We start from the raw sequence: 144179 nt of genomic DNA on the forward strand, positions 1-144179 counted from the left end.
ACAAAAGATGAAGTTTTGAAGAAAGTTTAATACAGATCCTCTTACAATGACACCGCTACGTGTTTAGTTGAATAAGCTATTCTATTATAATTTTTTGATAACATAGGAAGCTTACGATGTACTTTCAGGGGACGTAATAATTGAGATTAACATACAATAACGCAATAGCATCTTCCCGGCCCTTTCCGTCAAACTTCGGACACAATAGTAAGAATCGGTATTTCGGTCTAACCGGCCTATGCTTAGAAAACATGTGTACACAAATAGTAATTTAATGACAAAATCTATATCAATATACCGAGTACAATTCCACCTAAATTAAGTAAATTCACAGATAAAATAGTAAACTACGGTGCCACAGAGGTACGGTGGCATAGAGGTGACATGTGTGTGTGTGTGCGTGCGGGGCGCGCGCGCGTGCGTGTGTGTGTGTATGTTTATTTATTTCGTTCGCAGAGATACTTTATCTTGGGCACGAATTGATAACAATATTTATTATCTCGTGCGTTGACATAGTGACTCGTGCATACGGCAAAGTATCTCGTGTATCACATAATAATCTCGTGCGCACGAAATCGTATCTCGTTTGCACAACTTAATTATCTCGATTATGTTTTTGCTCCGCACCCCCGCCATTTTAGCTTAGCGGGGTCGCGGGGCGAAAATACGCTTATTAACGGAGGCGCGGGATGAAGTTTTATTACTCTTCGAACCGTGCCCCAGGAAATTCGCGACCCCCCCCCCTCGCCATTTTAACTTTTCGCTTGGCGGTGTCGCGAGGAGAAAACACGAATAACACAAATCAACCACCATACTAGCTGATGTCCTCTCTGTGCTACCGTAGTAAACAGTTTATTACTTTTAAACTTATTAATTGTTTATTATGGTAAGTACAAAATGTCTGCATGTTGACATTAATTTGGATTTGGTTAAAATTGAACATCAGTGAGCATTTTTGAATTGATTATGATTGTCAAACATATATTCAATCATAACCAAAGTAGACTTTATTTTCCTTTGGATGTCAAATATAAACATTCGCAATAGATTATCAAAGATAACAGCCTTCTGTTTTATGTATAATAGCCAACAAAAACGTAGGCGTGCAAAGGTCATTAAGCACGCGCAGTCGATCCGGGACTTTCCATTAAATTTGAGTTTCTGTTTTGCGTCGTTGGATAAAATGGCAGAAAAAATGCAGGTAACTTCATATTTTAGCATTTTTATGATTTAAAACTCAGGTTAGTTAATTGTTTAACATCGGTGTATAGTGCATAGTATTTTCATTATTACTTTTAATCAATAAATTAAGACTGATAATGTTCAGCAGTACCAGAATTTAATTGTAACATTATGACCTTTTACAATTTTAATTCATAATTGCTTATTTAATTTGCTGAACTATTTAAATAAGAAATGTAAATATTACGATGGTATTAACATATGATATATATTTGCGATTGTCAAGGAATGCATTGAAACACAAAATCATATATTTATTCTTCACAGGTCCGTGAGAAAACAGGTGTTTTAAAAGGAAAAGTGAATAAAAGAAAACTGAGGTATGCTTGTATTAAATAATTTGATGTACCATATTTATTAAATGTTTTAGGAAAATGTTAAATATAAGTATGAGAATAAGTCAGAAGGCAGGACTTATGTTATTTTATCTTAACCCCTACATGTGATTCTCTACAATGCAATCAGGTAAATATATTGTCTGGAGTTCCTTCATTTTACACTACGTTATCGTTTAAATGTAGCTAACAAACGTACCAAGTTGCATTATCATCGTTGTACGTAATTAAGTAGTGACAATCGGGGGTCTTAGTGTGCTGTTCGATGCTTCTCTTCGCTTAATAACATAATTTATTAAAGATAATAATCTGTAGTAGATAAGATAGATAGATACTTTATTGTATCACAATTTGGGAGTAGTTAAAAAGAGGTATACACACACTTGATGTAAACACAAAGATTAAAAATGGATTCTTAGAAAGTTTCCGAGTATTTTGGCTGGTCAGTTGTTAAATAAAGAAAGAATAAATTACCACAGGGCCTTCAACAGTAGAAAGAAAAGAAGATTTAATATTAAGGTAATTATATTTAACATATTGAATATATTATATTAAATCTTAAGCATTTATCAGCTGTAGAATGTAGACCATGTAGACTGAATAACTAGTATGAAAATGATCTTGGAGAAATAATCAACACTTTTCTGGTTAAAACTTGGTTATTCTATCTTAAAATATAATGCCTTTACATACATTATATTTAAATAGAACTGTTAGTGAATTATACAATGCGTTTGATATAATCTTTTTTGGCATCTTACAAATTTATGATGCTTAAATTAATATAATCATATAGAGTGTATTGCTTCAAATTTGTTCCTTACTAAATAAAAAGTTCTTCTGGTCCTATTCTTTTACAGATTGGAGTATGACAGAAATTTAGACTTTAAAGGAGAACCCCTTCTGCTACCCAAGCCATTGTACACTGCCTTGCCAGAGTCGACCTTCACCAATTGCAGTTAAAACATAAAATTCTTCTGCCAAAACTGTCAATGCCACATATTTCCAAATACCTAGAGGCGGCAGACAAGAACATCACTTCAGATATCAAGGCTTACAAAAGGGACAGTTGCAGCACAACAGTAATAGAATTAGAACCTGTAGCATAAGTAAGACTTGTTTTACACTGGTATAGTTTCAGCAACAATGTCACGTAATGTTACCTCAAACTTCGCACAGAAAATGGGGAAGTGTTTAATAGTCACTGTGAATGTCATTGTGAATGTCCTGTTGAAAATGGACCACATGGTACATGCATACAACTTGCTGCAGTGCTGATTATTCTCCTGGCAATAATCTCAACGTTCAAAGAACATGTACTAAAATTCTTCAGATATTCCACAAGATAAAGAAACAGTAATCTGGGACACTTTTAAATGCAGGAGATATGACAGGTAACGAAGAAACAAATTAATTTCAGGATCCAAGACCCCCTGCTCTCAGGAATTGCGCAAACTACAAAGATAATATGAGCAACACAGCTTTCAATTATTGTTCAAATACGTCAATAGACTTAGCCATCCGCTACATATGAAGCAACGCGGATATGCAGGAAGGGATCATGACTACCTCCTTTAGACCACTGCTAGAACAGTGATAAGACAATGCCTAACAGCCCGAAACAGATAGTCACAATAGAATGGAGGACCAGATCGCAGACTGACGACTATACGTGGCGGGACCAACGTCTCTGGAGAGTAACTGCATCCAGAATTGGGGAAATTTGCTAGTTGACAGCTAGGAACAAATTATGCAAATCTTTCATGACTTCTCCGAATCTTCATAGCAAACCTATAAAACATGGGAATCAGTATGACGAAACGGCGCGTTAGAAATTTGAAGCTGAAACGGGACTCACAGTGAAGCGTTGTGGACTGAACATCTGATCAGCTAAACTACGGTCATAGAATTAAATGTCCATACAGTGAGAGACACAGACTCAAAGTGCAGCGTTGTGAACTGAACATCTGCCATCTAAATCTGTATTTACCCTGCACACCTGATGGCGTCATCAGCGAAACTATTGTCATAGTAATTAAATGTCCATACAGTGGGGGACACATGTTCAGTAAACTGGAAAATTATTTCCTTCCTTGGAATATCACTCAAAGCGTAACATTATAGTTAACACTCTTCTATGAGAAGTATTAAAGGATCACTACTGATACAAGGACAGGAAAGCTCAGTTTAACTCACTTTATTACATGTATAAAGGCAAGATGTATCATGTATCAAGTATGTGCATTAAAATGTGACATAACCATGTTAATGTGTGTCTCTGATATTAAAAAAAATCATTACTTTATATCTGTATTTATTTTTATAGCATCCGCTAAGTATTTACGATTCAGGATATTCCATTTTAGTATGTCAGATCACTTAAACATTTTCTTTAATCAAGGTAGTTTGCCAACAATGCGTTTTCGAAAAAGTAAAATCCTGTTACTATACGTGACCCATACGTGACCCATGTATAATTCTAGCTGTTGGAAGTTCTGACTTCAGGATTTTAAATTGCTTTGCAAATCCTATAACCACATGTATCGGGTTTGATGCTATGTGCCTGTTTTGACAACAGCTTCAGATTCAATCTATGATTTGCCACAAAGCATTGTAGGGGTATTTCCTGCTACATTCTAACCATGATATCCCTATCTGCCATTATACTGTTCTCTGGTTGAAACAGTTTCTTCTTGCACAGAACTGAACGTTCAATAATTTGACGATCGCTTGTTGTACCACCATAAAATATGATAAACATTATCAACAAGGATAGGCGGCGTTCAATGAATAAGAATTACTAACAACTGTCACATTTCCTCCTGGGGATATCCATATCATAGTGTTAAGGAATTACAAGTTAGATCCCTGTGATCTGTTTTTCTTGACAAGGATTAAAATGCTTCAAAACAAACAATGAATTTGGACTTCTTTTTGATGAGAGTAAATCAGTGATTTCAGGAATGTCTGCTACATGCACTGTGGCTGAGCTTAAAGGATTCACACAATGATCGTCTTTGCACGTCTTTTTTCTGCCTTTCCAGGATTTTTTTCTTTTAAGTGTGAACGGTTATCAGAACTACGATTACACGATGCCCTCTCCAAAATATAGAAGACACAATTCCCTTCTTCAATCTTTTGCGTTCACCTGCAAAGTCAATGTAATAATTTCACTTTTAATAAGTTTACTTTGCAATATAAACCTGAGCTTATTTCAGCTGATTACATACTTTGCATTCTCCCATTGTAATTCAATGTAAACCTGCAGTATACAGAGATAGCTAGCATACAGTTGATTCCTCTAATTTGTCAGGACAGGAGTGCTGCCGAATTATCTAGAAACTCTCCCATTCAATAACGTTCTGATTGACATCGATTGCACAATAAATGCGATCATTACTTTGGTATTGATTTGACCAATTAGAGACACATTTTGGGCGAATTACTGTGGGCGGGAAATCACTGTAGGACAGACAGTAAACGGGAAACAAAATGGTGGCGACGGCTAACGAAAATGACTTACATCCGTTTTCAGTCGCCGCCATTACAACCAAACTACAACAGTGTGTATCTTTAACAGCTTGTCAACCAGAATAAACAAAGCGCGTTAATTTGCATTTACCGTCATTGAATTCATATCCCCATCTGAATGCATATTTGTTTTCTACATTTAATTAGGGTTCAAGAGATTTTACATTTGGCTAAAAAATAACGATATCGTCCGCTAGCGTTATATTACCACTTATCATTGTTTCAACAACCGTTCAATGACTTAACTGAAATGACTTATGAAGTTCATCTATAAAAAAGTAAATACAGCTTTGTTGACAATATTGACGAGTACTTTTTTGTACTAAAAAGCTTTTATATTGAATTCCATTTACTAAGACGTGTCTGGTTAAGCCAGTGTTACTATTAACAAGCATTCTTAAAATCTTCCACGAATTCTAAAAGTTTTCAATTTTATGAAAAGCCCATTATGTCTAATGTAATCAAAGGCACCAGCTATGTCAAGAAACATAGAAAAGGTATTCGAGTTTGATTTACACTAACTAACAATTGTTTCTAATGACTGAATAAAATCGTTAAGGGACCTATATAGTAAGTAGTTTTATGCTCCCGCCATATAATGGCAAGGGCATATAGTGTTACCCTGTTCCGTCATTCCGTCATTCCGTAATTCCCCGTCCTTCCGTCATCATCAGTTTCCGTTCATTATCTTAATAACCGTTGCACATATTGAACTCAAATTTGACATATGGAATTGTCATGAGAAAATACAGGTCAAGTTCGAAATTGGTCATAGTTCGATGATTTTTGGCAGAGTTATGCCCCTTTTACTTTGAAAATAATATGAAATTTTCAGTTTCCGTTCATTATCTCCCCAACAGTACAACACATTCAACTCAAACTTGACATATGCATATAACGTTCATTACATTGTTGAAATGTGATGAATACTCTATATTCACTATCTGTACGAAATAAAATTGCCAAGTACTAGTACGTATTTGAATTAATTGTCGCCTCTAATACGCAGTTTTATATGCATGTTTGAAAAAAAACAGGTAGTATTTTCGGCGGGCGGGCGTCGTATTATTGTCCGGAGCCTATTTCCTACACACATGGAGGGATGTAATGAAATTTCATAAAAATGTTTACCACTATCAGAAACCGTATTGCGTACATGACGCAGGACTGGTGTCTAGGTCAAACTTCAAGCTAACACTTCGAGATCATTACAAAATGCTTGTCTGGAGCAAAACTTCTACATGCATAGAGGGATTTCGATATAATTTTGCACAAATGATCACCATTGCAAAGCGGAATGTCGCGCGCAAAATTCGATCCCTGCGACCACGGTCAAGGCCATACATACAGGAAAACTATGAAAATGTGAAAGGGAACCATTTAGTCATTTTTATGGGTTGTATCGCAAATGGTCATTATCAACTTACTTGCGACACTGCTTATCGCCCACTTATCTACATTAAGCTTTTGAGACTGGTGTATATTGTGACAAAGTCAACCTTGTTATAGCGTTCATACGCACTGTTGCATTTTTGTTGTAATAGTGGCGACTGAAAACAACGAATTTACAAAAGTGTAACCCGTTTTCGTCCGTCGTCACCACCATTTTGATTCAGGTAACTGCTCGCCCATGAACAGTGATTAATTCATAATGTGTCTCTACTTGGTCTAATCAATAATATAATAATGATCGCATTCATTGTGCAATCGATCTTAATCAGATAGACATTGAATTGTCTAACTATCTTATCAGACAATGTTGATGAAATTTAATCGCTATCTATCAGTACAATAAAAAAATACATATCGGTTTATATAATTATTATAGGTTATTATCTATACTTTAGATTATTATCTACAGATATTATTAAAAAGATTATTTAACCCCCTTCTGTCAATACTTATGTAGCGGTAATAATGCATTCATCACCGTGCCGGCTTGAACAGGTTTTAATCATATTCCGTTTTGTTCTAAAGCTACAGTCTCACTTACATCCTGGCAGAGACCCGGTAGACGTCCGGGGTGATCCAGGAACGACCGGGGTACGACCGGGAACAACCCGAGTACATCCGTAACTCTGCCGGCAGCGTCCGGGATGATCCGGGAACATCCGGCATTCGACCCCGGATGGAATAAATATTTAATATCACCGGGGTGGTCCGGGATGATCCGGGAAGGTATAGCTTTGCCGGCTTCATACTTAGCTCTGCCGGGAACGACCGGGGTTATACCGGGGAAGCACCGTAGCTCTGCCGGCACAAACCGGGGATGATCCGGGGTATGATATAGCCGGTAGAGCTACGGTAGAGCCTCGGTATATGCCGGCAGAGCCCTGGTAATTACAGGCAGAGCCCCGGAGGATAAAGGTAGAGCTACGGTTGATCCCGGTTGAGCCCCGGCAAAGCCCGGATCATTTCAAAAGAATAATGACAATTTGCGATGATTGCACTTGTTTGTATAAAAACCCTTCCCATTTCCCTTCTTTCCAGTATGGCATAAGGGTTTTTCAGAAAATCATCATGAAATACTATTCTGGAACTAATGATATTAAATAAAAATTATGTATCAATGTTATCATTTTCGGGCGTTTTCAATCCACCGGGTATCTACCGGGGCTCTGACTGGATCGTCCTGGGCTCTGTCGGGGCTCTGCCTGGATCGACCGGGGCTCTGCCTGGGTCAACTGGGGCTCTTCCGGCGTCTTCCGGGAACGACCGGGGAAGCACAGACATGAACCGTAGCTTCACCTGGGCTCTGCCTGGATGATCTGGAGCGCACTCTGGGTGGTTAGTTGGGAACTACCGTAGTGCTGCCGGGGTAAGTGTGACTGTAACAATATAATTTTACCCCGGATCGTCCCGGATCATCATGGTTACTTACCGGGATGGTCCTGGGCTCTGTCGGGAGTAAGTGAGACCCCAGCTTAAAGAAATTGGTTTTGGATTCGAAATGGCATATGTTGTTGCTTAATATAAATCGTATAAAGTTATCTTAAAATCGTGCTTACGCTAATTATACGACATTAAAAGCAAGATATGTATTACAAAATTAACAAACAAGCACCTTTTGAATAGACCATATGCAATGCTTTATATCAGAACGTGTAGTACTACTTTAGTTAATAGATGTTAAGATAAAAAGAAAAATTAAAGAGAAGCCATGATTTAGATATGCTATTTTATTTATGTGCACGGCATTTCGTCGAAAGAAGAAATCAATGGCGTTCAAGTTTGTGTTCACCGCAAGTGATTGAAATACAGAAAATAGGAGAAGGATGATTCTGGTCAATATGGGTTCTTCAAACAACTAAAAATATCGCACCTTTTCCAAAATTTCCAGCAAGACAATGTCGCTTAAAATGCTATTAGTCACATTATTGAATGTTGTTAGAAGATTGAAGTAGCAATAATGAAGACAGGACATCATTGATGTCACACAGACATTCATAATATTTCTAGCGTAACCACTACCAAATGAATTTTGCATGTAAAAATCAAACGATCGATTTTAAATTAAACTTCAGTCAATCTTAATGTCGTAACATACTCGTACTTGAGTTTTTTACATACTTTTATACATTTGCGAGTTATTTAAATTTGTCACATTTTGATATTGTAACTGTAATTTGTACTGTAACAATATGTTCATAGTCAAGTCATATGATTTAGACAGTTTAGTGATTTATATGAAAAGTAAACTCAGAATTGAATACATCATGTTTGATAATATGAAAGAGCAGATAAGCCAATCACAGCGTACTTTTTTCATCTTTTTTAAACATTTATGTAAAATAAGGAGATGTTTGCAGAAAATCAAAGTGTGCCTGACTTTCCTCTTTATTACGACCTTTTTGTTCCGGATTTTTTTTTGCAGTCTTCGGCGAGATAGTCTTCAGGTCGTAGATTATGGTAAAAAATTTTATCACTCAACAATGCTTAACAAATTAACAAACCCTAATTAAACCATTTATTGACATTTGACTTCAAACGAAGGTAACACCGGTCAAAAATCACCTGAGCTCCATATGTGCTGAATAAATATATAGACGTAAACTGTTTAATATCGGTATATTAAAGTTCGGACTTTCCGTCAGAAGGAATATATTTATTTTACGAACAGTATTCACTGTGCGTCAGAATTGTTTTTATAAAATTCAGTATATTAAGTATTTCTATTAGATAGTAATTGTATTGATATAATAGTGATATCTAATAACCAAACACGTGGACTGATGGACTTGCAGCAAAAGCTGCGACACGTTAATTGTTCCTTAAGATTTGGTATTCAATGTGTATATGAAATAATCCGTACTTTCGTATATCACATCTTTAGCACACACGAAGCTTGGCTGGAATTTCGACCCTCAATTCTTTTATTTTGAGAAAATCGCAATAAATGTTTCAATAAGGGTTTCAGGGTGTTATATAGTATCGCCCGGTGCATTTTGATTCCGTTTCTTTACAAGCATTGCACATTTTGGTCACATAAGAACGCACGATCACAACAAACGACTCACAATCAGTTAATTTACAGCATGTAAAGAAACATAAATGATAAACTAAAATGTATGGGAAGTAGGCAGTAGCAGTAGCAGCAGTAGAAAACGTGAAGTTAGCAGTAGCAGTAGCACAGCAGTAGCAAATTTATAAAACGTGAAGTTGGCAGTAGCAGTAGCTCAGCAGTAGCAGTAGCAAAATTATAAAACGTGAAGTTGGCAGTAGCAGTAGCTCAGCAGTAGCAGTAGCAAATTTATAAAACGTGAAGTTGGCAGTAGCAGTAGCTCAGCAGTAGCAGTAGCAAAATTATAAAACGTGAAGTTGGCAGTAGCAGTAGCTCAGCAGTAGCAGTAGCAAAATTATAAAACGTGAAGTTGGCAGTAGCAGTAGCACAGCAGTAGCAGTAGCAAAATTGTAAAACGTGAAATTCGCAGTAGCAGTAGCTCAGCAGTAGCAGTAGCAAAATTGTAAAACGTGAAGTTGGCAGTAGCAGTAGCTCAGCAGTAGCAGTAGCAAAATTATAAAAACGTGAAGTTGGCAGTAGCAGTAGCTCAGCAGTAGCAGTAGCAAATTTATAAAACGTGAAGTTGGCAGTAGTAGTAGCTCAGTAGTAGTAGTAGCTAATTTATAAAACGTGAAGTTGACAGTAGCAATAGCAGTAGCAAAATTATAAAACGTGAAGTTGGCAGTAGCAGTAGCACAGCAGTAGCAGTAGCAAACTTATAAAACGTGAAATTGGCAGTAGCAGTAGCTCAGCAGTAGCAGTAGCAAAATTGTAAAACGTGAAGTTGGCAGTAGCATTAGCTCAGCAGTAGCAGTAGCAAAATTATAAAACGTGAAGTTGGCAGTAGCAGTAGCACAGCAGTAGCAGTAGCAAAATTGTAAAACGTGAAGTTGGCAGTAGCAGTAGCTCAGCAGTAGCAGTAGCAAAATTGTAAAACGTGAAGTTGGCAGTAGCAGTAGCTCAGCAGTAGCAGTAGCAAAATTATAAAACGTGAAGTTGGCAGTAGCAGTAGCTCAGCAGTAGCAGTAGCAAACTTATAAAACGTGAAGTTGGCAGTAGCAGTAGCTCAGCAGTAGCAGTAGCAAACTTATAAAACGTGAAGTTGGCAGTAGCAGTAGCTCAGCAGTAGCAGTAGCAAATTTATAAAACGTGAAGTTGGCAGTAGCAGTAGCTCAGCAGTAGCAGTAGCAAATTTATAAAACGTGAAATTGGCAGTAGCAGTAGCTCAGCAGTAGCAGTAGCAAAATTATAAAACGTGAAGTTGGCAGTAGCAGTAGCTTAGCAGTAGCAGTAGCAAACTTATAAAACGTGAAGTTGGCAGTAGCAGTAGAACAGCAGTAGCAAAATTATAAAACATGATTGGCAGTAGCAGTAGCTCAGCAGTAGCAGTAGCAAAATGATAAAACGTGAAGTTGGCAGTAGCAGTAGCTCAGCAGTAGCAGTAGCAAAATTATAAAACGTGAAGTTGGCAGTAGCAGTAGCTCAGCAGTAGCAGTAGCAAATTTATAAAACGTGAAGTTGGCAGTAGCAGTAGCTCAGCAGTAGCAGTAGCAAAATTATCAAACGTGAAGTTGGCAGTAGCAGTAGCTCAGCAGTAGCAGTAGCAAAATTATAAAACGTGAAGTTGGCAGTAGCAGTAGCTCAGCAGTAGCAGTAGCAAACTTATAAAACGTGAAGTTGGCAGTAGCAGAAGCTCAGCAGTAGCAGTAGCAAATTTATAAAACGTGAAGTTGGCAGTAGCAGTAGCTCAGCAGTAGCAGTAGCAAATTTATAAAACGTGAAGTTGGCAGTAGCAGTAGGACGGCAGTAGCAGTAGCAAAATTATAAAACGTGAAATTAACAGTAGCAGTAGCTCAGCAGTAGCAGTAGCAAAATTATAAAACGTGAAGTTGGCAGTAGCAGTAGCAAATTTATAAAAAACGTGAAGTTGGCAGAAGCAGTAGCTCAGCAGTCGCAGTAGCAAATTTATAAAACGTGAAGTTGGCAGTAGCAGTAGGACGGCAGTAGCAGTAGCAAATTTATAAAACGTGAAATTGGCAGTAGCAGTAGCTCAGCAGTAGCAGTAGCAAAATTATAAAACGTGAAGTTGGCAGTAGCAGTAGCTTAGCAGTAGCAGTAGCAAAATTATAACACGTTAAGTTGGCAGTAGCAGTAGCTCAGCAGTAGCAGTAGAAAATTTATAAAACGTGAAGTTGGCAGTAGCAGTAGCACAGCAGTAGCAATAGCAAATTTATAAAACGTGAAGTTGGCAGTAGCAGTAGGACGGCAGTAGCAGTAGCAATTTATAAAACGTGAAATTGGCAGTAGCAGTAGCTCAGCAGTAGCAGTAGCAAAATTATAAAACGTGAAGTTGGCAGTAGCAGTAGCTCAGCAGTAGCAGTAGCAAAATTTATAAAACGTGAAGTTGGCAGTAGCAGTAGCTCAGCAGTAGCAGTAGAAAATTTATAAAACGTGAAGTTGGCAGTAGCAGTAGCTCAGCAGTAGCAGTAGCAAAATTATAAAACGTGAAGTTGGCAGTAGCAGTAGCAAAATTATAAAACGTGAAGTTGGCAAGTAGCAGTAGCACAGCAGGAGCAGTAGCAAAATTATAAAACGTGAAGTTGGCAGTAGCTCAGCAGTAGCAGTAGCAAAATTATAAAACGTGAAGTTGGCAGTAGTAGTAGCTCAGCAGTAGCAAATTTATTAAACGTGAATTTGGCAGTAGCAGTAGCTCAGCAGTAGCAGTAGCAAATTTATAAAACGCGAAGTTGGCAGTAGCAGTAGCTCGGCAGTAGCAGTAGCAAATTTATAAAACGTGAAGTTGGCAGTAGCAGTAGCTCAGCAGTAGCAGTAGCAAATTTATAAAACGTGAAGTTGGCAGTAGCAGTAGCTCAGCAGTAGCAGTAGCAAAATTATAAAACGAGCATTGTCATGGATAATACATTTTCAACAATTCATGTATTACAACTTCCACAATATGACTATTTTCAGTGTTAATTTTTAGTTAATACAAATATATTTTATTTTTTTATTCAACATCAATTGGTAAAAAATAACATTATTAACTGGGTTGAGTAAAGCAGTCAATCTAAATTATGGGGGCATGTTACAGAAAGAAGGAAAACATGTTATATATAGTGTTTTATCATATATGTAATTGTATTTTAGAGAAATTTTAAATTTACAACCGAAGATCGGTTGCCTTCGTAATGCCTGCCGAACACTTTCGAATACTCCAGGTAATCGATTTCATGACCGAACATAACATAATTTATCAATAAATGATTTATATATGATGTACGTCTTTTTTCAAATTTACAAACTGGACAAGATTTTTTTTTATTAAACGAGCAAACTTTAACTTTCAATCTGGACATAGGTGCGTAATTCGATATATAATTTTCTACATTTTCATTTTTCATAATATTTTCTCTAGTTTGTAGTATTAACCGGATTTCATTTTTTCCAGCAAATCAGAAAGTACTGACCTTTGGTTAATGCACATGCAAACGAAAACATGATGAAAATTAATTTCTTCTAAAAAAACCCAATTTTATGTTGATTTTTTTAACTGATTCGAAGACATGTGTCAAGATATCAGATGTGGTGTATTTCCAAATAACTGGTTTCTTACATTAGAGTAGATTGAATAGGACGAAGCTATGAATCAAAGTGCTGCAGCACTGAATGCGACGGACATGCAACCGGAGAGACATTAAGGTTTTTTTTAGAAAAAAAAAACACAAAAGATATAACAGAGAAAATTAGTTCCATACAAGTTCGAGATTTGTAGAGCAATATATTTTATGTGTCCCAATCTGATGTAACTCAGATTTTCTACTTATACTGAATGAAATTTATGCCTGAAAACTCTGGTCAAACTTGTAAATCAGTGTCCTTATCGATTTATTCCAAGGAATGATATGTAAATAGAAAAAAACTGTCAACGAAATATTTCTAAAATAAAACCATGCAAATTAACTTCAAGCATAATACATTATACATGTGAGAATGTTATTTAGAATTGCTTCGTGTTATATCATAGTGGGCATATAGACAATAAAATAGAAGTCATTTGTATTTTTATTTCTCTTGGATATGTCTCATTAAAAATATTTTTGGTTAAAATCATCAGCAATTAAAAGTGTATTTTTTAGATCTTTTTTATTTACAAGGTAAAGATGTAGAGGCCAGAGCACATCGTTTTTATTTTAATTTAAATGTCACTTAAGCTGTTCTTTTCAATTTCACACTAAATTCCATTTTCTTACAATTGTAAGTATTGCATGTAAGCAAAGTAAGTATCCGCTGGTTTATTACAAGTATAATGTGTACACCCTTATCGCCTGCAGGTGAAGCATAATCTATTTTTAGAATAGCAAATGTTATATCGTGACCTAGAAAAAATATGTAAACAAACCAAAGAATCGGAAGTAGAACTGATATTATAACTTCCTTCAAAAAAGATTACCATGAAAGACTACATGGTAGTAAAGTGTTGAAAAAACTCTCTTGTTACATGCATTTTCAAAAATAGATATTTATACTAACCATTATACTATATCTAATTTATTAATAACTGCTGAATATTCAGCTAAACCCGCGGTATGAGTCACGAAAATAGTTCTTCTTTTATTAATGCGCGAGTTATTCTAGAGTCACGAAAAACTTTGATTTGTTAATAATTATGTTTTGTATAATGTAGAAATATTTATGTCCTACTAATAATTTTTTGGAACTCAGAGGTTACACCTTTATTATAGTATAATTTGCTGTCCTACTTTTTCGACAGCTGTAAATCGTTTCGGCAGTAATTTGCATATTGCGCAATAATACTACGGGACTACAACGTTTTTATCAATCAAATACGTTCATATTTTAACTTGGATAACTTAATTTGAAATTGAAAAGGCTAAATATGGAAGATTTTAAGATATCCCGACAAAGAATGTGAGTTTTAAAGGATCAAATTCATGTACTATTTCATGGGCTGTTACTCGGTTGAGGACACTGCGCGATTGTAGCAGACGAAATCCCATGTGTAGATGACTTAGCTCTGAACGCGCCTGAGGGCGCGTCCGTCGCAAAAATGACACTCTGATGCTAAGATATTAATAATATCACTTAGGAATTGGTGTTGATAAGCAAGACATACAAAATACAGCGTTTTGCTTACTGTCTATTGCTTGTTGTGCATATTTTAAAGCAATAATATCAAAACATTCCGAATATTGTGATAACGTTACAACAAACAGTGTACTGTCTACTGCCTATTTCTAACTATTTTCTTCTTGTTTCAAAATAAAAAATCTATTGCATTCACATTGGTCAAAGAACTATATATACAGTTGCCGAAATAGTTTGTGTTTTTTGTATTTACTCATAGATAGCAGTCACATATAAGGCACGCATCAAGGCTCCCTCAAAACTGTTTTCACTGCGACTATACATATTAATAAAGGATCGATCTTTATAGCTGACCTTTTATTCTTGTTGTTTACTACTTCTGGACTGAATAAAATGTAATAATATGTAAAACATGCTCGAATTCGAAGTATTCAGTGTATAACTTTTCTTTACTGTATAAGTACAACATTGACTATCGGTGTGTATGACGGTCATGAAACAACATTAGAATTACAAGACTGTTATTCCGGGAGAATGGATCACTCTCACAGAGATTACCAACTCGTTCTATCCGACTCCTAACACAACGAATTCAAACAGTCCGAATAAAGTTCAATACTCTGTATTACCGTTTCTTGTATTCTAGTATTCAAGTTCAGTATCCCCCAGACATAAACTAACCAACCTCTGTGTACGTTGGGCAACCGGTACTAGTACCAACGCTTAAAATCCAATTTGCATATTAGTACTTTGTGATAAAGGCGAACGTATTGAAAGTGCGAGGTCGAATACTTGAATCTCGACTACGAGTTTGAAGGCCACCTAGTTCAACAAGCAATAATCACAGTATTGCAAGCAATGTAGGAGCACATTTGTCTCGGGTCACATTTGTCTCACGAGGTGTGACCGATGTGCTCGTAAACATTTATATTTGCGAAAAATGGGAAATGAGACAGATGTGTTCAACACACAATAGAAATGACACTCGAATCACATTTGTCTCACATTATTCAATAAAATTCTAAAATGGTAATAATTATGCCCGTCCGTATCATAGCAACCAGTCATTGTTCTGTGTTGTCTGTATTTATAATACCGTTTTTATGTCACTTCCGACCGATCAAAAACTTCCTACCTCTGCATAGGAGTCCTATATTAACTAAAAGAATATCCCTGTTCTGCGTGTCACAATGAAAATTTCTACCAGTGCAGTATCCAGAACTCAAACACATATGTAGAGAGTCCATTCTTATCGTTATTAATTGTGACACGTTTCTTTTCGATGCTTAAAGATTATAAATAATTTAAGAAATATTCTTTGCAACACCAAAGTAGTATCTACGGTAGCATATAGGGGACAGAGTATCTTCTTATCTATTACGTGCGCACGCGATAGCTATTGCGTGGCCACGCGATACTAGTACTATTACATGTGCGCGCGATAGCTTTTTTAAAGGGACACGCGATTTTAGACATTTTGGTAAAACAAAAATGCGAGCAAATGTGTTATTTAATAAAGTGAATTTCAATTTTAATATTGGTGGTTTTTCCACGTCATAGCAAATTTTACAATAACAAATGATACGCTAGACATTTTCTTTGGAGATACATTTTTCCGTTTTATCATAACTCTTTATTTGTTCTCTAAAATGGATCTAGCTATGTTTTGTAGGTCTTTGAAAAATGTCAATTTTATATAGAATATAGAGGGAATATTTAGTGGTTCATGGCTTCGAAGGATTTTCTTGTCTGGCTTCGACGTACGATATGCGAAGAGAGACGCGAGATTCAGGCGAGATGCGAAACGAGTCACAATACGGTGTTTCGTTTGGACATAAGTAACCATTTTTGTTCCCCTGATACACTATGCACGATGGTACAATTTTGAAAACGTGATGCAACGATGGTAAGATGATGAAAACACGACGGTACGATGATGAAACAACGATGGCAGGATGGTGAAATCACGCTGATGCAATAACACCGCGTAAAAAATAATATCGCGTTTTCATTATCATGCCGTCGTAGTTTCATAATCGTAGCATCGTATTTTCACCATCGTACCATCACATCTTTACCATCGTGATTTAGTAGTTTCACCATTCCCGTTGTACCATCGTTGTTTCGCCATCATACAACCGTTTCTTTACGTTCGTATCATTATGTTTTCATCATCGTACCATTGCGTTTTCATCATTTTATCACGGTGGACGGGATTTCGTATGTTTAAGTGTATGCTTCGGGTTCAGCAATTCAAATTTCTTGAATTAGAAGTATAATAATATATAGTTCCGCTGTAGGTTTTAGGTTTAATATTTTATATAAATATATGTACAAACCTATTTATGATGACAATTGACATGAGGTAAAACGGCGAACATCGATTCTAAAAAGCACATATGCAGCGAGATTACGAATTAATATTTCCTAAAAACGAATAAATATTTCGTAAAATCGAATTAAGTCTGGGAAAAAAAGTGTGGAAAATGTCACCTTAGAGGCTCCGTATTGTTGCAATATTGGTAAATAGTTTACACATACATTTATTAAACTATTAATATTTTATAATATCAACTGCCTGCCGAAATAGCCTTTTCGGGACGGGAAGATCTTTTCAGCATTTAACAAAAAATGATGAAAAACTTTGGAATCACCTAAAAACTAGTATTTCCATGTTAACATGTGGTCTTTTACATAATTTTGGTGAAAAATTGTTGTTTTGTAACATTTACAATTTTTTAGTTAACCCTTTCTCCCATGAACATATTGTGAAAAATGGCCGTTTTCACTGAAAAGCCTCCTGTTACAAGTTCAAACTGCTATGAAACTATGAAAAAAGCTTCAATACTAATCAAACTTGGCTCAAATGTTGACTGGACCATTGCCTTTGTAAAGACATGCTCAGTCTTAAATTTCCTGTTACCATGGCAACGAGGGGACATCTCAAAATTGCCAAAAATCACTATGTTGCCTCGATTTTTTCCATCAAAATTTATTTCAAAGTGCTGCAACTGCTCAAGGGATTGAGATAGAGTCAAAGGCTTTTCAGCGTTGGTAAACGTTACATTATGATTGACCTCGGGTCATTTTTAGCCTCTCACAAGTCCAAAATTTCCTTGGCGATGAGGGGGACTCCACCCCCCTTCAAACCCCCCTAACAGAAGGGGGCACATCCCCCTTCTGGCAACCCCCTGATGTAACTTTTGGATGGGGGCGGCGCCGAAAAAGTGCTCAATTTTTTTAGCAACATTTCTCAAACGAAAACTTATGTTGGGGGTCCAAATAGGACATTTTTTCACTATTTGATGCCTAAAAAGGGGGGGGGGTCGAAAGTGCGTTGTTTCGCGTATATATGTGGTAAAGGGTTAATATACATTGTAATAATGTTCAGTAAATGACAATGAGTTTTACATTCTTACATGTATATTAGAAACATACTACGTCTAATGGGAAAAATCACAATTGTTTATTAAATTGAAGTGCGCAACAGACGCCATTTCACATTTTTGAACTGTTGAAACAAAAACTATTTAAGCACCATATATTTTTGTTTATATTGTTACGATGGTTGTTATGATGGTTTGTTACGATGATTCTCATTAAAGTTCTATTACAAAAGAAATATAAAGCACTATTTGCCTAGTTGAGAAATAATTTAATAACCAATTACTCGGGTATATTATTTTGCTTGCTGTCCTCATTACTGAATGAAGGTATTGTGACTGTTCATGCTTACTCAAAAATGGAATAGGATTTCATAAAAACGAATTATTATTTCGTAAAAACGAGTTAAAATTTTGAAAAAACGAAATATTTCGTAAAAGACGGATTACTATTTGGTAATTACGAATAAATATTTCGTAAAAACGAATTATTATTTCGATAACGAATTAATATTTCATAAACACGAATTATTATTTCGTTAAAACGAATAAATATTTTGTGAAAACGAATTAATATTTCGTAATTACGAATTGATATTTCGTAAACATGAATTGATATTTCGATATTACGAATTAATATTTCGTTTAAATGAATTAAGTCCCGGGAAAAAGTGTGGAAAGTGTCACTTTAGGGGCTCCGTACAATTATGATTAAGTTTGTTAGAAAAAGATTTTTGCTATTAAAGTCAGAGATGAGCGTGCATAATACCCAATTATGAGAAACACACGAGCTGCATATCTGGAACAATTCTGATACTTTCAAGACATTTATGAGAGATGGCATCTAATTCCATCAATACCTACACGATATAGAGAGTTCCAACAAACCTAGTATTAACAAGATCAGGAAAGGTTAAATAGATAAAAGTATCTCAAAATATTTACAGTTCCCTTTATATGATGTATGAATGATGATTTAAAGAAATCAGTTTTAAAATTATGTTACTGTAAAACATTTGGAAACAAAGTGATCCCTCGGATGCATTAATCACAACAAAATTACAAGAGAAATGCAAATGTAATGAGTAAATACAATAACAACTTTGGTGAAATTATCTAACCTGAGTATTTCTATTAAAGTTCAATAAATATATATAAAATATTCAAATAGATCTGCTTATACGAAACAAATACCAATAACATCATGTCTGATGTATGTGAAGCATATTTTAAAGAGAATAACGTTGTGTTATGTCGTGAATCATATCAAATGTATGTTAACAATACATAATCACATATAAAAAGTTAACAAGGGCATGCAATTTTCTGAATCAATTTTATAAATTCTTGAACAAATTAATGTATTATCTCAACAGAATTTCGCACATAAAACTCGAAAAATGATTTTTTAAATTTATTTGTGTCACTAATATAACTTTACTGTTTTTGCTTCGCTTTTTCAATTTCGAAATAAAACGTTCATAACATAATCATATACTTTCTACATATAGTCTCTATAATATAATGATATTTTGTCAGTTTTAAATTTTCATTGAAATCAACATCTTTACTAAAACGTTTCATGCATCATTAATACGGAATGCAGATATTGTTTTTCCTACGCTTTTTTTTTGAAATACCATAATGCATTTATACATTGAGAAATAGATCTACTATTCGATAAAACCATTAAAGCATCAAACTTTTATATATAGAAAATTTATATAAGGTAAATTCATTTGTAACAGTGACATTACAGTTTTGCCAATACTTTGTCTAAGGTTCTTACTGACCGGGTCGCCTGAACAAGTGGGCGGAGCGATCCCTTCTCTGGCGTAATGTCAATTAAGTTCCTGCTGAGAATTATGCAATGAAACAGGAGGCAGCTCGCAGTAAACAGAACCAAGTACGCATTAAGCAGGACACTGTCACGTATGAAATTCCATAGTAAAAAGGATGATCCCCTTCATTTACAAATAATTCCATTCCATGCAGAATTCGTGTTGTTGCATACGACCGTAAAAAAACTTTTAACTCTATTTAACGCCTCTTTTTGATTTTCGGGTATATATAGAACAAAATGAAATAATTCGGTTTTCGTAGGTAAAGCCGAAGTGAAGTGACTGTTCATCTGAATGAAGTGTTAAATTACGGTCAGCTTGGTTTTTCATTGTCGTCTGAATGGCGATTGTAACACGATAAAACAACGCGAAATCGAAATGCAAAACGAAAAATCCCGCTTGCTTGCGGTTCATCCTGTGATATATATCGGATGTAAATAGGGCAAAATATTGACCTAATTTTTGCGGCCTTTTCCCCTCTTAAACGTAGTAGTAAAATCGCGAAAATGCGTTGCTGTTCTACTGCTACATTATTACTGCTACTGCTGTGCTACTGCTACTGCTAAATTCAGGTTTTATAATTTTGCTACTGCTACTGCCAATTTCACGCTTTATAAATTTGTTACTGCTACTGCTGAGCTACTGTTACTGCCAATTTCACGTTTTATATTTTTGCTACTGCTACTGCTGAGCTACTGCTACTGCCAATTTCACGTTTTATAATTTTGCTACTGCTACTGCTGTCCTACAAATTTGCTACTGCTACTGCTGAGCTACTGCTACTGTCAACTTCACGTTTTATAATTTTGCTACTGCTACTGCTGTGCTACTGCTACTGCCAACTTCACGTTTTATAATTTTGCTACTGCTACTGCCAATTTCACGTTTTATAATTTTGCTACTGCTGTCTTACAGCTACTGCCAACTTCACATTTTATAAATTTGCTACTGCTACTGCTGAGCTACTTCTACTACTGCCAACTTCACGTTTTATATATTTGCTACTGCTACTGCTGAGCTACTGCTACTGCCAACTTCACGTTTTATCATTTTGCTACTGCTGAGCTACTGCTACTGCCAATTTCACGTTTTATAATTTTGCTACTGCTACTGCTGTCCTACTGCTACTGCCAACTTCACGTTTTATAAAATTTGCTACTGCTACTGCTGAGCTACTGCTTCTGCCAACTTCACGTTTTTATAAATTTGCTATTGCTACTGCTGAGCTACTGCTACTGCCAACTTCACGTTTTATAAATTTGCTACTGCTACTGCTGAGCTACTGCTACTGCCAATTTCACGTTTTATAAATTTTCTACTGCTACTGCTGAGCTACTGCTACTGCCAAATTCACGTTTTATAAATTTGCTACTGCTACTGCTGAGCTACTGCTACTGCCAACTTCACGTTTTATTAATTTTCTACTGCTACTGCTGAGCTTACTGCTACTGCCAACTTCACGTTTTATAAATTTGCTACTGCTACTGCTGAGCTACTGCTACTGCCAACTTCACGTTTTATAAATTTGCTACTGCTACTGCTGAGCTACTGCTACTGCCAACTTCACGTTTTATAAATTTGCTACTGCTACTGCTGAGCTACTGCTTCTGCCAAGTTCACATTTTATAAATTTTCTACTGCTACTGCTGAGCTACTGCTACTGCCAACTTCACGTTTTATAAATTTGCTACTGCTACTGCTGAGCTAACTGCTACTGCCAAATTCACGTTTTATAAATTTGCTACTGCTACTGCTGAGCTACTGCTACTGCCAACTTCACGTTTTATAAATTTGCTACTGCTACTGCTGAGCTACTGCTACTGCCAACTTCACGTTTTATAAATTTGCTACTGCTACTGCTGAGCTACTGCTACTGCAAACTTCACGTTTTATAATTTTGCTACTGCTACTGCTGAGCTACTGCTACTGCCAATTTCACGTTTTATAATTTTGCTACTGCTACTGCTGTCCTACTGCTACTGCCAACTTCACGTTTTATAAATTTGCTACTGCTACTGCTACTGCTCACTGCTACTGCTAACTTCCTACCGGTTAAACTAAATATGACTAAAATATCTATTATTAGTAACTTGCCTACAGTCGAATTAAATTACAATTTTTGTTGTTAGTTCTTAAAATGAAATGAAAATAATTCATATCTGGTATGTATTAACCATGATGAAATTATAAAAAAAATCTTATAAAAGTATGTAATGTAAGAACCGTATCAATAACCCATATATTTTGTACTTTCATTTCCCTAAATTATACTCTCTGTAATATATTTGTCTATGATCAAATAATTTAGTGAGTCAATATACATTTTGTTTATGTTTTTTCAGCCCTGAAAGTGACGATGAGATGCCCACAAGCAGGAAGATGAAATGTGAAAGCTTTATGGAAAGTAAGCTAGAAAACCTCATTATTGTTTTTACTTTATAATTATTTCTGTTCTTTAAACAATTCTGATATTTGTGATTCTTTTCTTATTAAGAGTAAAAATATACTAGTATAATTATACTAGTATAAATGAATATTGTTAACCAGTAAAAGTCTTACAATTTTGGCTATTGTTATTTAAAATATATATAACATGTATTCATTTTATTGATCTTTGTATCTAAAGACAGTATAAAACTTCTTAAATATCCTTGAACTTTACCTGTAGAAACGCTAGATGGTTTTCTATCTAAAAGAGTTTGATGTCCTTTTCAGAGATCGCTACAGTCAAAATAAAAAAAATAACTATCTCAAAGAAGAAAAAACGTAAAATAGAGCGGATCCTGAATTTAAATTGATCCGCATTTTGTTTATACTGTTATTTTTATTTTAAAAAAATATCCCTAAAGGAACTGTTTCTTTTGTTCCTTTACAAACAAAAGTTGTTACAACTTTGAATATGTCCAAAGTAAAGAAGCCTGCAACAGTCTTGATAAGTTTCATTTAGCACTGTAAACCAAACAAAGGCTCATTTGACACTTATTCGTTAGTGTTTCTGTTAGAAACGATCATGATTCAAGAGAGTTGTGCCAACTTAAAAATGCACAAATGAAGCAATGCGTTTGATTAAATAATGGTCATTTCATAGACCATATCTCATAATTCGTGAACGGGAGAAACCTGGCTTACATCACAGGGTATATCAGTTACTCATTGTAATTTATATTAATGTGAATAACAATAAATGGATACGTCGACCAACATGTACATTAATCTTGTAAATAAAAGTAATTTGCGAATGGTGTTAAAAAGATCGTAACATATCATGGATAATATTAATTTACCGCCACTAAAGAGATTATATCAAATGATTTAAGGATTTTCGTATAAAAGGTATCAAAATTTAAAAAAGATAGCATGTAAAAGTATTCGTGAATAAAATTTACACTTCGACTTCAATGATGTAAAAAGACCGGAAAGTAAACGTTTTTTGGAGAAGTTTTGCGTCCAGTGTAAAGCTAAAATGTATTGAGATATGACAGGTGTAGTTACACATATAAAATGAGAACAAAATTTTAATATCAACAAGGCAAAACAATGTTCACAGAACGCAGCTTCTGAGACTACATAGTCACATTAGTAAGGCACCAAGAAGGCACCGAATCAAAACAGGAGAAGCCAAAAGGACAGGGAATGAAGGAGTGGGACATGCTATGCTTACAACTATTACAACTTGGTTACAAAAATGGTTTTTAAGTTGTCATTATCACATTTCACATGAACTGTCAAATGTTTTGGGTTGTTGTACATAAGGACAAACCTAGCAATTCTTTTCTATGTGTTCGAATTGTCCTGAAATTGTACCCAAATAGTTCTTGTTCTGTAGCTTACCTGATGCTTTATTAGATATATTTCCTTTGTTAGATATATCTCCTGACTGTGATAGTCCTGACTCTGCTGACTCCAGGAAAATATGTGACTCTTTTAACAACAGAAGAAAATGTAACTATTTGATATTGTCTTTACTTACTTTAATGGTGCGTTCATTTTCTATATTTGAATCAGACTTTATTGCAATGCTTCTATATGTATATATGCAAGTAGCATCACTTTTGCAAGATTACTGTTTCTTCAAAAATTACCTTCCCATGTGAGAACCAAATTATGTTAATAAATGATAAAACACTTTTAAAGGCAACACCGCAAATTAAATACAACTTAAAAAACAACTCTAAGGGCGATGAAAATACGTGTCGCGTTGTTTTAACACAGCTTACTTTGAACAAATAAATGCCTTACTTATAGATTTCCTTCTTTTTATACGTTTATTTCAACATTCACTTTTGTTTGTCACATTGCTTTTCTTTATTCAATGTTGTTAGAATTATATTTACTGGAATTAAAATCTTTTTGAGTACAGTTGTATAAGCTCTAATGATCGAAATAACCCCTTTTCATACTTCTGTCGCAAAGATATGCTCATGTTCCTAACATCATCAAAATTTATCAGATTTATTCAACTTATAGCAAAATTCAATTGTAAACATTTGCTACATCTGTCGTTATATTTCGGCCGATTTAATTTGTTCAGTCAACATGATACTAAACCTTTTAAAATTGAAGTTTTTACGGCGATATTTATATGGTTCAATTACTGTTCTGTAAGTTTTCTTTTTCTTTTTGTCAACATTACCAAATAGATGTTTGCGAAACGGTTATACCTTGAAGTTACTTTTGAGCAAAAGTATGTGAACTTTTCTCTATTTAAATAATTGTTTCTAGGAAATGTATTTAAAAATGTAACAGTTAACCGTTTCACGCAATTATATTAATAATGCTTAGTTTTTATAAAAACTAATAAAAACATTAGAAACTACACAATATCAGACGTTTCATATTTCTATAATTGATGTAGAGGGCGATTATTTTGAAAAATAAGACCATTAGTTGGGATCTCTGACTACCGAAAGTACATCGGGCCAAGAACTTTTTATCAATCCTCGTATGTTGGCATTGTTTGGAAGTTTGATAAGTTGTTGCATGCTGATAACGGATATATACCTGTATGCTTTTTTCCCAACTCGAACATAATATTTATCACACTTTGTTATATATCTTTGAAGGAAATTTAATTTATAAATCCAAATTTTCATTTTACTATACTTTTCAGATCTACACTTTGGTCCAAGAAAGAAAGACAAATTGAAGAAAAATGTGAATATAATGGTTGTTCCGCCAAAAACTACAAATGGGAGACACTCGCTTGAGGTAGAAAAAATGTTGAGTTGTTTGTACGAGGGTTGTTCAAAACATAATAGGACTGCAGCTCTACTGTTCACATTTTTTAATTTACGAACATATTTTTACAAGAAACAAATATCGGAACATGTTCATGACAATAAATTTATAAACTTATTCCAAAATTGTAGGAAAAATCTTACGACCCCTATACATATGATAATATTCTAAACTGGGTGAAATATAAAAATGCAAGACTCTCAGTCCTATTACTTTTTGAACAACCCTTGTATAATAATCCAAACATATTTCTCGATTTTTTCGGTTATTGACACACTCTTTCTAACAATCGTAAGCTCCCAACTTGTCTTTGCATGCAGCAAAATTGTCAATTCGATTTTTTTTATATTTTAGATTCATATTTTTTTCTAATATTTTTTTCCTGAAAAGTAACTAAAACAAAGTATTTTATCATCAATTTGAGTTTTAATTTTCAAAGTATCATTGATATAAAATCTAATGTGATTGAACAAGCATAAAATTAAACTATTTTTTGGAGTTTCTTGTGTTTCATGTAATTTTATTCCATCTTACACAAAAGTTAACAAATATCCTCTATCTATATATGTATATTTTCTATATTGTTGCGCCTCTGATGACAAAGATACCATTCTTGCTTTATTTCCCGTATCTTGTCATTTAACTATTGATTTATACACATGTATTATCTCATATAAAAATACATGTATAGTACTGACTGAAGCGATCAAATAGTCAAGGAGAAATTTTGTATAGCTTTAGACATTTATACTGTAAAATTACATTTAAAGGTGATTCCACACCAATATTTTCTCTTGGATTGAAATCCTCTTACATCGTTGCCAATTAACTGTTATTTGCATGCCATTAAAGTGTTTGTGAAGACTCTCGTTTGAGTTTTTGACGTACGGCGTATTATTGGATTTTTTATTATTTTGAACATTCAGAAATTAAAAACAACTTTACAAAAGAATTGGAAGATGTTGAAGGAAAAGCTGGAACCTACTGCTTTAGCTGAGAAACTTCAAGCAAAGAAAATTCTTAGCGATGAAGCAATAGAAAACATTAACAAATGTCTAAGCCGCCAAGGAAAGAATGACACACTCATACAAGAATTATGTTCGATTGAACCAAACAGTGCGAATTCTTGTATAGACTACGAAGCTACATTTGTTTCTCTGTTGAATGACACCAGTCAAAAGGACGTTGATTTACAGCTTTACCATCCAGTAACCAATGTAGTGAGGCAAAAATGTCAAGGTAATATCAATTTAGAATTGCGGTAGAGGAATAACACTTGTATGTTCAAAACTTTAAATTTAAATACTTTTTTAGATGATTACAAAATAGACAAACAATACCTACGAACAAACGTGGCACGGATTCACTCGTCGGTAAATTTTTTATATGCCGCAGCTAATAAGCTGGTCCGTGAGAACAATATTTAGTTTGTATTTGATGGGTTTGGGTCCTTTGGAAGGGATCGAAAAACTGTAAAACAAAAGATGTATCAAAGATATACAAGCGACGTTTTACGCACGCGTAAAATAAAATGGCACCTAGACGAATGTCTTTGCAGTTGTTGAAATTAAAGAGGAAGCGTTACAAAACGAAACGTCCGTACTTGTAGTACTAGTTTTAAAGAGGACGCGTTCGCTTAAGTCAAAGTTGTATTGTGCCAGGAATCCGATACAATGTGTCTAACCAAAATAAAAAAAACACACACACACACACACACGCACGCACACACACACACACAAGACCTCGCTTTACTATATAAAATGCAACTATTAAAGTATTGGAAGCCAAACATATATGTCCGCACAGCACTATTCCAATAATCTAAAAAGAACAATACAAAACTTTAAAGGGTATAAACCAATATCTAATGAAATATTTTTATGAATCTATCAACAGTAAAATTATATTGGTTCCATTATTATATACTTGATTCCCGAAAAAGTTGTGACATAAAATGTCTCTGTTATTTAACACAGTGACATGAATAGTGTACATAAACAGAATAAAACAGAATAAAGTGTTTCGGAACAAAATATTATTTGCTATCTTAAGTAGTGTTTTATCCATTTAGCAATAATTTAATGCATGCTTTATTCACTTTTGAGGCAATAATATACCATGTTTATTTCATACAAGCATTTTGGAATTATTCTTTTTTAAAATGCAAATAATAATTTTTGCAGCAGATATATAGCTTTATACACTTTAAAAGATAGTTATATAAATATATAATTTCTTAAAAACGAACTTATTTCTTAGATAGATGAAATATTAAACTGCAATTTAGCAGCCTTAACACCGATGCGTTTTGTCCAAATGCAAAACAGTTTCCTTTTAGGTGGAAACGTGTTAACGCATAATTTAATTTTAGGCTAGTTCCCGGTAAACTACCCTCATTTCATGATATCAAACAGGTGCACAGTCCATTATTTGTATACGGAGATAAGAAAACATTGTCTTTCCATTTGAAGAAAATGTAAATCAAAATATTTTGCAACATAGCTTGAAATCTAAGATAGGTCTCGAAGTGTAAAACTGATGTATGTGAATGTTTTTATGTACCGACTTGCACAATAAATCGTGCCATTCCGATCCGCAGTAAAGCATGCGTCTTATTCAAAATCAATATCAATTTATATTTATTGTTTTGCTAAATGCATCTGTGTACTACACACAGCTAATGGGCATGCAATGAAGACTTGCAATCGTGTTCAATGTCAACGGGTCACAGGTTAGAAAGAATGCGATTTATTGTAATGTATCGAATACGTATATATTGGAAGGGATCATCTTGTGGGTGAATAAGTAGGTATACAGGAAAGGAAAATTGAATTGACAGTTGAAGTAATAAGGAGTATTAATAATAATAATAATAATAATAATAATAATAATAATAATAATAATAATAAAAAAACAAAAACAAACAAAAACATGCATGATTTATTTAATTATTTTTCTATTAATTATATTCATTAATTTAAACATATTTTTCAATACAATTTATGATTCACCGTACGACATATGCAGTTTTATATGAAGAAATTTGTTTTCAAACTTTTTATCAATGTTTGTTAAATGGACATTCGATAGCACCATATTTACTTTGTTTATGATGCATTGCCTACAATTGTTTTCTTTTCATGCTGATAATTCTTGTAGAAAATATCAATATTCTTGATAAATTTGAAAATATAATTAAAGAAGTTAATTTAAAATTGAATTTTGAATATGCCTTATAGGGTCCAGAGGTGAGTATAAAAATATCCGATGCAGTTTTTTTATATTTCCTTCTTTGATCCATGTTATAAATCATTTCCCTAAACACATTACATTATATTTTACATATGTCATACCACTTTTAAATATATTCCTGATTAAACCATTATAATTATGATTTGTCGAATGTATATAAAACTACTCACATGGCGATCAAATAATTCCATGAGAAACCATGATTGCCTGGCAAAAGGGTCTAGGATAATGATTAAGCAAAATGAACCATTTTTTATCTTTTGAATTCTTCCGTATGGTTTTTGGTTTTTTGTTTTCTTCCCTTCACATGATTTTACTCTTGTTACTTCTGTAGGTGTAAGCTGTGAAACTGTTTTTGTTACCATATTGCAAATTTTGCGTTTAATAATGTGAACGGGTGAGGGTTGCGCAGTTCGATACTGCCCACGAGTTTATAAAAATCGGCGCTCAACTCCCCTTCCGTCCGTGATGCCAACTCTTCACCTGTATCCATTTATAGATCAATTAAATAAAAGTACGGTATTCATGTGAAATGTGTAGGCAAAGGCAAAAAAAATGTTTGTGGAAGACCAGAAAACTATAAGCAATATAATTATGAAAGATCGGTCAAATCAAGAAACATTATCTTGGAATATTCGCGGTTTAAAATATTATTTATGTAACAATTATTTTTACAATTGTTAAATAAATGTGATGTTGTTTTTTTTTTATATGAAACGTTGTTGTCAGAATCTGATTATTTGTTTTATGATATCTTTTGTTGAAAACAAAATAAAAATTTTAAAATTTGGACAAAAATGGATCGTTATTCATTTGATTTTGAAAATTTTTTTATTTTAATGCTTTATTTTAATAGAAGGAGAAATAGAGGACCAGTTTTGTTTATTAAAAACTTTAAAGTTTTAAATTTTAAATTAAAGGAGCCTGAAAATATATGTTATGGGGAAAAAAAGGAATTCAATTACAAACATTTTTAACAGATGAAGCTTTGATTTAAATGCATTGTAACAAAAATTTCAAAGTTTTAACCCAGATTATTTTTATCAACTCTCAAAAACCTGTGCTATCACGGGTAGGATAATCGCAAATTGTCGTCGGCTTTCGGATTAAGAAAACCTTGGAACGACTGACTCTTTTGCAAGCATTTTCATACCCACCCTCTACCCCAACCTCAAAGTGTACTCTGTCATTCCAATTGGACACTAAATAACGGTATTTCAACCTTAAACCTTATGAAAACGTGATTTAGTGGTGTGTGTGTGATATAAATGCGCGCGTCATAGCACGTAGTTAATTGAACAGCGAGAACGCCACTTTCTTAAAGGAAACATTTGGTTTCCGCTCAATAACTTTAGTTTGATTTGGCCTATTGACACCAAACTTGGTGTGTAGGTAGCTTATATCAAGATGAAGCTTGGGATTGCTATCCAGATGTCTGTGATTATGGTTAATGTATTTTGTTTTCATGTTTTAACTTGAGTTTGCTTTGACCTTTTGACAACAAGCTTGCTGCGTGGCAGCTTTGGATTGCCACTTAGATATCATGGTCACTGTTACTAAAAATAGAAATTCAGTTTCCGCTCAATAACTTGAATTTGCTTTGGCCTATTGACACCAAACTTGGTGTATGGATAGCTTTTATCAAGAATCAGCTTGGGATTGCTACCCAGGTGTCTGTAATTAAGATCAAGGTCACTGTTACTAAAAATAGAAATTCAGTTTCCGCTCAATAACTTGAGTTTGCTTTGACCTTTTGACACAAAACTTGGTGTATGGATAGCTTATATCAAGAGGCAGCTTTGGATTGCTACCCAGGTGTCTGTGATCAAGGTCAAGGTCACTGTTACCAAAAGAGAAATTCAGTTTCCACTCAATAACTTAAGTTTGCTCTGGCCTATTGTTGCCTTATTTGGTGTGTAGGTAGCTAATATCAAGTGGCAGCGTTGAATTGCTACCGAGGTGTCTGTGATCAAGGTCAAGGTCACTGTTACTAAAAATAGAAATTCAGTTTAAGCTCAATAAGTTGAGTTGCTTTGACCTATTGACAAAAAACTTGGTGTATGAATAGCTTATATCAAGAGGCAGCGTGGGGTTTCTACCTAGGCGTCTGTCATCAAGGTGAAGGTCACTGTTACTAAAAACGAAATTCAGTTTTCACTCAATAACTTGAGTTTGCTTTGGCCTATTGACACCAAACTTGGTGTATGGGTTGGTTATATCAAGAGGCAGCTTGGGATTGCTACCCAGGTGTCAGTGGTCAAGGTCACTGAAACTAAAAATAGAAATTCAGTTTCTGCTCAATAACTTGAGTTAGCTTTGGCCTATTTACACCAAACTTGATGATTGGGTAGCTTATATCAAGAGGCAGCTTTGGATTGCTACCTATCTGTCTGTGATTATGGTTAATGTATTAACTTGAGTTTTCTTTATCCTTTTGACAACAAACTTGCTGCATGGCAGCTTTGAATTACCACTTAGATATCTGGGAGCAATGTCAAGGTCATTTGCTTACAACAGAATTTTCAGCTTCTACTCAATACCTTCAGTGCACTTTGACCTATTGATTGCTGTCACATCAAAACTTGGTCGTTGAAAACCTGGTTTTTGTGATTTTAAAAAAATGAAAGATCAATTCTTTAGCAAAAACGTAAAATGTAAGTCTCAAATTAGTGATAATTAGTGTTTTTTTTATATTAATCGTCAACGACGTAACGCAATTTACCTTTACATTCCGACCTAGACGAATTTCCTTGTCAATTTCTTTACAGTCAACGTTGAACAAAACTTTATTGTTTCATCACAAAATGTACGCACAGACACTGGGCGTTATGATGATACACACAGACAAAATAGACTATGTTTTTTTTGCAACACGAATCAAACCGTTTCCTGCTAGTCTGCCACTTTTATAGAGATATAAGATCAATGTTTTTGACTTAAACCTTTGGCCGACAATCTGAAAGTAAAATGTGTCCAGCGTTTATAAACATTATCTATTGCGCATTTAGATAACGAGGTATCTAATATGCTTATAAAATCGTGTAACTATTTATCTCTCTCTTTGATATCTCATTTTTTTAATTATACGAGTATTTTAACAAACACCCTACTGTTTACACAAAAGTGATATCTGTTTTTCTTTGCATTGGTTCTATTGACTATGTTTCCTGTCAATTTATGATACTAGAAAAAAATGTGTAGTGTTAAAAGCGAATTTTACGTTTACTCTGCTATGCCATAAGGCTTGTAAACTTTTGTACAGTCGGCCGATGACAAGAAGTATACTATTCTGTTAAATTGTGTTTTAAACTTCTGATTTTTGGGCATAATGATAGAAAATGATATCAATTTTCTAAAATTTTCATATTGCAAGTTTTGCATGATCTGTTTATTCTATCTAATTTTTATATCTACCCATTTTTACATTGAGACTATGTAAGGACATTCTAAAACGTTTTAATGCAAATCGAACTCGTTTGTCAAATACAAAATACAGTATGTTGCAATTGTGAATATCAGATGTATATGTGATACAAGTATTATAACATAACAAAATCTTTTTAGGCCTAAAATAGCAGAAGCAATATACACTTATTTAATACATATGAAAACAGATAAACGTGTAATAAAAGACTGTACATTGTTTACAATTTACAGAAGAGTGGTAAAATACATTTCAATTCATTAACCTCATAAGTAACATAGTTTAAGTTCATTGGATTTTAAGTAATTTGTAGCTCTCTTTTTTGAAAATGCAAAATATATATATTTGATAAGTTATTTAGCTTTTCTGTTTGTCATCAGAAATTCGCAGGTCACCTACAGAATATGGGTTAAGATATTGTTTCCTTAGTTTATAATAATTTGGACATATAAGGTGGGGATGAAACTAATTTTCTATTACATTGGTGGATTTTTTATGGCATTTTCGTTCTTCCTTATGCGTTTCTTGATGTTTATATATATCAATGGCGATTTGTTTTTGACAACCTGTAAAGTTCTCAATAGTAACAAGGGCTTACGTTATAATATTTTCGAAAAAAATTAATCTCTGACTTGCAGAAACAACATTTAATATTTAATATTGATTTTCGCTGTTTTAATTTTTTATAGAAGGTACCATAATGATTGTAAACAGGATTGCAGTACTTTTGAAGATTTCACATTCATTTCTATCGTATAATGTGTATGTTTATATTGCAGATATGCCACAAGACGGACACCGTGATTTGATAAATTTTAATCATCAGCAAAGGGAAACTTTACTAGAGGAAGTTGAGCCTAAGATAATTTTAGAAGAGCTCATTGCAAACAGTTGTATCTCTTCTAAAGAAAAAAGAGAAATAGCTACCACGCCAAAAAGGCGGGAAAGAGTAAAATTACTGTTAAAAAAAATTGAATCATCTACAGACATTGTGGCAGATCAAATTGTTAGGTGCATTACAAATGCTTGCCCAAACCTCACAGGACTGTTTCACCCATGTAAGTGAATTTTATTCGTTTATAATATCGAACCATTTTGAAATAATTATCAACGATGCATCTGTTTGTTTTTTTGTTTTTGCTTTTTTTTTGTCTGTTTTTTTTGTCTGGTTTTATTTTGTTATTTTTGTTGTTGTTTTTCCTGTGGAGAAGGGGGTGTTTTTTTTCATTGTTTGTTTTTCATATTGTTGTTGTTTAAAAAGAATGTAAATTAAAAAAGTATTGTTTGCATTTAATATTTTGGACTTAAAGTCCACCTCTGAGACTAATATAAAATCGGAAAAAAAAATATAGTTATAAACATATCTTAAAAGTTTATTTGTCTGAAGTAATTACAGGACTCTTTAAGTCCTTAGATGTTCCATGACATTTACGTGACATTTATGTTTGGAAAAGTTCAAATGAATTACATTTCATTTTTGGTTGGACGATTTGTTTGATAGTTATGCTACTTTACTGTTTATCACTTCAGGTAGTAGTAATACAGGGCAGCAGAACCATTTAACAAATGAAAAGGGTAAATACAACAGATACATCTATAAAATTGTAATGCGAATATTTAACTTGCATTCTTATCAAAAATGGTTTAATATCAAAAGAGTAAAACCCATTCCTGTTTTAATATTGTTTACTAAATACCTTGAATGTTTGTCTAAACGATAGATATTAAATCAGAAAATGGTCTGAATATCAATACATTTGCAGAATATTTTTTAATTTACAGGTTCTCGTTTAAACATTAAAATATCCATAGAGACAAAGGCAGTACAGGACCCGAATGAGCATGATGATCCGGTAAAAACCTTACAAATGAGAAAAAGTGTAGCTGAAGAAATAGAGAGAAAAATTGTTCACAATTTGGAAGAAAATCCAAATCGGTTAGAGGATATGTTCGAAAATTGCTTGATAGGCATTGACAAAATTAAATTTGCGTGTGTAAAAATATATCTAAGGGCATTGTCGTCAAAATCCCTAAGCAAATTAGTGGCATATGCCAACACTGGAGCTTTCAAAAAGCAGATAGCGTCGTTGATTGACCAAAGTGGACATGAATTAGAGAGAGACTCAGAAATATGCATAGAAATATCAGAAGGATGGTCAAAATCGGAACAAAATGAAACGGGTATGTGATAATTCAATCTTCATTGATATTAAAGATAATTTAATTACCAATCTGCTTCATGGTAAAAGGATAAACTAAAGTTTAAATATGAAATATAGACAATTCCTATCTAATTGTTCAGAATCAGTCAAGGGACAAAAATATATATCTCGGAATAAAATAATTCTACATGATATTACAGAGAAATTTTTTTATTATTCAGAAAAATTATGATTTTTCATTTCCATCTCCCGAGCAGAAGGCTTTACGACTCCTGGAATTGCTACTTATTTCTGATTCTAATTAAAACAATTCCAACATTAAATGAAACAAACGTCTTCTATGAATCATAGTTTGTATTTTTTAAATATCATATAGTAATTCTTATTTTATTTAACACTGTCGCCATCAAAGTTTAGTGGCATTCTGTTCTATTTCAAACCACAAGGTATTTCATATAAAAATAATTAAAAAAACTCATTTTCTATCGACTTATTTAAAGTTTACAATTTTGAGTGTATTGTTGAAGAATAATGCATGTTTTGAAGTCAAATGTTGGGAATATAGTCACGAAGGCCAACAGGCCTGAGTTATTACTTACAAAGCAATTTGCAATACTGCTTTTATTAAGTCCTTGGTCCGTCCATAACTGATGTTACATAAATAAAACGTTGTATGGTATAAATGTGATGACAAGTACTTGGTAACATAGCTAGAAACAAGAACTGTATTATGAACTTTTAGAAAAGACAACATCTAACGAGTATGCTAGTAATTATTTGACGCATTTATAGCGACTCAACTGAAGTTTGTCAAAAAGACTGGAAAAATGTTTATCGAAATTTGTGTAACTTTAAAGGTTGATGTAGGTTTGGTCATGGGCCAATTACCATTGTACAAAAAAAAAACAGAATAATCGCTCAGTACGTTTTTCTAGAATAATATATCTAAGTTTTGAAAATGACCTATATAAAGATGAAAAGCGTTTAGATTATTTTAATTCACGAGCGGCTTAGAAGCGCACAAACAACAATTTTCAATTCAATTTGTAGTATAATTCTGAATTTAACCGTTTAAGCACCCCAGGTTGTCTATGTAAAAATTTCGTTTTTACCTTTTTTAGCTTTTAGATCTCAGCGGAGTTCCTTCGGTGTTTTTATTTTTAGCATATTTCAGTTGACTATTGTCTGAATTCAACTTTTAAATTAGGAAATGTTCAAGTCGGAGTTTAGCTGTTTCAAAGAACACTGAAATATTAACTTTGCCTGCAGCCACTTTAGACGTTTATTTAAATGTTTAAATACGTACCTGATTAGTGTGTCTCTTTAGTTTTAGAGTGTCTTTGCAACTTAGATAGAAGAGCAATAAGGAAGAACTTCAAACTACTTAGTGACAAAATGAAATGTTCCAAAATAATCAATCGCATTTTGGAAAGTCATCTAATTACAAAGATGGATAAAGCATTTTTGATGAAGATAAAAACTTACGATTTGAAAGCTATGAAGAAACAGCTAATGCACTATTTACTGAAAGAAGAATTACCAAAGATAATGTTCTGTATTTTGGAAGACGAAATTATAAGAACAAATGGGTCGTCAATTATTCGGACCATACTTACAGGTATATATATATTTTACACAAATATTCAAATAAAAATTTATGTAAATAATGATATTGTTTTTTTTAAATATTTCAAGTTTGTTTTATACCAAATATTTATAATAACTTTTATATTAATAGTCAGAAGACCAGTAACTTTAATATTGAAATTTACCTACTATATTTCAGAGCATTATTGTTTATTTCCTAAATAAAATATTTCATCAAGAAAATACCTTTACCTTACAACAAGGATTAATACTGAAGCGATGTTAATGAATACCACTGAGCAATGCGATGAGGGTATTATGTTTCACTAGACGTATCCAAAAAAGCAATTTAGATATCTAGTTTTTAAGTCAACATATAAGCGTTTTTGGAATGTAATGAGATCAATTGTTTTGTTGGTGGGTTTTGTTTTTGTCTTTTAACTGCTTATCAAGTTCATTGATAGATGCAAATATTGTCTGTTTTACACGTTAAGTGTTAAACATGACTGATATCTGAAATATTTCTGTTTGTAATTTCGATGTTAAGTCACACTAACATTGAAATCGCCATACGGTGGCTTGAAGTGATTAGGTACCGCGCGTCTAAAATCGGCCGATGTAATGTTTTTAACATCAAATGTGTTTTTATATAAGTGACTCATGCCCAAATGATTCCACCAGAAAATGCATGAAACATTTGAAATTCAGAAGGTTGGTACTCCTGGTTGATATTATAAATACCAAGGGTTTAAACGTTGATATGAGAACAATTATCCATTTGGTTTGGCAATTTGTTTCAATCTTAAATCTCGGAGGACGTACACATATGTATTTCAAATTTTACTGATAAAGTTTCTGTTTATTTAAGGCAATGACAAGCTCCTAAAAAACCAATGTAAACCAACTAACTTATTTGTATTTATCTTCACTATTGTTTCCCATAATTTTACCTGTTTACAAAATGGGTTTTTTTTTCAAGGGGAAAAAGAAAAAAAGCTTTTAAAAGTGTTCAAAACTTTTTTAATTTACAGGGAAAATAAAAGAACATTCAATGAAATTAAGAAAGGGGGAAACGTCAATTTTTCTAAAAAAGGTTTCCCCTTTTTGGAAGAACTAGAACCCCCAATGGTTTTTTCCGTTTAAAAAGAGGAGATAATGCTTCCCCGAACGTTTTGGGGCTAAAATGAAAAAACATGTCCGACAAATAAAGGGGAAAATTTTGTAGGCTTCTTTTGAGAGACATTTTGATTTTTTGGTTTTTTTGGTTTTAAAAAGATCCCAATTCCCCTTTTTGATCTTGCAAATAAAAAAAGAAGCTCAAAGGACAAAAACGACTGTGAAGATAAAGGTCTGTCATGTATTTAGATTTTTTTTATATATTTTACTGACATCAATCATACTGATCATATATTTTGACAGATTACGTTTCGCATGGAGTGAATTGATATGAAATTTCAGTTATATTAATATTTATTAAATATAAATAAGAACTATTTCTTCTTCAATATTCATATATCTAACTTTGATTCGCTTCAAATTCCATTACCTCCTCATATTTCATTTTGATTAGTTCGATGACAGTTGAGCAATGCAGTATTTAATGTAATGTACTTGCATATTTTAACATAAAATCTTTATAGAAATTATGTTCTGAAACATAATTTTATAGGAATTGATAAGGAATTATACATACCAAGCAATGTATAATAATAATCCTTTTAAAACAAGTGTAACTTCAGTATTTGCTTCTGTTCTATTTACAGACCTTAAAAGAATGAAGTCTGCGTTGCAGTTCTACTTGGATGAAATAGTAGAAGAAATTGATCCACTGATTCTTAAAAGTTGGCTTGGAGCTAAATCATGGGATGAATTAAAGATCAATAAGCTAAGTAAAATTGTTGGAAGGAGGGAAAGGGCTGAGAAATTTTGTATGTCCTTAAAAGAAACAGGGTCTGATATAGTTCAAGATGTTTTACACGCAATGAAATTTTGTGGATACGAGGATATAGCTGGTGATATCATAAATATTGCCAGAGAAGGTAAATTACACATACAATGTCTTCTTCTGTACATAGATTAAAATATTCTATACAGTTACCATAAATAATTATGCAAAACGATGAAATTTACTTAAAACAGATGTAAAATGTTTAACAATGTAACATCCACCAGAAAACAAAAAGCAATCACAAACAGTAGTTTAGATTACTTTTCATCAATTATACCATGTCTTGTTAATTTTTTTGTATCACTTTTTATTTGACTTATAATTTTCAGGTCCCCTTTCCAATCTATATAGGTGCCCAAATGTTACGAATCTGACACAAAACAATGAACGTTGCGTCTATAATGAGACATACAAATTTAAAGAATATTTGGATGAAGGCAAGATATGTGAAACATTTTTTTCTTTGTTGTTGTTTTCCGCTGATTTTCTAGCAATTGATCTACCTATCTGGCTTTCTCAGATATTTTCTCGTTGTTACCAATTTTTCTATAAATGTGCGACAATTTATCCGACATGATTTCTAAGACAAATTATAATTAGACTCAATATCCAAATTGAATGTCAAGGAGAACTTTTGCCTCGCCCGAGAATCGAACCAGTATCACTGATGTTTCCTATTGTGCTAAGTGGGTGGTCCATGTAAAGTCTTAATCCCGATGTATGTTTCAAACTAGTGTCGTACATTTGAAAATTTGAGTATTTTATAGAAATCAGGGTGTATGTGCAACATTTACACAATAATGAAATAAAATTTACATGAATAGGAACTCGGACATGTATGAGATAAAATCATGAGCGGGATATAATACACAGAAAAATCTTACGGAAATCCCCATGCCAAAGCCGGGAGTTGAACCATGGGTCTCTAGATTGCCGGTCCATTATGAGTATGCTTACCGTAACACCACACCTTCTATATTAAGTTATTTTGCAATTTATTGTAACTTAGATATATAAGATCAATAAGCACCAGATAAAAGCAACGACCTCTGTGGTGTAGTGGTAAGCATACTGGACTGTATTCGAGAGACCCTAGGTTCTAGTGGGATTTTCTATGTATAATTTCCCGCCCAGGGGTGTTGGGGTAGGTTCGAGGATATCAATCAACCAATCAGTGGGAATATTTTTGTGGGGTTAAAAGTTCGTTTTGGCCCGTACAAATTTGGTAACGAGTTTTTAAAAAAAGCTCGAGTAAAAAGGGGCCTTTTTGCAGATTGTATTTTCGTAAAAAAAAAAAAAGCTCAATTTACACTTGTTTACTGGGTTTAAAATTTTAAAACTCCGATTTGGAAATTTTTTCCCAAAAACCCCTGAATCGTTTATAAAGGTTTTATAGAGTTTAAATTTTAAAAATTCTTTAAAATTTTAAATCTCCAAAAAAACTATGGTAATTTAAAGAACTATGTTATTTACATTTTGCATTGATTCAATGTACAAATAGAGAGCCCTTGGCGTAACCACACTGTTTATAATATATTCATTTTTAGTTTTTCTTATAACATTCTTCAAAATAGTTTTGATTTGACTTATTTATTAGAATGATGTTGTTGATGAAATGTTAAAGGAAATATTTATTTGCACAGAAGAAGCTCCTAATCTTGAAATAGACGTTGAAAAAAGTATGATCACTTCAATGATTCCAAGAGACAAAAGGTATGATCAAAAGTTTTTAAACAGAGATTTGTATCTATTTAGATCTTTTGGTTGCAACAAAAATATATCAAAATTTCCAAAATATATGTGTACAATGTTACCTTAAATATCATTCTCGGAGAGTATTTAACTCAACCTAATTTTGTTTGAAACAAATACAATATAGAACTGATGTGATTCGCCATATACTCATGATTCAATAATGTTAGGTTAAAGGATATGTTATCAATTAATGATTCAGGTTAGGACCCATTCAGAGTCTTAAAGGCGTTACTGAAAGTGTCCTTTTATCCGGATCTGGACTGATCAAAAGTACGAAGGATTTTTTGGGGTCATTACTGAAAACAGGTATACCGTTTCAATCAGTTTATTTGAAATCAAAATGCATTTCGAAGAAGAAAATGATAAAAATGATTTTAAAAAATTAAATGTTTGCTGCGCCTTATTTTGTATGTGTATTCAATATTACTTTAATGAATCATAGTGCTTTTCTTAGACATTTGGCAAGATGCAAAAATACCCTGACATTCCCTTTTAAATAGTGGCTTGTTTTATGTTCGAGCCTCACTATAATTACACATGTATTTTGAAAGTTGAGTTTACGAAAAACTTTATTAGCAGTCTATCAAAATGCACTATCAGATCGATTTTCTTATTTTCAGAGTCAGATAAATGTTCATCATCAAGTACCGAAGAAACAACATCGAATGAAGCAAAAGGAGCTGAAGGAGAAAATAAGTTTGTGTCATGGACGAAGGAGTTCTCATGGCCCTTACCAACAATCCAATTAAAGAAAAGTAACATTAAAGAACAGACATTGAAAACAGTTGATAAATAGTAAATCTCAAAATTGCTTTTCCAATTAAACTTTTTATGTAAATTATGTAAATTTATGTAACACGGTCCGGGAGAATTGTAAAGCCTAGTACTTGTTATCCTAATGATACTTATCAGAAATAAACTGACTAATGATTAAATATCTGATAAACGATAATTGTGTAAATAATTCGTAATGATTGCGTTCGATTATACTTATATATGAACTAGCTAAAATAATTTCTAAAACAGATTCAATAATATTATCAATGTTTAACTTTAAAAACGTATTATTAATGCTTAATGTTTTGTTTTTTTTAAGAAATACAATCAATTTCTTTAAGTAAAAGAAGGGAGATGTAATATGAGACTGTTTATATAAATGTATGTTTGCGCATGCTGAGAAAGAAGTACAGCAGTTCTTTTTTAGAGTTTATCTCTAGTACTAAACTTGTAGTCATAGAACACATTTGTGTCTCATAAGTTATACGTTGTCTACTTGTGATATTCTCACATACAAAACCACATAATATTACAGCTAGGATCTGCCAATTGTATATGAATGACACCATGATATTTCAGTGGCTTTGAAAGTGGTCACTTTCTCCGCTTACGAATCAAACACGGAGTTTTCCACTGAAAGCGTAAATACATAATATAATAATAATTGAATAATTGTATATGTTAAGTATCTATAATTTTATGAGAGACTTTAATCAATACTATTTGTATACAAGATAGGATATTGTTATTCCTGACAACTTATAACACCTAGACTATGTCAAAATGCATTTACGTTTTCTTTATTGAATCGTTGGAAATTTGCTAAAAAAATGTTTTGCTTTGTATTTCTTTACTGATATGTATATCCTGTTGTTTATTTCAAAATTATTTGTAATTATTGATTATTTTCTGTCGAAAATATTATACTGCTTATGTTTTAATATTTTATATAGATACTTCCAGGATACGTGCTTTGTTGTTGTTATTTGTATAACATGTTTAAGTATATTTTAATTCCCAAAATCGTTGAGTTTCAACTGGATTGTATGGCTAGGATCTGCCGATTGTATATGAATGACGCCACTTTGAAAGCCGTCACTTTATCCGCATACGAATCAAACACGGAGTGCATTATTCAATCATTTACCTGTATTCTAAAAAAATATATATATATAAATAATATTGAGCGATTTATCTTTAAATGTCAGATCCAATTGGATATAATCAAATGCGAAAACTTATAAACACGTATTCTTTACTTTAAAATGCATCTTATTTTAATTATCATATCTTATTATGTAAAAATAATCTAGTTGCTAAGGTAGCATATGTTCAGCGTGATATAAGATAGGTAATTTTAACATTGTCTCTTGAATTCCGGTTTTCAACATACGGAATTTACGAAGTGACGATTTCAGCTTCATGAATTTTAACATTTCCTTTACAGTTCATTTTAAGGTTTTTTATATATTGTTTATTTTTTAAACTATTACTTAAATGCAGGATATAGGCAATCTGTTTAAACAATAAATTTAAAATAGCTATCATAATAAAGTATTCAGTAAAATGTTTGATCCTATACATGGCCTTGGCTTTTAGTGGTGCGTCAAAGATATGATGTGGACTGTATAAAGCTATATCTAATGGAATATTTTTATGAAATTTATAAACAGCAATTTTACGGTCGAGTCTCGACACAGTTATAACATATTAAATCTCTGTAATTAAACATACATGACTTCTTTTCGTAAACTGAATAAGGGTTTTCCGCAGCAAAATTTTAAAGCACTTTTTCTTAAAAAGGTGGGAAAATTAAATTTCTTTCCGCCCTTTAGTATTTATTTAATCATATATCTTTCATACGGTATTTTTTCAAAATAGGGGGTTTTTGCGGGCTGTTTGGAAAGCATTACCCCACTTTAAAGGGAAAATACAAAAATTGGGAAGTATTAAAAAGACTTTTATGAAAGACAAAGGGCAGTCAATTTTGGGTGTTAGATTTGTTTTTTGTTCCTTTTGGTTTATGAATTTGATTTTAATGACAGGGTTCCCATTTTTTTTGTTTTAATGAACATTTAGCTAAAAATTTGCAAATATTTTTTTATGTGTGTTTTTTAAATTGGTCGGTTTGTTTTAAAGTCAAAGTGTAAGGGGCCTAAAAGCTTTTGAGTTATGCAGTATGTACCTTCATAAATGAATTCATTCTAATTTTAATGTATCTTTACTAAATTGAACTTTTTTATGCTGTAAGTATGTTATATCATTATAAAACTGAATATATTTAACTCATATCAAATGCATGTAGAGACACTTAAAACAATTCATAAATAAACTCTATAATGTATGTTGCGATCTTGTGTTATATTTGTTATTATTGAAAGAAATATATTTGTTATAACATTTGATATTGTTTCGCTTTGTCCTTTTGATCATTACTAGAAGAATTAAATAGTTTCGGTTTTCAAACATTTCAAAATGAACCAGATCAAAATAATTATACATTGTGTATTTCTTAAAAACATTTTAATAAATCTTATATGCATTAGATTCATTAGGTAAATAACCTAGCTTGTTGGTTACGTTCTTATTTGAAAGATCAAATTGCTGAGTCGTTACTCTCTTTTTCTCCTTTCAGATAATAGAATTTTTCCTTTTTGTATCTTCCTTTGCAAAAAGTATTTATTATGATTGAGACATAAAACAAACACTGAAACATGAATGTTAAAGTCTTAGTTTTAAAACTGTTTCGAAAAATTATAATCCTCATTGATTTCTAAGTTCATTTGCCGCAATAATCTCCGTAGATTGAATTGAATCGAAATTAGGAACAGCTGTATGGTTATTTGACATAATGTTACTGATGCCATAAGAAAAGGATTTTTGAAAACAATTGAAACTCCGGATTTCTTTAATGTCAAATGAAATTCTTTACACATTCAATAATTACTAATCCATCTTAAAAGAACCACGTTGAAGTACTTATCATTTGGCAGTTGGTGTTTTCACCTATGGTGAAGGTCGGTTACTTCAAACTACTTGCGGACGTCATGATATACCTCTTGCATTTTTGTAGCCTGCGTTTCAGTATACCCCTGGTACCAAAGTTCATGGGAGCTGAATTTTGCCTTTTGGCGTCTATTCTGCAGGTGTTATGTAATTCACTTTTGGTTTGTTGAGAAAGTTTATAGTTTTAGAGGTATGACAAGAGGCCGAGTCTTGATGGAACACCATATCATTCTCTCTTCCAGGAAAACGTCGCGAAACGTCTTAGTGAGAAATGGTTTTAGTACGTTGGGTATGTAATATTTTGCATTGATTTTTACCCCTTTAATGATAAAATATATAGATGTCTTGCCGTAGTGACTAACCTCGGACCAAACCATATATCCAGGTGCAAAATTTTTAATGCATCTCGTTTCACAAACTTCAATTTGTTCAGGTCTGCTTCATTAGTTCGACCGTAACTACCGCCATATAAAATATAGTATCATCTGTGGTGACAATGTTTATTTCATTTTCCAGTTAAGAAGGAGATAAAGACGCAATGATCGAGCACATACATTTATCGTTTTCATGAACTTTTGTTAGCTATAAGATTTTATAACGTGCTTTGATTGTGTTCCATAATTTATTGAGCACCCCTTATACTAAGGTACCTAATCGTGCATGATATATGCACGGAATGACACCTGAGGTCTTCCTTCACCAGTAAAGCTGGAAAGTCGCCAATTGATCTATTCTATGTAACGCAACAAAAAAAAAAACAAAAAACGCTGAGACAAGTCTCAGCGTGGATGAATTATACCTTGGTGTTCTGAGTTTTTCACAAACATAACACCTGTAAAGGCACTATTGAAGTCCGAAGTCCGCTGCTGGAAACCCTAACTGTCTGACAGACTCGCTTTTAATATACTTTATTCAGTTATTTTCGATATCATTATCAAAGGTCGTATCTTTATGTTTCGGTCAAAAATTGCGTGTAAGAGTTTTGAGTCCTGAATGACATACTTTCGTATTCGTATTCTGTAATCTCTAACAAACCCAATGCTAACAGGCTTAGCTATGTGCAATTCCGCTGACGGACACGTCTCTTCGAAGCGAATGAATGCATTTCAAACAGTGTATCATTCAAATTTCGCTAAAATGTCTTAAAATCGCTTCAGTTTTCCAGAAGAAGCATTTCGAACGTATTGAACTGCGTTCGTTTTAGTATGGAAACAGTTTCCACGTGATCTAATGTGAATTAAATAGAAAGTGCAACGGCAGATATGCCAGATTAGGAGCGTAGCGCCCGAGCATTTCAGATTCAGTTAGAAGAGTTTTAAGAATCGCTCAAGACGCTATTAAAGAAATAAACTGAGATGAATTTGCGAGACAATCAGCAGAACAAATAACTGAAAACACACAAAGTTGTTCACATATAAAACAAACGTGTTTATTTATATGAATAATTCTAAATTAAAGTTGAAGCTTCATTATTGATGTGCTATATTGTATTACACGGGTATTGCTCATCATTGTATTCAAATTTCTTAGTTAATTGGTGCAGATGTAGTATGATTGCATTGTGTCCAAAGCAGTTGTTGGCACGAGTCTCAGTCTGATTTTGGTTTTTTAGTATTTTATTTCTTTTGCAGCAACAATATTAAATAGGAGGTTATGAAATATGTAAATTGGTAGCTTCTTATTTTGCATACCTTTCGGTGAAACAGTTTAATAGTATTTCAAATATAAGCGGTGGGCTGTAACTGTCTGCTTGTTATTACGAATCGGATATATAGCACGAATTATGCAAAACGTAATGCTGATTTTCAAAGCGTAATGAGAAATGTATGCCTCACCCAAGACTCAAGATAAAGATCTCGTTAACTATTGACCTTAACTCTTTTGGCGCCATTCCAATGGTACGTGATCCATTTTATTATCTTATTATCTTCTTATGTGTTGAATGTTAAAAAAGACATGGAAAGCAAGATCATCAAGAAAGGGCGGCGTTCAATGAACGCAACCCCCACACGACCCAGCCACACAGGACACCAGCAGGACATCTAACAAAAGTAGGACAGTGTACAAGGCAAAGCACGGACGAGGTAAAGTCAAAATATGTATACAGTTAATACAATATCACCGAAGTTTAGGTTACATATAACATTTATCAATTGTAAATAAAATAAAACATTAACACATTAACTCCGCTAGCATGTCCAGCGCGCAGACGTATGAACTGATTCGGTTGTAATTCGGTTTCTCCAATTTAATTTTAAGTGGTTTACATATGGAGATTTACAGTACCTTGTCACCGGCCAATATGCAAATAAGTGAAAAAGCAAAATAATATTGATTGAAAAAGCAATTTACTTGTTATGTGGTACAATTAGGATGGCCTGAGATTTGCCCTTTAAGGCAATTGTATTTAACCTGATGATGTCTTAGTGAAGTTGAAATAAATCAGAAAAAGTAAGTTGGTAAGATTGTAGGATATAAGAAAACATTTTTATAATAGTTGGGTCGGTTTATTGCGGACATTTTGGACAATAGGACACTAATCTATAGAACGTTGAATACAGCTTGAAAGCTTGACTCATTTATTTTGTAGTGTTGAACGGCAAAGATAAGAACAGCAACTCTCTGTAGGTTTTTCTTTTTCATGCATTTTATTCTGGGACAAATATGTTTTAAAATATTCTTTTAGCTTCAATAATTTTAAGAATTTATTGATTTGATCTCATGTTTAAGATGGATGATTTGGAAGAATGCTATGTATTAAGATAGACATGTACATATATGCACACAAATGATCACAATTTGGAGTAAAGTGTCATTTTAAAACTTTATCACCTTAGTCAGCAGAAAATTGCCTTTCTTCTTTTGCTGAAACATAATCTTAAATTTGGCTTTAATCATTGGTTGAAAGGTCAATCATATTATCTCAGTAAAAATCTTATGTAATGAATGTCCCCATTTTTATATGGCTGAAAAAAACATGGCGGTATTTTGGATTAATACTAGTATCTACCATAGACCGGAAGGACCGTTTAAACTTCTTGAATTCTCGATTTCATCCTCATGAATTCATTATTTTAACTTCTTGAATTCCCGTTTTCAACATATGGAATTCACGAATTGACGATTTCAGCTTCATGAATTCACTATTTCAGCTTCACGAATTCACGCTTTCAACTTCATGAATTCACGCTTTCAACTTCGTGAATTCACGACTTCAACTTCACGAATTCACAATTTCAACTTCATGAATTGACGATTTCAACTTCATGAGTTCATGAATTCAACTTCGTAAATTCACGATTTCAACTTCACGAATTCACGATTTAAACTTCACGAATTCACGATACCAACTTCATGATGTTAAAATAAGTGTATAAATATTTACCTTTCTATATTAAATACTTCATTATTTCCCGCCTCAAATACACGGAAATCATGAAGTGCAAATACACGGGTAGAAAAATCCGCATTATGTTAGTAACCATAGTCTTGAAGTGCAGGACTATTTTTTCGTTGGTTCCCATCTTGCGTATGCAAAACGAGGTATTAGGAAACAAGAACCGATACTACTAAGTACTGAAGTAATTCTCAGTACGATAGACCGGTAGGGACTTTTCGACTTTGAATTTTCGATTTCAACTTCGTGAATTCAAAATTTTAAATTCGTTAATTTACTTTTTCAACATACGGAATCCACAATTTTAACTTCATTAATTCACGATTTCAACTTCACCAATTCACGTTGAAATGTTCCATCCGGTCTATCGTACTGAGAATAACTTCGAAAACACTTTTTTTTTTGCGGTATGAGTTTACCAAACCCTTCGGGTTAAGTCCCCACTACGACCAGCTTGAAATTACACCACTGTTTTAGCATATCCACCGCAATGACAGGCCATTTTGTTCGAGGACGAACGAGAGATGAAAATTGTTTTAATTCACCCGCTCTCCACAAGAAGTGGGAGCCGGGGTTACAACCGAATGATGCATTATCATGTGAACGACTGATAATCTTTTCACTTACAAAAAGCCCCTCTTGTTTTTTATTAATGCTATTTAAACCTCTGTAAATAATTTAACAATCAGGTTATGCTCTACATACATGTATTTGATTGAACTTAGCAATCGATACCCTATTTATATACATTTTCTAAATAGATTTCTGATATCATTTCGAAAATATTTATTTTTATGACTGTTTGTGTATGTCCACCATAGCTACATACAAACAGAAAGCACATGAAACGTGTCTTTAATGAATTTTCAGGATAAGTTTGCATTTTTCTAGGTAAATAATGAAAGTACGGACATTTAATTAGAAGAGGCGAATAAAGAAAGTTTAATTCAACCGGGAATGTAAACAAACCCTTTTCTCGACTTCGGTAAATATTTACGTTATTAAAGAATATGATAAATATGTAAAGCTCTCAATTTTTTAGACACTGTTTAATTATAATAGAACATAAATATTACAATTAAGATCGACTGTTTGATAATTTACTTGAAATTATGTTGAAATGTGTTTTTTGCTTATCCTTATCCATGGAAACACCATTTGTTTGTTTGCTTTTTACCGTAACAGACAAAATTCGTGAAATCGACATTTGTCGTCAAAAGAACAATAAGAATATTTGACAAGGAAATATTTTACTGCTAAGCATGCGTAATAATCGATGATAATTGTCGAAAAAATTAAATTATTGATAGCATTTTCTACTCTGATCCGAGTCAATTTGCTTTTCGTAATACCTTGAAGATGATGTTACATGGCTAAACATGTACTGTAGAATTGGAAAGGTACGAAATATGGTTCTGAATAAAAGTCTCAATATCAATGAAATAGTCGACCTTTCACAAACCTCTGCTGAATTTCTCGTTTGAGATATAAGTTTAACCATTATGATACTTAAATAGTATGGTTTAATAGTTTGTCAGCGATTAAATTATCACTAATATTCGACAACAAAGAAACATTTTAATAACCGTGCTAGCGAACATGATATAACAAGAATACATTGCTTGGTTTAGAATTAAATATGTTCAGTAAATTTCACATCGGTTTAATCACTCATTAAAAAAGCTAAAAAGCTTTTGTCATTAAACATAATCAATTACATCTGGTTTTCATATTTCCAAACATATTTAACTATACGCATATTGTTTGATGTATAGGTTAGCTAATGTAGATGAGATTAAAACTGGGCATAAGAAATATGATTTGTAAATGGCAATTTTCCAAAATATGAAAATCTTAAAATAAACATTATATAAAGTCTATTTAAACTTTACGTTGATTGCTGGTCTTTTATCTAAAGATTTAACATCGAAATATGCCTTCGATAACCCTTTAGCTTATCATCTTTATCAATCATTTTGTTCATTGTTTTGTGCAGTCTACAAAAAGAAAAGAAGAAATCATGCAGAACACTGATTACTTACCAAAGAAGTACGACACTGGACAAAATAGCGGTACGGATATATAAACATTGATCAATAATTTAAGACATACTAAATTACGTTGGCAATGTATGCACTCATTTGATCTACTACGCGCAATAAACATGATGCACAGTAGTCATATATTTTGAGGCATGAAAATTCAAATAAATGAAATTAAAGGCACACAAGCACAGTATTTATTTAAGTTAATACATATATTTTGTACTAAATCAACTAGATAAACTTGATTGGTGTGTCATTTTCTGAAGGATTATAAGTATAAATAAATTTTATTGGACAAAAATACAACACAGTTCATCTTTTTTTTGTAATTAATGTTATAATTCGTAAAATCTTTAATTCGTTTATACCTGTATCATATAAGTATAATGTTATTGTAAAATGTTCTAAATATGCAACAGTAAAGAGTCAATTAATGTTTACGTCGTTACAAGCTTGCTTCTTTTCCAATCTGTTCCTGCAAATAAGCTTACATTAATTTTGAAGATTTTGGCTAATTTACCAGTACTTAAAAGTAAGCCAATATGCTCATAATGGTTCCATAAGACTTAGTATGAATTGGAATGTGGATCAAAATTTTATGTGTATTTATTTTCTTCATCCAATTTATAAGAGAGAACTTATTTTTGTTTGAAGGAGATGACAGTGCATTTTACTCTTTGTGTGCTACACATACGACATCAAATGGTTCAGGTAAGCTAGATAACAATGTTTCTTTTAGATCTTGAGCAGGAAGCAATTTGCTTCATTATATCTACATTCTGTCTTCCCAGAAGAGTATCAGTACTAAATTTCAATATGTTTAACTTTAATACATTAATTACACAAAATATCTTTGGCAAAGGATTAGAAAGTGTGTTTTTTTCCGGAAAAAAAAATAAAATGGCTGCTATTTACTTTAAACATGTTATTGGTATACTTCTCAACTTTTGCTTAGCACCATAAGATAATATTTACATTATCGCAAGTATAAAACAGACTTCTTTCTAATTTTTAAAATTTCTGATTCAGAAATATTTTTAGATAGTCCTCTGAGATGAATTCGTGTTGATTAATCCGGTACAACTCGTCTAGGTATCGTGGAAAGCATACACCCCAATATATTCATGTTTTGATGTGGCGTACAATCAAATGTCTTTTATTATACAGCGACATTACCGGCTTATTGTTATTCAGTGGCTTACATTTCTTACAATTGTCACTTCGATATTGCGGATGTTAACATTAGGCGGAATTTGAGAGAAGCAGAGTTATTGAGGGCTGTAGGGATGGTGCAGCAGGGGGAACGGAGCTCTTCCGCCAGGTTGGTGTGGCGCTTGGTGTATACCCCATCGTCATTAACCAGAGCCGGAGAGATACCGGCTTCATGGTACATCCGGCAGGAGGCATGCTGGAGGTCGGCAAAGGGTCACAGCTCAAGATCGGTTTTTGGTCGTTGAGGCACGTCATGCAAGGTTTTCGATAGCACCTTCCCTTCGAAATGACCTTGCTAATATTGCGGGGTTCGTGTTTCCACGCAGACTGTACGTAGTACTGCATGAAGGGACTTGCGGTCAAGAAGACTTTTCATACGTATCCCCGTGACGCGTTGATATCGCCATGTCTGCTTGGACTGGACCACGGAGCATACACGATTCACCATGCAACACTGGAGACACGTTCTGTTCACTGATGAGTCCAGGTTCTGCCTAGACGTCACAGATAGGCGGGTTAGAGTGTGGTGAAGACGAGTTTCAGGCTGAAAATTTTGCTCAGCATGACCACTATGGAGGTCGGTCAGTTATGGTGCTGGGATGGACGAACCGACCTGGTTGTGATAAATAGATGCATATTGACAGGCCAGCGATTCATAGACGAGATATTAGACAACCAGGTTAGGTTGTATGCAGGCGAAGTCGGCGATCAGTTCATTCTAATGGACGATAATTCTCGCCCCCATAGGGCCAGTGTGGTCCAGAACTACCTAGAGAGGGAGTTTATTGAGCGCATGGACTGACCAACTCGCTCACCTGACTTCAATCCAATAGAACAGTGGAATGAGCTGCATGTTAGAATTTCAGTTCGTAAGCTGCAACCCAGAACCATCCAGGAACATGGAGCCATATTGGTCCAAGACTGGGCAGCCATACCCGTTAGAACGATCAGAAACAGAATAGGGAGTCTGATAAGGTGCTGCCAAGCTGTCATTGATAGTCACGGGTCACACACACTGTATTAAGTCTATAACTGTAAACAAAAAAAACAATTTATTTTACAAATTTGAAAAACACGCGGCATACTCTGAAATCTTTAAGGAGGGGGTCATCCCCTTTTTTAGCACAAAATCAGTGTAAAACTCATTTATAGGGTTTAATTCGTCCTTCAGCTTAATTGATAAAACAGTAAATCAACATTTTAAACCTTTCGCACGACGACAAAAACATATGGTGCATAGCAAAAGTTAAGTAGTATATACATAAAAAAACCATATTTAAGCTTTTTATGTTGTTAAACTTTACGACTGATAAAATATGCAGGTGATGATTGTAACTTTATTAATTGCTAAGTTAACTTTGTATCAAAACCTAATTCATTTCATTATTAAAGAAAGATGTCAAAATTTTAACGGTTGGTGTTAAAAGAAACTATCGAAAGTTGTGTAAAGATAAAAAATAATGAACGGTTAGAATTTGCATTTCCAAGATTTATCATTGTAACCGTCCACTAGAACTAATGCTTACTGTTTAAATATCTATTTGTGAACGTCAGGATATACTGTGCACGTTTTATATACTGTTTGTGGTATCCAAACGAGAAAGAGTCATTAAATTATAAAACGGGACAATTGTCACTGATAACATCCACCTCTAGCATTGTAACGTAAAATAATAATGACCTACGATGAACGTGAAATTTGTTTTGCACCAGCTGAACCAGGACACTACATAATGCCTACAGAAGTACTGAGAGATCAAATTCCATTCTTACACTCGACAGAATAGTATAGTAATATTATAGTATTGATTGCGTGTGAAGCGTGGCATGGCAGTCGCACTTGAAATAACCGCATGCTATTCTATTCTGAAGATTCTCGGTTATCTTACGAACAATCTTTCCTAATAAGTTTTATTATGTAATTCGTCGATACTCCAATTGCATTCTATTCCATTTATGTACTACGACTTATGTTTTAGCTGATGACTATAACAAAGTGCACTTTAAAATTTATTGGTCGTAAAAGTATATGAAATATTAAAGATTCTTCGAGTAAGGTAAAAACAGAAGTTCCTAAATGGTTTTCAAACTAGATGTGAAATGTAGTCTTTGTAAATATAATATGTGTTCAAATTTCAGATGAATCTGATTATTCAACGAATGAGTTAGACAGTGATGACAACGAGACACAGGCAAGACTTGTACATAAATCTCTTATAAATCAAAACTATGAAAATGGTTTGCAAGATTACTTTTAAAAGCTAAGTCATATTTTGTTTTACATTGTTAAATGTTGTGTTTTATAAATATAACTGTTTATAATTGATATGAAACTAAATTGAAGCTGCTGTTCATTTTGCAAATGCATAACCCACATCAAACTATATGTTGATGATAAAGATGGTATTTTTTAAAACATCAAAGACTTTTTGGATAAAAACATAGATGCATATCCGTATAATTCAAATAAAAAGGACACTCATGCGGGCCTTGAAGCATGTTGAATGTCTAATTTATGAACTATTTCAGGAAATCAGTATAGAATCGCTTCAGTTAAATTACACGTATCTCCTAGACCAGATGGAGACTGATGGTGTGCTTGACAAATTACACGAATCAAGGTTATTTGATGATGCGTTTTTTGAAATGTGTAAAGAAACACCAAACAGGAGACGCCGTGTCGATTTGATCATCAAAGAGATTGATAGCATTGCAAAAGCGAAATCAAATAGCGTTTTAGACCATTTTGCCGTAGCTTTGGCTATTGATCAACCTTTCATTCTTGACAAATTAAAAGAAGAATCAAGTAAAGGTAGTCTGAGTATATTATTACGATTTATGTCATTTTAAATATCTTCGAATATAATTTGTTTGTGTATAAATGGTCAACTTAATTGATTGAAAAAAAAAACAAGAACATTATACATTTGTACTTAATTAACTTAAAATGTTTAGATGTTTTAATTGTTTAACTTTCTCTCTTAATCACATCTTTTTATTATATGTTTCAATATATAATAACTATATCATGTTTTAACTAAAGAGATAGCTATGGGATATGCACATAAACACAAAAAATTCATCACGTTGATGCGTAGTCGTATTATTCGAGATGTTGAACCAAGAAAATTCATGCACATGCTCGTAACAAACAAGACTCTGTCGCTGAAAGATCATGAAGATATTATGCGTCTGATGCACAGAAAAGACCAAGTAAAAGAACTTTTGGCCATAGCAAATGAAGGAAATAGTAGGTCGGCAAAAGTAATACATGCGATTATTGAAGCAAGCCCGAAACTTTACAAAGAATACAAGTTGAAAGCGCAGAGAGGATCGTGTCAATGTGAGTAATAGAGAGTTGACATGCTGTAGAGAATAATATGTTAAAGCAATGACTTTTGTCTCCTTATGTCTCTTTTTAACGTAATAGAATTTTATTAGCTGATAGTGAAAGGAATACTATGAAACAAACTGAGATTTTAAATTTCAGTTAAAATTGTCATACTCTGTTGCATGAGTGGCGGCGTGACCAGTTGTTGACACGCCTGTTTACTGGCTGCATTGGTTAAAACCTCATCGGGGGAAATTTGTTGTTTCCGAGAGCAAGAAACTTTACACTCATTGCTTAGTACTGGTTGGTTAAAAAACGAATTCGTGAGTGTTGTATTAAGCTTATAGCTTCCAACACAATCACACTTGAAAATATTAGTATAAACTATCATGTTGTATTTTGGTTGTACAAAATCCAAGAGAGTTTTCGATAATTATTTTGATATATTTACAGCATTAAGCTCATCTGTAGGTGCAGCAATAGAAATAAAAATGAATGTCAGGAGCAAGAATATGTCAGACACAAATCAGCAGTTTACCATGATTGAAAAACAAGTAGTTGACACATACAATAGTGTAGAGCAAGAAAACCATGATGATATGTTGAACGACATGGTAGAAGAATGCAGATGCAAGTTTGAAGGACTGAAAATATCTAGCATCGTGATTCAATTATTAACTTTAGACGATGATTCAAAAGAAAAGATCTTGTCCAAAGTAAGGAATGGCAAGCTGGTTGAGTGGTTTATTTCAATGCTAGACGAAAACAATCTAAATGCTTTGAGGCAATTTGGCAATGTTCAATTGGAAATCATAATTTCAGAGGATATAGGGGGTAACTTTAACAGCCTAATTTCTTTAAAGGGTAAGAAAAATATTCTTTGTAATACAAGCTCTCAATAAGCATTTTGCAAGTGCGTTAACGTAAAAAGTCATCGTTTTGGAGGCAATAAGCTTAAAATTACGGTTCATCACATTAAGAATAAAAGTAAATAACTACAAACGGCATTGAATCATAGGTAACGTAAGAAGTAGTGAAATAAGAATTTCCCTGTCAGAAAAAATAATTTAAGACACACTGTGATATTATTAGAATTTTGTACAGGTTATCGGTACAGTCTCGAAAGTTCAGCTCGAGGTGAATCGTTTAAAGCGGGATCAAAACAGTGCCTAGTTACCGTTTCCTATGTTGGCCGATTTCTGCTATTTCGTGTCTTCTTCCCTCAAACATCGAAGGCAAAGACACAAAAACACAATAATAAGCTAACTTATTGAGTCTTTGCCTTCGACGTCGACTTTTGCGGGCGCCGATACGACGACACGATTCATTTTAGGCGCAATGATAATATTTTGATAGGCAAAGGTTGTCTTCTGTGAAATTGTCGTGTCGGTGGGTAGAAATCTTCGCATCGGCACTCTATAAGTTTCGTGCCGTAAGTATATTATCGTGTCTTCGCGTCTTTGTCTTCAGCTTTTGAGGGGCGAGGACACAAAATGGTAGAAATCAGCCACCATGGTTTCTCGGGACAGACATGCAGTACGTAATTCGTTTCTTCTCTGCAGATATATATAATTCAATATATTCTTATTAATGCAACACATTTTTCTTCTACTTAGACTGCCTTTGTAAGGTAGACAGAAAGTTTGTTGTTGAGAACAAAAAGAGACTAAAGGAAATAATAGCTGATGAAACATTTTTAAACCAGCTGTTGGAACAAATTGGTTTGACGACTTCAAACAGTACACTACAAAATGAAAAAGGAATAACTGACAAAAAATTGTCTATACGAGTATTAGATCTTTTGGAAGATGGAACTGCTCCACGAATTGCATACTGCTTGATAGAAGAACATATTAAATTGAAGGTCCCATCTGCTGTGGGGCTTTTAACCAAGTCGGGTAAGTCCTTTATCAAACATTGTGTTTTTACCATTTTTTCAAGAAAAAGCTTTAAGACAATTTAAACGTGTGTAAAGGAAAATACTTTTACCTTTGCATAGTTACAGAGTTAAAATTTATTTTTCACGTCACAGAAAGATGATTGTTACAGTGACAACAAAAATAACCTAGATAAAATATCAAATTCTAGGAAATGGAAATACACAAACAGTGCCATCTAAGTCGGATATTGACTTGCATATCGAATACTTGACTGAAGAACTTGAGATTCAAAGTTTCACGCCAATATTAAGTACATTGAAGACAAAATCGTCTATGATGCTTCTAGATGAATTAGAGAAATGTCCCTGTAGACGAACCCGCATAGTCAAATTTCTCGAATTTCTTAAGCTTCAAGAAGATATAACCTGGTTTTGGACAGAGGTTAAGAAAAAACAACACTATATTTTCGACACAATAGCGTCCTCAACAAGCCATAGCAAACTCAAAGAAGGTATATTTTACTTTTGCTTATTATACAACACTTGTGTTTTCATTTCATTAGCCTAAAATGTAAAAAAGTTCCCCAGTGTATGAAACTATTATCGTACACACATTTTAAGTGTAAAACGTAGCTTTTGTGGTGATATAATTTTAATAATGCTCTTCTCATATGATCCCAGAGTAAAACATCAAATATTCTGCTAACATGATATCGGCTGTGAGGTTTTTGTAATATATATTAAGATTTATTTGTTGTAAGATAGGATAGTGTTTTATGGCGGGTGCAATAAAAGTCATTAATATTATGCTATATTACACTCAGACCTACCTTGATGTTGTGATTAAATTAAATAAAAACTTTTATTTTCCTCTTGAAAGACAAATGCACAGTTGAAAGTGTTTAGGTTTATATACACCTTTACTTTGCAAAGTGGCAACGAAATATAAATTTTGTTGTTAAACAATGTACACAGCTCATTGACTTGATAAATGTATCCATATATCAGTTTCTTTAGTAAGGACCTTTTAAATAGCTCCTTAAAGAAGTGATTACTTGTTTAATATTAAAAAATGCCATTCTAAAATAGAAGCATCTAATCACTCTACTTGTATTTAACATTAAGATGATTTTTAAATGAATTTTAACGTGTTTCATTGCTTTCGATGGATCACCGCTTATCTATATTTTTATAATCACAACAGCAAGTGTTATGTTCTGTGTTGTAGCTGTAAAATGTTGCTCCGTATTCTCATCTCTGTATCGGTATTTCTATGGTTCGTCGGAATCATTGTTTGTAATGCTTAGTTGTGTTGGAAACTGAATATATTTAAGCCAATTTTAGGGGACGTGTGAGACGTTGCAACTTTCAGTATTTCAAATTAACAATCTCTGTCCAGTCGAGTTTGCGATTAAACAAAACTCATTGAAAGGAATGGTTGAAAACGTTATAATATGAAATACATCAACGGATTTGTCAATTTTTAGATCTTCTTGCTGTTAAATTAATGAATGACACCATAATAGAAGAGGTAGATCCAACTCTACTTTGGCAATACATGGACGAGAAATCAGCCGAAAAGCTTGGGAAAATTGAGTTCCGAAACATTACAAGCAGGAAACGTCAGACTCAGTATATGTTGAATAGATTGTCCTTGGCAAACATCTATGAGTTCATGAAAACATTACGTCGTTGTGGGTATGAAAACTTATATTCAGAGATTGATGCTGGTAATTTTTCTTTTGTGTGCCTTATCTTTTTCTAATAAAATTAGAGATACAAGACCAAAGCATAAAGTATTAATGTTGTCGGTCAATAAGGATAACGCAAATATATTCTTTGCATATTATCTTACAGGAAAATGCAAAATAAAAATGCTATTTTTTTATTTGAAGTAGTTATGTGTTTAAAAACATCCCTTTTAATGGCGAATTGTTAGGCAATCGTTAAAGTTTAAAAATGAGCATTTGTCCATAATCATTTGGATAAAATGAAGCTTTTTACTTGAAACAAGATTTCTTTCTCAGAACTTTTAACAACAAAAGATTTTTTTCTGGAAGAAGATAGACAAAAAAGTACATTTAATTTCTCTTACAGTTTTGCAAGCTGTAAAATTCAGTTCAATAACAATACTCGTACCGTTTTTGCTATCTAAACTCTATCCGTAGGGTCGTTATCAGAAAGATATGTCTGTCCTCGATTACATGAACTACATGGAAAAGGAAAACGTATTTTCAAGGGCCAGTTTGACATTGACACAAGGTGCAAGGAAATGGTTGACACCAGCAGTATGTATATCAATGGTTCTACAAAGTATTGTATTTAAACTTGCTTCGCAATTAAATTTAATGAATCGACAAGTATTAATGAGTACCGTAATTGCATGACGAACCATAGGACAATTATAAATGATGGCCATGATATTTGCAAATATTTGAGTATTTTAGATTGTGCACTGTACGACAAGATTTCTTTCTCAAAACTTTTACCAACAAAAGATTTTTTCTGGAAAAGTACATTTAATTTCTCTAACAGTTTTGCGCATATCGAATGGAAGCTGTAAAATTCAGTTCAATAACAATACTCGTACCGTTTTTTGCTATCTAAACTCTATCCGTAGGGTCGTTATCAGAAAGGTATGTCTGTCCTCGATTACATGAACTACATGGAAAAGGAAAACGTATTTTCAAGGGCCAGTTTGACATTGACACAAGGTGCAAGGAAATGGTTGACACCAGCAGTATGTATATCAATGGTTCTACAAAGTATTGTATTTAAACTTGCTTCGCAATTAAATTAAATGAATCGACAAGAATTAATGAGAAACGTAATTGCATGACGAACCATAGGACAATTATAAATGATTGCCATGATATTTGCAAATATTTGAGTATTTAAGATTGTGCACTGTACGACAAGATTTCTTTCTCAAAACTTTTACCAACAAAAGATTTTTTCTGGAAGAAGATAAACAAAAAGTACATTTAATTTCTCTAACAGTTTTGCGCATATCGAATGGAAGCTGTAAAATTCAGTTCAATAACAATACTCTTACCGTTTTTGCTATCTAAACTCTATCCGTAGGGTCGTTATCAGAAAGGTATGTCTGTCCTCGATTACATGAACGACATGGAAAAGGAAAACGTATTTTCAAGGGCCAGTTTGACATTGACACAAAGTGCAAGGAAATGGTTGACACCAGCAGTATGTATATCAATGGTTCTACAAAGTACTGTATTTAAACTTGCTTCGCAATTAAATTTAATGAATCGACAAGAATTAATGAGAAACGTAACTGCACGACGAACCATAGGACAATTATAAATGATTGCCATGATATTTGAAAATATTTGAGTATTTAAGATTGTGCACTGTACGATAAGATAGTCTTCTCAAATCTGTATAATTCATACATATTCCTCCCAATTTATTGATATTGTGACAAGATTTAAAAAACACAACAATTTTATATACATGAATACGTACATGAAAAATACTTTACTTATTATAAGTTTACAGTTAATTTACGCCCTTTTGTCATTTTTTCAATTACGTAGAACTTGATTATTTGTCTGTACCTTAAAATTGGAATTCAAAGGGGAATTCTGTAATATCATGAATAGCAAAATGAAATGATGTAATTAACAAAAAAAAACAAAACATTTTTGAATGCAATTACAGAGGGCATCGCGTGCCAACCATGTCGGTATCCCAGCTTTATCCGGTCATCTTTAATCAGTTCGCATGCCATTGGTAAGAAATTTCTATTTATCGAGTTGATCCACTAAGAAAAATGTCCGTCATTAATTTAGTAAAACTGTTAAAAGAATAAATATGCGATGTATAATATCCGATATATTTTACATGAATATATACGCTTAAGATATTTTTGTTTCGGCATTCCAACACAAACCAATCACAGATGGGTTTTTTTTTTTCAGAATTATCATTTTACTGCAAATGCGTAATATTAAACCTTTTTCTCTTTGTTGTTAAAAAATAAAACTCTCTTTCGTCCAGATTTTTGAAATTCTGTTTGAACTCTACAGAAGTCCGTTTATAAAATACTTCACTTGTTTATTCATAATATCAAGGTTTTTGACAGCTACATAATTTTATTCTGGACAGCTTTTAAGTACAGATGTATAATTGTTTGTGTTTTAAGATTTGTTTATCTTATATTTAGTGAAAAATAATGTCCATTCGTATTCTGATAAGGATAATCTTTGTTATGGATATTATATTAAATTTACTCATCTTTAATATTGATAAATACATGCTATTTCATTGTGTCTTTTTAATGAAAAATATAACACATATTTACGTGATTAGACAAATTCTTGTATTTCAGTCAATATATTTTGAAATGATGCATAATATTTTATGGCATATGCATAGAGTAAAATGAGTTCAAATTGAGTGGTAAAAGTCTCAGAATGTAATGCAATGGCAAGAAGCATTTTGCTCATATTGTTTAGTTCATTAAATTGAGCTAAAAGACTGAACCTGAATATTCCTTTTTGCAATAATTCTTACACATGTCGACGACAAATCTTTTGAAAAATATTAATTTCAATGTTTTAATGATGAAGGTACTGTTCAAGATTTTACACTGCATTGAAAGATATTCTTCTCAAAACTGTGTAATTCATACATATTTCTCCAAATGTATTGATATTGTGACAAGATAAACGAATAAGTCATACGTCTATTATTTTTATTTTGATACATAAAGGTAGAGAGACACTTTCTTCAAATCAGAGATATATATGCGAAAGGTGAGTTATGTTTACAAATACGAAGTGATGACGTTCACTAATTGAACTAAGCTTAAAAAAATGTTACTGATAAAAAAGTGTATGTTATCTTTAACTGTCCTGTTCATACACAAATTTGCGTAACGACATTAAAAATAGTTTGAGGAGTTTTACCGAATCCAACTGTACAAGATCATTGTTTAAATAAACGAAACAACTAATTGGCATAATGAAAACAAATTAACAATCATTTTCAAGGATTCAAATTATTTTCCGTGTGATGGAATAGCTGTCATTAAGATAGGAATTATGTATTATCCTGATGGACGCTTGATTACTCATTGACAATGAAATTTCGTAAAAAATTACGTCCGTAATACATCATTTTAGTTCTGATAAGATGTGCAGAGAAAGGGACATTACTGATACTAAACAAGAGTCAAACAGCAATTTACCTCGTTCATTGCGTACGTAAACCAAATTTTTATATATTCGTTCATTAAAACATCCTTTACCTATGAAAATGTTTAAAGTTAACTTACGCACTTATTCCATTTTCTGAAAACGTTAATTATATATTGTTCTTTTTTAATGAATCACTTAAATTAGAATTTATATGTGTACTTTCACAAGCCAAAACAAAAGAAAATGTGTAATCAATATATGTTTAATATTGTTAACAAATACGACTTAAAAGATTATAAAAATGAATTCGAAATTCTTAAAGACGTAATATAACAAAAAGCTCTTTTTTTATTGCAGTTACAGGGTACATCGCGTACCAGTCAGGTCGAGTGCAACAAAGTCAATCTACCAGCTTTTTCCGGCCATCTTTAGTTGGCTTGGGTGAAGTTGGTAAGGCATTTTTATTTATCGAGTAGATCCACTAAGAAAAAATCTCCGTCATTAATTTAGTAAAACTGTTAAAAGAAGAAATATGCAATATATGATATCCGACATATCTTACATGAATATATACGCTTAAGGTGCATGTACATGTATTTATATTACGGCATTCGAACACAAACTAATCATGGATTTTTTTTTATCAGAATGATCCTTTCACTTTAAATATGCAATATTAAGCTTTTTCGCTTTATAGTAAAATATCAAAATTCTCTTTTATCCACCTGTTTTTGAAATTCGATATGACCTTGACAACAGTCCATTAATAAACTACTTCACGTGTTTATACCCAGCTACATTTTTTTTTCTATACTGATAAAGCTTTCAAGTACAATATTATGTATTACTGTTTATGTTTCTCATATTTATTGAAAAATAATGTCCATTGTATTCTGATAAGGATTATATTTGTTATGTCTATTATATTAATTTAACTCCTCTTTTTGTTGATAAATACATGCTATTTCATCGTGTCTTTATGATGAAAAATATATCACATACGTTATATAAGACAAAGTCGTGCATTTCAGTCAATATATTTTGAAAGGATGTATGATAATTATGTAGTATAATAAGTTCAAATTGAGTGGTAAAAATCTCGGAATTTTATCCAATTGCAAGAAGCTCTTAAACCATTGAAAATAAATATGCCTTTCTTCAATATTCTTACACATGTCGACAGGCCGTTTGAATAATATTAAATGTGTTGTTTCAATCATGAAGGTACTGTTCAAAAGATGATGCGAATATATTCGTTAAATTTACAGAGTGCCTGTCAAATCGTCATCATATAATGAGATGATGGTAACTGAGGTTATTTATTTTATCTGTCACAACAGAAAACAAACAAATGTCGTTTTTATACTTAATAACTTATAACTGACGAGTAACAACAACTCCAAAAAAAATTAGTTCAAATAACACTTTGTTTATTTAAACTAACGTTCTTAATATAGAATTAAAGAACAATTTCTTTTTTCGTGTAATAGAATATTAAATAGAAAAAAATTGTTTTCTTAAGTTTTTTATGCATAATGTGCCACATGATTTCTGTCTCAAGTTTAACGACGAAACCAAATATACACAGTGTATGACGTAGTGGTTCATTTTCACTTCTGTTACTCTAAAAGATTCTACCTTGAGTGATTTTGCTTTGTTGGGTCTATTGTAGATAAAAGCCGACCGCCGAAATTTTCATACCAAACTACAAGACAGAATATTGTTCCAAATAAAAAGATGGCAAGAGTAGAAATGGTATGTAATTTTACGGAGCCGATCTGGTTAAAAAGGTTTAAGTTTTACAACTGCCACATTGTCAAAAGCTAAAATTCTTTCCAACTTTTACCATGTGACAAGTAAACTGATTGTTAAATATGACTGAATGTATTTTAATTTGCAAAATTTAAACGAATATCGTAGCTGGTGAACACACTCTTCAAGTGGAAGTAAGCTTTGTAAACAATACCTTTGATGAGACTCTCTGACCCATTATAATAGTTAGAGAGCATTCTATAGGATCATCTCATTATCAGTGGGTAGTTAATGCTACCCTAGTTTTGAATAATTTCATAATTTTACTTTAATTTACAGAGGCCATTGTATATGAAGAAGGCAAACGAAGAAGAGGAATGTAATTGATGCTTCAGTTTTGAAGTTTGTAAAACATTGACTACATTGTCAGTCTTGCGATAACAATAGTCAATGTTTATCAGTGTTATAATTTGATGCTGACGTGCGTTTTGCTACCTTCTGCGACATTTAGATCCAGGATTGTTTTATGTTCGTCTGTGAGACTTTGTCTTTGACTTATTCTTGCACCTCTCCATCAATATAAAAAGGTAGCAGGAAGAATAACAACTGCCTTACAACCTTAGAAAAATGGTCGATAATCCATTCGGAATTAATATTTGAGAAAATAAGTATGATCGTGCACACAAAAATCATATGTTTAATCAAACTAAAGACAAATGTGTAAGCGGTACAAGACACCATTTCGCCTTATCCACTATTGCAGACTCCTATTTTCTTTTTTTATGTTTACGTATTGTCAAGAATTTTTTTATGCAAGTCTAACCTTTTAACAGGAGTTCGTGACACAGATACTTGGGGTTTGGAGCTCAAAACGCCTTTTTAATCCAAATAAAATGCATATTTGTCAATCCCAGCACATATACTGATCATATATATCCAAAAAACTTAATATAAGCCGTTTTGAAAAAATTTCATATTTCAACATCTATTATAATACACAAGATAAAAATGTTCGCCGGAAAAAATCCGCACCCCTACCGTCATAATCACCATGTATTTTATTCCATTTCCAATATTTTCACATAATCCTTTGGTCCATCGACACAGAAGATATAATTCTTCACGATGATGGTCAATTTTAAACTTCAACGGTAATATAAACAACGCAACAGCCGAAACAAACATCAATTTTATCGCCGTTTTTTTCCAACTACAAAATCTTTCGATAAATTCAATGGACCAGACGGCTATGACCGAAGCTATCCGATTATGTGGTTCCCAAACTTAAAAGCGCTGCGCATTTTGCACGCGGCAAAGCTGGGGCCACAAAATCGGATTGCTTCGGTCATAGCCGACTGGCACGTTTGAATTTATCGAAAGATAATGTCATTGAAGGAAAACGGCGATAATATTGATGTTTATTTCGGCTGTTGCGTTGTTTATATTACCGTTGAAGTTAAAAATTGACCATCATCGTGAAGAATTATATCTTCTGTGTCGATGGACCAAAGGATTATGTGAAAATATTGGAAGTGGAATAAAATACATGGTGATTATGACGGTAGGGGTGCGGAATTTTTCCGGCGAACATTTTTATCTTGTGTATTATTATAGATGTTGAAATATGAAATTTTTTCAAAACGGCTTATATTAAGTTTTTTGGATATATATGATCAGTATATGTGCTGGGATTGACAAATATGCATTTTATTTGGATTAAAAAGGCGTTTTGAGCTCCAAACCCCAAGTGTCTGTGGTTCGTGACAGTCTATTACATTGTTGATGTATTTGTTTTGTGTTTTAAAATTGCGAAATAATGACCATATTATGACTAAGATGTCATAGAATGTTATTTATGTTTCTAAACATGTTTACTTTGCAATGTTTAAGAACATGCGTGTATGCTATAAAACCAATCTGTCCATTATTTTTATTATTTTTGTCAGGGCAAAATATTGTTTATTAACATCATTTTGTTGATGATTCATTCATTTTTTTAAATGCAGTATTTATTATAGTTGTTTGTGTTTATTTTGAACTTGTTCGTCATAAATTACATATTCATTGTATTTCATTCAATGACTATAACATTTGAATACGTATATTATATAATCATCATTTTAATCATTATCATCATCATGATTAAATGCCATAATATATTCTGTTTACCATTGGATTTTGTTTCCAAGAGTGAGTGTGTGCATGCGCGTGTCTGTGTACACGTGCTTGCGTGCGAGTGTGCGCGTACCAATTTTGCGTGTACCTGTATATGTGCGTGTGTGTTTGTATACGTGTATGGCAACATTTTATTGTAAATGCACATATACTACACTTTGATATATGAAAATGAATGCCTGCCAGTTTAAATGGATTATTTGATGACCATCTTAATGCAATATTTATACAACGATATTCTACAAAATTAATTAATTGTAAGTTTCTTTCTCCAAAGTCCTGCTTAACATCTATAAAAAATATTCAATTTTACATTGCTGACACAGGTTTGTCTATCGATTTGTAAATATTGGTCATGTAACCGTGAAACATTTTTTCACCGACCCAATGTCCATATCTAACTATAATATTTTGTAAAATAGTTTTTCCCATTTACATTGAGAAAATAAACGGGAAATAAAGATAAACAAGGCAATGGCAACGTTCACAGGACACAGGAAGTTTTACTTTTTCAAACAAGTATTTCAAACATCTTTCGGAAGCATAAATGCACATAGTATATCGGCACAGCCTCATTAAATGGCTTTAATGAAACGATTAGATATAACCCTTGCAAGCATATCTATGTACGCTTTCTATATCATTCATATGTATCGATATCATACCCAAAGTTTCTGAACTGTACAATATAAAAAGAGTGTTTCTATCAAAAATGTTTTAAAGATAATACATTTGATTTCATAAATGTAAGTTAAGAGTTCCTTTAAATAAGCAATGTAAAGCTTGTTTAATTTTTAGAGCAGACTGCTCAGCCATTTCAAACAATGACAAAGTACAGCTAAAATATAAACAAAACTATGTAAAATAGCACAAAATAAAAACCGGAATACCAAGAGAACGATCAAAATGACCAAACTGAGAATGTTGCAGGTCCGGTTTGATTGAGCCTGTGGTTATTAAAAGCTAAGGCAAGCATAAGACTTCTACAATAGAGGATGTTAGCTGTACACGATGGTCACCACATTGTTATGAGCCGCGTCACGACAAAATCAACATAATGGGCATGCGACCAGCATGGATCCAGACCAGCCTGCACATCCGCGCAGTCTGATCAGGATCAATGCTATTCGCTTACAAACCCTATAGCAAGTAGAGAAAATGTTAGCGAACAGCGTGGATCCTGATCAGACTGCGCGGATGCGCAGACTGGTCTGGATCTATGCTGGTCGCAAACCCATTATGTTGGTTTTGTCGTGACACGGCTCAAATTTATATTCATAAACGCCGAGAACATACCAGACTGACATTATATATCCGAGGAAGACCAAAAAGGCAACTGAACAATTCAGTTAAACAGTTCTTACAATGAAAACACTAAATAACGTTTTGATTAGCTTCGGTCAAACTCAATAATTGCTTAAATGGGTTTAAAGGGTCCGTCACACCATGACGTTCTGGTCAACGCTCTCTGAACGTTTCAATCGTTCAATTTGTTAACGTTCTTGAATGACGTTGACACATCTAGCGTGTGATTAATGTGCGTCTAGTGCATTACTAGCGTGTGTTTAACGCACGAGAGGCGTGTAATAGCGACCAAGTCAGATTTGTCTGAAACCCATAAGCGTGTGCTCACGTGCAACTGACGTGGGACGAACTATTTCTCAATGCCTGACGAGCGTTGTGAGCGTGTGCCTAACGCGTAAATAACGGCAGAATAGCGTCTTAATGGCGTGTTATTTTTACGGCTTAAACGGCACAGAACGCTGGAAATTTCATAGTGAATTTAGTTGCTCTCGTGAGATTAAATTGTCAGCATCATGACGCAAAGACAAAGAATGATTGGGGTGAGGGCTCCTGCTAGCTACATTTTGTATTTCCAAATCATTGACGTCTTCATATTCACGATTTAGTCCAACACTGTCGTCTTCTTCGGGGTCTTCTTCTCTATGGATGAGTGCCGGGCGGGGTCTTCTCTGCGGATGAATTCCCTCAATATGTTCAGATATGTTTACGTTCAGTACATCTACTTGATGCTTGGCTAGAGCAAACATCTAAGCCTACTCCAACTTTCAGGATCTTCCATAGTAGGTGTTCTCTACGATAACCCAAAATCAAATGAAACTTGCTTTTAACATATGCATAGACGTTCGTGAAACGGTCGAATGACACTCATATGACGCTCAATTGACGCCAAAAGGACGTTCGTTTACCTTTAGTCACACGTTTTGTGCGATTGAAGATCGTTCAGCGGTAGTTGAAAGGTCGCCAGTGAGTCGTTCACTGCAAAGCAAACGATTAGTTACAACCAAGTGGTGATTGAGTAACGACTGACTAACGATAGCAGAACGTGTGCAATGCTCGACGAAAGTTAATCAGTTTAGTTTAATAATATTTTATTGAATGTATAAATATACACACAATATACAATTTCATAATTTTACAGACATTATCAAGTGTACATTAAAAAGGGTTGGGCCAAAAGTTCTAACAACATTATCGTGGGCCCTTCCCTGAGGTTAGTCAGAAATAAGTTTATACTATTTGAATAAAGTTGTGTGATATCAAATAATTATCAATTTCAGTTTTAAGTAATTTTCAGGAACTAATTTTCATGAACTAATTTTAACAAAAGTTTTTTATGTAAATATAAATTAATCAAATGAACATTTAACAGAGAAAAAAGTATATATATAAAATAGAAATAAATAAAATTATGATAATAAGCGTGATTAAATTAAGTTATTTATATATTTTAAATGTATAAAGTATAAGTTTCAAAAGTCAATAGTGTTCCATTTAAAGTTATTTTTGGCTTTTGAATTACGTGTTCTATGTATCAAATTTTGAGAAAAAGGAATAAATTTATTATAATAGAATGAAATAACAAAATTATTGTATTAGTTACAAAAACTGCAAACAAAAAAAATAATATTAATAAATAAATAAATAAAGAAATACAAAAATATTCATCACACAAAACCCTGCTTAATCTTAAAGTACTGTTTCAGCAGTAAAAATATTTGATTTTATTCAATTAAATCTCTTGCTTGATTTAATAAAAGTCTGTACTTCCTTAAAAAGAATTTCATTTTCGGATTCAGATCACCCTTCTATTCCAAAAAAAAAGAGTTTTCGTACACTAAGAGGATGAAAAGATCTTGTATTTAAGAACAATGTTCTTCTTTGTTCACTGTATAATTTGCATTTAAAAAAATAGTGTTCTGAATTTTCAATGTGTGCTCCACATATACAAGATGGACTTGAAACAATGTGATTATCATATACATCCGAATTAAGGTTACTGCAGTTGTTTCTTAAACGAGTATGCTGTATAGTAGAGAAGCGTTCACCTTTAATGAAAAATGAAGGGACCGATGGGGATTTAAATATTTTTTTAATGTTTGCTTTAAAGGAATGGAGGGATGCTGATTCACGTACATTAATTGGAAGTTTGTTCCGTAGTTGTAGTGCTGATGGTAAAACGGATTTCGAATAAATTTCTGTTCTTCTGACAAATGATGCGCAGTCTTGATTGTTTCTTAAAGAATATGGGTTTTCATGTGCATATTGTACAGATGGGGGAAATAATTGTATTAAATAAAGTGGTAATAAATTGGTTTTGCCTTTGTATATTAAAACTAATTTTTGAATATGTCTCCTATCTGAAAGCAAACCCAACCTATTTCTGTTAATAATGTTTGTATAGTAACTGATCTTGTCAATCCTGTAACAACACGGGCAGCTACATATTGAATTTTTTCTAATGTTTCTTTCTCGTATTGCGCACAGTTATCCCAGACTAAAGACGCGTATTCTAAATGTGGCCGTTAATATGATACATATATATTATTAAGTGATTCTCTTTTAATTTTGAATTTGAGCATTTTCATGGAACCGAGTATTTTAGAGGCTTTAGATACTATGTTAGATATATGTTGATGCCAAGACCCATCTTGACTAAATGTGACCCCAAGATGTTTATGATGTTCGACAAAATTGAGTTGTACATTATCGAAAAATAATTTTGGTTTGATCATATTAAAGAAAGAAAAAAACATTGCTTCGGTTTTGCCGGATTGAAATTGACTAACCATTGCTTAGACCAACTTGTTATTGTCGCTAGATCCCTGTTTAACGTTTCTTCCATAAAGGTTATGTTTTTTGAGGACACAGAAAGAGAACTGTCGTCAGCGAAAAGTCTAGTAATACTTAAGAGCGAGTCTGCTATGTCATTGACATAAATTAAAAATAATAAAGGACCAAGTACCGAGCCTTGAGGAACGCCCCCTTCTAGAGTTGATAAAGAAGAAAATGTCGAAGATACAAAAACTTTTTGGGTTCTGTTATTTAAGTAGTCTTTTAACCATGTATTTAGTTTCCCTTGTATACCGTATTGCTTTACTTGGAAGATGAGACCAGAATGCCAAACTCTATCGAATGCTTTCGAAATGTCACAAAAAATAATACAAGTAGATTCTTTGCTGTCAAATGCTTTGCAAATTTGGTTATATAACATCAATAAGTTGGTACTCTGTAGAATGACCTGGCAAAAACCCAGACTGATTTTGATATATTAAAGAATTTGTATGGAGATAATTATACATATGTTTAAAAATTATGCGTTCCATTACTTTACCAACACAGCTTATAAATGAAATTGGTCTATAATTTGGTGGTTCATCTTTATTACCCTTTTTAAAAAGAGGCATAACGTGTGCAAGTTTCCAACTGCTAGGATAGTTACCTTCATTTAACGAATGATTAAAAAGTATACACAGTGGAATACATAAGGTTTCCGAAGTTTCTTTCAACATTTTATGGCTTATTTCGTCTGGCCCAGAAGCTATATTTATAACTAAATTGGTTAATACATCTTTTATTTCTTGTTCACAAATATTAAAGTCTTCTAATTTTGAGTTTGTTTTAAAACTAAAATCTGAAAGTTAATCAAACGTTCCATGAACGTTCTTAAACGTTCTTCAGCGTTTGAGATTTAAACGTTGAAGAACGCTGGTCTGAGTGAGAACTTTTGTGCATGTTCAAAACTTTTTTTCCGGCCAGCGTTGTACGCCGATTCCAGGCGATTACTGATGTTCACTGGCGTTCACACAACGTTCTTCTGGCGCTATCCCAGCAACCATTGGCGACTACCAACGTTTCTTAAAACGTCATAGAACGCTGATTGGAACGTCATGGTGTGACGGCCACATAATGTAAAGACTCAATTAAACCGAGTGTGCAATTTTCATGTAATTTATTTGCGAGAAATGACCCTTTTTCCAGAGTTGTATGTATGAAATATTTCTATGGAGAAAATCAAAAGTATTCTTTAAGTCAACAAAGGCAAACTATTATGTACCATTGACAGCTAAGATACTTATTGACAACAGAATATGTTCCTGTATAACCAGTTAAAGGCTCACAATTAGTACTGCATGCATATACGTATAAGATGTCAGTCTTTTATTTAACTTTTGATTTGTGACAAATTTGTAATGCCTTATTTCTAACAGGGTGGGTGATCACGCGACATTTGTTTACTGTAAAATCTGGTCATCGCAAGTGGTTTTTGCTATTTTTTCGCTCTATCTTTCAGTATTTGAAACATACTCCATGCTCCAATGTAGCACTTGTACTTTCCCGATATGATTTGAGAAATTGTGACACATATTTTTATCAAAATATTGTCTCATATAAAAAAAACCTGCAAGCTTAATACGAAAAGAAAAGAGCTATTATAACAATGGAACGTTATATAACATTTGAATCGGCAAATATTTCCCTTGAACATGGTATATGTTTATTATTTAAATATTGAAAGAATAAACGAATATCCTCTAGTGGTGACCTTAACAGAAGTCCTTACTCTCGATCATAACCTGAATGTACACATAAAATTGAAAGAAGTATATATCTTTCATTTATTATTATTACTATCATTTTTTATTATTATTAAAACTATCATTATCATTACTATTTATTTTATTATTATTCTATTACTGTTTTAAATAACTCTGTCGGTATTTATATGTTTACATTGTTTATTTATTCAACAGAACTTCTTGAATGCTTAACGAATGACATTTTTCTTTTTATAGAGGAGAAATGCGACACCCTAAATAGTACAAAGGAATAATACATAAACGCTAACTAGTAACGAGTATGACAAAGTCTATACGCATTTTTTTTATTGAATCCTATATTTACATTGCCCCTTTGAAGTCAATTATAATAGGTGTTATTAATTCTTTCAATTCTAAATATATGAATAGATAAAAAATATTCAATAGTCCAACTCTGACGTGTTTTGCTTATCGAATAAAACCAATGGTTACAATAACAAACACACTCCCGTATTTTTACGGAAATTCCCTTATATTTTAACATGTCCTCATATATATTCTCTATGATCTGTTTACACTGGTTATTCACAATAGTGTTGTCTGTTGTGAAGTTAACCTGTCATTTCATGACATTAAAAGTGAATAACGGATACATTATCATGTAACGTTCAAATTATAAACGTATGTGAAATTCTATATTTAATTAGAGCCTTTTTGGTGCAAACACGGGTTAAAGTATGACGGGCGGGTGGAAAGATATTTTTTATCTAGTTGTTAATACTTTAGAGCACAATGAAATACTGACATGACGTTATCACGTTAGAACTTAATATCAGTTTAAGCGTATAGTCGCTGTAATGTTTTCAACTTATTAGGCTATGATTAAGTTTGAAATTGTCTGAAGCAGTTTACTTATAATATCTCAAAAATTTGCTTTTACCTTATAAAAATGTTAACATACATGTATTTTCATTGTTCTAATGTTTGTTATGTTTTTCATATTCACTTAAAAGGCTCTTCTCAGAGGACACGTATATCTACTTTTAATGTGTTCCAAAATTAGAAAGAAATAGAGAAGAACCTGTTATGTCGATAAAACACGTCACTTTTCAGAAAATTATTAGGTCACTTTCTTAAAATATAATAACTGTCAAAATGGAAGCTCATACTGTTTAAGATTAATGTTATTTGTTTTGTTACAAAAGATGATGTCTGGTAAAGACTGATGTGAAGGTCACAATGGACAGTGTGAGAGATTTAACTGCAATGTAAGCGTTTAACATATTACAAATTCGAGTATTTTTGGTCAACTGTTTGAAAAAAAATTAAATTCTGAGGGCTTTAATCTTTTCAAATAGGAAAATGTTTGATATTGGAAACCTTCATACACAACGTTTATAAATTTATCATAAATTTAATTTTGATGATAGCACCTGACGGGAAAAAAAACATTTTAATTACAAATAAGATCAGAATGTAATATAATTTGACTATTCAATTGAACTTCCTTTAGGTTAATTTTGTAAATATTAAATATATGTATATTGTATTCAAACGCAAAAGCAAAGGCAATGTATATGAAAAAATCCTTTCCCGCCGCTTTAATTACGAAATTAAGAGATAAAAATTATATTATGTATTAAATTATTATTTTTATATCACTTAATTCTTAGCCTTATGGAGATGTATTTTCTGTCTGTTTTGTATTGAGACCACAATTTTTTAAACATTTCACTGAAATATCAAAACTATTCCGTAAATGCATACTAATAGAACGAAGCGAAACATAAAAGGACACTTGAAAAAGCTTTACAAGTTAATACAAGTAACACAAGTGTTATCTGGAGTAAGTAAATCACTGAAATTACATATCATTATAACAAAGTATCAGTATCAGACAAACAGAATTTCAATGTTGCCTTCATACAACAGTTGACCTCTCCATGTTACTGACTTGTATTGGGTCCTGTTCTTTTTTTTTATCTCACATTCTTTCGTCTAAGCTTATAGCTTGTTCAATAATTATGGGAAATCGTTCAAAATGCATTGAAGCACTTTTATCTTTTAAACGGATAAATGAAAAATAAACGCTTACTATCACGCTAACCTTTTATGAAATGTACATAATTAATCTAGTGGAACCGAATGAGAAACACATATTAATCAATCTTTTAAAAAATATATATACTTTATTATGTATGGATTAAAACTTGGTAGGTTATGAAATTCGTTCGTCCTTGTCAGCTTCAGAATACAGTCAGGATTTTATAGTCCAGAACAATCACATCGAAACACATATGCGCCAAGATCAGACTGCTACAATCGCAATGGTATGTAACACATAATAATACCGTCAATAAGTTTGAATAACATTAACTGCCTTGTAGTTATCAAATGTATGCGTACATATATAATAATTAAAAATCAATCAGAACAAAAAAACAACCTACAATACTACTATGTTTTTTACTATTGACAATGTGTAAATCTCAGTAAGATCATATTGTAACTTGCGCTCCGCTACGTTTCGCTAGGTAAGGAACGGAAACGATCTTATCTACGAACCAACTGCTTCTGAAAATGTTAATTTGTTAATGTTATTCAAGAAGACGTGCTCATAAAAGCTCTAATAGTTATTAAATTCAAGTATATAACGCTAAAATTGTCAGCATGTAACGGGTAAAATATTTCTTTGTAAACTTTGTTAACATTTTACATTAAGAAAAAGAATAGAAATATCGCTAAATCTACTGACATTAGCAGTATATTGTCATTCTGATACCCCATATAGTTCATGTGCGTTAAACGAAGACATTAAAATATTTAGGTTAAACATATCTCTGGGTAGCGAAAGAACATAACCATTTAATATTTTTTTGTAGTAAAGAAGTATTAATTTTAGCTACCGCTTTACACCCTTTAAATGTATACAATTTGCTTAATTTCAAATATAAATAGCTTTAGCTTTGATAACATTATTTTCAGCCGACAGTGGTTATTCATCTCGCGTTGGTACATCTCATGGTGGTAAGTAAATTTTAAGATCATATTTATATGTAACACTTATAAAATGACATTGTTAAGAAGAATTTAAAATTCATTTTAATTTTACTGTACAAAATGCGTTATTGATTACTAAATAAATTGTGAAGTCGGTAGTAAAGGATCATTTAGATATAAGAGCAGACTTGTGTATCTAGCAAGAGACTACAGTTTATGTCATTGTATTTTACAGTTTATGATAATAATAGCATAATAACTAATTATTATTTCAGATTATTATTCTGAACTGGGCTCTTCAAATACTTTTGAATCATCATACAAACAAAATGTAGGTAGATATTAGAAGCAAAAGTTTGAATTATATCTATTATATAACACTAAAATCTATATTCATCCATAGGAAGATATAGTTCAATACCTTTCTTAACATTTGTCATTTCTTGACATAGAATGTTTATTAAGATTGAGGTATCTGATTTGGTTTCTGCTTCCAAACATTGATCATGCAAAGATGGCTACGGAAACCATGAGTCATGTGCTACTAACTGAAAACATACATTTACCATTTACGCTTATACAACGGCAGTAAAGAGAAATCTTACTTTTTAATCTTAAGTCCTAATTGCTATATTTCTTTGTCTGTTTCATTTAAAACAATTCCTGTAAACAAATACACCTGGTGAAGACTTTTGAGTCGAAACGTTGTGTTTGTTTTTAAATAAAACAATATATTTTTTAATTGAACCTAGGGTTGATTTATATATTTAAACTTACATATTTTTCTTTCAGAAAATTACAATCGAGGCACTCTGCGTTCACTACAAATTTCTCAAGTCTGAGATAGATCCAAAGGAAGTTGAAGATTATCTGTATGAATTGGAAGTAATAGACGACGAAATATTGGAGAAGTGTAATGCAGCTACAAACAGAAGAAGGAGGGTTGATATTCTTGTGAAGCATGTGTTTAAGATTGCTAAATGGAACAACGATAAGATTTTGAAGCAGTTTGAGAAGTCTCTTATACGCACAAACCAAGGCTATGTAGTAGACAAAATAACAGAACCTTTTTCAGGTTTCTAAATAAGCATTGTTCCAAAGGAAATATTTATTTTAACGAGATGTTTTTTTTTCCTGTCTTTTCATCAATCTTTTGTTTGTGTATCATAATGTAGTTCATAAAATATTAAATATATCATATAATTATACTTTAGGAGAAATAAATATCTATTTTGTTATGAAGATTTGTTGCATAAAATAATTCATAAAAACGTAACCCGTTCAGAACTTTTCTATCTGTTGATATTGTTACAGAACTCAATGTAAAAGACACTATACCAAATGCACAATTGAAAGGTTTCATTCACGAAATGGAGAGTTGTATTTTTGAAAACGTTGACCCTAGAAACTTCATTGATGATCTTATAACTGAGGGAGCTATAACTTTTGACGAACATGAGGACATATCACAACATCCATTTAGGAGGGACAGGATCTCATTTTATATGAATAAAGTGAAACTGGCTGTCAGGTCTACAAATAATGAGATTTGTCTTAGAAAGCTTATTCTTCCAATGATCAATTTTTATCCAAAAATCTTTGAAGAATACGAGAATGGATCACACCGGAACCCTACGAACGGTAATAATTTTAATCATATTTTTAATGATATTTCTTCAAATGGTAATTTTAATAATATTTTAATGATATTTCCTGTTTTTATGATTTGCATGAATGTTGTTCTTTGTAAATACATCTACACCACTGTACATACATTTTTTTCATTTATCACAGTTTTATTGCAATTTTATTATCACTTTAGTGCCGCTAGTGAAACTTGATTCCTTGGTGCAAGTGAGATGTCATCTTAAAGGAAAAAGAGGAAATTGTGATTTTCGGCAGATAGAACGCAATTGTGTCCATAATTTCTATTCCGACCAATCTAAATATAAAAACTGGCTCGAAAACATGATCGAGGAATGTATATGCAGTTTTGAAAAATTAACAATTGCCTCAGTTGTAATTCAATTAAGGACGAAGGGTTCTGACTCACTTTCCCGAATTATCAAAGCATGTGAAGATGGCAAGGCAAAGCAATGGATAATTTCACTTCTTGATAAAGAAGACTTGAAACAAATGAAGAAAATGCAAGGGACAAAGATGCAAATAAAAATTCATGTATATGAAAGGAGAAATGAACAGTGCGCACAACAAGAACATGGTAAGTAAACTTTTTAGCAGCTTATTTCATGTACAAAATAGATATGTCGATGTGACCTGTCTATACTTTGTCATGGTAAAGAACGCACATCGAGTTTATCTCAGTTTTAAGCGTAATATAACGATCTTGTTATCTATGTAATTCATAACCAAAAACAATGTTGATATTGGTATGTGTAATATTAAAATTTTGATATCTCTAAAAACTATTAAACAATTGCTTTTCAGACTGTCTTTGCACACTAAATCGGAACAGCATACTCTGTAACTACAATCTGATTCAAGAAAACATACAAGATATTGATGATGTTTTGGAAAATATGTGCCAACTTAAGCTACCTGGGTATGAACAGTTTGAGTCTTTCATGCGGCGATCAGTCCCTAAAAAGCGGATCGACTATCTATTGGATTACCTTCTTCAAAGGGATACTCCAAAAATATACTTTTGTATCTTACAAAAATACATACAGAGGTCTATGAGTCCTGATGTTATCAAGACAATATTAAAAGGTTGGTTTATGATCTTTTATTGTTTTTGTTATCCTTATATATAAATATTCATACTTATGATTTATGGCAATTACTATGAAAATCCGTTAAATTGACAACTTTTGAAATGGGAAAGGACTCTCATGCCATTGCTCATGTATATCATCTGAGCAAGAATGATGTAACAATGATCAGTAAAACTAAAATCAGTAAATACTTTTTCAAACTGAACACTATGTCTGAAACAATAACTGCACTTCGGAGACGTATTCCTTTTACGTCATACACAAATTAATTGATTTTTTATTCATCTATCTGATTATGAAAGAATTTATAAACGGAGCTTCTATACAGATTCATAGCCGCTCTTTTGTATGCCCTCGTACATTTACATAGATTGTTTTCTATTTTTTTTTGTTTAACTAACGAAAAATTTGTATAAATACCATTTTTTAAATGACAGAAATATTCAAAAGTATGTTAAATCATTTATCTGGAATAGTTCAAATCATTTAGATGACCAATCAAGAATGATGCAGTTAGACAAAGAAGATATATGGAAGCACGAAGATTATCTTCTGGATGAGTTAGACATAAGATTTTTCCATTTGTCGTGTTTTCAAAAAGAAGCAAACACTTCAAACAAGTTAAAAACTGAACTATTTGAATCCAAGGTTAGAGAAGAAAGAGTTGGATTGTTTCTCCGTTATCTTAGAGAGGAAAACGATATAACGTGGTTTTTAAATAAGCTAAAAGAATCACAAAAATACATTTGGGATGTGATTGTGTCTGGTAAACACAGCATAGAATCATCGGAAAGAGGTAAAGTTGCTGAACTTTATTCATTTTTATCACAAAAAGATTAACAATTTTACAAATTCTTCATTTGTAATGATCAGTTGTAATTTCTCATGATTGTTTAAGGTACGTCCATGTTTCATGTGTTTACTGGTTCAATGAACTTTTGTTGAACTACTTATCTAATTTTACTTCTTAAATCGACTTTTGTATTATTTGTTCTAGATCTTCAAGCTGTTAATATTATGAACGATCATATTGTTGAAGAAATTGATCCTCTTCATTTGAAACAAAGGATATCGATAGTGACAGCACGAAAATTACGTTTTGATGATTTTGAAGAAGTGACAAGTCGCCGAGAAAGAGCACAGTTTTTTATTAATAGATTATCCGTTGACACCATGGATGAAGTGTTGATAGCAATGCGAAGAAGTGGATATGAACGCATCGTCGATGAAATAAAAGCAGGTACTTGACATTTAATACTCAATGTTAATATCGGTTTTTAAACCAATATTTTTTGATGAATTTTAAAACATCACTCGGGGTTTTAGTAGAATAAATTTTGATTGAGCACTCTTTTAATGGATATAATGACCACAATTAAGAGTTTACTTCCCATACACATATTTATATTTCAGGCTCGCTATCAAAAGAGTATAGATGTCCTAGACTGTCACATCAAACATATGAAGAAAAATGCGTATTTCATAGCCAGATGGAAATACACTTTGACTTGACAGACTTTAAATGTAAGTATATCTACAAATATTGATATCTGCTGACATTTGTTAATTTGTTTATGTCATACATACCAAAACAATATTCATGTGTATAATATTAGGGAAAAGACTTCGAAAGTGTTAATACAAATACATATTGTTTTCGATTGCTATATTTGATAAAGCACGTTTGATCTAAAAATAATGTGACAGAATATTGTTTTCAAAGTTGTAGGTCAAGACGTAAAGAGCTTTGATTTAGATGGAGCACATCCAGTTTCGGTAGATATTTATGAAGACAAGACAGAACCAAGTTTGAAAAACTTTGAACGCAGGGACGATAAACCCTTTAAAACATTTAAAAGGTATGCTTTTGATTTCTTAACGACTGATCTTTTATTAATGAGTAAACATGTATATGTTATAAGTTACATCGGGTACCTGCTCTGACATCACAAGCAGCAGCATACCTTGTTAGGTCCCTCCGTGACTAAGTGGTTAAAGTAGCCGACATCTAATCACTTGCCTCACATTGCAGTTGGTACGAATCCCATCAGGGTTTAGGAATCTAACATGTAATGGAGCAATTCATCTAGCTCATGAAAGCTTGGTGGTTCTACTCAAGTGCCTTTTTGAGTCTGAAATAATGCACGAAGGGGCTCCCGAGATCTTCCCTCATCAGTAGTGCTGGATAATCTTCGTATATACAGCGTCAGCGCAACTTAAAATCAAACAAATAAATATGTCCGTATAAGATTTATTTCGTTACTTTTATTTTACTAGTCTGTTTTTATATTTCACAGACAGATATGTAATGAATCTTCTAGGGAAACCGAGAGTGGATTTTTATCTATATCTGAAGAAGCAACGTCTATCAATGGAGTTCCTGAAATACAAGAATTTGAAGACGAAGGCATACACAGTTGGCATTCAGGATCATCTTCTGTTAATGATAGTAATCAGACATTTAGATGTACATTAATGTTATTTTAAAATTATATTTTTTCAACAAATTAATGTTAATGATGATAATTTTAAAAGACAATCTAACAGTTTGTTTTGAAAGATTAAGCATCGTTACCTAAATTTAAATGAAAGAAAAGCACATCAAAACTTAGATGAATGTTAAATACTATATTCTTTGAATTATAGGCGTCAAGTGCAAAACATATGAACATGATGCTGTTGACTACGAAAAGAAAATATGTGTACAAAGTCGGTCAATTAAATATCCATCAAGACCTAGCTTTTCTAATGGTTCAGTTTTTCAAAGAAGACGTTTTAACCAACCCTGTATTGTGCCAAAGATACATATTGGCGCTCTATTTAGACCGGAGCGACCAAGGGTGCCATTAGGTGTGTCTCGTATCATTTTTTCTATCATTCAAAGTAAGAATTCAATAAATAAGATATTAATGGCAAATGCGCTTAAAACTACATTAAGATATTAATGGCAAATGCGCTTAAAACTACATTTTTAAACAATATTGAATGGCGTGTTGGAATTTAAAAAGTAAAGTATTTAAGGAAGTACATGTGAAGGTTGCTGGGGATGCACTGCCAGTGATATATTTTGTACTGTTAATTTTCCAACTGGCACATATTTTGATATGACATTATGATAATCATTTACATAAGATATGGTAACTTTACATTTAAGCCCTCTCCTCACAGACAAGTGTTCGGATTAGAAAAGTAAATTATTCATCCTCGAGTCCATATTTACTTTCAAAAAGAGATGGTACAAAGAATACAAATAGCGGATTGAAACTTGGTGAATATAAAATTAAATTCAACGATTGTAACGACTTTGTTTGTAATAAAACTAACTGGACGCATACAAACAAGTCTTGTAGCTTTAAGAAATGCACTAAGTACGACAATACCAAAAGCAGCCTATTCGTTGTTTTATTTTTATTAGTATGCTTCATACAACATAGGTAGCGATAACTTTATACATACATTTATAAGTTATTCGTTTGCAATTTCATTTTTGCTTTCTGTTTAAATGTATAATTATCTAATAATTTACAATGTCGTATTTATAATAGTTTTTATCATAATAATCGCATTGCTTCAACATCTTTATTCAATCTTTTTTTCGTTTACATAGCAAAACAGGATGATTTAAAGTTTGTTAGCATCACAGGATCTTAGTTTCTTCAATTAAAGATATTTGCTGAATTATTTAATCTTTAACATATTGCTGTGCGTTTTGTTGAACTTAAGATCATTAAGTTTTCTGTATTACTTTTCAGAGAGACAATGGCCGATGCAATCTTTGCGGAGGACGAGTGTATTAAATAGGCTAGTTTTGGCTAGACAAACTGCGAAGGAGACAAAACGCAATTTTAATATTAACTCTTTTGTTCTTTCTAGACACTTTGATAAGTTGTGTTCGATACCTTCCACAAATCCCGAAGTTTAGCTCTTATCGGCGGGCGAAACAAGAAACATGTGTAAATATATTGACCTATATACTTATCATAAATATACCCATCTTCTGATCATACGTGGACCCGTCGTATTGTCGTACATGCACTTATCCTAAGGTCATACATAGACCCGCCTCATGGTCATACATGGACTTATCTTACGGTCATACATAGAGCCATCTCCTGGTTGTACATAAATTGTCTTGCGTTCATACATAGAGCCATTTCATGGTCCTACATGCACTTATCACACGGTCATACATAGACCAGTTTTCTGGTGGTACATAGACTTATCTAACGGCCATACATAGAATGGTCTCCTGGTAGTACATAGACTTATCTAACAGTCATACATATACCCATCTCCTGGCCGTACATGGACTTATCTTCTGGTCACACATAGAGCCATCTAATGGTCGTACACTGACCCATCTCCTGACTATACATGAACTCATTTTCTTGTCACATATGGATTCATCTCATGGATATGCATGGTCTAATATGCACTTCTTAATAGGGCACATGTGACCTTATCCTTATCTCGAGGCTATATACTGACTTATCTCCCAGAAATAATAATGTCGTTTTATACATAAGAACGTCTATCTTGTGGCCAAATATGGACTTCTTTATACTGATTACGTGCCATATGCGGAATAGTTGAAAGAATGTTGTGTTTTACTGATTCTCATTAAAAAATTTGTAAAACAATAATATGTCTGGAATAGAAGAAAGGTGCTTTGAATTTTCGCTTCATCATACTTTTTTTTGTTTCATAAAACAAAGATGTACTATAACCTGTCTCATATATGAATTTAATCGTACGGTGTGTTTGCAAATATTAACTTTAGAAATATACACATATTTCCAAATATAGCATTGACCGGTATATATTGGGTAATGCAAATGTACTTTATATATGAAACATCTGTCTTGGTTCATCTTCTTTTCATAGTATATTCATTAACGTTGTTGTTTTTTTAATCACTTTTCAATTTCGGATAATGCATATTTGTTGCCTAATTTATTAAATAAATCGCATCTGTTACTTCCATGTTCCTTGTCTGGCTCAAAATTGAACTTTTATTTTTATCATTCTCTTTGTTGCGTATGAAAATTTATTTATTGATTAGTTTTTATAATTGAAATTACTGTTATTAGTTTAGTATTTTTATGCCCCCCCCTTCGAAGAAGAGGGGGTATATTGTTTTGCTAATGTTGGTCGGTCTGTCTGTCTGTCTGTCTGTCGGTCCGTCGGTCCGTCCGTCGGTCTGTCGGTAGACCACATGGTTTCCGCTGATTATCTTGAAAAGTATTTATCACAAAGTCTTCATATTTAACATAGTGATTGGTCATGACTAGTAGATGACCCCTATTGAGTTTGGGGTCACTAGGTCAAAGGTCAAGGTCACAGGGGCTTTAAATGTCAAAATGGTTTCCGCTGATTATCTTGAAAAGTATGTATCACAAAGTCTTCATATTTCACCTAGTTATTGGTCATCACTAGTAGATGACCCCTATTGATTTTGGGGTCACTAGGTCAAAGGTGAAGGTCAAAGGGGCCTTAAATGTCAAAATGGTTCCCGCTGATAATCTTGAAAAGTATGTATCACAAAGTCTTCATATTTCACACAGTGATTGGTCATCACTAGTAGATGATTCCTTTTGATTTTGGGGTCACTAGGTCAAAGGTCAAGGTCACAAAAGCCTTAAATGTCAAAATGGTTTCCGCTGATTATCTTAAAAAGTATGTATCACAAAGTCTTCATATTTCACATAGTGATTGGTCATGACTAGTAGATGATCCCTATTGATTTTGGTGTCACTAGGTCAAAGGTCAAGGTCACAGGGACCTTAAATGTCAAAATGGTTTCCGCTGATTATCTTGAAAAGTATGTATCACAAAGTCTTCATATTTCACACAGTGGTTGGTCATAACTAGTAGATGACCCCTATTGATTTTGGGTCACTAGGTCAAAGGTCAATGTCACATGGGCTTTAAATGTCAAAATGGTTTCCGCTGATTATCTTGAAAAGTATGTATCACAAAGTCTTTAATATTTAACATAGTGATTGGTCATGACTAGTAGATGACCCCTATTGATTTTGGGGTCACTAGGTCAAAGGTCAAGGTCACAGGGGCCTTAAATGTTCAAAATGGTTTCCGCTGATTATCTTGAAAAGTATGTATCACAAAGTCTTCATATTTCACCTAGTTATTGTCATCACTAGTAGATGACCTCTTTTGATTTTGGGGTCACTAGGTCAAAGGTCAAGGTCACAGGGACCTTAAAATGTCAAAATGGTTTCCGCTGATTATCTTGAAAAGTATGTATCACAAAGTCTTCATATTTCACATAGTGATTGGTCATAACTAGTAGATGACCCCTATTGATTTTGGGGTCACTAGGTCAAAGGTCAAGGTCACAGGGGCCTTAAATGTCAAAATGGTTTCCGCTGATTATCTTGAAAAGTATGTATCACAAAGTCTTCATATTTCACACAGTGGTTGGCCATAACTAGTAGATGACCCCTATTGATTTTGGGGTCACTAGGTCAAAGGTCAATGTCACATGGGCTTTAAATGTCAAAATGGTTTCCGCTGATTATCTTGAAAAGTATGTATCACAAAGTCTTCATATTTGACACAGTGATTGGTCATGACTAGTAGATGACCCCTATTGATTTTGGGGTCACTAGGTCAAAGGTCAAGGTCGCAGGGGCCTTAAATGTCAAAATGGTTTCCGCTGATTATCTTGAAAAGTATGTATCACAAAGTCTTCATATTTCACATAGTGATTGGTCATCACTAGTAGATGACCCCTTTTGATTTTGGGGTCACTAGGTCAAAGGTCAAGGTCACAGGGACCTTAAAATGTCAAAATGGTTTCCGCTGATTATCTTGAAAAGTATGTATCACAAAGTCTTCATATTTCACATAGTGATTGGTCATAACTAGTAGATGACCCCTATTGATTTTGGGGTCACTAGGTCAAAGGTCAAGGTCACAGGGGCCTTAAATGTCAAAAGGGTTTCCGCTGATTATCTTGAAAAAGTATTCATCACAAAGTCTTCATATTTCACCTAGTTATTGGTCATAAGTAGTAGATGACCTCTATTGATTTAGGGGTCATTAGGTCAAAGGTCAATGTCACATGGGCCTTAAATGTCAAAATGGTTTCCGTTGATTTTTCCATAATTGAACACTTCCATGTACCCATTTTTGGCAAGTTTCTGTAATAAAATTACCAATTATGTGAGTCAGTGGCTAGAAAGGGGGGTATATGTGTCGTTCGACATTCTTGTAGTATTTGATCTTGGACTAACTAACAATTTATTAACATCTTGTAATTTAAGCTGATGAACAAATATTTTCATCTGTAAATTGTGAATAAATGTTGCTCAATAATAGTTTAAACAGACCTAACATGTAGAAACATGCTCGATGGTATTTGAGGTTCCCATTTCAGTTGAATTTCTCCCAGTTAAGTTTTCCTGTTGCGTTAAACGAGCTATTGTAATCGCTTTATGATGTGAATTGAGCAATTTCCTGCAGTACTTAAGATGAAGATACGTATGTCAATTTTATTGAAACGTTGTGCAAAGTAACCCGGACACAAACAGTTTCAATAATCCCATACAAAAAGGTTCCGAATGTTCCATTCCAATCTGGAAAAATATGTTTGCATAATTATGTATTGTTTGGTATTGATTAATGATTTAATTATCGTGAATATTAACAAAATTGAATATGTGGTTATATCTTTCATCTGTATTATTTTATTAACATATTTGAATTGAAATTATACTTTCATCATCATATTTATACATTTTAAAAACATATAATCCTAGCATTACAAATGCTAGTAAAGTGATGATATGACACTTGGGTATCACTTTTTTTATTTAAGTATTAAAATTAGTGTAGCAGGTTGTTTCCACGTCTTTGTTAATATTTTATAGTTGTTTATGTTATATCTAATGTCACTCAGATTGTGATTATTATTTCCCTTCTTTTTATTTCGATTCAAAATAATAATTTATTATATTTTGATACGAAATTTAAAAAGAAGAAAAAAAATATTTTGGATTTTTGAAATTTTATGTAAACTTAATGATTGAAGTAATGATGTAATGATGTAATAATGTAAGGTCTGACTTGAAAAGTAAAAAAATGTATATTTAGGAAAATTCATCTTTGATTAATTTATACACATAAAATATTTAAAATTTGAATATGTTGATTAGTTTTCTATAAGAGTCTGACTTTATTGTCTGTATTTAATATCTACTTACACTCAAATAAAATATGTGCAAATCGTGCTGATAGCTATGGAAGACGTTTAAAGCTCATACAATCGTGAGTTGTAATATGAGGGCAATTTTGTTTTGTAAAATTTGAAGTTTTATTTTTTCAAAAAGGTTGACTGAGATATAACATAGAAATATGCAATTTGTTTGATTTATGCATTTCTCGTCAATTTATAACCTTAATAAACAAACAAGTAACTTCAAGTTACAATTTTATCGGCTTTGCAGGTTTAATTGTGATGAATCCTTTTCGTTTTCAATTTCTGTATCGCTCGAATGATGGAATTACCTCATTACTCATTTTGACAGGGGAATATATAGTACATTATCACAAATTATGATGATTTACAATTATAAATTTCCGGCTAAATATCTACAGTATTAGCATAGATAATAATAGACCTCGTGTCGTCCTATTATTTATTTTAATTTCATTCATAGCTATCTGGCAGTGATTTCCAAAGTTTAAATATAGTATTTTTGTTTATTCAACAACCCTCATATGAACCCTTGTTATCACGCTAGCTTAAGAAATTAAAGAATACGTTAAACTCAAATTAAAACGTCTCTCAAGAGAAATGTTTGCTTATCATTTCTGCAACTACATTTTTTTCAGAATGTTCAGGTATAGTTAATGTGTTAAGTGACGCTGCTATCGTTTGGAATATAGTAAATAACTTTGTTCAAAATAAGTAAAAATCTAAGGACGACCTAACAGAAATGATTGTCTGCTACGGTTGCTTTTAAAGTAAATAAACTTTGCTTTTTGAAATGTTTCTTTTCTTGACAATCCTTGAAGATTTTGACAGTACAGATGCGATTATAGAAGATCCCGATGTTTTTGTGAAAGCCCTTTATTTATGTAATATCACAATTTATAAAAATATAGAAATACATACAGAAATAGATAGTTTCAAAGTTCATTAACAAAAGTTAAGATTAATGATATAAAATAACATTATCATAAGTAGATGATAATGTAAACTGTCGCTTGTGGCACTGCTTGTATCCGAGTCCGATTGAAGCTCAAATTCTATTGGATAATGATCGCTTACGTCAAGAGAAAACGATTGATTCAACTGAAATTCCGTATCGAACTTAAAAACCTTTGCACTGCCATTGACCACGCCTGTTTCAAATCCAGAACCTACAGATATGAATCTGTCATAAGCACAATTAGTATTAGCGACGGTTGTATCAGACTCGTCGCCAATCCACCATGTGTAAGAAGGATTAGATTTAATGAGAATTGTTTCCCATTTATAATTAGGGACATAACTGCAGTCTGCATTGAAGTCTCCCATTATCATTATATCTTCAATGTTTAGATTTGTTTTAATGTCATCAAACACTTTCTTTAGAGCTTGCAATTCTTTGACTGCCTCTGACGGCGAGATGTGTAACCCGGCCAAAACAAATCGTTTTAACTTTGTCGAGGTAGACGTAAATGAGACGATGTATGGCTCTCTTTCAAATGTATCCACCGTTACGCCATCTGAGTTCAGGTTTTCATCTCCGTCATCATACACGTATTCTCTGTCCACCTGTAAGCCTGAGTTCTCCCTGTATAGAAAGGCGTATTGTTCTTTACTATTACTACGCCCTAGCCGGGGACTAATTTTCATCGTAAACGGATTTCCTCCGCTGTTTTCATTCACTTTGTCCAGAAGCTTTAGGATTGCGTCGCCTGATGCGTCACGTATTTCTTGAATAAGGATTATATCATACTTTACAATGATATCTACCAGCACCTCGACAACATTTACTTCCTTCATTTTACTGGCTCCGAAGATTTGAACATTGAATGCACCTATTCTTAAACTATTCGTTTTACAAGTAACGGTATTCAACACGCATATGTGTGACACTATCATGAAATAGAATAAATTGTATAAATTAAAGGCTTTCATTGTTATACCGTCAAACTTGACTTCCTTGTAATGAATTATCCGTTTATAGCTTTAGTATATAAGTCCGTACTATTATGATGGTAACTTTCAAATATTTACATACATACATGTACATTTTATTGTCAATACACAAATCGATATTTACAAACTCCTTGTCCACTTTATAGACACTTAATTCAGATCTACTTGAGGCAATAGACCAAATGGTTTACTACATGTACGTTATATATATTAACACACCATCTTTACTGACAGTTATGTATAAATGCATGGGTAACTTTTCAAACTATTACACTAATTTCCGCATGATTAACAATTTATAATGCAGGGGAAATTATTTTACAGTAGGAATACCCTGCAAATTGTACCAATTAAATTTCCTTACACCCCTTGCATTTATAATATACAGGTCGATATGAATATTCTGAATAAAGGTCAAATAAAGTTAAGTTTCATCTTTACTATGTACACAGTGTGTAAACGTATTTATAAACGTCCTTTGCTAGCAAAATATTCAAACAAGTTGACAAAAAATCAAACAAGTTGAAATTACTATATTTGCAATAAATCATACAGTGGATGCTTGTGCTCACATTGAATTGTATAAACTCGCAATAAATGATTCAATGATTTCGTATACCGACTTTGATATATCCTGTACGGAAATAAAATAGTAAAAGCGTTGACTGTTTAGAAAGGGAGACAAAAATAATTTACGCTCTAAATGTACTTTACATTTGTTTCCCTTGTTTACATTATGTTTTACCGAGGACACCTTTTTGCACTTAATAAGATTACCGTTTCGCTAAATTTTGTCACAATTGTACCAAAAGTCAAATAATTGAATGCAATATACCTTAATAATGAAATATATTTTCACTAAAGACATAACTCATAAAAACATGTCATTTGTGACCTTTCCGATAATGTATAATCATCATTACATCGTGATAGAATTTTCCATGGCTTGATTTCTGATCACTAAGGAACAGAACAGAACATATCAAAATAAAATAAAACATCATACTACACAACATGGAATTAGACATGCATGATTGACAGGAAGTGTCGGACTTCACAGATGAAATTATGAACAATAAAATCTGTAATGATAACACCTGACAGATTAAACGAAACGAAACAGCAAACAATAAAACTGAACATGTATAAGGTGTTTTTATTAAAGTTTGCTAGCTTATTATTATACAAACGATCCTATGAGACTTGCAACATCGCCGTGATTAATGAGTAAATAAGTAAGCTTGTAAGACGGTGTATTAAGTACCATTGGCCGTAAAACCAAATTTGATATTGTGTAGTTGGGATATAGAAGCAAACGATAAAAAGAATTATTGTGTACACGTGTCTCTATGGAAATTGTATTTTTCCAGATGTGTCAATTCTCCGACAGACCGACAAATCTTTTTATAATGCTTCAGTACTACTAATAATAATTCAGTATTTGGTCTTAAAATTTGTTTCCATTATCAAATATAACTGCCCAGAATGCGATAAGTCACAATGTCATGTCTTAAGACTGAAGAAAAATATCGGTAAAAATCATTTTTAATACAATAAACAAACCTTATACGAGTACTTAATGGAAAGATAATTCGTATAAACTTAGTGAATTTTATATAAGGATTGTCGCCCCTTTTTATTAGGCGTCATATCTAATATGATAAAGTTTTCAATAATGTAAAGTTTTAAATGACTTTTGAAACATTGTCAATTATATACACTTATTTCATGCTTTCCGATGTTTAATTGTAATATATCAGATGATTATATTCCGATAAACCACTAGTGAAATTTATAAAATATAATTTTCACTGTAGCCGGACTATATCTGAATGCGGATGAAAAGAAAATCATAACTAAATGGAATAACAGACAGAAATAAATGCCGTCATACGTAAATTTTGTTTCTTTAGGAAAAGAAAGTCGATGTCATCATACATCATGTTAAAAAATGTATCAAAATTAGAGAAATTTAACAGAACTATATTTCAAAATTGATGACGTGACGCCATGATGAAATGACGTCACAAAGTAGAATGCGCGACGTTACGCGGCAAAATCAGTAATCAGATACTTAAACTCACTTAAAAAGCATTAAATAAAAAGAAAATTTATTTGTTTTACATATAAGATTGAAATATATTTCATTCGTGAACACCAGCTATTATATTTTCACTCGTGGCTACGCCACTCGTGAAAATATTGCATCTGGTGTTCACTCAGTGAAATTATATTTCAATCTTACATGCAAAACAAACAAAATATCCTCTATCTAATACCCCAACTATGCTACTCTTTTACCAAGAAACATTAGTTTTATCTAATTGTGGCTTTTGCAATCAGTTCTTTTTAAGTTTGGCAGTAAGACACAAATTGGTATTCGAAAAACAAACCATAATATATGTGTAAGTACATAATACCTATCATATAATGTTATTTGTAATAATTATATGATTTCTGGTGACTTATTGGCCCATGAGACGGGCGCTATGTTATTGTTTCTTGTAGATATGTATAGTAATAGATATGCGTAAACTATTTACATTTACTTTCTTAATTACTCTTGTACCTGTTAAAAATCCATTCTTCGGCGATGAAAGACTCCAAGTCGCATATATACGATATATAATTGTATTTGAAGCCGGTTGACAAAAGATTCGTGGTATCGCACCTTATTCATTTTATTCTTAAATGTTTTCTGTGAAAGCTTGAAAAAAGGGAAGTTTGCCTTCGAACAAATGATGTTCATTGAACATAAAAATGTTTACATTTTTCTTTCTTTCCATTAATAATAAAGCGTTATCGGAATTGATACATGTATACTGAAATAACTGATATACTGAAATACTGAAAAACAGAACGTGGTGAGTCACGGACATGATGTCTCGGTGACTGACCATACGTTACTTAAATCATCATCCACCATACCATATAATGAACATATTTATATACTGTAACTACTTGTTTTCAAACAAGATGAATAAACAGAGTTAATTATTCCGTAAATAGTAGCTACAGTCCAATTAATTTCCCCATCAAACGTCTAAATGTAATGAAAATAGCCTCATATCTAGGTTTGTAATTAATGTAATTATTAAGTGTATTAATATCAAATGGTTTATGACATTTATCATAAGATAACGGGGGTTTTAGGGGCGTGAACTGTGAACGTTTTTCTGTTTCCATATTACGCCGTTATCAGACCAGCGCCCACTTCCATCAGTCTTAAAAGGTAGGGCGGTGCTGTTTGATGTAAGACTTTTAGATATATACTTAATGAGAAATTTTGATATTGTACTATATATTGCCTTAATTAAATGTAAATGTATTTGGCGACTTGGACGTTTTTATGTTCAAGTCATATTAATCCGGTTAATCCGGAGGGAACTTTAAGTTTACCCTACGTTCGTCTGTTCGTCCGTCCGTTCATCAGTTCGTCCGTCTGTCTGTCTGTTCGTCTGCTCATAAAACTTGATCCCATGATAACTCAGAAGGTACTAAAAATATTTTGATGAAACTTGAAATATGGGTAGATGGCAGTCTGGATAGAATGCACATCTTTTTTTTTCTTCCTAAGTTGAAAAAATTAGTTAATATGGCAACAATAAGACCTAAAATATGGCAAATATAACAATATTTGTGATACCTCAAAAAGTACATGATTCATATATAATTATATACATGATAAAATATTATTAAGGTGATGTCAGACAAAATTAGTATGTAATAATATTTTAATTTTTCATGTAAAGAAACTGTTTTTTGTGACGGAGCTTATCATAAGAAATAGCAAACTTCTTTTTTCAAAAATTGATTTTACTAATAATTTCAATCAAAATGCATAAGTGAAATGTATATGTAAATATCAATTTGAAGAGTTTTCATTCGCTTTTTGAGACCTGTAAGACAGATGTGGGTTAAACATTAAATACATTCTTTGTCAAACTATTTTCTATAAGTATGGCCTCGTTTTAAATTAAAACGTAAAACCTATTGAGTAGGCAATCTATTTTGTGGCATAACTTTACAGCTGAAATGGAATAAATCGACTTTTCGCAATTAAGCCGATTGTACTATTTTGTAAAGAATTGTATTTATGTTAAACATTATAATTTCTCAATAATAAGAAGTGACTCAGTCAGAGTTATATGACCCATATATTGATAAAACTAGCCTACACCTAGGCTTTGAAATCCATTATTGATCATAAATTCTATAGTAAAAAGCATTTCACAATAAACCTTTGAGTAACCCGATTGATATCTGTAAAAAAAAAAAGAAAGGCCAATATATCTATTAGTAATCACCATCGTGAGGATGGGTTCAAAGTTATTTCAATAATTCAGTTAATCATAAAAAAGTATTATGTTAAAAAAGTATTATGTAACTTTATACGCCGTTTCCACATGTTTCAGACGTTTTCTTTTAAAGAATGGTTCAAAATACATTTTATGCGCCCGAAGACACCATATCCCAAAAAGGTAGCATGGTATGGCGTTATCGTCCGTCTGTATCCGCAAAATAACATTTAAAGGATTTCAATGACTGCATTTATAACAAGTATGTCAAAATGTTGTTTAAAACAACCAGAGACGTCTAAATGTATTTATATGTCTCTGAAACAACGCAAGTTGAGCCCGATCTTCACAATCACTTGATAGAGTTATGGCCCTTATTTGCACGTTTCATGTGCCTTTGCGCCTTTCTATGGGTCACGTGTTACGTCATAAGTATGTAATGTTCACACAATTATTTCAGATGTACTCTGGTTTATATCATTTTGATGTAAAGTTTTTGTTCAGACAAATGAAAGTAAAGTAAGTTCAAGTGTCTAGATCTCAAAAATATTTTTTCTTTCACATCAACGGAGAAATCATCGTCGGTGTCATTTACAGTCTAAAATATATGTACTGTATGATAGCCACTCATAAATTTACTAATCTTGGGCGTAAATTGCCCCGTCGCAGTGGAAATCTTAATATGACATCTCAATTTAATTTGGCATACTCAATTTCAAAGTTTTTGGTTTTAGTATTACACGTGTAAAACAATTGGTTGTTGGTGAATCCAATAATACATGTAATCGAAATTTTATTCAAAACGTCTGAAACGACAGTTAAGTCATTTCCTCCGTATCTCCCAGGAATGGATCACCTTAAACAAAACTGAAATACATATACACGTATACCAAAAACAACCTTCTTAAATGATCTGCGCTTTGTTTTAGTTTTGTAATAAGATGTATTAGAGCTATGAAGTTTCTTGTAAACACATTTTATATATACGTTTAATATTTTATTCGGTTTTAATGTATTTTCGATCCAATAAACCGTTTGATAACGTAGCGAATATGTAAGAAATTTTCTTTAAGTGAGCCAACAACAACCTGTTATATGGCAATAAATAGCCACTTCAAAGACATCTGAAATCAATATGCTTTCAAAATTATATAGACATAAAATCAAATTAACCACGTGTTTAATCAAAAGATATTAAACGGACATCCGACACACACTAAAACAGTTCTTGCTTCTCTTTACTGATTGCTTACAGTCATAATGAATAAGTGTCCGTCCGTTCGTCCGTCTGTCTACCTGTCACCGTCTTCTGAGACCGTATTTTCTAACAGCCAGACATACTATACATGATAATACTGTCCGACAAGCCTGAATGCTGATATTCACATCATAAATAGTAAATACAGGCAAACGAATAATTCATAGGTATTCAGAACACAAATATTTGACTAAAATACGTATTTCCTTGACGGCCTATTTTCATTGTTTAAAGTCATTATCTTCAGTTTGATAGTCATCAAAAAACTATAACATTCATAATCAATACGGGCTTTTGTTTCCTGTTCTTCTTAAATTTCTAACTTAACATGATACTACCTATTAGTTACTGTTCTGTCGTGGTTGAAAGCTAATGTCTCTGTATTATTATACCTAAAATTAGTAAACACTGTCTCTGTGTTAACAATTTTAGAAGAGTAATAAGCTATGTTATAAATGAATGAAATGGAAATTAGTTATTATCTGTAGAAAAGGCAAATAGAAATTCTGTTAAAATTAGTACTTTGAGGATATAAGACGCGCAATAAGATGGCATTTGTAGAGGGAAATACTACTATAAGCGGCCAAAGTCATTAAACATTTGAATGATTGCATTCTTGGTGGAATAGGTAAGATTTAGTGTTTCTTTTTAATTTTAACCACGACTACCACTTATATTCATTTATAAATATATTTTCATTCAGTTAAAAAAATCTTTCTCGTTAAAGAACTTTTATTTGCATAACTCTTATCTTAATTGGAAAAATCGTGCGAATTGGACAAGATATTAGTTTGTTTTGAATAAGACTGTTTATATTTCATTTAAAATTTCGTTCATTTCTATACTCCTTGCGGCGTGGTGAATGTGACAGTTAACTTGTAGGAAAGATATCAGTGACAAAAACTCTTAAATTGCGGAGGGTTTTAAATATCAAAAAGTATCCGGCCTTGTCACCTTTAATAGCTACAACATCTGAAGAGCTTGATAAGCACAGCACGTATTACTTCCTTAGGGCAGTTTTTATACAAACTACTGTCCATACATGATAAATAGTCAGTCACAATTATTTGAATTATTAATTATTCAATGTTTTGATATCATTAATTATATACCATATTAAAAGGACTGTTTAAAACCATGTATTCTGCTTAATGATTTTCCCAGTCGCCAAAAGGACAGTCTTTAATGAACATGATAATATAAAGACAAGTTATTAAATTATAAAAAAAAAACTCGCACGCCTTTATTGTTTTATTGCTGATCATTATTTCAGATACTGTCTAAATATAAAACATGTTAAAAATAGCAAGGTTGACAGGGAAATGGGACGCGTCATTAATAAAGACAGTGATATAAAGTTGTCCTTAAGCAACTTTCATTTATGAATGTGAACATTTTCAAGTTGTTATTTTTTTCTAGTGGTTATAAAAATAGATTTCAGATTTTCTTAATAATACTTAGAATAAATGCTTGTTCGTTTCTTTCTTTCTATCTATCTTTCTTTCTTTCTTTCTTCATTTCCTTCTTTTCCTTCTGTTGTTGTTGTTGTTGTTGTTGTAACTAGAAAAGATTTTGATGTATCATTTACAGAATAAAGTTATGTTACATGAGGAATACAATCACGATAAAATATTGTTCAATTGTTTCATTAAGTGAATCTGTTATATATGGTTTACAAAAGAATAAATGTTATACATTTATGAAGTAAATGGTATAATTGAAAATCCATATTACATGACTATATATCGTTCTGTAGAATATTCATACAAATAAAAATAAAGTGTTTACTGAAATTTGCAAAACATTCCGTTTAAACAACCTCACCTATGTCCATTTATCTTTTTTGTATGTTTTAAAATGACACAAATAACAATTACGGTACGTTTACTGTACCGGAAGTAAATGTTAACTGACAAAGACGACCCTTATCAATTTTTATTACTTTAACTCATTGTTATTTGTTCAGTTTTATTCCGTTTTTTCTATGCTCCAGGTAACATTAATTGTCAGGCTGCCGACGTTATCAGTAACGTTTGTGTCAGCCTCAGTTTCATCACTAACAAGCGCAGTTTTATTGATATCATTAACATTATTACTCGTACCCCCAAGGCAATCGTGCGTAGCGTTCCCGTATACTACCAAATACCGCCGCAATGTAAACTTCTCACGGGGGACATACTTGTTGCACGTTAGTACATTCTATTACCGTAAGTTTTAATGATATTCAGTAACACTGACTGACTTCTTGCATATCATTAAAAGAAAATCATTAAACTGTTTAAATAGTATGGAGCATGGAGGAATCTAATCCGCGGTGTATCATTAAATCTTGTGGATTATTTATAAAGATATATGGATTTATTTCGTGAAATTCAAGAATAAGGTAATGTTATATTTTGTTTAATTAATTATTTACTTCATATTTGCATTTACAAGGATAGGAATTGAAGAATGTTTTTGAACTTTTATCACGGCATAGTTATACATTAGTGTCTATTTTTCGGACAATAAAAATGAAGAAAATCTTAATGTAATGATGTGCATCAGGCCGGACTTTTGCGTTTGAAGGGACTTTTATCTACCCATAATTGAGTAGTTGTACTATTGAATAGCCCCTTAAAGCATTACTTTTGAATTTGCTTTCTTGTTTTGAACTTTATATATGTTTATAATGGGGTGGTTGGTAAGTTGAAACGGACATTTTGATTTTTTTATGGACGAGGTAACCTTTTAAGTGGTTAGTAAAATTGGTCCAAGTATCCGGGGTGAAGATGGTACGTGCAAACAATGAACTATCAGTTTTAGTGGTCAGCTACCGGTTCCTTAACAGCTGATATAATGTAAATATAGGAACTAAATCAGTTAGTGGTATAACGGGTGTTTGTAAATAAATGATGATATGAATTTATACCAATAACAGGTGTGCACAAGGGAATATTTCTGTTAAATAAACGAAACAATATTTGTGGGTGTTACCAGGGATACTGAATTACCTAATATACATTTTTCTTAGATTACAGTTTAATACAAGAAAAGGAAATCAGGAAAACTGTAAGCTATCGTATTTTTAATCATTTTTTTTATTAATATATATGTATATATATATGAAAGTTATTTATGTATATTATATATAATGAAAACTCAGAACTATTCAAATACAAAGTAATAATGACATTTTCAGCTCTCGTTTAAAAGAAAGCTTTGTAATGCCGTATTGATGAAGGAGAATTTATTTAGGGCTATTTTTAATGAATATTATACCAACGAGACTAATAAGTATACGTATATAATATAAGACGATTACAGAAGATTATTTATAGTGTAAAGGAATGCTTGTCAAAAGTAAAGAGATTTACATATCTCTAGATATCTCTATATATCTATCTAAAATTGTCTGCAATGTTATACCACCAGGCCTGCTAGCACCTTTATGCACTTAGCTAAAACTAAAAGAAATCCATATAGGCAATTTTGCACTTTTAGTCATGGTATTTCAATAGCAACTTTTTCGGCACTTTACGTAAGTCTTCGTATTATTGATAATAGCCGAGTCGTAATTATAGTGCAAAATGAGTCAAAGAATTTTCCGTTCCAGAAGTAATCATTTGTTATTTCTAAACTTGCATTGATGTAATGCATCCGATTTTGAAGTTTCACACGAAAAACTTTTTCTATATTTAGTTACAGAAACGAGGGATCGAACTCGCTATCATTGGATTCATATTCTGGTAGTTTCACCACTTGGTCACACCACACACCTGCTTTTATGACTTTCTAATGCATTTTTTAATGTTAGCACTTTACATATAACGTTTTGAATCCCTTTGAATTAGATACATTCTCATTTTAAACAGACACGTATACTACATTGATTCATGCCAGGGAAAATCTAGGTCGCATATTTTATAAGAAATGTTACCATGTAAACCAAGTACTTTTTATATTTGGAAATGTTAGAATTTAGAATTTACACCAGTATATGTACATGGTTTAGCTATAAGCAACATATAAGATTGATGGTAGAGTCAAATGTTGTTAGCTTTGATTGAAAGTCCAGGTTTTTGTATAGGTGACCGCATTACTGACATTCAAATTAATGAGCAGATAAAATGTATACACACATTTACATTGCGTTATATGTGATGCACTTCTTATTTACCTTGTAAATTGTAACTGACAGATGTAATATGGGGATAAAGTGCACCTTGTTTATTATTTTTGCATGTTTATTTAATTTATCCTAGACTACTTTTCATACTGGAAATTACATAATATGATATTTACAAAACAAAACAATCAAAAGAAGTTTTCTTAAAGGTCCATTAAGCCCCCCCCCCCAAAAAAAAAAAATATATATAAAAAAATGTTATTTCTAATTTTCCGAGAGAGCTATGTACCGTGGCAGTTCACAAAATTGTACTCACTGGCTATAACCCTGCCCTTTGTTCTGCTCCTTTTACTTGTTGGTTATTTGTAAATGATAGTGATAAAGTATTTTAATATATGAGTCGTTTACATTTTTCTTCTTTTTGACAAGTTATTTTACATTCAGCACAACTTCCTTAACGCGATCACCATCTACCATTCATTTTCTAAAGACATAATAAAAGACATTCTTGCCCTTTCTTGAGAGGAAAAATCTGTAGTCATTTCTAATACATAGTGTGCATTTAAATGTTAAAGCTACCAGACTCTGTGGAGTTATCAAACTTGATTAAACTTAATCACATACAGATTTCCGACTGTATTGTAGAGTCACAATACGCTTTTATTAAAAAATGATTATTATTTTATTCAAATGTACACAAAATTCGTCTTTTTTTTACTGAAAAGGTTTAAGACTCTGTGACGCTTATACAAATTTCAAACAATGACATCCGTACGTGTCCTGTATCAAATATATATAAACACGAGACCTTGATCTTAAATATCTCTTAAAATTTCTTTTAATACAATATCTGCCAAATTCTTTAGCCCAACGTTGGACGAACAGCTATTTTGATAAAATAGATAATGATTACTCCGTGAAACTAATATTTATCACGACGAAAATCAATACGGATTTTAAATTTTTATCAGTTCAAATTTTTGTAAAGCTTTTGAAATACTGTATCGATTTTTTTTCTAAGTGAGTAACAATACTTTGTTTTGTATGCACCTCTTCTATCAATGGTTTACTGTATAAGTTTGATTTCTAGCGTTATTGATTGAAGTACGCATATAGACCTACCGAACAATCTTATTTTACAGGGGCTTTTTATTTATTGAAAAAGAGCAGTTACATATATACAATGACATCTTTAAAGTCTCAATGAAACATTGGTTACTTTATCGGTTAAAATGGAAAATAAGTTATAACATGTACTATAGTCTAAGATAACCAGTGCTGAATGGTCAGCAAATCCGTAAATGAGAAAAAAAGCTATTAATAGTGACAATCGTTCGTGATTTTGCCCGTTATATCGATCAATGCGTAGTGTATGGCATACAAAATCGGATATCTTTTTACTTAATTCTACAATATCGGGTAAAAGGCTGAGAGAAGGGACTTAACATTGGCTTAATAAACAAGCAGGTTGTATGTAGGTTGTATGCCGGGATATATATTGGTTCATAGTAATGACTAATTTGACTTAAGGCCAACTATTTACAGTAGTCTTATCTGAATGGACTAAAGTGTGAATGTACATATCGATTGAAAACATGATACTAATATAACAAGTATAAAAATTGTTTGATCATATTTTTTGGACCATAACTTCCGTGTGGCGACTTGTGAGAATAATAATTATTCAGAATAAAAAGACTGAGACTAATTTATCGGCTTCTAAATGGATAAAAGTGAAACTTAATAGAGCATTTAGATGAAAGTATTAATTATTCAGAAATTATCGGTTACAGTGGAATAACAAGATATAGACAAGGTAACTTGTTTTTTGTTTCTGTTGTTAACGTAACTATGTCATTATCATTTTTAAGTGGTTAATTAAATCAACTTCAGACAGTTTATATATATAAGTCAAACTATATAGGTAAATATTTTGATCAGTTAAAATCTAATATCGTGTTTTATAAACATATAAAACACGATCATCAGGTGTCATTGCTAATTTTTACACCGATATGAGAGTTGTATTGACTTATTTTCTCATTTATACTTTATTTCTATGTTTTAATTTTTATGAAACTTTTTTCTCCATCTCCTGTTCAATGGTATTATGATAAGTTAATATGTGTTATTTCCCAAGTTATTCTTTTTATTTATTTTTTTGATTAATTGATACTATGTATGTCCTCACATTTTACTATCTGCTCCAATGCACGGCATAGATATATTCCCACGCGATTTTAACATACTATATAATTGCCATAGAGGGAAAAAAAGGTAAAAAAGTAAAAAGTAAACGATATTTTTTCATCTTTCTTGTTTACTGTTTTATGTTAAATAAGTATTTTTTCAAGTGACGTAAGTTCAGTGAGATTTTTTTTACTACATGAATTTCACTTGCAGTTTTCTTTGATATTTTTCTCATAGGTGTTGTTAGCAGATCTAGTTCAGCAGATATTATCTACATAATTTAAAGGTACATTATGCATCAGTAATCCGTATTTTTTAAATTCTTTAGAAATGTCAAACATGTGTTTGGTTATGTTTGATAGTAATGGATTTAACTGTTTAAAGCATATGAGATGATTCATAACTTAAAAAGATATGTTGAATGTAATTATGTGCAGTTATGTGTCGTAAAGGTAGTGCAATGTAAACGAAGTAGTATTTTGACATGCAAAATACTTATTCACTATGATTATACACATATTTATTGCCAACAAGGCTAAAGAAGTAAAACATAATCCATCCATCTGGCAAATGAGTTTTTGGAAGCTGTTACAAGATACCCCAAAAATAGAGTTTTTAGGTCTTTCTGGGAGGTGGGGGTGGGGGGCATTTTTGAGGCACAATGGGTCCCTTATTGCAAGTATATCATAATTGTTAAATGTGTTAAACATCAATATTTTCGTACCGTCATTCCCAGGTTTATTTAACGTTTTTTCTACAGTATTTTTCGCGATCACGTGTTTTCTGTGCGTCAGCTTCACATATACATTTCACAAACATCGATCTTTTTCAACTCAACATCTGTCCATGAAATATTTACAGCAAGCATGCATGCGAAATGGGAGATCGTAATTCATTTGGATAATTGTGATTAAATTTATTACTTCTTGATTAAATATAGCTATTTTACATGATAAAGCCGCTAACTTCTGTGTGTTCTTATTCTAATGTACTATAATAATAGACTATTTAAAAAAACATCAAGACATTAAAGAAATTAACAGAATTTAAACATTGAATTTTAGCATCGTTAAATTAGATTCTAATCCTTGACCTGCATGAGCCTTCTCTGCTTTTAATTCTACATGTTTAATATATTTCATTTGAAAGTAAAAACAATGAGAACAGAATATTTGCAATATGACTTGAATATGTCCTCGTTATTCCGCATATAAATAATGAGGTACCATGAGTTTACAGTCTCGCAAACCTCGTTCGGTTCCAGCAGGTAAGGGGTAAACATGATTGTGGCTGTAACTGGCGCGAAAGTGCGAATTGTTGAAATGTTTGTGCTTAAAGAATTTGCTGTGTATAAGGCATTGTAGTGTTAATTTTCGATGTATTTCTTGATTTTTTGAAAAGAGGACATTTTCACACGAAAGGTTTCATGCGATAATTTTAAGATCGAACGATATCTCACATTAAAAATATATCTTAATGATCCGGAAACTAGTTTCCAAAATCGCATTAAAACAGTTATTTAGTTATTAGTCACAACTGATTTTCTCATGCCTTCGTTACATAGCGAAAACGCAAAGAATGCGTATATGAATTAAAAAGACACTTATATCAATATTTAATCAATTATTTAATAAAAATATGATTTATCGGGACAATAATTATGTAATAAACAGACCTGTTAGTGCGAATTGAGTACAAAACATAAGTTGTCTTGTCTAACATTAACCTGGTCGTGCATATATTAATATGCATGTAGGTCAAGTTGAAATGCATATTGGTCGTTAATTGGGCGTTCACGCGGGAGTGACCAGGCGTCAATATGGCGCTTAATTGCATGAGCGTCATCGTAAAAGTCATGTTGGTGTCATGATAGTTATATTGTTGGCTGACATCATTCACGTCCCTTCTCATTAGTTTTAACATTTTGCTGGGGTATAGGTTGTATATTGAAAAAGTAATGCTTTCAGTTTTTATATACATGTAGGTGCATACATTGTATATAAGCATATCACAAGAACATTACTGGTTAATAGCCGTCCGGTTAGCTCAATAGGTAGAGCGTTGGACTGTGAATCGGGCGACCCGGGTTCGATTCCCGGACGGCGCAGGTCACTTTCGTTGTGATTGATCATTACGGTCGCACTGTACCTCTGCTCTGGCATGTACAGAAGTTTCAGTTCCTTGCGAAAGTGAAGGCAACTAGTATTGATAAATTGCTGGACAGCCTGCCCAGTAACGAGGCGGTGGTTGAACTGTGCTCTGGTGAATTCAATGAGGCTAACTGTCGTGATCCGGAGTCAACCAACATGAGTGATCCAACACCACCATTACTGGTTATTAATCTCCGGAGTATGATATCACATTCCTGGCTGATCTATTTTAATAGCGGGATATATGGTTTAAACATATCTATAAAAGTTTGATTGTAATGCAGATTAAAACTTATCGGAACCTCTTTCAAGTTCTCCTCGAAGAACTAACCGGTTGTTGACTTACCACCCATTATCAATCAACATATCGGTTTCGTAATATAATTATCTGTTAAGTGTGGTGATATTTTATTGTCAGTTTGAATATAGAAATCAATCCAGTTTCAATTTAAAAATGTAATTATTTTATTTGAAAAATATGTAATGTTTCGACTCAAAAGTCTTCATCAGGTATACTTATCTCAGATCTGTTTCTTACATTTTCACCGAGTGTCATAACTAAAGAACTGAAACTTCTGTACAAAGAGGAGCAGGGGTACAGTGCGAATGACTGTAGAAAAGCTTTCATGATCAATCACAACGAAAGTGACATGCACGGTCCAGTAATCGAACCCGGGTCGCCCGATTGACAAGCCAACGCTCTACCTTTTGAGCGAACCGGACGGTGCCGTTTTTTTGGAAAATTTAATCCAAAATACAAGAACAGATAACTCTGACACAAACTTAATTTTGATTACCGTATAATTAGCGTAAAAAACATAGGCATGATAAAATACACAGTGTGTATTTAGACTTTAATTAATGTTTTGCTCAATCAATTAAGAGGGTTGACATGCATTCCGTGACAGGTTGTAAGTTTGATATTATCTGTAAGAAAGAGCACGTTTCGCTTAAAGCCTCTTTTGACAACCCGTCCGTGTTTAACTCTGACACAATTTTTTTTATTTTAGATGCATCGTGAAATTCTTGCACAAAAAATGATGATTAGAGTCATTTAAATAGTCTGACATTTCTTATGCCAAAGGCTACACATAACGCTTTTAATTGCCATTAACAATAAATAATGGCGTGCGCTGCAATTAATAATTTAATATTCTATTTACTCCGAAACAAAAAAACGCTCTTTTCTAACCTACATAAGAATGAAAATAACCAGTTTTAAAGTACATGAAAATCATATGATCTTAGTCACTTTTTACTGCATTAATTAGCATACTGTATTTCTAATGATGTACATAACAAACGATTAAAAATTTTACCTCGAATGGCGACAGGTCAAATATTGGAATTACGAGTAAAATGTTGTATCAACATTGTTCATATTTCTCATACAATAAACATTAGTTGTGGCCTACGCCTTAGATCAACTGGTCGTGCACTTTCTGTATCGTTCAATGTATTAGTATTGCCCCATCTGTATGTGTTATATAACCAATAACTTTTGTTAGTGAATATCATCTGATGATTTCAATATAACGTAAGAAAATAAGTTTTAACTAGTTGTTTTTGGTTCTCATATGTAGATCTATTATCCCCCTTTTTTCTGTCTGTTATATAAAGCACACGTACATAATCATTTTATCATTATTCATATTAATTTGTTGTGTTTTTTAGATTTTATTTGAATACATTAAAGTCTAGCTGTTTTGAAATTTAACTTAAAGTTCTATCGTTACAGAACATGTTAAGTTTTAAATCTTATTATCGCATAATGTATGATATTTTGTAGTACATTATATCATTAATTTGTAATATGCAAGAAAAAAAATCAAACACCGGCTATCGTCACAGATATGAATATTTAGCTCTCGGGTAACAGTTTAGCGAAACTCGGTAGAGCCTCGTTACCACCGTAAACAATAACCCTCGACTTAGATAATCCGGTCTGTACCGGTAGCCGGTGTAAGATCCTTATGCATTAAATATCGCCATACCGTGTCGTATCACGGTGCATCATATCGTATCGCCAAACCAGATACATGTTATAACTTATCGTATGCCTTCTTGTCATTTTCATTATGCTTCATATCATATCATTAAAACATATGATATTTTATCGTATATCGTCGTGTCGTGTCATCATGCTTCCAATCATCGTTTTGTCGTGTCGTATTATTACTTTCAATATATTATTGACAAACCGTACAATATATCTTATCGTATACCGTCGTGTCTAGCTATGTTTCATATTAATAAATTATCGTGTATCGTGCTTCACATTTTTCTATCTAAACATACAATATCTTTTCGTTAACGGTTTTGTCATGTCACTATGCATCCAATAGACGCTTAGGGGTCGGATCCTGCCCCCCCCCCCCCCAAAACGTGATACTGAAATTTAATTCATGTATAGTGATAAAAACTTAGAAACTGATTTACAAACAGGCAACATATGTGTCAGGGTTAAATAATTCAATTTTCTCAAATTAAATCGGTAAAATTGTTCAAATATCTTCCATACTAACCACATCCCGAATATCGTTATGTCACCGTTACATTAACATTTTTCAGTGGTTGTAAACGTGCTAAATTGAATTGTAAAACGTGTATCACATTTACAATTTTCGTTTATTGTGTGATTTTTCTATTGTGATAAATTTGGGAGTGGGGACTATTTTTTTCTCTTTTCACTGTAAAAAAATAGAGACCTATCATATTTCCGAAAATTGTGGGATAGCGTTTCCAAATTACAATATTGGGGTTTTGAACATGTCAGAAATAGTTTTGACTAGTCAATTACATTGGGTTCTTACGTACTTAATTCAAGTAAAACACGGGACATTAGTTTACAGAGGTAAATCTGCTTATTTTTATGTTCTGTTATTTAACACTGTCTGTGGTTATAATAATACATAAAATATATTGTTCGGGCAAAATTTAAACTACATTGTATTTAACGGCATTTAGGCAGAAAACACTATCCATAGATTCAGGTTTAATACTGCATTTTGTAAAAATGGAATTTAAACAAGTAAGACATTTGCAATTTCATGGTGGGACTTGTAACTTTATGTGCATTTTTTGTTGTTGAACGATATGTTAATATATGTAATAGAATAGATTAAAGGCCCGTTATGCCTCAGAAATGAATATTTTTTCCTTCTCTAGAAAGGGCAAAAATGAGGTCTTTAACATTTAAGTATTTGATTTAGAGAATGTTAAATGTTTATCACCTGAGGAAAGTAGTGCTGAAAGTGAAATGTTTTGTTATAAAAGTAGCAAAATGTAAACAAAATAGTATCCTAAACTTCCATACAAAATACTAAATCAATATAACTATATTCATTGCTAAAACGCAAAAGAAGTACAAGATGTCTCGGCTATATATGGCAAATGAGTAACGTTTTGGAAACTTTAATAGGACACTGAAAATAAGAAGCTTTTGACAAATAAAACTGATAGCATTTCTGGGGCTTAATGGGCCTTTAAATAATACAACATACATCTTATATCAGATCAATATTTTATAACTGTGTTTAGGTTATTTGTTTTTCTACAAAAATGTCCACTTGTCTATGATGATCTCTTTTACGCAGTTTATCCTTTGTATACCATAACTCACACAAAAGTACTCCGAAGTACCGATCGAAACTAATAAAATGGTATCAATAAATCAGTTTATATTTGAAGAATGTTGCCGTTTGATAAAGAATTTCTCACTGTAAAAGTGATAAATCTCATATCATCAATGTGTTTATTGTTTGGTCATGCCTTTGTCAAACTGGGTCGAAAGTAATAAAAAAATGTCACTGACATTATTGAATAGAATAGAGTTGATATTTTATTGATGTTATACTTCTTAAAAGCCGTTTTTATTAGTTTTTATGAACACTCGTATAGATAGATAAACGTAGAATATTTCAGGCAACGGATTTTAGAGAAAAAATTAGTAGAACATATCTAAGTTATGTTATTTTCATTAAGTTTCAGTAAAGTTCGGGTTTCGGTTTGATGGAAGATAGATGTTTTTGTATAGAAAATAGATTAATTTATCGTCAAGTAGTTGATCAGATGCTTAAGTACAAACAGCTGCATGTAGAGTTAATGTTGTTTATCCCAATCAATCAATAGATATATTATTGATGAGGGAACCACGTGTGTGATATTGTACGGTATTTTCATCATTTGTTTTTATTTACTTTCAGTTTGACTGAATAAGACAATGTCTCTATCTAAAGAAGAGACTATTGCGGTGATAGCTGGATCTATAGCCGGCCTGATTGTTCTTCTGTCCGTCCTAGCTGTACTCATCTACTGCTGTCTAAGGTAAGTCCATTCTCTTCGTATATATCTTCATATCTTCTATTACCAATGGGGGTGACGCAACTTTAGGCACTATGAAAAGCAACAATAATCTATAGTCAGTCAGAAACGTAAACTTCGATGGAGGATTAAGTTGCCGGTTTGTCCTCCCGACCTTCCTGTCCCTGTATCACACGATTTCTTATAGTACGTTCAGTAATTGACTGATAGCTTATATTTAGATAGCTGGTGTGTGCGTTATAGACCGGTCGATAGGGTTTAAAGTCGACTGGGTCAAGCCCGCTGTGGCTGTAATAAGTTCTCACAATTGTTCTCCAACCTTTTTTCTCATTGTAAAACAACTTTACAAAAAATGAGTTAGCTCCTTTTTGACATAGATTTGATTTTCCCTGTCAATATTTTTGTTCAGATTAATTGCTCAAAAACTATCATAGATATTCACTTAAAATTGTCAGACATTGCAAAACCTTAATCGGGTTACTGACATTCTTTTAAACCTTAGACAAACAGAGTATATCTGCCTTCTTCGTTTTTCCTACGCCCATCTAGATCTGTAGGTCTGATTCTTTTAATTTATTTAAATATTTTTAACCGCGGTGCTTTATTATGGTCGACGTTGAAAAGAACGTGGGACAAAAACTTAAAAGACATGCATATCATATGAGGAGACCTGTAAATGATTTTACACTTAAAATCAATAAACGTGAAACGATTGAAGATGTATCATTTGTTGTGTTTTCACCGTTTTCGCAAATATTATTTTTCAATTTCATGACGCTCATTGCGTTTTATAAAACAGTACGAGTCTATCTCAATACCTATATACGTGGGTGCGTTCTTCTAGATTGGCGACTGTATACTGAAAAGTTAGAAAACAATGCAAAAAACGTTGACATCTACACCTGATATACATTAACATGAACAATATGTGATACTACATCTGTCTCATTTTGTTACAATAAATCCTAACATCAGTTGTACTACATTTGTGTTGCCAACAGATGTTGCAACATTTACAATTCTGTAAAAACCACAAAAAACAAGAACAAAATAACAACACAACAATAAAAACAATGACAAAAACAAAGCAACCAATGAAGCTTTACATATGATATTTCTATTTTGTTATTATGACAGGCATGTCCTATATTAGTGACCATGTTTTATAGTAGATGAAATATAAAACAACATTTTCAAAAGCGTCCTGGCATTGACATTGTTACTGTTTTAATGAAATAAATTAGAAATCATCGATTTGTTTTTGTGTTTAATTGACGGAGAATCAAAGGCCGGGTTACAATTTAAATGGAAATAAGATATTTATTTAGTGATTTAATGTTTTATTTGTAATAAAAAACACCTCATTTCACTTCTCTCCCACGATTCATTTAGTTGTACAACTTGCGTACTTATTTGTATTGCTTGCATATTAATGAATAAGAGCCTACGTCATGGGGGATTTAATAATTTCAACATGATAATAGTATTTTGAATAATTTTCTTACGGTTTGAAAATGGTGTGAATGGTAACACTTGGCACTATTTCAACATATGATTTGCAAAAACTCATTTGTTGCTTTGCAAAAGTAAAATTATTCGCATGTTTCTACGATGAAAAAAGGAAATATACACATTTGATATATAAATTAAAAATCAACGCTTGCACTAACGTCGGTATGAGTTAAACGCCGGGAAATTGACGTAAATATACTTCAACAAACCAATTAATGCCCTAACGTTTATTTTATATTAACTGCCTAACCAACCAATTCTTAAATGACATACATATGTATTTCAGAAAACGAGACCGAGAATCACGGAAATCTACTCAAAAACCATTTCGTCATCATCATCTTACACCGGACACAAGCCTTAGTAAAAACAGTGGTCAGCATGGTGATCAACGTAATTTTACTGACCCAAGATTGGATCCCAGACTGGATCCACGGTTAGATCCCCGTCTTCCAAAGGTTGGCAGCAATAACCTGTGGTTCGGTAACCCGTCACTGTATAGCGGTGCGCCGTCACAGGTATATAAGGAAATGAAAAGGAAAGGAAGTGCATCTACTCCACAGGAACATCCGGGTTTACAAGGTAATTCAAACTTATTTGTAAGTTAAATAAATTAACCTATTCTTCCATAAGGTTTGATACTTAAATGTGCATCAAGTTTCATGATAACGCAACGTTCAATAATGAAAGAAAATGGAAGCATGACATGTAAATTGATAATTATATAAATACCAACTACCTACTAAATTGAGGCTCATTATAATTTCTTGTACTTTTTTGAGATATTTGAGTGTAAACGTACAACGTTTTCTTTGCTCTTACAGGACCACCAGGGCACATGGTGTACCAGGGTGGCAACCTTGGCGGACGAATATATCATAGTCAGCAAGTAGTTCCACCTGTCTATGAACCGGATTACCGTCTACCTCGAAGTGGCAGCTACATGGATCTATATTCCTATCCATACAACTATGACCCATACAGAGGTATATCATGTTAAATAACTTATCTTGCCTGAGGCGCTTGATATTAAGAACGCTGAATTAAATTACTTGCCCTTTGTCACTATGGATTCGAATCTCGTCAAAGACTTCACATTCATATGAGGAAGCTATCTAGATAGCTTAGTGGAGGTCGATGGTTTCACTCAGTTGCCTATTCGTGCCTGAAATATTGGAAGAAGGTGCATATGAGGTCTTCCTTCGTCACTTAAGCTTTAAAGTAAATATGACATAGACAGTGTCGGTGTGACAAAGAACAAAACTATATCATTTTATCTAGTTTGACATGGTATCAAAGATAACAAAAATGTGGTTCCAAACAATCATGTTAATAACATAAATTATAGCTGTTTTGCAATTAGAGCCGCGTCACGACAAAACCAACATAGTGCGTTTGCGACCAGCATGGATCCAGACCAGCCTGCGCATCCGCGCAGTCTGATCAGGATCCGTGCTGTTCACTTACCAACCCTATTACAAGTAGAGAAACTGACAGCGAACAATATGGATCCTGATCAGACTGCGCGGATGCGCAGGGCTGGTCTGGATTCATGCTAGTCGCAAACGCGCTATGTTGGTTTTGTCGTGACGCGGCTCATTTGATGACGGGGCGACGGCGTCTGTTTGGGATTTGTTAACTAAACACTGTAAAGAAAAGAAAGACCCATGCACTGCACAGTCGAATCGAGTATTATATTTGATAAATATGTGCCTTTTCATTTTGTCAATTGATTACTCTCTTGTATACAAACAATTTCATTGAAAATGTCACGATTCTTTGTCCATCGACAAATAAAGCTTTCAAACAGGCGTTTAATCTAAAATTTTGTAAACAATTATGAGAATTTCAACCTTATTCAATTTGAGATTATGCATTATAAAAGCATAATAGAAATCTTCATTTTACCTATCATAACGTTTACTTAAAATAGCATTAATCAAATCGTTTAAAATTACAGAACCTTCATTATTGATAACTTGCGCGTTGAATGAAACAGCCATAATACTTTTCAATACCGGCGTCTTTACTTCAATATAAATGACAATATCTATATCTGTATAGAGTTTATAGTAAAACTAGACTCTAGTATCATTTTATTATTCTAACAACGTGTTAAATCGCGTGCAAACATTATTAATGATTGCTCAAACTTAGTTTCAATACCTGACCGTTCCGGTATGTTGTCAAGCCATGTCAGTGGAAAGTAGATTTATATGAACAATAACGGACGGCGCTATCTCTTCAATGCCCACAAAGATGGGTGATAAGGGTGTTATAATACGCTTGTTGCCTAGTTGTGTACGATTGTTTCATTAAATTGAAATTTAATAAGAAAGGATCATTAGAGTAATGATATGTTTACATAGACCGAGATTAAACAACTTGTAGAATTGTTGGGCACGGGTTAGGTTGTTCATGCCCAGGCAATCTCCTTGTTTACTAGTATTTACATGTATAAATATTTCATTAGCTAACGCCGCCTACGTTTGTTTTGTACATGCACAGTGTTATCTGATAATTATATTAAGTAAACCACTATCATCATTTGTCATTTCTTATCAGTTTGCATTTATTTCCTTTATTATTTTGATATCAGTATATTTGTTTTACGTTATCATGTACATGTACAATAACGCAGACATCCTTTTCTCATTTTATTTGGGTTAAATTATTTTAAGGAAGCTGAAATTTGCTGGTTTTATTAACCTTTTTTGCCAAGATTTCAATCTGATTTAATTTATGCTTAGCTCAACTAATCCATGCAAATCAAAGTCATAGTAATTCAAATCTTAACCCCGGTACACATGCAAGCACAATGCCTGTTTGAAAGACAGCACGTGTAAGGATCTTGGCCCGAGGTAAAATCAATGATATTTCGTACTATTTACGATCTATTAGCTTTCATAGCTTTGGTATATTCATATTAGTCTTATAGAATGAGCAAGTTTTCTTTACCATTAAATTTAAACCTCTCAATAGTTCACAGAGTACTGGTATTGCATTGAAAATGTAAGTGGATTATCGTCCGCCAAATGGTTTAAACTTAATCATGCTTAAAGTATGATTTTAAGATTAAAAGGCGCTTAATTTATTATTTTTTTATTTTAGATATAAACAACTCTCGTGCCATGTTAGTGAGTCATCCTGAACACGAAGAATATTATCTCGATAGATATAGAGAACGTGAAGTGAGACGCACCGGTAAGAAGGTACGGCGTTCTCAAAGTGACGTCACACTTCATTCAACGCGCAGACCTAAAAATAGGAAACAACGCAAAGAAACGCCTTTTGAAAAGGAAAAATCCACTAAGTCATATGACAGTGAAGATAGAAGCAGCAATGACAGGTATGAACAAAGACCACGTAGAAATCAGAGCAATGAGCGAGGGATTGCTAGTGAAAAAACTATTGTGGCAGATATACATAGGCAGAAAAAGCCTGCTCCTCCCCCGCCTCAACCAAAACCTCACAAACAAGACATTCAGTCGAAGTCTATGGATTTCTCTGATCCGGAGATTTCTGAATCTGCCACTGATAGTGCTAAACTAAGAGCTTTAGAGCGGGAAAGAGAACGCAATAGAGAGGCAGAGTTGGCAGCAGAGCGAAGAATGGATAAGGAAATTATTCGCCAAAATGAATACAGTGATAATCGTGGATTTGTAGGTGATAATGGATATACTAATGATTTAAACGTGCGACCATATAGCTATGAGGGTAAACCTTCATCTAAGTATGAAAGTTCTATTGTTGCTAAAATGGCTGCAATGACAGAAACACCAAAGGCTACTTACATAAATAGACAAACGTTTACGGATAATTCAAGTAAATCAAACGAAATTCCAAACCCGCCGTCTAAAGAAGCTTTTCATGCAGAGGTTGCAAAGAAACTGGAAAAGCTTCAAGATAGGAAAGTTCCACCTCTCGATCTAACAGAAGGTCCGGTTGCAACCTCCACGGGGAATCATTCGAGGGCTAGTCGCCCGACAAGTGCCAAACGGAGGTCTAGAAGAGGGTCAAATGTCACGGACCAAGACGGTGAGAAAAATGACATGATTCTTTGCTCATTAACATATTTCAATTTGCAAATACAAAGTCATAGCCATTAAACTAGTCAATGAAAATACGTTTTGAAATAATTGTAGCCTATTTCTACAATTATCTAAATAGTTCAATACGTCATAGTTTTTCCATTTTTAAAATCATTCTTTCCCGAATGATTTGTTTTGAATATAGATATATTTTACGCTTTCTTATTGTATGCTTTCTTTAGTGACACCATATGCTTTCCCGTGTATCATTATATGTACATATTAGTAAATAACTGCTATTTCTGTTACAGGTAATGTTATAACAGAGCAAGCGTTTGAGTTTCTAGATGGTTATTCTGATGGTGAAGCAACTGACTTTATTGAAAGTGGCAGTATTACACCAACACTGGTCAAAGGTACGTATCTTTTCAGATCTTTTCGCTTCAAACTTTGCCTTTCTGTTAACGAAATAATATTATGTACTTTCGCTGTTACAGTACATGTATGACTTAAGGAATTTTGTTTTCAAATTTCCAAATCCGGCAGTCAACAGAAAGATTCTGGTTGGACTCCTCAAACTAACATGGCACAAAAAATGTAACCTTTTTAATCGTTTACGTTTTCTTACATAGTTCCGTGATATAGTTGAATACTAGTAAGTAGTTTTTGCATGTATAAGTTTTCAAATTCATTTTGATATATTTGTATGTTGTTGTATTTGCAAGTTGTTGATGTAAAATGAAAGATGAGTAAATGTAGATCCATGACCTCATTAATAATTTTTATATATTTCTATGCCTATTTTATTTTTCAGACTATGATATCAATCTTTAATAAAGTCTTCTATGTGACATGATATCAACATTTAGTGAGAGCACACATATGCATGTGACACAGATGTCAGTATCAACATTGAGTGGGAGCTACCATGTGACGCAGACTATGATATCAACATTAATTTAGAACAAACATGTGATACAATTTATATGATATCAACATTGAGTGAGAGCATCCATGTGACATTGAATATGATAACAACATTAAGTGGGAGCTACCATGTGACATTGACTGTGATATCAATAATTACTGAGATCTATTTTGAAACAAATGAACACTTTAATTTGGACTTAGTGAAAGTGAATCATCTCTTAACATGTAACATCATGTCTGTCCAGGTCACGTGGTTGTTCCAGTGTCGGCAATCAAAAAAGAAAACCATCTGTTTTATATCGACTCTGAAAACGTCAATAAGTCGTGACTAATACACGACTACGTTGTTAGGGCAACGTTCTCAGATTACACATATGGAGAAATAGATGAAGGTTATTTATTCCTGTGTACTTAAAACCATTTATAGAATTTAAGCAGTATTCATGATGTCGTACAAAATGGACATGCGACAGTTATGTGGAGAACTTTAAAAGTGAAGCTTTAGTGTCAAAACTGACTGTGATATTTACAAATATCAAAATGAAACATTGTAATATAAAAGCGCATTTACATATCCTTTGTTTGTTTTCTTGTGCCTTCATATTGCCAATTTGTATTATGTATTATTTAATATTTATTAACATAATTATTTGCTACTATAAAACCTGTCCTAATCTTCGTTTCAAATACCTAACATTTACTATTTCGTTGCATTTAGAATCAAACAAATGTTATGTCTCGAATTATTATATTACTTTCTAACTTTATATATAACCTTTAACCGTTTTTCAACAGTAAAGGAAACAGGCATACATATCGTGTCAATGTTTACTAAAATGATATTAATATTTTGAGATTTTCTTCTTGCACATTATCATCAGGTAACTTTGTTTTACTCGTGTTTTTTTCTTTCAATTCTTTAATGTTTTTTTTTTGTAAATACTTGATACTTTTCATTTTGCAAGTCTGTACTTAACATTTTAATTTATCAAATTTAATATTAAGTGTTTGATTAAATTGGTTTGATTATATGTATTATATTATATTATATAATTAATTTCTTTGATATAGAGAGATCATGATGCAATACTAGATTTGCAATCTTTATATATTAAAACTGTTATATATATATTATGTTTTTGTATACAGCAAGATTTTGATTATTTTATGATTATAAAAATATAAAAGATAATAAAATGACAAGTGAAATTATGCATGGCTTACTGTTGTTGTTTTTAGAAGTTGCTTGAATTTAGATAAATGATTGTTTGTCTGTTTGTTTAATCGGGATTTACGTCACACCGACGCATTATAGGTCATGTGACGACGTTCCGGCTATACTGGTGGAGGAAGACCTCGATGCCCTTTCGTGCATTATTTCAGGCACGAACGGAAACCTGAGTAGATAAATGATGGATACGATAGAAGAATGACGAATCTCATTGTAAAAAAGACATGTTTGACGTAATCTTTTTTAAGAATCCTTGAAACGTAAGATGACCTTGGTCCAGTTATAAACTTGAAGTTTTTTCTTTAAAGAATTACAATATCAAATCACTAAAAGTGCAAAGAGCCAACCTAATTTATGCAAATGGACTTGCACTGTTTTCAGTATGGAAAAGTCGTCTGATAATAGAACAATGTCGGTATCAAATAGTAATAGTGAACAGCCTGTATGCAGCATGAAGTATAGTCAGACTCCACAGATGTACAAATTGGTGAGTACATAACTAACAACATGGACAAGCTGCTATCGCCATCTGCGTTCAAAGAGTTTAAAGTTAAAACAGACCATTGAACGCCTCAAGGCATGCAAATATATTTTGGCATCACATCATTCATTATCAACGAACATTAAGCGCAAGTTAGGGGAATCAATACCATCTCCCAGGCAACGAATTGTAAAAACTGCATGTTGTTTGCATGTTGTTTGTACATTCGCGGTGGGTACATTCAATTACTATATGTACTTAAAAGAATTACTCAGAAATTAAGATATTGACTTGTTAGAGTATTTTAAATTATTTAAACTCATGCACAATTAGAAATATTTTACCTCTTTTGATAGGTTACTGATAATACAGGCAAGGAGATCATAAAGTATATCCCTTCTAGTCAACCCGAATCGACACTGTGCAAAAAAATGACGCCTATCTACTAGAGTTTGAATCTGTAAGATCGTATAAATCATTAGCAACTTTTGCATTAACCTGAAACAATGGGCAAACACTTATCAGTCTGATCATCGGCAGTTTTCTATAGTCTTTACATTACATTTCGTCCTGTCTTCTTTCTTTATCAAAAGTGACGTTCATACAAGACGGGATAGAATAGTAAATATATATCAAACAAGAGCTGTCGGTAGGACAGCATGCTCGACTATTCTTAGTGCTTGATAGTAAAAAAAATGCCTGGTACAGTTACCTCCTCCTGTTTACAGGTTGGGGTCATGATGGTGAACAAGTGTGCAAAGTTTCAAAGCCATATGTCAATGGACTTTGAAAATATTTGAACTATTACAAAAACTTTAACGTAAATTCTAAGTCGTAAAAAGGGGCATAATTCTGTCAAAATGCTTGATAGAGTTACCTCCTCCTGTTTACAGGTTGGGGTCATGATGTTGAACAAGCGTGCAAAGTTTCAAAGCCATATGTCAATGGACTTTGAAAATATTTGAACTATTACAAAAACTTTAACGTAAATTCTAAGTCGAAAAAGGGGCATAATTCTGTCAAAATGCTTAATAGAGTTACCTCCTGCTGTCTACAGGTTGGGGTCATGATGTTGAACAAGTGTGCAAAGTTTCAAAGCCATATGTCAATGGACTTTGAAAATATTTGAACTATTACAAAAACTTTAACGTAAATTCTAAGTCGAAAAAGGGGCATAATTCTGTCAAAATGCTTGATACAGTTACCTCCTCCTGTCTACAGGTTGGGGTCATGATGGTGAACAAGTGTGCAAAGTTTCAAAGCCATATGTCAATGGACTTTGAAAATATTTGAACTATTACAAAAACTTTAACGTAAATTCTAAGTCGAAAAAGGGGCATAATTCTGTCAAAATACTTGATAGAGTTACCTCCTCCTGTCTACAGGTTGGGGTCATGATGGTGAACAAGTGTGCAAAGTTTCAAAGCCATATGTCAATGGACTTTGAAAATATTTGAACTATTACAAAAACTTTAACGTAAATTCTAAGTCGAAAAAGGGGCATAATTCTGTCAAAATGCTTGATAGAGTTACCTCCTCCTGTCTACAGGTTGGGGTCATGATGGTGAACACATGTGCAAAGTTTCAAAGCCATATGTCAATGGACTTTGAAAATATTTGAACTATTACAAAAACTTTAACGTAAATTCTAAGTCGAAAAAGGGGCATAATTCTGTCAAAATGCTTGATAGAGTTACCTCCTCCTGTCTACAGGTTAGGGTCATGATGGTGAACAAGTGTGCAAAGTTTCAAAGCCATATGTCAATGGACTTTGAAAATATTTGAACTATTACAAAAACTTTAACATAGGTGGTTACGCCGACGCCGACGCCGACGCCGACGCTCGGGTGACTGCAATAGCTCTACTTATTCTTATCGAACGCAACAAATTACAGGGAGGTTATCATAAATATTTTATCAAACTTGATATATTATAAGTTCTCTCCCTTCAAACAAACCATAACTTGCACACCTGATTTACGACAAACATGACACTGGTGTTTATCTGGATCTCGCGATTTTTCTAATATTGTAAAATAATAATGTTTGCGTCCTTTGATGCTGAAAGTGATGCTGAAATGGGCGCATATCAAAAGAATAAATGATAAAGGAAAAAAGAAGGACAGAATAGAGGTGACATTTGTGCTTTTTTATTTATCTCGTGCGCACGATATACTATGTCGTGACCACGAGATACTAAGTCGTGCGCAGGAAATAGTTAAATTGTGCGCACGATATATTATGTCGTGGCCACGCTTAGCAAAGTCGTGCGCACGAGATAATTAAGTGATGCGCACGAGATACTATGTTATTACTAAGTCGTGGCAACTAGTTTCTAAGTTGTGCGTTCGGGATACTGTGTCGTTACCGCGAGTTGCTAACTAGTGCGAACAAGATCATAATTAAGTAGTGCGCACGAGATACTATGTCATGGCCACGAGTTACTTAGTCGTGGGCACAAGTTACTATGTGGTGTGAACGAGATTATTAAATCGTGCGCACTAGAAAATTAACCAATCATATTATATATATCCTATCACAGGATGGTCCCCGCAAAGGGGCATAACTTAGTAACACTTAATGTCTGATCTATGAGCCTTGGATAGTGACGTCCTAATATGATCCTGAAGACATGTATCAAGTTAAAAGTGAATACATGTACATTGAGTAGTGTAACCAGGAATTTTCTAAGTTTAAAAAAAAATCATATATATAGTGTAATCTGATTTGTAAATTATCTCGTGCGCACGACGTAAATAACACGTTCGTACCACATAGTAACTCGTGTGCACGACATAGTATCTCAAGGGCACCACTTAATTATCTCGTGCGCACGACTTAGTAACTCATGGCCACGACAAAGTGTCTCGTGCGCACGAGATAAATAAAAACATACACAATCTAAAATGATTAAAGCAACCTATAAAATCACTGGCACGTCACTTGGCTTTTCATTACGTACAAGAGTTGAATGAATTACTCATAAAAATATATATAGGTTACGACAACTGTCTAAAATTTTAACTTGATGTGTCCTTACAATTATTCATACGTTAGACGATTTAATTTTACAAAACAGAATACTAACAGAGGGAATAGGAGTTCGACAGATGTCGAAAAGTAATCTATTGATCAATTCGGTACGCGGATGTCCCCCCAGTAGGTAAATGAAAACACTTAAAATGGGAAGTAATTTGGCAATTTCTTTTCTTCAATGTACAAGATGGCATCTGTCTTGTTGAAAATAATGTTATACTGTAACTGAATCATTTACTATAAGTACAAGCAGCTTAGTTTTTTATATGGGTTGTTGGTTATTCGTGTCATGTATGAATAAAATATACCAACATTCATACCGGTGCCTCATTTTTCCACGGTACTTAAATGTTTAAGAAACATAACAAAAGTAAAAATAATAAAGTTGTGAAAAATACCATAACTATTGTAGAAAAGATATTTTCAATTACGCCATGGTTTATTCCATTGAAATTAATTTTAATGTAAACTTACATTCGGCAATCATGTACACAAAATGGCGGCAAACCTTGTGACTTAAAGTTGTTTTCCCATATTCTTAAAATGTCTTTACCTAGCAGATGTTTTTTTCTACGGCATGAATCAAATAATTCTTCATGACCAGTTGTTTCACAAAGGTATGACAACTAGAAGTAAAATGGTGAAATATTTTATTTTACGATTCATGTGAATCAGATAAGTAACAGATATACCATTGCCAGTGTGGCAATACCACGTGACATTGACGTCATTTTCGGCATCATTTCCAAGACAAATGTTGCTCGATTCGGGAAAGAAAACAGCCGTAAATATTTTATTTCTGTACCAATTTCTTTGGGATATGCACCAGTCTACGGGGAAAAATGTAAGCTTTCCATAGAATATTGGATCTTCGTCAGTATATAAGCCGTTTTATCAAACACTTTGCCTAACCTTGGAAGTTGCTTGTATTAGAGCGGGCTTCAGTTGCAAGCTATTTCGTTTTCTAGCGTTATCTGGTCTACGCCATAATTAAAAAGTAAGGTTTACATCAACCGGGAGTACGGAAGGCAAAACTCTACCTAAATATGTTCATATTTTTATTATGAATGACATAAATCTTACATTTTACTTCAATTGTCAAATCTGGCACCAGTTTCAAGTCGAAAAAAAGGACTACAGTTTAAAGCCGATTTTAGAATCCGTTGCAAATGCGAAGCAACATGCCTACCGTTCTCTTTCTACAATTTAGTTTTTCATTGTTGATCTTTCACAGAGAGATTATGAAAAAACTGATTGTTCCTTAAAGCAACAACACTTACTTGTATCGCAATAGTGCACGTCAAATCACGTAGATTAAGTCCTGTCGGAAAATAATGTTTGGTTTCGTTTTGAAGATGTTTAAAGTATTGCTCATCTTTTCCTATGTAGTTAAATGTGTTTTATTCTATTTCACAATGGCGAAATTGATAAGAAATATATGTGCTCTCAGTGAGAGAAAGAGTTAATATAAAAACACTTTTGTATGATATGGAAAGGGTTACACTTTAACGCGAGAGTTGTTAAGCTAAAGGTATTTTTTCAGTTTATTCTGACAAACACTGACACTCGTGAATGTGACGAACAGGTTCTTCTGTCCTCAAAAGAGAGACTTTTAAAAGGTATATATTTTTCTGGAATTGTTGTATAATAAAGTTCTATAGAGTTTGATAAACTAAAACACAATTTGAACTTGGAACTTTGCCTTGTAAATCTGATAGAATTGTTACTTAGTTGCATTGCTTATAATTCTCTATTTATCAAAAAGACCCAAAATAGCCATGAATAAGAACGAGAATGGACGCCATGTGGAGTAAACAAAGTAGAAAATAGTTAACAGATAAATAATTTTACAAACCAACATCCATCGATCACAATCAAATTTCTTGTAACAAAACATTCAACAAGACGGAAATAACAATGATTTTCAATAATTATATAAATATTTACATTAACATCTGTAATAGCAACATCGGCAAGATGACTGGGGTCCATATGCCACTGATGCGTCCATTGAATAATTGATAGCTAACATAAGCTTAGTAAAATTACGATTACATTTGAAGAGTAATTTCAATTCTTATCCTTCAACTGTCAAATGACTTACTTCTTTATTTACATATCAGATAATTCACTTATTTAGTATATGCGTCACGTTTATCATGTTTTAGATTTTAATGTGCGATCCTTTTTAAATCTTAAAATGCTACAAAAAGCCTGTTTAGGACATTTGCAGGTCATGCCGCGTGCAATAATCCATGCATTTACAGCCAATGGCCACATCGATAAGAAATAGTCCCAAATAGCCCTATCGTTTTTATTCAGTTGAAAGAGACATTATTGTTAAAAATGTTCTACTCGATTTAAATGTTTTCAAACCACAAATATTCCGTGCCCTTCCTCTCTTTACAATGTATATTGGTGAGCTCTCTGATAAAGCTGAGTTGACTGATATAATTAACTAAATTTGTCAGATATGCAGTTCATCAACAGAAATAAATGCAATTATAAAATAGATAGTGTTTAATAGTGTTCTTAAGTTAACGAAGTTATATCCAGTTCACGAAAACGGTTACCGTGGGTATGAAAACAGGATATAAAAATATTTTTTATCAACGAGTGCCACTGTGTTAAAAAGCTTAATCTATCATACTAAAAGATTGCTACAGGTTCTTTATATATATACAAAGGCTCTTTACAAAAGAATAACATTTGACTTTAAAATTGCCGCGTCGAGGCGTAACCCTTTTTACAGCATACAAATCGAAGTGATCCGGAATGTGCACGTTCATTGGACAGGCTAGCTAAGTCAATCAGAGCCTGAAACATTTTCAATTTTGCCGTTTTAGGGGAAATTTAGGGTTTCTGTTTTCTATTCCATGTTTAGTATTGCTACATGACACAAATAAATGTTTCATAATCATTACCGTGAAAGAACAATGATTAAAGAGTAAATCAATTTCTTTACAAATACTGCAGTACAGACAACAATTTTACTACTTTTAAAATCACTTCAATATCGCAGCGAGGAAAAATTATTTAAATATTCATTTGTGTTTATGTAAATTGTATAGAAAATAAAAAGTTTTTCATGGTTAACATAATTATAGAAAGAGAACGGTAGGCATGTTGCTTCGCATTTGCAACGGATTCTAAAATCGGCTTTAAACTGTAGTCCTTTTTTTCGACTTGGAACTGGTGCCAGATTTGACAATTGAAGAAAAATGTAAGATTTATGTCATTCATAATAAAAAAATGAACATATTTAGGTAGAGTTTTGCCTTCCGTACTCCCGGTTGATGTAAACCTGACTTTTTAATCATGGCGTAGACCAGATAACGCCAGAAAACGAAATAGCTTGCAACTGAAGCCCGCTCTAAAACAAGCAACTTCCAAGGTTAGGCAAAGTGTTTGATAAAACGGCTTATATACTGACGAAGATCCAATATTCTATGGAAAGCTTATATTTTTCCCCGTAGACTGGTGCATATCCCAAAGAAATTGGTACAGAAATAAAATATTTACGGCTATTTTCTTTTCCGAATCGAGCAACATTTGTCTTGGAAATGATGCCGAAAATGACGTCAATGTCACGTGGTATTGCCACACTGATTGCTGCGTTGACGATTTCTGGGTTTGCGTAAATTATACCATAATCACGTGACCTTTCTTATGCCTTAGCCTCACGAGACGAAGTCAACGCACCAATGGTGTATCTGTGTTAACCTATAGCCCCGCCCAGAAACACTTACTCCTTCGATGAAAATTATACCATAGTCTGGGTATGGTATAATTTACGGTTATTGGAAATTATACTTGGAAGAATTTTACATAAGAAGCGCTGAAGAGCTATAGGTTATAAGAATTGTAGGTCGTTTTCGGAGCATGTCGGTGAAAATACATTCAATAAGAAAGTGAAAGTCAATAAGAAAGTGAAAGTCTCAAGGCAGTTGTTGTGAAGTCTAGCAGGCGCTTGATACTTTTTCTACCGAATACCTTGGAACAATGGGTTACACTGAAATAAACAGGTAATATATAAGTAGTGCATTTCTAAACGATTTCAGGGCGGTAATCGCGCATTTTTTTTCATTAGGCTACCGGAGTTAGCTCGCCTGAAGTTCTGTGTGGATATAATAGATCGTCTACCTTATACATGCATTATACATATATAATGTATACGTTTGGAAATAAACACTTTCTTCTTTACATATACATATATATGTTTATTTCCTTATGATACATGTTTACCTATTCCTCATTCTTTATACTGAATAAAAAATGGGACACTTTTTGAATAAAAAATGGAACATTTTTTCCTCATTCTTTACACTGAATAAAAAATGGAACACTTTTATAGGCCATGTGTGACAAGAACAGATAAATGATACATTTGTAACAGCGGGTGTAACATTACTGAGGCATCATATTACAGTAGTGTTGAAAATAAGATTTTTTAAAAAAGTATTATCAAAGATAATCCTAGATGAGATGATTGAAAGGTAACTTGTATTATTTAGAACACACATATTTACACTGCTTACAAATGAATAACAAAAAGCACATGTTTAATTTTATTTAACGAGTGTAAAACAAAGACATCACAGCTTAGCAATAACAATTTCCCTGCAAGCTTGTTCAATAAGGTCTGTCTTAAACTTTGATAAATACAAATGTCCATGACATTTGTGAATTCCCATTGGACTTTGTAAATTATCCAAAACTTTTTCACTCACGTATTTTAAATCTTTATCAAGTTTTAAGATCAAATCTCCATCCCAGACTGACACAAACACGCCTCTGTGACTGACAGATATTCCCTTTAATGCTCTCCCATCTCTATCAGAATAGGCACGACATTCATCACCAGGTAAATGCAATCTCAAACGTGTTATGCTTGTTCTTTTTGTAATATAGATATATTCTCCATCAGGAGATATGTCAAAATAAGATGGACTTTGGACACCGGTTTGATATAATGCTTGTTCAGCGCCATTATTGCTTTTTATAGCACGCACTTCTCCAGTTTCACACAGAACATATACAAAACCTTCATTGTACTTTATACCTACAATATCACAAGAGCATTTAAGGCTATATTCAGATTTTAATGTCAGCTTCATTGACTGAGATTCTACAGCTAGGACGAGAAGTTTCCTTTCTTTACAAAGGGAAACTATTACACTGTCGTGGTTTATTGCACATATAGAGTTTATATGTATTATAATTGTATTACAAGGATTATCAGAGCAAGAGTATATATCTACATAATCATTATTTTAAGCAGGTATGTCAATCATTGACAGGCATAACGGAAATTGCATTAAGTAATATATATCATATTTCTTATTTATTCTATTTTAAGTTAAGTGAAATGAATACTCGGTATATTTTTACAAAAATTTAATGTTTTCATTCATAAGTCGCGGTCACAGAGACGTGTTCTTTTCTTTCTTCTTTTTTTGAGGCTTTAAACAACAAATTATGGTAAGAAAATCAATTAAAATGATTATGTCACAATAACGAAATGCTTTTTTTTAATTTTTAAATTCTTGTTGATATACAGTTTAAAACATTAAATCAGTAATTCTGCTTGTTGATAATGTGTTTATAGCGGAAATGGGAGAGGTAATAAATTAGTTTGAAAATTATTCCTGTCATGATAATCATGAGTTAGGTTTAAAAATACAAATAGTTGTGTATCTTAAATCTCACCATGTAAGGAATAAAGTGAAACATTCCTATGATCTTTGACATTTGTACATATATTTTGTGTTTTCCAGACTGAAATTTGTACAGACGAAGAGAAACACGTGTTTCGTCTGCAGTCAATGCTGAATAAAGAGGGAAGATTCGTTCTCAGACTTTGTATGAGACATGTCTTACCGGGCTTTTCTGGTAAAACATTCAAGGAATATCTTGGCCAAGATCATGTCAAAGAAAGAATAAAAGAAGGACTTGAAAAGAGTAAAGTATTAACTATGGAACAAGATCTCAAATTATACCCACATTCCGGGGTACCTGATTTAGATGCATTAGATATATCCCTGCTAGTGGTCCTAATACGACAGCTCCATCCTTTCATGAAAGTCAGCAATAAGATTTGGTTTGACCCACTTGATACCAATACGGGTATAGAAGCTGATATTACACGCTTGAAGGAAATTAGAAATACGTTATTTCATCTCGGAGACGCCTCTTTGACCACGATTAAATTCGAGAGGGAGTACGACAGATTGAAAACTACTTTATGCCGGTTGATTAAAACTGTAGGTGCACATACAGGTGCACATACAGATACACCAGATGACATGACAAGACGGTTGGAGTTGGAATGAAGAAAAGAGGAGCATTGGAAGCCAGACCTGTTAAAAGGGATATGTGCACAAATGTTTCAGACAGTTTAGAAAGAATTAGTAAAACAGAGTGCACAATGTTTCAGACAGTTTAGAAAGAATTAGTAAAACAGAACAGACTGTTTCCGTAGAGGACAAAACAACCAATACCTCGTCACTGCAAAAGAGTAAGTCAGGTGAAGTAGGACAAACCTGTAGGGGTAGGAAATGCTTCAATTTCTCAAGTGTGTTGTTATGTCGACAATGTTCTTAACGCATCCGTACGAGAACCATGATGACAAATGATCATTCATCACTCGAGTACCGTTGTCCAATCACAAGTATGACTGTTCTCAGGAATGGAACGTTGTTGGTTACAGATAGAGTACATAATATTGTGGAAGCTTTTACAAAGACAGGGCAGCCTTTTCAAGAATTCCGGTGTCAAGCACCAAACTCTATATGTGCAATAAACCACGACAGTGCAATAGTTTCCCTTTGTAAAGAAAGGAAACTTCTCGTCCTAGCTGTAGAAGTTCAGTCAATGAAGCTGATATTAAAATCGGAATATAGCCTTAAATGCGCTTGTGATATTGTAGGTATTAAGTACAATGAAGGATCATTGATACCAGCACTATTAAGTGTTGAGAATTGAGTACCGCTCAAGCCGGTGCTAGGGGGCGTGAGGGATGTTGCACTTATTCATTATCCCTCATGTACAGACTCAATCAAGCGGAGTCTGCAATTCTTATGTAATTTTGTTGTGATTAATGCCTTCGAGGGATCACTTTGTTTCCAGTTTTTTGTATATGTTCTGTGTGAAACTGGAGAAGTGCGTGTTATAAAAAAGCAATAATGTAGCCGAAGAAGCATTATATCAAACCGGTGTCCAATGTCCATCTTATTTTTACATATTTTCTGATGTAGAATTTATCTATATTACAAACAGAACAAGCATTACTCGTTTGAGATAGCATTTACCTGGTGATGAATGTCGTGCCTATTCTGATAGAGAAGGGAGAGCACTAAAGGGAATCTCTGTCAGTCACAGAGGCGTGTTTGTGTCAGTCTGGACTGGAGATTTGGTCTTAAAACTTGATAAAGATTTAAGATATGTGAGTTAAAATGTTTTGGATAATTTACAAAGTCCAATGGGAATTCACAAATGCCATGGACGTTTGTATTTACAGACTTTATTGAACAAGCTTGCAGGCAAATTGTTATTGCTAAGCTGTGATGCCTTTGTTTTACACTCGTTGAATAAAATTAAACATGTGTTTTTTTTTTTTTGTTATTTATTTATAAGCAATGTCAATATGTGTGTTCTTAATAATACAAGTTACCTTTCAATCATTTCATCTAGGAAACCATATTACTTTGAAAATGCTTCAAGTCTTGGACTATTTCAGTATGTAGATTTGAAATGCAAACTAAACAATTTCAGTTTCAAGCCTTTTCCTAGACATTTTGGGAAAATTTAGGAAATATATAGGTTAGGAAATTTTGCATCTTGTTTGGGAAAAATATTCAGTACCATGTACAAAGTTGTTAATCCAACAAATTGTATATCATTCAAAGCATAAAAAATACATAAAAAATTGACAATGCAATGTGTTTTTGAACATCATCTGTCTGGTTCCAATTTGGATTGAAATGGAATGAAGAAAAATTGTCAGCTTTGATAACGGGAATTTTGGCTCGATTATGATTTTTTCTAAACTTGGAAAAATAAGCATATTTGGGATTATTTGCCACTGGGAATGGGTCAGATAATCTGGCCCGTGGTGACACTGGTAAAAAGGCGTATGTTTTCATGAATATTTTTTTGGAAAACAGTTTGATTTGTGAAATATACATCAAATATTATACAAGTACCTATTGTTTGTGATAATCTCCTTGTCTTTCTTCAATCTTATACTTTTTTCTAGCTACATGTACCTGCCTTTCCAAGTGAATATTGGAGTTAATGATCTTTTATTTCCCTGAAAATATCAATTTAAAGATATCTAATACTACTCTCTAAGTGTGTGTATATACAATTATCATGGTGGCAGTGATTTTTTTTTCAATTTTCAAAACAACCTGTGGCTTTCTGAAGGATATAGCTTGATAAATCAGAAAAGGGGAAAATAAAATTCCAACCACTGAGAATGAAATTTACCCATACATTTAAAAAAAGTTTCAATTCCAATTCAATTTAAAGGGATTCCACTGAGGTATTTTGACATGATGGCACTGAAAATATTTTTTCCAGATAAATGTACAATTTGATGTAAGTTTAGACCTCTAATCTTTGTGCAAACTTTCTGATCATTCGCGCACTTCGTTTTTCCAGAATAATTATTCAAATTGTAAAAAATGACCGATAATGAAAAGCGTTTAAATGCTTTTCAATCAAATCGGGCTAAAAAGCATAAAAATACGTTCAATTTATTTCAAAGTAATATTTCTTGACTATCTATGCATATATTTCTGTTTAAAGTGCCCCAGCTCATTTATGTAAAAAATTCAAATGTTATGTTTTTAGGTTTTTAAACCCCAGTGGAGTTCCTTTAACATGCATGGTAATAGCAGGGGCTATCTGTAGGGACAGCTTTCTGTCTTCTAGCTGATATAAGTCAGCTGATGTTAAGTCATGTTCTGACTAGAAAAATAGCACGAAAAATCGCCGCAGCCGGGACTCGAACCACGGGTTTCTGGATTGCCGGTCCAGTATGCCAACCACTACACAGATTTTTCGTGCGATTTTTTCAATGTATAATTTCTCGCTCATGACTAATTTCTAGCTCGTGCGTACGACTTAATTATCTCGTGTGCACGACAAAGTATCTCGAGTGACCACTTAATTATCTCGTGCGCACGACTTAGTAACTCATGGTCACGACAAAGTGTCTCGTGTGCACGAGATAAATAAAAACATACACAATGTAAAATGATTAAAGCAATCTACAAAATCACTGGCACGTCACTTGGCTTTTCATTACATACAAGAGTTGAATGAATTACTCATAAAAATATATAAAGGTTACGACAGCTGTCTAAAACTTTAACTTGATGTATCCTTACAATTATTCATACGTTAGACGATTTAATTTTACAAAACAGAATACTAACAAAGGGAATAGGTGCTCGACAGATGTTAAAAAGTAATCTATTGATCAATTCGGTAAGCGGATGTCCCCACAGCAGCTGCCAGTAAGTAAATGAAAACACTTAAAATTGGAAGTAATTTGACAATTTCCTTTCTTCAATATCTGTCTCGTTGAAAATAATGTTATGTTTTCTTTCAGTTCCTTCAGACAAACATAAATCATTTATAATTAAACAATATTATAACCTTGTTTTGAAAAAACAACAAACACTTATATAGGTGTGGTCAATACAGGCATTTTATTCATTGATAATTACAAAACACAAGCACACTGCGATGGTTTCTCGCAAAAATATGACCAGAAATATGGTCTTTTGAGTCCATCTCTTAACACAAAAGATGAGAAGGGGAAAAAAATCACTTTCAATGTCCAAGAAACCATCTACACTCAAACACTTATTTAAATCCTTTACATATGGATGAATATTCTTTCACTCTGCTTCAATCTTACAGAAAATTAGACAATTCATTCGATCTGAAATAGATAAATTAACATGATAAAACATGAAACAAATTTGAATATCTATATATCAAATTTGAAGCACTGTATATTATTTCATGTATATAGCTCTTATGTTGTTAAAACATGTATGCAAATAAACTGTTGTTGTAGTTGTTAAATCAAAACTTTACTGTAACCAAATTCCAAAGAATCAAAACAGTAATCTTAAAAAATAGGCGGGTGGGTGGGGAAACTAAACTAACCAGTTTAGTTTAACTGCCTGTATCTGACCTCAAAGTGACTTTAACACGTTACAACCCGGTTTATATATAAACCGCTTCCCGTTATAATTACCATATTTGGTAATTTCTCATGCAAAACATGACTTCAGTTATAACATAGAACAATAATAAATATATTTATGTTTTCTTTCAGTTCCTTCAGACAAACATAAATCATTTATAATTAAACTATATTATAACCTTGTTTTGAAAAAAAACAACAAACACTTATATAGGTGTGGTCAATACAGGCATCAAAAGAAAAAGAACGGGCACCCGAAAATCCAGAATTTTTCAATTTAAAACAAAAAGCGTGAATATTGAATAAAAATTTAAACACTCATGAAGTGAAAACAAAAACGACCATAAATATTACTTCTTACAATTTTTATAAACCTAAATTTAAGGAAACAGACTGTCTCAAGTCATCACTTTCTCTAACGTAAAGATCTTTAGCTTTATCGGTTTTCCACCGACCATGCTTCTTGATAAGCCTATCTGGGACACCTTTAAGAGCTGCAGCTGTAGCTCCCCCAGACCTTAATGAATGGAGACCAAATTTCGACCTGTCTAACCCTAAAAGAGAAATACGATACAAAAATATTTCTCTCGCTCTTGTATAGGAAATGGGATTTCCTTCCCTTAGCTTATAAGTTTTTGATTTACTACAAAAAGAAATTTTTCGAAACAAAAATTCTTCTGAACTTTCAGAGATGCCTGATAAAAGCAAGTATTTCTCGAGAGCTTTTACTGGACATGTATCATTATTAGTTTTACTAATCAAAATTTTTTGACCTTTTTTCAATTGGTCAGTTTTTGACTCCCGAATAAAGATTTCAATAAGATCCCGTTTAAAAACAATATCGTTTCTTCGTAAAGAAATAACTTCAATAAACCTTAAAAAACCAGAAAAACTTAATAAAGTCATTGTCACGAATCTCAAATCTAGGAGGCATGTAGTATCTTTATACTTTTCTACTATCAATTGTAATGACTGATTAGAAAGCGGCTCTTTAGAACAATTCATGGTGCTTAAAGATCTCAAGATTCCTTCTTTAACAAAATTAACTAAAGGCGAATTGCAAGGATTTACGAATCCTGCTAATTTATGTGCATGGGAAATTCCATAAAGCACACTGTTAATTTTTGACTGGGAAGGATTATCTCTTTCCATGCAAGAAAGATAGAGTGAAACATGATAATCAGAAGAAGGAACTGGTTTGAAATTATACTTGATACACCATTTGCAAAAATGTTTAAAATATTGTTCATAAGACTTTAAAGTATTTAAAGCTTTAGAGTTTAAAGAAAACTTCTTAAGATTTTCATGTGCTGTAGAAAGATCCGGATGTACGTAGACAGTATCGATTTGTTTCCATACTCCCACTTTAAGAACATCTGTGAAATGTAAAATTTTAGTGAAAATAAATATAAAATCTTATTAAACTTTATATAAAGAAAATGTAATATTTTAAATTCTACGACATGAAATAAGAAGTTAAGCCAACAAAAACGCTTTAAAATGTAACTTAATAAAATTTATTTCAGTTTGAAATGTTTAAACATTCTGCTATGTAAATCCGACAAAATTGTATCGCTAACATGGTATAAATTTCTATTAAATATTAACAGCATTCCTTTAAGAAAATCATGTAACAAGTAACAAATTTCCGCTTGTAAACAGTCTTAAGCATTCCCCTAAATATAACAAACTTTTCTTCTTACAAGAATACTTTAGCAATCCGCTAAATAAAACAAGCATTCCGCTTACAAAATAATTTAGCATTTCGCTAATATACAACAAGCATTCCGCTTATAAAATACTTTAGCATTCCGCTAATATACAACAAGCATTCCGCTTATAAAATACTTTAGCATTCCGCTAATATAAAACAAGCATTCCGCTCCAAATATTTGCATTCCGCTAAACTAAAAAGGCAATCCACCTTCAAAATATTTAATATCACTTCTAGAAACACAATCAGCACTTTCAAAATTATTTAGCATTTTGCTAAAAAACTAGCATGTTTAATTTGCAGTTTTTTATCTAAAACTTTCCAGTCTACCACAAGGCTAAAATAGAATGGACAGTTAACCCATTAATTTCCGTGTCTGACCTAATTATTTGAACAAGCAACTCCCACGATTTCCACTGATAAGAAAATCACGAAAATCATATGCAGAAGCGAAATTCATGATTTAATCACCTGTAAAAATAATTTTTTTTAAATATTAAAATGTACTATTCTTTACATTTACAAAAACAACCAGCATTATTTGATTCTATCCTTATAGCTAAGACTTTACTTTTAAATCTGCTAGAATCAAAAATACTCCCGTCGATTTCAGTTTTAGTAAATATATCTTGCCCTTCACTAAATTCAAGGACTTCTGAAATGAAATCCTTGTGAACAAAATTTTTCTTAAATAACAATGGCCAAAATGGAGAACTATGCCATTTTGGAACAACGATAGTACCTCTGCCTTTGCAATGTAACAAATGAGAAATGGTTTTAGGTACCAGACGTACGGGAGGAACTAGCCAGTTGTTGCATTTGCCCCAACACTGTGTAAACGTATCCACAGCCTCAGTTTCGAAATCAACAAATTTTGAATTGAAACGTTTAACCTTTCTATTAAGATAAGTGGCAAAACGATCAATATCGTGCGGTCCCCAAATTTTATCTAAAAAATCAAAAAACGCCCCTGTCACCTGCCATTCATCTGTACTCCTGAATTGCTAATTTCATCAGCGAATTTATTTTGCTCCCTTGGAACCCATTGAATTTGTAAATCTATATTAAACTTTGAACAAAGTTCAAAAATATTCATGGACTCTTCATGCAAGTGAAGTTTGGTACTACCACATTGCACAATATGCACACATGACTGTGAATCAGAAAACCATTTCACCGTTTTACCTTTTAACAACTGAGAATAAGCCCTAAGCCCCAGTTTAACGGCCTTTAACTTTCTGAAAGTAGAACTCTGTTGTTTTTCATAATCTGACCAAACGGATTGAAAAATACTATTTTCAAAATTAACTTTAAAAGCGCCTGCTGCATAATCCGAAGCATCAGAATAAACAACAGTTTGTGTTGGTGAATATTGCAAAATGTACCTTCTATTAGAAAGTTGCAAATTCTTTAACCAAAATCTTAATTCTTCTAAGCAAGAACCTTCAGAATTTAACTTGTAAACAGAATCCCAAGAAGTTCTACTCTCTAATTCTCGATATAAATATCTAGTCAAAAGCCTAGTTAAATTACCTAAAACGGGCTACATTGAAATAAGTTTACCCGTGCATTGAGCTAAACGCCTTGCAGAAACGAAAGGCAGACCCTCAATGATAGATTTAATAGTATCTAAACAGTCTTTTAATTCTTCTATCAGGAATACTGATTTATAAAAAACCAGAACTATTCCAAAATATACCTGTCCATTCTAATTCTTGGACAGGGACCCAAAATAGATTTTTTCGTCATTTAATACAAATCCTGCTGAAAGTAAAAGAATTTCTAACTACTAAAGCATCACTCTTAGCAGAATCATATGTACTATTAGTACCAAATCCATCATCAAGGAACATGACTATCTTTATTACTGTTACTTCTCCAAAATTTTCACTAATTCACGCATACATTTTGTGAAAACAAAGAGAGCTGTACTTAATCCAAATGGCAAAACGGTCTGAAACAATAGAAATCACCCCGTATCCGAAAAAACCTAGGAAAGTTTGATGTTCATAAAAAATATCAATTATGATGATAAGCTTTACTAATGTCAAATTATAAGAAAAAGACTCTCTTCAAAAAATATTCTTAAAAGCATTTTTCCAATCCTCAAAAGAAAATGTATCTTTCCAAAGATGTGTTATTTGACTATCCTTAAATCTAATATTAACCTTTTCTTTCCTTGCTTATTGATAGAAACAGAAAGCGGATTAACTACATGAGGCATAAAAAGGAGTTTTAATAACACATTTGTTTTGAACAAGTTCTTCAACTGCAGAATCTACAAATTCTAAATTTTCCAAAGCTGATCGATTGTTTTTTTTAAAATGATCTTTCAGGCATATATAAGAAATGGTATTTTTATAACCATTTTCAATTATTATCAAGAATATAAGAATTGCAACCAATGTCATTCCAATAAGAAAAGTGCTTCTTTAAACGACTTTTAACACAGGTATTGTTTTCTGCTTGTGAAAATAAAGTTTTTTGATATTCAAAGAACTCTCTTTTCAAGGGCATTGAAAAAAATACTTATCATTTATCTGTGTCGTTTATCTGCGGAGCTTTCTGAACTTGAGCTTCTTTTGAAGTTTGTCCGGTTGTAAAGCGCTTCGTTGAATTTGACCAGAATCTACACTCATGGCGGAAATGTCCTCGCTGTCCGCATGCGAAGCAAAATATCTCTGATGGAGCTTTGTCATTTGATGTGCCACGAAAGGAATAAGCCGGTTTTTGGATCAGTATCGGAAATCGAAGGCGATTCTCTCGGCATGAAAGTAGAAACAGGACGTTTATAAGGATTGAAAGAAGGTTCACTAGTAGAAGTGGTTGCTTTGATTTTCCATACAGCCCTGGCTTCCGCCTGTTTAAGGCGCTTTTCGACCTCACTATCTGATCCAAGAACTGGCTTTTCATATTCATTGACGGTAAGCCAGCCCCCGGGGGAACTATCAGCTACTTTAATTAACTTATTTCATTGTTTGACCTTGGAAATAACACTGGACACTATCTCGAAAATTTCGGCAGGAATACGAAATTTATCGACAGCAACCACTTCTAAACTGCGAAGAATATCAAGATTAAACTCATACTGAATACGATTAGCTTCTTTCTTGAACTTGACTGAAGGAGTATCATGTAATTTTAAATTTAAATCCTTTTTAAAGTCCTTCAACTGAGTATCAAGATAATCTCTAAATAAAGAAAACGCTTCAATTGCTGAATCCCCCGGGGACTTACCTCCAGATTCTGGATAGCTAGCTCTATGTGCTCTATCTTCTCTCTCCAACGTATTTTCCTGATGATGTGAACGCCCAATATGGCTGCTCGAACTATCTTCCATGACTAAACTAACCAGTTTAGTTTAACTGCCTGTATCTGACCTCAAAGTGACTTTAACACGTTACAACCCGGTTTATATATAAACCGCTTCCCGTTATAATTACCATATTTGGTAATTTCTCATGCAAAACATGACTTCAGTTATAACATAGAACAATAATAAATATATTTATACTGTAACTGAATCATTTACTTACTATCCGTATTGTCTGATTTTATTGACCTGTCAATAATGAATACATTATAGGACTCATTTAAATATTCGATCCCGCTTCGGTTTGGTCCGTGTAGTTTACGAGAATTAATGTGGAGTATATTAGTCATGGATTGAAAGTCACGCCAGCTTAATGTGAAGGTTTTCGTTAATTCACAATAGGACAGGCGGTAAAGAGAATGCCTGATAAGTGAGAGGTCTGTGGTTCGATCCTTACTGTTGCCATTGTTTTAGTACTCTTTCTTTATTTTTGCAGTATATTTTAATGGAACAGTTTTGTATTGTGTTTACGGCATTGAAAATTTAATCCGTTTTAATATTAAACATGAATTCTTAAAAAATATGTTATTTAAAAAGAGTATATACATAACAAAATTAAGTAAAATATAATAAAAAAAACGAACAACATAAAAAGATCATATATAGATTCAATAATGTTGAAAGTATCAATAAGAAAAAAAACATGGACCAACGCGATACGTGTGGCACTTAGATTATAAACTCATGATTTACCCTATTGCGCTATAACGCTGAGTACACGTAGTTTAGAGATACAATTTAAATTAAATTTTATCGTACAGCGTACATCTCACGGAACTTACCGAACATCTACCGAAGATTAATATACTGTGTGCATCGACCGTGTAATCAATATGTAATTGACAGGTTAATAAAACCAAACAATACAAGCAGCTAAGCTTTTATATGGGTTGTTGTTTAGTCGTGTCATGTATGAATAAAATATACCGACATTCATACCGGTGCCTCATTTTTCCACGGTACATAAATGTTTAAGATACATAACAAAAGTAAAAATAATAATTTATAGGTTTATTGCATTTCAATTAATTTTAATTTTAACTTACATTCGACATTCATGTACACAAAATGGCGGCAGACCTTGTGAGTTAAAGTTGTTTTCCCATATGGTAACAATTTTAGGTGTCTTTAATTCTTAAAATGTCTTTACCTAGCAGATGTTTTTCTACGGCATTAATCAAATATTTCTCCATGGCCAGTTGTTTCACAAAGAAAATTTCGCTAAAAGGTATGAAAACTAGAAGTAAAATGGTGAAATATTTTATTTTACGATTCATGTGAATCAGATAATAAGATTTGTAGGTCGTTTTCGGAGCATGTCGGTGAAAATACAATAAGAAAGTGAAAGTCTCCAGGCAGTTGTTGTGAAGTCTAGCAGGCGCTTGATACTTTTTATACCGAATACCTTGGAATAATTGGTAACGCGATAATAATCAGGTAAAATATATAAGTAGTGCATTTCTAAACAATTTCAGGGCGGTAATCGCGCAAAATATTTTTTCCTTAGGCTACCGGAGTTAGCTCCCCCGAAGTCCTGTGTCTTAGTTTACCTGGATATAATAGATCATCTATACCTTATACACTAAAAATGAAACACTTTTTAAGTACATGTCTAGGCCATGTCTAGGCCATGTGTGATAAGGACATATCCATTTACAACAGCGGGTGTAACATTACTGGGACGTGTTGAAAATAAGTTTAAAAAAGCATTTTCAAAGTAATATGGTTTCCTAGATGAAATGATTGAAAGGTAACTTGTATTATTTAGAACACACATACTGACACTGCTTACAAATAAATAACAAAAACACATGTTTAATTTTATTTAACGAGTGTAAAACAAAGACATCACAGCTTAGCAATAACAATTTCCCTGCAAGCTTGATCAGTAGGGTCTGTCTTAAACTTTGATAAATACAAATGTCCATGACATTTGTGAATTCCCATTGGACTTTGTAAATTATCCAAAACTTTTTTACTTACGTATCTTAAAACTCCCAGACTGACACAAACACGCCTCTGTGACTGACTGACAGAGATTCCCTTTAATGCTCTCCAATCTCTATCAGAATAGGCACGACATTTACCACCAGGTAAATGCAATCTCAAACGTGTTATGCTTGTTTTGTTTGTAATATAGATATATTCTCCATCAGGAGATATGTCAAAATATGATGGACTTTGGACACCGGTTTGATATAATTTTGTTCAGCGCCATTATTGCTTTTTATAGCACGTACTTCTCCAGTTTCACACAGAACATATACAAAACCTTCATTGTACTTAATACCTACAACATCACAAGAGCATTTAAGGCTATATTCAGATTCTAATGTCAGCTTCATTGAGTGAGATTCTACAGCTAGGACGAACATTTTCTTTTCTTTACAAAGGGAAACTACTACACTGATCATTTGTCGTCATGGTTCTTGTACGGATGCGTTTACAACATGGTTGACATATCAACACACTTGAGAGATTGAAGCATTTCCTACCCCTACAGGTTTGTCCTATTTCACCTGACTTATTAGTTTGCAGTGACGAGGTACTGGTTGTTTTTCCCTCTACGGAAACAGTCTGTTCTGTTATACTAATTCTTTCTAAACAATCTGAAACATTTGTGCATATATCCCTTTTAACAGTTCTGACTTCAAATGTTTCTCTTTTCTTCAATTCCAATTGTCTTTCAATGTCCTCTAGTGTATCCGTATGTGCACCTACAGTTTTAATCAACCGGCATAATATAGTTTTTAATCTTTCGTACTCACTCTCGAATTCAGTCGTGGTCAAAGACGCGTCTCCGAGATGAAATAGCGTATTTCTAATTTCCCTCAAGCGTGTAATATCAGCTTCTATACCCGTATTGGTATCAAGTGGGTCCAACCAAATCTTATTGCTGACTTTCATGAAAGGATGGAGCTGTCGTATTAGGAACACCAGCAGGGATATATCTAATGCATCTAAATCAGGTGCCCCGGAATGTGGGTATAATTTGAGATATTGTTCCATAGTTAATACTTTACTCTTTTCAAGCCCTTCTTTTATTCTTTCTTTGACGTGATCTTGGCCAAGATATTCCTCGAATGTTTTACCAGAAAAGCCCGGTAAGACATGTCTCATACAAAGTTTGAGAACAAATCTTCCCTATTTATTCAGCATTGACTGCAAACGGAAGACGTGCTTCTCTTCTTCTGTACAAATTTCAGTCTGGAAACACAAAATATATGTACAAATGTCAAAGATGCACAACCATTTGTATTTTTAAACCTAACTCTGAAATATTATCATGACAGGAATGATTTTCAAACTAATTTATTTTCTTTCCCATTTCCGCTATAAACACAATACCAACACGCAGGATTACTCATTTAATGTTTTAAACTATGTATCAACTAGAATTTAAAAGTTAAAAATAAAAACATTTCGTTATTGTGACGTAATCATTTTAATTAAATATCTTACCATAACTTGTTGTTTAAAGCATCAAAAAAAAAAGAAAGAAAAAAGAAACACGTCTCTGTGACTGCGACTTTATGAATGAAAACAGAGAATTATTACGGTATACCGGGAACCCATTTCACGTAACTAATATTGTTCAATTTCTATACTAAAGATATCCGTCAGACAGGGTAAATTTACGGCCTTGACATATTTTATAGGTCAGACTTAATTCGGTCCAGACGAGTAAATATTTTAAAAAAAACATACTAAATTCCCTGCCCGTTTTATTATTATAATATATACACGGTGCATATCCATATCGGTACCCTCTTTGCGAAATCTGCTGAAACGGTACCCTCTTTGCACATGCACAGGCCACTCTCTGCTAAAAACAAACCAGCGATTGATAACAATACAGTAAAATTTCAATATAATAAGGAAAGAAGGTATGACACGTAGAAAAGATGTATACCACGGAACACTAGAATGTTTTATCTATGTGCTGATTTGTCATGTTCCCGTTTTTCATGTACTACAAATTCACAATAAGCTACAAAAACTGAAAGTAGGGTGTTTTTATGAATTTTACCATTATTTTTGACAATGTACTGCCTTGTCCGAAGATGATATGTAAATGAACATATTAGATATGTATGATGCATATATAATCAAGCTACAGGTTCATTTCAGCCCGAAAAGTATGTCGAGGTGATGGGCGAGGTAAGACATGTTGATTTTTGTAGCTTATTGTGAAGTTGCAGTACATGAAAAACGGGCACATAACAAATCAGCACATAGATAAAACATTCTAGTGTTCCGTGGTATACATCTTTTCCACGTGTCATACCTCCTTTCCTTATTACAATGAATTTTTACTGGCTTGTTATCCATCGCTGGTTTGTTTTGAGCAGAGAATGGCCTGTGCATGTACAAAGAGGGTACCGTTTCAGCAGATTTCGCAAAGAGGGTACCGATATGGATATGCACCGTGATATAGGTAAATGGAGTTACAAGTACTGATAGAGTGAGTAAACGTCTAGACATAAAAAGAGCGGGTAAAAAATCATTAGCTGCATTGATAAAATATTCATATCATTGCGGGGATTTTCTCATGCTAGGTATCATAATTTTATATCCCAACAAATTGTGCGCTTTAGGGCTTTTTATTATATAGCGGATGGTCGCTCACTTAGGATTCAAAACAATGCAGAAAGTTTTCCTTCTACTGTCCGTTTAGGATAATTATTTAGTGACGCGGTGGTCAAGTCCACTACTACTGTGTAAAACAGTTATCATATTGTGTTTATTATCTTTAGACACACAGGCTTGCTATATAAATTAGAATTAACTATCAGCGTAACGCAGTAGGTAACGTTGTCAGTTAATCTTCTATAGCTAAATAGCAATGCAAGACTTGCTCGGACTGTATTTTTTTCATTTGCATCTTCAGTAAAATTGAAAAAAGGGGAAAGAAAAAGAAAGAAAAAAGTTAAACAACTTGTGTGGCTCGAACTAGTAAAAAAATTATTTGTATTGCATCCCAATGACTTTACCAGCTTTGCCATCAAGACATTTAAAATTCTGACTTTTATCTTGTTCTATATCCGCTTCTAAAAACCCTGTTTCACATATTCAGATAAAGTTTGTAAATTTTTGTGTACACAAACATTGAAACGTCACTCTCACATTATCATAGCGACACAGTATGTGTATGCACAGGTGGCAGTATCAGTGTTTGGACACCCCACCCCTATCTGCCCCTGGACCCCTACTAAAACCCTGAACAAAATAATTCAACACTCTAAGGCTTACTATAAGGTACCAAATACAAAACCAACGATACATTTATATATATCTAATTCATGTCCAACGAATATCAATATCATTTCGATTTTTCTGACGTATTAACTAGCAATTTCGACTTACTTTTGTTGCCGTTTTTTTTCATGAAATAATAGACTCTACATTCCTTTAAAGAAAACAAAAAATACCAGTTCATTGATAAAATCGTAGTATATGCATACGACCGTAAGCATTAAGAAATAAATACATTAAATTTATGTTCAGAAAATAGGAATTATTTAATGGGTGGTTGGAATTGCCGAAAAACACCGACAAATACCGAAAAACACTTAAAATACAAATAAATATTAAGGCTGTGATTAAATTCAGCAATATAAACAATTTTTGATGGTTATTTGATGAAATGGGTTCAATAACATCAGTTTTAAATTGATAATATATCATAAATAACCCTGATGAAAGTGTTCACTGAGCCTGCGTCGCACATAGACTAAGCCTGCGTCGCACATAGAAAAGCAAAAAAAACACATGCCACGGGCAACATAAAATGTTAATTCCCATTTTAATCGCAAGAGTTATTGTTTTTCACACTTCCGATCAATAAATTTATCGAATGTCAGCATAATATCAAAAAGAACGCTCTATAAAACTATAAAATGTTTTTGGAAACTCAACGGGTAAGCTAAAAAATACATGTAAAAAGCCGAAAAACACTTTTTACAATTGGTATAATTCCAACAAAATTAGTTTTATCTACTTTTTTCTATCCTTTAAATGATTAAAACTTACTTTCTTTTTGCAACCAGTGTAAATTAGAGAATGCTTCTATTCTGTATTTAATGCGACATGAAAGTGTTTTTCGGCAACGTAACAGTCTAGCGTCAAAAACAAGGAAAAGCCGAAAAACAGATTTTTACTGGCGATAAAATAGTTGTAGTTAAAACAAGAGCCGCTGTTAAATATTTTTCAACCTTTTTAAATGAATAACTTTTACAGATTTTTGTTACCAATGGAAAATCTCAGTGATATTATTTTTATTAATACAGCATGAAAGTGTTTTTCGGCTACGTTACGGTCTATATAGCGTCAAAAACATGGAAAATCCAAAAAACACATTTTACGGGCAATGAAATAGACATATTTAAAATAAGAGCTGTTAAATAAATTATTCAACCATCCAAATGAATAACTATAACATTATATTTGTTAGCAATGTAATATAACAATAATATTTTTGTAATAAACATTGTATGGAAGTGTTTTCTGGCTATGTTACTGCCTAGCGTCAAAAACGTAGATAAGCCGAAAAACACATTTTACTTGCGATATAATAGATATATATTCTAAATACATTTTTCAACCGTTTAAATGAATATCTATTACATAAATTTTATTAACTTTGTAAAATGTCAGTTATATTTTTGTAATAAATACAGTATGAAAAACTTGTGTTTTTCGGCTATGTAACAGTCAGCGTCAAAAACATGGAAAAGCCAAAAACCACATTGGGCGCGCGATAACAAAGGTATATGAATAAAAATACCCTTAAAATTAGACTTTTCAATCGTTTGAATAATTAATTTTATTTTTTATTTGTTTATAGTAAAAAAATAATTTAGCAGTCGTTTTAAATTTATGCTATATGAACGTACGTAGTTTCATTTATTGCTGATATAATGGCTACACATCATCTAAATCTTTACGAAGTATTTATTTTAATTATCTTGTTATTTTTTTCAGTGGTGAAACTTATAGGCTGGCTCAGGTTGAGCTTTTAGAATTGTTGAATGTCGGTCATCCATCTTATGTCAACTGTGGTCTGTCCACATTTAGCATCGTCGGATACCCACAGTCGAACCATTTACATTTATCAGTTATGTCATGTTAAATGTTAATCATCCATGTGTATCCGACGAACATTTAGTTTCTTAATACTCTAGTGGTCACACTTTTGCCCCAATTGTCTCAAAACTTGGTAAGAATGTGTGTGGGTTTTGGTCCGAGTTTGAACATGGATCACCTTGGTCAGAAAACAAATCAGAAGTAGGTCACAAAAGTAGAAAAATGTTTTCAGCTCAATAATGTTATTAGAATGGTCCATCTAAAATAAAGAAGTTGGTAACACAGTCTGAATATGGAAAAAAAATGTTAACTTGCTGTCCAATAAAATTATAATGCATTATTTGGAAAGGTTGTATATGGAAGACTATATGTAACAATTATTGAAAAATAAAATATTACAGTACATTTGAATTGGTTTGATTATAGATTTCATTTTCATTAATAAACGATAAAGTAATTCATTTGAAAATTAATGTGTAGATATGAATACAACCCACCAGAATATACATATTAATGCATCAAAGTACGGTACATATAACTGTAACATGTAAAAGCTATACAAAAGGATGTACTATAATTTTGTAATTAAGTCTTTTAGGATGATTCAATTCATTGACTTTGTATAGAGTTCAAGCCAGGTCATGTCTTTTATTAGATAGCATTACTGAAGACTCAATATTATTGTTTCAATATTCTAAACTGCAGTCCATTTAACGGGTGTTTTAAAAAAGGATTTCTTTATTGCTCATCTATCAGCTTGCCTAGCAATACACAGATGGAACATCACATCTTCCTTGTCTCATTAATAACTTTGGAAGAAAAAAAGCATTGGTGTGAGTCACTTGTTAGGGACATTGACCTTGGTCAGAAGATGACCCCTATTGTTTTTGAGGTCAGTAGGTTAAAATGAACATGGCCTTGGTGACAAAAATGGATTATATTATCAAGCAATGTATACTTCGGTGCTTTCAGTGCTTTGATTATTGATATAGGTAATTGGATGCATCGTGGTGACTTACAAGTACTGATAGATTGAGTAAACGTCTAGACATAAAAAGAGCGGGAAAAATCTCTACACTACATTGACATTAGGTGGGATTTTCTCACGGAGGAATTTACTTGCTAGACATCATACAAATCCTATCTGAATTTGAATCCCAAACTTTATTATTATATGTATGTATAACCTGTATAATATTTACAATTAGGACATCCAAATCGCGTTCGTTTGTTTCATTTTTTTTCACATTTTGTCTTGCAGTTTGGCTTTAATAAATCATCTAAATTAATAAAATGTACAAGTACCAAATAGAAACAATCCAGAATGAACCATATCACATCTTGACCACATTTCCCGCTTCAAACTTATACAAAACAAGGAAGAATAAGGAAAACAACATATGTGCCATCAGACAAAATGTTATACATACAATGTTTGAGGAATCCAGTGATCCACTGAGTTTATTAAAAGAGAGAAAGTCCGTTCCTTCTTAACGCAACACAATTTTAACAGTGTATAACTAATAAAAATGATATAAGAGCTGCCACTGCAACTATTTTAATTAATATACATGTATCAGTTTAATATATATACTAGTTTAATTGATATTCCAGTTTAAATAGTATGCCGGTTGAAATAATATACTATTTTCATACCAATTTAATCAATATACCAGTTTAATTGATATACCAGTTTGACTCATATGTCAATTTAATTAATGCTCCTGTGTATCTAATACTTTTAAAGTTTTGATTAAAAGCAAGTCATAACTCTTTTTACACTGACCCAGATAGCAGAGGAGATCTGTTTGCTGGATAAATTAAAGTGGCTTTTATGGACAGTTGCATGAGGTCAACGACTGTAAAAAGTTAGCCCTTAAATATTGTGTTAGGGACGCTGAAAACTGTATGAGAAAGACTTAATTTGTAACAGAAAACCACTAGGATCTATATCAACATGTTTAACTATAATATTCGACAGTATCGGTGTGATACATGATAGTTTGAAATTGTTGGGATTTAAACACGTAAACGACTTTGTTTCTTTTTATAACAAAATGTAATGGTTTAAAAGTACATTTGTATTAACCTATCAAAACATCAATATTTCGGGGTGTTGGCCACGGTTACATGGTTATCATGATTACGTGTTAATATGTCTGAATGCCAGTAGTTTAATAAAGGCAAACTGACTAGACTGCTGTCTTATGACCCAAAAATGTCCTTGAATTTTTTCAATAATAAGTTAAAAATCAACACACTTCATATTTCAATATAATTTGTCGAACATAGACAAAATGATGTAGCAAAAATAAAGTATTCAGCATTTTTTAGGTTTAAAAAGAATATCCTATATTCTTTACATTTTTTTTATAAAATGGTCAGTTCGGATATTTTGATATGGAATTGAAATGCGTAGGCGACCAAAAATTTTTTTAATCAAGTACAGATGTACGTTCACTGTTTGAATTTCACTCGATTTTTGTGATCACGTGTGGTTACTGACATAGACACTTCATGAAAAACAAGTTTTTTATATTTATTTGGTGTTTTTTTTGGACCGATTACCCTTTTTTGACAAATTACATATATGCACACAGTAGATATATCTTTTTTCGGTAGATTTTTATTGATTTCATAAGTGTGTGTATCATAGTTAAACGTTTATAAAAATCTCGGTGGGTAGACGGTCTCAACGGTTAGTCGGTCAAAAAACCAAAAAAAAACTTGTTTACCATCACGTGTCTATGGTTATTGTAGAATAAATCAATGTGACTAGACAGCTTTAATTTCTTTTGTCTGTATTCTAATACATTTACGCGTTTATTTTGTGCGTACTTTCCCACTTTACTTCAGAATATAATTTATCATATATGCCCCAATGACTAAGAAAACATTTGCTTAGTATTTTAACAACTTCAAATGAATAGTCAATACCCCTTTTCCCATTTATTAGGTCTATAAAATGACCTTGATAAGACAGTTGCAAATATTTGTATTATTTGTCCAGTTACAAACTAGTTATTTTTATCAAATAAGTGACCTAGTTAGGATTTTTTTAAAATTGTGTAGAATATTTGTTTTGGCACATTTTAACAGTATATTCATAACAGTCAAATTCCAGAGAGACTTCTCTAACTGACATAGCAGCCCGTAGATTTATTATAAGTCTAGTCAGGCGGGTCTAAGACAAGATAATTGACAAAGATACATGTACGAGGGCTGTCCGGAAAGTTCGTAGACATTAGACAAGGCTATAAAATTATTATAAGCAGTCATATCACTCGTATAATCGGTTTGTAGCACTTGAATCGTCTAATTATATTTATTATAACAGAGAATTATCTATTATCACAGAGAATAGAAACAGAAAAATACAACATACAAGTATATGATATTAAATCTGTCTATATGATTGACCCCAGTACGGAAGAGCATTAGTGCCAAGTGTATGTTTTTTATTAACCCGAAATTTCGAGTTACTAACTCGAAATTTCGACTTACTTATCTCGAAATTTCGAGTTACTAACTCGAAATTTCGAGTTACTTACTCGAAATTTCGACTTACTAACCCGAAAGTTCGACTTATTAACTCGAAATTTCGACATACTAACTCGAAATTTCGAGTTATTTATCTCGAAATTTCGACTTAATAACTCGAAATTTCGACTTAGTAACTCGAAATTTCGACTTAGTAACTCGAAATTTCGACTTACATTGCACGACTTTCATTGGTTGCCGGTGAAAGCAAGGATTGAATTAAAGATACTTTCTTTAGTGTGTAGCTATTGCACATTGATAGAGCACCTTTAACATTAATTTGACAGAGCAATTTAATAGGGTCAAATTGTCCATATGTTTCGCTTATTGTGGAGGGAGGGGGGTGTAAAATCACACTTTCCACATTTCCGTGTTAACCGGATGTTTCTTTTTCTTAAGCACACATACAACCATCATGTGGAGAAACAACAAGTCCAAAACCTACCCTATTGTAAACTGTGCAATATTATGTGTTAAATAAGTTTTAAATGGCGTGTATACGCCAGTTAGTCTGTCACGTTTCTTTATACTAATAATGTTTTTGTAACATTATTCATTATTTACTAATACTTTGATTCATATTGTGTTGATAAAAGTTGATAAAAGTGGAACTTGTTGTTATATATATGATTGGAATAATCTAAAAGCATCCGATTTTACAAGAAATATAGTCAGTCCAACAATTTTGACAAAGGCCTCAGCACGCCCTATTTTGGCCACGCCGCGATACCATCCTCAGATGTCCCACACGTGAAGTATAGGATCGTTTTATTCACAGGGATGAGAAGAATATGATTAGCGAAAAGATATGTTCGAACAGATGGGATATAATACAACGTGTGAAGAACGCCTGAACGTACAAATTAAAGGAAGCCTTGTGTTTTTAGGTCGGGTGTGTACATGCCATTACTAAGTTTAAGTTTCATTTCAATAGTTTTTGTCCAGGCACCCGTTCCTCCATCTCCATCGTTCAACGGCACTCCCTACTATATCTTATATCATCTAACTAATAACTTTGGCCATTCTTGTAATGTTAATAAGTCGAAATTTCGAGTTACTAAGTCGAAATTTCGAGTTACTAAGTCGAAATTTCGAGATAAGAAACTCGAAATTTCGAGTTAGTATGTCGAAATTTCGAGTTAATAAGTCGAAATTTCGGGTTAGTAAGTCGAAATTTCGAGTTACTAAGTCAAACTTTCGAGATAAGTAACTCGAAATTTCGAGTTACTAAGTCGAAATTTCGAGTTAGTAAAATATAAGTCGAAATTTCGAGATAGTAAGTCGAAATTTCGAGATAGTAAGTCGAAATTTCGGGTTAGTAACTCGAAATTTCGGGATAAGTAACTCGAAATTTCCAGTTACTAAGTCGAAATTTCGAGTTAGTAAGTCGAAATTTCGAGATAAGTAAGTCGAAATTTCGAGTTAGTAACTCGAAATTTCGAGTTAATAAAAAACATACACCTGGCACTAATGCTCTTCCGTACCCCAGACAACAGCTACAATTAAACAGTTTTTTATTATTATTATTATTATTGTTATTTATTTATTTATTTATTTATTTATTTATTTATTTATTTATTTATTTATCGGGGGAAAATGAAACTAGATTGTCATTTAATTTGTGACAGATGCTATATCATATATTATGAAGTTCAGTTCTTTGTTGAAATAGGTAAATACTTATGAAATCGTTGTCTAATGAAATGTATGGAACAGAATTAATGCATTTATTCTATCTTGCTTGATGACATTTGAACTTGCATTATGCTTAATTCCATCTTGCTTGATGACATTGGAACTTGCATTATGCTTGATTACATATTGCTTGATGACATTGGAACTTGCATTATGCTTAATTTTATTTTGCTACATGACATTAGAACTTGCATTATGCTTGATTCCATCTTGCTTTATGATATTTAAACTTTGCATTATGCTGGATTCCATTTTTCATGATTTCATTCAAACATTGCGTAGTTTGAGTGATAACTATTAAACTGGAACAAGCCATTTGGAATACTAAAATGTTAACGTCATATACCTTTATGTATGAGCTACCTTTCTTCATGCTCTATACAAACCATTAACGGTTTAGTTTTTTGTATTACTTTTATGTAGAAGTCATTTAAAATTGTTTTTTTTTTTGTACCCTGATGGATTTTGTTAAAATGTGACTTATTTGATTTATAGCTCGCATGGCGTGATTACTATTAGCTTTCGCTTATATCCATTATTCAGTGTTTATACTTAATAAAGCTCCTATGTTAAGGGGCGAGAACTCTGTTATCGATAACAACGGATTTTTTCCACGATTCGCCTACCGTATAGATAATGCGTACATGTATATATAAATACGTACCAAGCGCTTTATACATAAATTGCAGTGGAAAGAATATAAATACAAGTAGTAAAGGATTATGCAATATAATTTTATATATGTATACAGTCTAATAGAAAAAATATGCTCGTAAACAGTTATTCAATGGGGCAGTTATACGTACAGTGGCGGTATCAGGCCATGGCTTAAGGGCTGCACCTACCCCCAAATATACGTTCATGAGCTGGGATAGAATATATACGTGTCAGTTTCATGCAATAGTCTTCTTAGTGTACTCCCTTACCAAGACATATAATACTGCCATTCAGTTGTTAAGCACCTGCCTAGGTACTGCAAAGGTCTTTATCTAATGACTTGGACATTAAAAAGCAAAAATTATTGGCCTTTTAACTTAATAAATATCTCAGAGTCACTAACAGTGGCGAATAGGTATGTAACATATTAAAATATACACGTATAATAAGGAAAGAAGGAAGTTGTTTATTTTTGTAACATGTGCATAGTCAATTACAAATGTTTGGAATATGTGTGTCCGATTATAGAACACACCACCACATTGATTCAC

General features: G+C 32.8%; 6 protein-coding genes across 11 annotated transcripts; 5 read left to right on the top strand and 1 right to left on the bottom strand.

The window, feature by feature from the left end:
* Positions 1-1129: 1129 nt before the first annotated feature.
* Positions 1130-36549, top strand: LOC132721196 (uncharacterized). Of its 4 annotated transcripts, XM_060705458.1 has the most exons (11): positions 1150-1201; positions 1510-1562; positions 22282-22343; positions 23804-23881; positions 25050-25147; positions 26104-26416; positions 32633-32911; positions 33384-33428; positions 33636-34034; positions 35343-35633; positions 36257-36549. In XM_060705458.1, the coding sequence occupies exons 1-11, from the start codon at positions 1184-1186 to the stop codon at positions 36292-36294; spliced, it is 1674 nt and encodes a 557-aa protein (XP_060561441.1). In that variant the 5' UTR covers positions 1150-1183; the 3' UTR covers positions 36295-36549. The 4 variants fall into 4 exon arrangements, with proteins under 4 accessions (XP_060561437.1, XP_060561439.1, XP_060561441.1 ...); XM_060705454.1 differs by lacking the exon at positions 36257-36549 and having other exon boundaries at positions 1130-1201; positions 35343-35842; XM_060705456.1 differs by lacking the exon at positions 36257-36549 and having other exon boundaries at positions 1148-1201; positions 35349-35842.
* A 366-nt stretch (positions 36550-36915) lies between these two features.
* On the top strand, positions 36916-41859 carry LOC132721197 (uncharacterized). Its single transcript, XM_060705459.1, has 6 exons — positions 36916-36950; positions 37366-37641; positions 37880-37987; positions 39194-39263; positions 39505-39611; positions 39926-41859. Exons 2-6 carry the CDS (start codon positions 37377-37379, stop codon positions 40099-40101), a joined length of 726 nt encoding a protein of 241 aa, XP_060561442.1. The 5' UTR covers positions 36916-36950; positions 37366-37376; the 3' UTR covers positions 40102-41859.
* A 5305-nt stretch (positions 41860-47164) lies between these two features.
* On the top strand, positions 47165-59016 carry LOC132721198 (uncharacterized). Of its 2 annotated transcripts, XM_060705460.1 has the most exons (14): positions 47165-47470; positions 48482-48557; positions 49185-49241; positions 51882-51934; positions 52272-52554; positions 52786-53085; positions 53527-53937; positions 54690-54971; positions 55162-55464; positions 56440-56682; positions 57121-57240; positions 57573-57692; positions 58037-58156; positions 58634-59016. In XM_060705460.1, the coding sequence occupies exons 2-14, from the start codon at positions 48506-48508 to the stop codon at positions 58738-58740; spliced, it is 2451 nt and encodes an 816-aa protein (XP_060561443.1). In that variant the 5' UTR covers positions 47165-47470; positions 48482-48505; the 3' UTR covers positions 58741-59016. The 2 variants fall into 2 exon arrangements, with proteins under 2 accessions (XP_060561443.1, XP_060561444.1); XM_060705461.1 differs by lacking the exons at positions 47165-47470; positions 51882-51934 and having other exon boundaries at positions 48526-48557; positions 52412-52554; positions 58634-59014.
* Positions 59017-71561: 12545 nt separating this feature from the next.
* On the top strand, positions 71562-80776 carry LOC132721195 (uncharacterized). The gene is made up of 16 exons (XM_060705453.1): positions 71562-71569; positions 72129-72214; positions 72870-72911; positions 73160-73215; positions 73677-73959; positions 74199-74525; positions 74707-75105; positions 75333-75614; positions 76110-76415; positions 76617-76859; positions 77033-77143; positions 77343-77478; positions 77917-78068; positions 78266-78469; positions 78774-78887; positions 79372-80776. The coding sequence occupies exons 1-16, from the start codon at positions 71562-71564 to the stop codon at positions 79539-79541; spliced, it is 2919 nt and encodes a 972-aa protein (XP_060561436.1). The 3' UTR covers positions 79542-80776.
* A 2509-nt stretch (positions 80777-83285) lies between these two features.
* On the bottom strand, positions 83286-86033 carry LOC132721199 (deoxyribonuclease-1-like). The gene has a single exon (XM_060705462.1). The coding sequence runs from the start codon at positions 85767-85769 to the stop codon at positions 84783-84785; it is 987 nt and encodes a 328-aa protein (XP_060561445.1). The 5' UTR covers positions 85770-86033; the 3' UTR covers positions 83286-84782.
* A 17933-nt stretch (positions 86034-103966) lies between these two features.
* LOC132721200 (uncharacterized) lies at positions 103967-111802 on the top strand. Of its 2 annotated transcripts, XM_060705464.1 has the most exons (7): positions 103967-104120; positions 105916-106211; positions 106454-106615; positions 108741-109667; positions 109972-110076; positions 110475-110513; positions 110597-111802. In XM_060705464.1, exons 1-6 carry the CDS (start codon positions 104017-104019, stop codon positions 110492-110494), a joined length of 1614 nt encoding a protein of 537 aa, XP_060561447.1. In that variant the 5' UTR covers positions 103967-104016; the 3' UTR covers positions 110495-110513; positions 110597-111802. The 2 variants fall into 2 exon arrangements, with proteins under 2 accessions (XP_060561447.1, XP_060561446.1); XM_060705463.1 differs by having other exon boundaries at positions 110475-111802.
* Positions 111803-144179: the final 32377 nt, after the last annotated feature.

The sequence above is a fragment of the Ruditapes philippinarum genome, unplaced genomic scaffold (assembly GCF_026571515.1).
Source record: "Ruditapes philippinarum isolate M1 unplaced genomic scaffold, ASM2657151v2 ctg7388_1_1_1_1, whole genome shotgun sequence".
NCBI lineage: Eukaryota > Metazoa > Mollusca > Bivalvia > Venerida > Veneridae > Ruditapes > Ruditapes philippinarum.

Bases quoted from the DNA above. Each gene is read 5' to 3' on its own strand.
- LOC132721196 (XM_060705454.1), top strand. The intron at 1,563-22,281 runs GTATGCTTGTAT...ATGTTTTTTCAG, and splicing joins GTGAATAAAAGAAAACTGAG to CCCTGAAAGTGACGATGAGA. The intron at 32,912-33,383 runs GTAAGTGAATTT...TTATCACTTCAG, and splicing joins CACAGGACTGTTTCACCCAT to GTAGTAGTAATACAGGGCAG.
- LOC132721197 (XM_060705459.1), top strand. From the start codon at position 37,377: ATGAAGTCTGCGTTGCAGTTCTACTTGGATGAAATAGTAGAAGAAATT. The intron at 39,264-39,504 runs GTATGATCAAAA...TTAATGATTCAG, and splicing joins ATGATTCCAAGAGACAAAAG to GTTAGGACCCATTCAGAGTC. The intron at 39,612-39,925 runs GTATACCGTTTC...TCTTATTTTCAG, and splicing joins GGGGTCATTACTGAAAACAG to AGTCAGATAAATGTTCATCA.
- LOC132721198 (XM_060705460.1), top strand. From the start codon at position 48,506: ATGCAGAACACTGATTACTTACCAAAGAAGTACGACACTGGACAAAAT. The intron at 56,683-57,120 runs GTAATTTTTCTT...CTCTATCCGTAG, and splicing joins ATATTCAGAGATTGATGCTG to GGTCGTTATCAGAAAGATAT. The intron at 57,241-57,572 runs GTATGTATATCA...CTCTATCCGTAG, and splicing joins GGAAATGGTTGACACCAGCA to GGTCGTTATCAGAAAGGTAT.
- LOC132721195 (XM_060705453.1), top strand. The intron at 73,216-73,676 runs GTAGGTAGATAT...TTTTTCTTTCAG, and splicing joins AATCATCATACAAACAAAAT to AAAATTACAATCGAGGCACT. The intron at 75,615-76,109 runs GTTGGTTTATGA...CAAATCATTTAG, and splicing joins TATCAAGACAATATTAAAAG to ATGACCAATCAAGAATGATG.
- LOC132721199 (XM_060705462.1), bottom strand. From the start codon at position 85,769: ATGAAAGCCTTTAATTTATACAATTTATTCTATTTCATGATAGTGTCA.
- LOC132721200 (XM_060705463.1), top strand. From the start codon at position 104,017: ATGTCTCTATCTAAAGAAGAGACTATTGCGGTGATAGCTGGATCTATA. The intron at 106,616-108,740 runs GTATATCATGTT...TTTTTATTTTAG, and splicing joins CAACTATGACCCATACAGAG to ATATAAACAACTCTCGTGCC. The intron at 110,077-110,474 runs GTACGTATCTTT...TTTATTTTTCAG, and splicing joins TACACCAACACTGGTCAAAG to ACTATGATATCAATCTTTAA.